Source organism: Dermochelys coriacea, chromosome 23 (assembly GCF_009764565.3).
Source record: "Dermochelys coriacea isolate rDerCor1 chromosome 23, rDerCor1.pri.v4, whole genome shotgun sequence".
Lineage (NCBI taxonomy): Eukaryota > Metazoa > Chordata > Testudines > Dermochelyidae > Dermochelys > Dermochelys coriacea.
The window spans coordinates 5,390,316-5,510,721 of NC_050090.1; the positions used below are offsets into that span (position 1 = coordinate 5,390,316).

At 55.8% G+C, this 120,406-nt stretch overlaps 4 protein-coding genes across 4 annotated transcripts; 1 reads left to right on the top strand and 3 right to left on the bottom strand.

The window, feature by feature from the left end:
* Positions 1–663: 663 nt before the first annotated feature.
* FOXA3 (forkhead box A3) lies at positions 664–23,909 on the bottom strand. Its single transcript, XM_038381919.2, has 2 exons — positions 23,449–23,909; positions 664–3,042 (listed from the first exon to the last, which is right to left on the bottom strand). Exons 1-2 carry the CDS (start codon positions 23,518–23,520, stop codon positions 1,873–1,875), a joined length of 1,242 nt encoding a protein of 413 aa, XP_038237847.1. The 5' UTR covers positions 23,521–23,909; the 3' UTR covers positions 664–1,872.
* A 7,308-nt stretch (positions 23,910–31,217) lies between these two features.
* Positions 31,218–35,235, bottom strand: IRF2BP1 (interferon regulatory factor 2 binding protein 1). Its single transcript, XM_043501371.1, has 2 exons — positions 32,224–35,235; positions 31,218–32,141 (listed from the first exon to the last, which is right to left on the bottom strand). The coding sequence occupies exon 1, from the start codon at positions 35,096–35,098 to the stop codon at positions 33,302–33,304; it is 1,797 nt and encodes a 598-aa protein (XP_043357306.1). The 5' UTR covers positions 35,099–35,235; the 3' UTR covers positions 31,218–32,141; positions 32,224–33,301.
* A 2,009-nt stretch (positions 35,236–37,244) lies between these two features.
* Positions 37,245–41,060, bottom strand: LOC119847235 (Myb related transcription factor, partner of profilin). Its single transcript, XM_038381831.2, has 2 exons — positions 40,216–41,060; positions 37,245–39,028 (listed from the first exon to the last, which is right to left on the bottom strand). Exons 1-2 carry the CDS (start codon positions 40,646–40,648, stop codon positions 38,361–38,363), a joined length of 1,101 nt encoding a protein of 366 aa, XP_038237759.1. The 5' UTR covers positions 40,649–41,060; the 3' UTR covers positions 37,245–38,360.
* Positions 41,061–55,056: 13,996 nt separating this feature from the next.
* On the top strand, positions 55,057–101,252 carry NOVA2 (NOVA alternative splicing regulator 2). The gene is made up of 4 exons (XM_038382298.2): positions 55,057–56,044; positions 68,806–68,949; positions 84,811–84,977; positions 90,755–101,252. The coding sequence occupies exons 1-4, from the start codon at positions 55,873–55,875 to the stop codon at positions 91,769–91,771; spliced, it is 1,500 nt and encodes a 499-aa protein (XP_038238226.1). The 5' UTR covers positions 55,057–55,872; the 3' UTR covers positions 91,772–101,252.
* The last annotated feature ends 19,154 nt before the right edge of the window (positions 101,253–120,406 follow it).

Below are 120,406 nucleotides of genomic sequence, written 5' to 3' on the forward strand. Positions count from 1 at the left end.
ATATGTTGAATAGGGCTGATCCCAGTACAGACCCCTGGGGGACACCACTAGTTACCTCTCTCCATTCTGAAAACTGACCATTTATTCCTACCCTTTGTTTCATATTTTTTAACCAGTTACCAATCCACGAGAGGACCTTCCCTCTTCTCCCATGATGACTTACTTTGCTTAAGAGCCTTTGGTGAAGGACTTTGTCAAAGGCTTTCTGAAAAGCTAAGTACACTATATCCACTGGATCCCCCTTGTCCACATAGAATTAGAGAAGATTAGGCTTGCAAGAGACCTCAGGAGGTGATCTAGTGCAACCCGCTGGTCAAAGCAGGACCAACCCCAACTAAGTCATCCCAGCCAGGGCTTTGTCAAGCCTGACCTTAAAAATCTCAAAGGATGGAGATTCTACCACCTCCCTAGGTAACAGTGCTTCACCACCCTCCTAGTGAAATAGTGTTTCCTAATATTCAACCTAGACCTCCAATACTGCAACTTGAGATCATTGCTCCTCGTTCTGTCATCTGCCACCACTGAAAACAGCCTAGATCCATTCTCTTTGGAACCCCCCTTCAGGTAGTTGAAGGCTGCTATCAAATCCCTCCTCACTCTTCTTTTCTGCAGACTAAATAAGCCCAGTTCCCTCAGCCTCTCCTTGTAAGTCATGTGCCCCAGCCCGCTAATCATTTTAGTTGCCCCCCTCAAATAACTCTAGTAGATTGGTGAGGCATGATTTCCCTTTACAAAAACCATGTTAACTCTTCCTCAAGGAATGTCATTGTCTGACAATCTTGTTCTTTACTATAGTTTCAACCAGTTTGCCCAGTACTGAAGTCAGGTTTACCGACCTGTAATTGCTGGGATTACCTCTGGAGCCCTTTTAAAAAATTGGGACCACATTAGCTATCCTCAGGTAATTATGATAACAATGCAACCTCCTATTTAGACAGATAAAATCGTGCAGCGAAGAAGTGTGTTATTTTTTTAATGATCTTGAATACCAAAAAAAAAAAAAAGTAAAGACACACTTAAAACGAACCATCCACAAACAGATCCCTCTCTAAAGTATGATATATTAAAACCGACTCTATTAACCCCTTTTCCAAAGCAAATATTTAAATAGAAAGCCATTTACAAACAACAACAACAACAAAAATCTAGAACAATTCCTCCCCCCCGCACCAGGCTTCACACTCAGGGGCCCAATGTTTCGGTGGCATAACTAAGCCCTTTGAACGTAACAGTGGAATCCTGCCATGTGCGGATCTACAAGGTTTGGGGATCGCCTGGAGAAGCTCTTGGGAACTGTAACATTTCGGCAGTGAATTCCATGTGCCTTGGGAACTACAAGGGCTGCTCCCAGGCTCCCAGTTCTAGGCCAGGGGCTGGATGTACAGCTCTTCTAGGACACGTTTGAAACAGACAAGGCTGCTCCCCAATGCCCCACCCTAGCTGGGGAGGACCCTCCCTTGCCGCTGAGCTCAGTGGCACCGTTCTGGTAGCTAATGGCACAGAACCAAGGGCAGGATCCTAGCTGGGCTGGTGATCAGCTGGCATGGTCTCCCAGGAAGTGACCAGGACAAGGGGAGATGTGGAATGTGTTGACCCCACCTGGCCATTACCTTGGGGAGAGACTTTGCCCTGCTCCCTTGAAAGATTTGGAGGGTGGGGGGAGCTGGGAGGGGGAAGAGTATTTTCCATACCGAGAAAAGGAGCCCCTACACAGTGCCTGCCACAGGAGCTGGCCTCTCGTTCCTTTCCCCATGTCGTGCATGGTGGACAATGGACGGGAATGTCTTACACTTGGGGGGGTAGGTGGGGGAACGGCGTCTGCCCCTCGCCCCCGATCTCCGCAAGCGGCCTTGTCTCTCCGAAGGGGGGCCATTACGAGGCATTGAGCAGGGAGCGGCTGTACAGGCTCTGGTAGTAGGAGCCGGTTTCAGTGAGCGAAGTGGCCGTCTCGTAGGTGTGTTTGCCGTCCGGCGCAGGGGGGGAGCCGTAGCCGCTGTAGGCCATGGCCTGCTCGTAGGCCTTCAGGTCGATCTTGTGGCTTTGCTCGGAGGACATCAGGTTGGTGATGGAAAAGGGGTGATTGAAGTTGTACTGAGGGTCCATTTTGAGGTCGTTCGGGAGGTCCAGACTGGTGATGGAGGAGGGGAAGTAGTGGCTATTCATGGGCTGAGAGATGGGGGAGGCCTCGGAGGCCGGAGATGAACCCTGCACGCCAGAGCAGTCCAACTGGACCAGGCCCCTTTGCTCCTCAGAACCGTGGGAGGCATCTGAATGGCCAGACTCGGCCCCTTCGGAAGCTGTGTTGGGGCTTTGGCCTTCTTGGAGCCGCTCAGGGTGTTTGGGAGCCTGCTCCTGGGCGCCAGATGGCTTGGCGTTCGGTTTCTTGGCCTTGTCTTCAATCTTGAAGCGCTTCTGGCGTCGCAGGTAGCAGCCGTTCTCAAACATGTTGCCGGAGTTGGGGTGCAGGGCCCAGTAGGAGCCTTTGCCAGGCTTGTCCGGGGAGCGGGCCACTTTGACGAAGCAGTCGTTGAAGGAGAGCGAGTGGCGGATGGAGTTCTGCCAGCGCTGCTGGTTCTCCCGATAATACGGGAAGAGGTCCATGATCCACTGGTAGATCTCGTTGAGGGTCAGCATCTTGCTGGGGGCCTGCTGGATAGCCATGGTGATGAGAGATATATAGGAATATGGGGGCTTGGCGTGAGTCAGCGTGCGCCGGTATGACTTGTTGATCTCCTTGGGCCGGTTGATGCCCGAGGCTGGGTACCCCAGGGGGGCCAGGGACTGGCTCATGTTCGGGTAGGGGGATAGGGAGTTTATGGTGGGTGCTTGGGTCCCCAGTGGCGTCAGCACCGGGCTGACAGGTGACGTCATAGTGGGAAGACCCATGGGGCTGGTGGAGCTGGTCAGCCCGGTGAGGGAAGGGCTGTTCGGGTAGGTCATGTTAATGGAGCTGGGGGAACTGAGCGAGTTGAGTGTCATGTAGGAGTTGATGGTGTTCATCGGCCCCAGGCTGGAGGTCATGGTGCTCACGGATGGATAGACCTAGGGGAAGCCAAGGGACAGAGTTAGCCTTGCAACTACCACAGAGGGCTTCAGCCTAGTCCAGGGGTGACCTAGTCAAGACGGTTGGTGACATGAGGCAGGGCAGTAACTCGCACACCAAGGGCTGGCTTCAGGTCTCAGTAACACTAGGGTAAATGTGGACACAGTGGAGTTACTCCTGCTTTGCACCAGTGTAATCAAGAGCTGGATTTGGCATCCAGGGGACAGGGTGGGAATGGGTTGTAGCAGGAAAAGTAATTCAGGAGTGTGTAAGATAGAGGTCTGTATTCTGATCTTGTGTGACCTGGAGTGAATCCAGATTTACACCAGTAGAACTCAGACCAAAATCTGGCTCTAACTCTATTAACTTCAGTGGAGACATTCCAGATTTACACCAGTGGAGCTGAGATCAGACTCCAGGCCTTACTCCCTTGACATCAGGAGTGACTCCAGATTTACACCAATGGAGCTGAGATCAGAATCCAACCCTCACTCCCAAGACTGCCATTTCTAATGTGAAAAAGGAGCAGCAAAACCTGTTTCTTTCAAATAACGAACCAGCCAGCTCTCCTTCAGGCCTGCGAAGGAGAAACAGGAAGGCCACAAACCCAATATTTTGTCCCCTTCTCAGGTCACCTTTAAAGCAGAGTTCGTTAAATAAACAGCTTAGTGCAATCCAAAGTGGGATCCCTGTCACAGGTATAACAATGGCGCCTGCTATTTACACTAGATAGGCTTTAACAGAAAGGGCTCATTTACAAGCGCTGCCCTGCTGCCAATCAATGCGATCGGTTTCACCTTGTATGTTTCCTGTCTGTGGTGTTGAGCGTTGCTAAGTTTTGCAGCCCACGGCTCAACTGGGCCTCATTGGAAGCCCGTTGAAGTCAATGGAAAAACTGCCATCAATTTCAATGGGGTTTCGATCAGCTCCAAACCCATGAACACTGCTCCTCAGTGTGCCAGGCACAGGCCTGGGAGCCAGGACTCCTGGGTTCCAATTGTAAACCGGCCACAGCTCTGCAAAGTGCTTTGCTATCCCATGATTAAAACCCACCTGGTGGGCTAAGCTCCCCTGTAGACTGCGGTGACGATGGCAGAACGGGTTTGCTACCTGGGTTTGTTCTTCCGGGACTTTCGTGGGTCTGACTGCATTCCGGGACCACTCCATGCCGCGGGAAAGAGTCAGAGCCTTTCAGTCCAGAAGGGATCATTAGATCCCCCCAGTCACCCTGAACTGCGCCCAACAACCTGTGTTTGGATGAAGCGTCGGCTAAAAAGGCCTCCAAGAGACACCAAGAGCTGGAGGACCCACCACTTCCCTGGACAGTTTGTTCCTGCAGTTAATCACCTGCACTTGGGCCTGATTTCCAGCTGGTTCTGCCCTTTCTCCACTAGTGCCTGGGGTTTTCTCCCCAGGAAGATACTTAGACACTGATCAAGTCACCTCTCAATCTTTTCTCTGATCACCGACACAGACTGAACTCCGCCAGTCTCTCACCATCAGGCCCTGATTGGTTTTGTGGCTCTTCTTGTACCCTTGCCAATGTGTCAACATCCCTTTTAAAATGCAGCCCCCAGAGCTGGACGCAGCCTCACCAATGTCAGATACGGAGGGAAAATCCCCTCCCTGCCCCTACTCCTCGGTTCATACAGTTACGCTTTGAGATCCTCTGCTGAAAAGCTCTGATTCGGTCAAGATGTTGTTGGGGGAATAAACAGCTCAGGGGCAAATTTCCAGCCAGCTGCTGATTTGGCAGGGCGGGAATCAGCCCCTGAGCCTTGGAGGGGGCAAATCAGACAGGTGGGCACCCTGCAGCCAGGAGAGATCCCTGGGCAGGGCTCTCTGCTCTGCAAGGGTTGTGGGGCCTTGTCACCCTTCTCCCTTGCATGGCAAAGCTCTAGAAACGAGGAGAGGGTGAAAGAGTTTGGATACGGTGCCGACAGGTGCCTTACAGCAATGATTAGATAGATATATAGATAGATAGAAGGGGTGTATGGGGATAGATAGATAGATAGATAGATAGATAGATAGATAGATAGAGGGGGTGTATGTGTATAAATAGACAGAGAGAGAGAGAGAGAGAGAGAGCGATAGATGGGTGAGCTGTGAGGAAGAAACCCTTATTCAAACATAACTATTTGACATTGACATGTTGCCAGGAATTCAGAAAAGGGCTCCGGAAATGTGGGGGTCTGGAGGGACTGGGGTTTCAGGCTGCCTGCTTGGACGAAGGGGTGATCTATGCCCTGTGTTTGAACCCTTAGGACTGTACCGATTTAGAAACAGAGCAGGTGAAAGCAGCCCAGCCTTTCCTGTGGACACGGTTATTCCTGTAATTTTAGCTATAGCAGAATCCACCATGTTTCCCCCCCCCCCGACGCAAACCAGATTCCTGAACCTTCGCCCGGCCCAACCCGAAGCCCCGCCAATGTGCACCCCAAACTCTATTACAGCCTTGAAACCATCATCCAAAATTCACAGGGCTCTGGTGCCCAGCTGAACTGAGCTCTCCTATCCCACTTCCAGCCTTCCAGGCTTCCTCCAGCCCCGCTGCACTAACTAGCAGCACTTGGCAGGCACTAATTAGCTCTCCTTGTGAGGTGGGGGGTCACTAGTCCCATTTTACAGATGGGGAAACTGTGGGCAGTAGGAAGTATTCAAGGAAGTATCCAAGGATGCAGGTTGGGCGCAACAGACCCCAGTCTTATGCTTTAACCATGTGGGCTTGCTCCAGGTTACCCTGTGCTGTCGTTGGCACCGGTGCAAAGTGGGTGTGAAAAGCCACCAGATCAAAGCAGTTCATGCTGTGAACCCACTTGGACAAGTGGCTGCAGGAGTGGGATGGAGATGGGGATCTGAGACCAAAGCTGGGAGGCTCCTCTATAGCAAAGAGATGCTCATGGAGGAAAGGGTCAATCTTGGAGGCAAATGGGACAAGACATGGGCTCCTACCCAGATGGGGACGTTCTACAGGAAACAGCTGTTCAACCCGTGCTCACTTGAAGGAGAAAAAATAATTAAGCAGCATCTTTTTTCAGTGGCAAACTCAGTTTGGAAATTTGGCTTGTGTGCCTCATGGGAGTTGTAGTTCAGATGCCTCACACTCCTCATTCTTCTCTATAGGCCAGGCTCTCTGGTCGGACTACATCTCCCATGATGCACGATGGCCACCCTTCATGGAGAGGGAAGGTGGTTTTGTCCTGGGAATCCCTAGATGTGGTGCACTATGGGAGATGTTGTCCAGCTGAAGAGACTTCCCCTAAAAGGAAATTGAAGATAGGAGGAAACTGAACTACAGCTCCCATGAGGCAGGAATCTGAATTGAGCTACGTCAGTTTTGGGGCATGTTGGGTTTTCAGACACTTGTCACACCAAAATGTCCATTAGTGGAAAACCCAATTTTCTACCGAAATACAGCATCTTCCACTCTGCAGGCTGCCTCAGCAGCAATCTCCATGCCAAGATCTCCTGCTCCTGTGGCCACCTCTGGGTTGGAACATGGCAACCAACAACACTGCCTCATAACGTTCCACAAGAATTTATCCTTCTGGATCTCCCTTTGGACTTCAGGACATATGCTAGTGTTTTAATTAAGGTCAGTATGTATGCTGTGTCATTATTGTAGGGCAGCTTGTGAGTGCCGGGCTGGGCACATGGCTTTGTTACTATACGGTTGCTTTTGACATTAGCCGAGTCCTGGAACCGATTTTCAAAGGAGTTTTGCCCTGTTTGGTTTTAAAAGACTCACGGACTTTAAAGCCAGAAGGGACCGTCATGATCATCTAGTCTGACCTCCTGCATATTGCAGGCCACAGAACCTCACCCACCCACTCCTGTAATAGCGCCCTTATCTCTGAGTTACTGAAGTCCTCAAATCATCCACCATTTGCTCTACTTTAAATCTGCAAGTGACCCAGGCCCCATGCTGCAGAGGAAGGCAAAAAAAAACAACCCCAGGGTCTTTGCCAATCTGAGCTGGGGGGGAAATTCCTAACTGACTCCAAATATGGCAATCTGTGAGACCCTGAGCATGTGGGCAAGACCCGCCAGCCAGACACCTGGGAAAGAATTCTCTGTAGTAACTCAGCATCCCATCACCAGCTGTAACTTGGGAGATATTTGCTGCTAGCCATTGTAGGCAGTTTTGTCATCCCATCCCCTCCATAAATGTATCAAGCTCAGTCATGAAGCCAGGTAGGTGTTTTTCCCCCACTGCTCCCCTTGGGGGGCTTCTAGAGAACGTCACTCCTCTGAGAATTAGAAACCTTTGTCTAATTTCAAGCCTAAACTTGTTGATGGCCAGTTTGTATCCATTTGTTCTTGTGTCAACATTGGCGCTTACCTTAAATAACTCCTCCCTCTCCCTGCTATTTCTCTCTCTGATGTGTTTATAGAGAGGAATCCTATCTCCCCTTAGCCTGCGTTTGGTCAGACTAAACAAGGCAAGCTCTTTGAGTCTCCTCTCTTAAGGCAGGGTTTCCATTCCTCAGATCATCCTCGTAGCCCTTCTCTGCACCTGTCCCAGTCTGAATTCGTTTTTCTTAAACATGGGAGACCAGCACTGCACACAGTATTCCAGATGAGTCCTACCAGTGCCTTGTACAAGGTACTAATGCTTCCCTGTCTCAGCTGGAAATCCCACACCTGATGCACCCCAGGACTACATTAGCCTTTTCATGGCTGCATCACATTGATGGCTCATAGTCATCTGTGATCAACCAATACACCCAGGTCTTCCTCTTCCTCTGTTGTTTCCAACTGATATGTCCCCAGCTTATAGCAAAAATTCTTGTTGTTAGTCCCTAAGTGCCTGACCTTGCAGTTTGCAGTATTCAATTTCACCCCAATTCTATGCAAAGGCTGCAACCAGGCTTTGCAAACAGACACTGAGCTGCAGAAAGGCCAAAACTTGCCCCTAGCCACCTTGGCAGGGCGCTGGGACCCCAAATAATAGTGGGAGGAGAGGTGGGGTGGGAATGCTAAGAAAACAATCCCTTATTTTTTAAATACAACGTTGGCAACTCTACACGATGGAGCCCTGATCTCGGTCACTTTGTGTCTAGGCAGCACCCGGGGCGACGGGGCCCTGATCTCGGTCACGGTGTGTATGGGCAGCGCCTGGCCAGCACAACTGGGCCTTGCTCTCAGTTGGCATCTCTTTGCCCCTCCCTGATACCAATTACTATGCACTCTGCCCAGTCAGTTGTGAGACGCTAGCTAAGGCCATCCCTGACTCCCCCATGAAATCCCTACATTGCTCTTCATCTTCACTTAGGTCCTTCCGCACCCGTGAGTTCCTGAGCGAGCGGAGGGGTCTGGCTGGGGGGCTGAAATGAACATTTGGCTGCAAATTCACCCCCAGCCCTGGCCTGGACTTACTCCCTTACCTCCCCCCAGTCCGAGGGACCCCCCCATCTGACCCCAGAACAGGCCCCATTGCCTCCCTGCAGCCCGAGGGACTCCCACTCCCCATCTGACCCCAGAACAGACCCCATGGACCCCCAGCCCGAGGGACTCCCCCATCCCAGCACAGGCCCCGTGGACCCCCAGTCCGAGGGACCCCCCCTCCTTATCTGATCCCAGTACAGGCCCCATGGCACCCCCAGCCCAAGGGACCCCCCGCCCATCTGACTCCAGGGTGGAGACGGCTTTCCCCAGAACTCTGTGGCTGCTTTGGCAACATGTAATAGTTTCAGAAGAGCGGGAGGCAAACTGAGCCTGTCCTCACTGAGGCAGCCACTCTGAGCCCAGGGGCAGGTGGGGGTACTCACCCCCGGTTCTGTAGCAGCCTCTGCCCCTCTCTGGCCACAGAGAGAAATAAACCTACGGCATGGACTCCGCTCTGGGGCCCCCCAGGAGGATCTCAAAGCTCCTCACAGACATGCATGGATCTTCCCCAGAAGCAGTTGGGGCAGTATTGTCACCCCCGTGCTGCAGAGGGGGAAACTGAAGCACGGCATTGGGAAATGACTTGTTGCCAAGGTCCTTCAGAGAGTCAGCTGCAGAGCTGGGACACCACTCCCTCAAACCAGAGCTGGGAACAGAACCCAGGAGTCCTGGCTCCCAATCCCCCCTGATCTAATCACTAAACCCCATTCCCCCATCCCAGAGCTCAGAATGGAACCCAGCAGTCCTGGCTCCCAGCCCCCCTGCTCAAACCACTAGACCCCACTCCCCTCCCAGAGCTGGGGCCAGAACCCAGGAAAGCTCCTCCCCGACCCCGAACCTGGCGATCAGCTTGACCCTGAACACGTGGACCAGACCCATCAGCCCTGCATCTAGAGAGAGGATTTTTTGGGCCATCTCAGAGCACTGGCCCACCCCGTCCAGTGTCCTGTCTCCAGCTGTGGCTGATCTCTGATGCTTCGCCGGATGGTGCGGAAAAAATACCCCAGAATGCATCTGGCCATCCGTACCTCTCCTTGGTGACTCCCAGCTTCCCACCAGGGAAGGGGATTGCATGTGTGTGTGCTCACGTGCACTGGCGGGTGCATACAGCATGGCCGATGACACACGCGCTCCAGACCCCTCTGTTCCCGGTGTGCCGCCTCCTAGCTGAGCGTGATCACCCAGTGAGGAGCCCAGCCACCAGGACTGCCAGCATCCACCGGCCTGCGGCGGGCTCACTCTGTCTGTGCTGGCAGGAAAAGGCTGCCCGCCCGCCCGGCTCTTTAGACAGTCAGAGGGTGGGTTAAGCGGGGCCCTAGATGGAGTTCGATCTCCTACTGGCACAGCTGCATGAATCCTGGGCCATGGCTCTCTCTGACTGGCTCACGCGGGGCTGCCCGGTGGATGCGGCCATCTGCCCTGAGCGAATGTCAGACACGACTGTGCAATTTTGAACTGGGGAGACGGATGCTGTTCGCTGCTTGTATTGAATGTTCAGCGAAATATCAGTGAGTGGGACAGATCCCAGCTGGGTCAATCATCCAAAGCTTCGCAGCAGTCGATGGGCCAGATCATAGAATAGAATCGTAGAATACCAGGCTTGGAAGGGACCTCAGGAGGTATCTAGACCAACCCCCTGCTCAAAGCAGGACCAACCCCAACTAAATCATCCCAGCCAGGGCTTTGTCAAGCCTGACATTAAAAACCTCAAAGGATGGAGATTCTACCACCTCCCTAGGGAACCCATTCCAGTGCTTCACCACCCTTCTAGTGAAATAGTTTTTCCTAATATCCAACCTAAACCTCCCCCACTGCAACTTGAGACCATTGCTCCTTGTTCTGTCATCTGGTACCACTGAGAACAGCCTAGATCCATCCTCTTTGGAGCCCCCTTTCAGATAGTTGAAGGCTGCTATCAAATCCCCCCTCATTCTTCTCTTCTAAATAACTAAATAACCTCTAAAGACTAAATAACCCCAGTTCCCTCAGCCTGTCCTTATGCGTCATGTGCTCCAGCCCCCTAATCATTTTTGTTGCCCTCCGCTGGACTCTTTCCAATTTTTTCACATCCTTCTTGTAGTGTGGGGCCCAAAAGTGGATACCGCTGGTGTCAATTGGAGTCAATGGCCCCATTGGAGTAAATGGCCCAGATCCCAGCTGGTGTCAGTCGGCCGTAGCCCCATTGGAGTCAATGGCCCAGATCCCAGCTGGTGTCAGTCGGCCATAGCCCCATTGGAGTCAATGGCCAAGATTCCAGCTGGTGTCAGTTGGCCATAGTTCCATTGGGGGGACATATGGAGCATGTTACCCACTCTCTGTAATCCTGATACTCCAGATGGGCAGAGCAGCGCTGTCTCCAGGAGTCTGCGTGTGTTACGGTGCAGACCCTGAGCCAGAACCAACAGCTCAGAGGCTTCAGAGCTGATGTTTTGGTTCTGGCCTGACTCTCAATAACACCCTGGCACCCCTGAGCACATCGTAGGCCCATCTGGCCCCTTGCCTCCCGTCTGATGTTAGACGTACGGGCAGGAATCCTTGGGATGCCTCTGATCACTGAACTCACCCACAGCCTCCTTCCCACTGTGTGAGGTGTGGGGGGGAGACAGAGAGAGCACCCATGTCACTCTGTCACTGCCTCACTGAGCGCCCCTGGCACTGGTGTAACCGGCTCCCGCTTGAGGGGCTTTGGCCAGAACATGCAGCACCTCCATTAGCCCTGGGAGATAGAACTTCAGCCGGCCGGCCGTGATCAATATCCCCATCTCACTGCATGGGAATGACTCAGGGTCCTCCCGGGAAAGAGCAGGGTTTCACAGATTCACGGAGTCCAAGACCAGACAGGACCCCTATGACCAACTAGCCTGACCTCCTGGAGCGCACAGGCCAGAGAACCACCCCAAAATCATTCCTAGGGCAGAGCTGTTACATAAAACCCATCCCATCTTGATTTAAAAATTGCCAGTGACGGAGAATCCACCATGTCCCTCGGGAAGTCCTTCCAATGGTTAATGAAGCTCACTGTTAAACATTTAACACTTATTTCCAGTCCGAATTTGTCTGGCTTCAACTTCTAGCCGTTGGATCGAGTTCGATTTTCCTCTGCTAGACTGAAGAGTCCATTATGAAATATTTGTAGGTGCTTATAGATGGGGGCGGGGGTTAAGTCCCCTTTTAACCATCTCTTTGTTAAACCAGAGAGAGCTCCTAGCGTCTCTCACTGCAAGGCAGGTTTCCTAACCCTTCAATCTTTCTTGTGGCTCTTCTCTGAGCCCTCTGCAATTTACCAACATCCTGCTTGAACGCTGAGCCCCAGAACTGGTCCCAGGATCCCAGCAGCGGTCGCACCAGGGCCAAGCACAGAGTAAAAGCACCTCTCTGCTCCTATTCAAGATCCCCCTGTGAATGCCTCCCAGGATTGCATTCACCCTTTTGGCCCCAGTGTCACACTGGAAGCTCCTGCGCAGCTGATTCTCCTCCACGATGCCCAAGCTGTTTCAGAGTCCCGGCTTCCCAGGATAGAGTCCCCTGGCTTGTAAGTGGGGCCGAGGTTCTTTGCTCCTAGGTGCACGGCTTTATTAAACTGCAGGTTGTCTGCTTGTGCCCAAGAGCCAGTTCTGAGCGTCATGGCTGTCAGTAAGATCACACACTAGATAAATAACTAAAAGCTACGTATAATACAGTGATCACATAAAAACCCGAACCACACAGGAGCTGAGCTTGGTCTCAGTGATACTGGTAGGGGTCTGGAGTAACGCCACTGCCATTAACTGACCTGTCCCCCATTTACACTTCTGCAAACTTCAGATGCAGATCAGGTGCAGCAAACGGCTTGGCTCCGTGGTAGGTGCTAATATTAGTTCCTTGTATACGGAGAGGAATCAGGCCCAGTGGAATGGGCACTGGGCTGGCACTTAGAAGGCACTGGGCATCCTTGCTTATTTGGCCCTTAGGCTCTTTGAAGTCGGGATTATAACTCACTGTGTGTCAGGGCAGAGCCCGGCGCAACAGGGCCCTGATGTACAGATCCCATGTACAGGTCACAGAACTGCCCAGACACACAGTGACTGAGATCAGGGCCCATTTGAGCTGGGTGCTGCCCAGACACACAGTGGGAGACAGTCTCTGCCCCGAAGAGCTCATGGTCTGACCAGACGAAGGAAGGATTGGTATCTGTATTGGAGAGAGAGGGAGCTAAGGCTTAGCGAGATTCAGGGCCTGGCCCAAGGTCACCGAAGGAGATAGCAGCAGAGCTGGGAGACCCATCTCCTGAATGTGAGGCTTGTGCTTTAAGCGAGGCTCAGTTGCCCTCAGAGAGCTCTGCAAATATTAACCAAGTCACTCTCACCACCCCCCTCTGGCCAGTGGAATTAGCCCCCTTCTACAGAAGGGAAACTGAGGCACCGTGCGAGTGGCAGGGCTGAGAGGAGTGTTGAAGAGCCCCAGGTCTGGGCCCATTGAGCCAGCGGGCATTATTATCTGCCAGGATCTCCAGTGTAAATACTGACACCCCCCCATCCCCTTCTGCTTCCTATTTCCTTGCTGCCTGATTGCTTTACGGTCCTTATCTCCCCGGCCTTGCGTCAGCCCCATGTCATTCAGCAGGGAGATCCTGCTGAAGACCGTGGCCATCTGCAGCCCAGCGGGGGCAGGTGAGCAGGAGAGGAGCCGCATGGCCAAAGCAGGGAGCCTTTCTGGCCACAGACAAGGCCCGGGTGGTGTTTGTATGTCAGGGGAAAGGCCGGGAAGAAACAGTTTAATCTAGTTACTCCAGATTCTATTCCACTAATTAGATAGATAGATTCGATAGATGGGGTGTATGGGGATGGATGGATGGGTGGATGGATGGATAGATAGATAGATGGGGATATGAGGATAGATAGATGTGTATATGGGGATGAATGGATGGATAGATAGATAGGTGGGGTGTATGGGGATGGGTAGATAGAGAGATAGAATCATAGAATATCAGGGTCGGAAGGGACCTCAGGAGGTATCTAGTCCAACCCCCTGCTCAAAGCAGGATCAATACCCAACTAAATCATCCCAGCCAGGGCTTTGTCAAGCCTGACCTTAAAAACCTCTAAGGAAGGAGATTCCACCACCTTCCTAGGTAACCCATTCCAGTGCTTCACCACCCTCCTAGTGAAATAGTGTTTCCTCATATCCAACCTAGACCTTCCCCCACTGCAACTTGAGACCTTTGCTCCTTGTTCTGTCATCTGCCACCACTGAGAACAGCCGAGCTCCTTCCTCTTTAGAACCCCCTTTAGGTAGTTGAAGGCTGCTATCAAATCCCCCCTCACTCTTCTCTTCTGCAGACTAAATAACCCCAGTTCCCTCAGCCTCTCCTTGTGAGAGATAGGGAGGGTGTATGGGGATAGCTAGCTAGATTAGATAGATGGGGTTATGGGGATAGCTAGATAGCTAGATAGAGTGTACGCAAATGGATAATCTCTAATCTTCTTATACATTATTATTGTTATTTTTACCAGGCACCACTGCTCCTTGCCTAACAGCGAACCCACCCTGTGCCGGTGTGTCCTGTGTTGGTGCGTGTGGCTACATGCCCCAGCTGTGCCTGGTGAGTGCTGCCCACGTGGTTCGATGCACAAAGCACACATGTTTGTGGCAGGGCGGATCCATATGGCCAGGCCTGGAGCAGTTGCAACAGCCGAGGACGGTGGTGTCACTGTCACTCACAGCCCCAGCGGGCGGCCCCAAAGCCTTTCCAAACAGGGCTGTAGACACAGCGATTGTGTAAGGCAAACACCAGAACCATTCTCCCCAAGGCAGCAGCTCAATTGCAGCCTTGGACATTGGTATCAGGTCTATCACAAGCTGGGGGAGGCCAGCCAGGACATCGGGGTATGCCCCTGCCCCTCCCCTAAATGGCAGAGGAATCTTTAACCTCTGGCTGGGCAAGCCCCCCTCCCCCACAAGCCACACTCACAATGCAGAGGTAGGATGGTAACTTGTGACACTGGGGTGAGCGCCCCCAGCTGGGCACCGGGGCCTATTACAAAACCGTGTCCCTGCCATGCAATTACCCAGATACCCTCAGACATAGACCTCATGCGCCCAACCCCAGTGCCGGAAAAATCCCAAGACTGACTTAAAAATCATGGGATTTACTGTTTTTTCCCAAAAAACATGATACTTTGGGGGGGCTGTTTGCCAGGCATCTGGATTTGGGGCCTTCCAGGAACCCCCTGTTGTACGCGCCCACCAGGGCTAGAGGTGGAATTGATTTTAAAAACAGAACTGAGATTCTCCCATATTCATGGGACTCCAGGTGCTGGAGCTCCAAGAAACAGGCGAACAATTCCCAAGGCTCCGGAGAGCTGGCAACGCTGGATTGAGCCTCCAGCCTGCAGTCAACCCGCAGTTCAGTTAGGAATCTCCTGCTCCTTCCCTCACCCCTCCCACAAAAACTGCAGCGGCCTCTCAGATACCAGGGCAGTGCCAAATTCCCACTTAAATCAGTGCTGGGCTTGCTGGCCAAATACAGCCCCTAGCATCTGAGCGGCTGGGGGCCCAATCCTGGGGCCATGCCCACTGGGTCAAACCCTGCATCTCTTCTAAAGAAGCGATGGAGGAGGAAGAAGGACAGTGCTGGGGAGGGAGTGGGGGCCTGACCCGGGACTCGGGAGACCAGCCTTCAGTTCACAGATCTGCTACAGAGTCTCTGTGTGACGTTGGACAAGACATTTAATCTCTCTGGGGCCATGGTTTGACCATGTGTTAATGGGAAGCAATACTTCTTCCTTTGTCTGCTTAGACTGTGGGATCTTTAAGGCAGGGGATATGTCTGGGCAGCGCCCGGCACAATGGGGCCCTGATCTCAGTCACTGTGTGTCTGGGCAGCGCCCGGCACGATGGGGCCCTGATCTCGGTCACTGTGTGTCTGGGCAGCGCCCGGCACGATGGGGCCCTGATCTCGGTCACTGTGTGTCTGGGCAGCGCCCGGCACGATGGGGCCCTGATCTCGGTCACTGTGTGTCTGGGCAGCGCCCGGCACGATGGGGCCCTGATCTCGGTCACTGTGTGTCTGGGCAGCGCCTGGCACGATGGGGCCCTGATCTCAATCCTCCATGCACCTAACAATAAATATCCAGTCCATAGGACAAACCCCTGGTCTTAGAAGAGCCACTGGAGATTTTGCCTAAGTGAGGATTTGGCTTCAGTCCCTAGAGCCCCCTGGCCTGGGAAGAACCTCAGGACCCTTCCCCCCACACCCCGTCAGCTAGCTCAGCATTGACTCCTGGAACCCCTTCCCCTTTCTGCATCAGGGCAGGGAGAAATTGGCCCCTGGCACCCACCCGGGTCCGGGGAAGGAAACACCCCATAACAGAGGCTCCTTTGGAGTCCAGATCCCCTGCGTTGGATCGTCTCACCTCCCAGTGGAGCAGGGAATCAGACATGTTAACGGAAGAGCCCACGGCATGGAGGACAATCAGGTCACTGTGCTGGGGCTGGAGCATGGGACAGGGGGCGGATGCCGCAGGCTGGGAAGGGACCAGCTGTTCAAGCCCAGGCTGTGGGATATGCTGCAGTCCAGCCCCAGTGCTGGGACGGAGGGAGAGCGGGGCGGTGGAGGGGAGGGTGACTTCCTGAACGTAGGAGAAAAAGCTTATCGGTCAGGGCTGGGAGAGGGACACTGAGGTGTCTAGATCAGACGCTTCCCCTTCTGTGCTGGAAGCTCCAGTCACCTCCAGGCCTCTGACCCTTCATGACCACAGGAAGCCAACATTTTTCAGATGGGGAAACTGAGGCACAGAGTTGGGATGTCCAAAGTCACAGCGCATATCAGTGAAAAATCCAGGCATAGGATCCTCTCTGCTCTAACCAATAGACCCTACTCCCCTCCCAGAGCTGGGGATAGAACCCAGGTGTCCTGGCTCCCAGCCCCCCCATCTAACCACTAGACCCAACTCCCCTCCCTCAACGACAAATAGAACCCAGGGGTTCATGGATCAGAATTCCATCATGCTAGGTGCTGCCCCAAAGAGCTGAGAGTCAAAGTAGTTCAAATATCAGGAAGCAGGCCTCAAAAAAGCATGAGATTTTTCAAAAGCAACACACGTTCGATTCCTTTTCTTGGTCCTCCGGTTTCTGAGCATTGAGGTTGACCGTGGGTCAAGGTGCCAAGCTTTTCTCCACAGCTACAGTGTGAGAAACTCACTTTGTTATAAAAGAAAGGCCAGCTGCATTTCCAGTGTGTTCTCATGACTCCTGGAGGTGGAGCTTTGAGAAAACTGTAGGCTAGTCTTAGATGCACAATAAAAGTGGAGCAGTTGGCAGCGCTGGGGGTGGGGTATGACGTATGCTTGCGTGTGTGTGTCAATGGCCCTGCTTCAAAGTGTGGGGGTGTGTCCTTGTGGGTATGAGCCTCCCGCCCCCCCATAAATCCCCTGCCCTGATACCAAGGGGGTGGGCCCCAATACACTGCCATTCCCCTCCCCCATTCCCTGGGGTAGATTCCCCCGTCCTGATACCAGGGGGGATGGGCCCCAATACACTGTCCTCCGCCCCCCCCCCATTCCCTGGGGTAGATCCCTCAGGGCAGACATGTGAGTCTGCGGCACTGGCCCCATCCCCCACTCCCCCCCTGCTTTAAAATGTGTGTGGGTATGACCCCACTTTAGAAAGCCTGCTGATACCTAATGCATTTGGGAGATGGGATCCCTGTCCCAGATCTCTCTCATCCCCAGGGCTGTCATGCAGCAGTTCCAGCCCTCATGATCTCCTTGCAATAGCTGGTGTGTTCCTTAAAGCCCCAGCTCCCGGAGTCATGTGAATCAGTGAGAATCTCCACTTTACTTTGGGTTTTAAGTTGAAGTCTGGCCACGCTGGTTGCTGAGAAAACTTGTAAAGTTGACTCCCAAGGGCTCTGAAGCCAGATGGGAAATGAAGGGAGCCCCGGGAGCAATTGGGTTTGAAACCTCCCCCTCACTAAGCCAATCTTGTAATGTTCAGGGCCTGATGCCCCCCTTCCTGGGCTCCCCCCAAGCTGCCTATTGCTCCCCAACTTGACTCTTCAGCCAAAGAGCTTTTTCTAGGAACAAATGCTGTCCTGCTGGAAAAGGTATTCCCCTCCCTGCACATCAGGGTCAGATCCGCTGGGGTAAATCAGTATTGCTCCTTTGGCTTCAGTGAGCTTGTTTACCCCAGCTGAGGATCTGGCCCATTGACTCCAATGGAGTGATCCTGATTTACCGCAGTTGGAGAATTGGCTCTGTAGACTCCCATGGAGCTACGGCCGATTGACACTGGCTGGGATCTGGCCCATTGATACCAGCTGGGGATCTGCCCCATTAATGCTAATGCAGTTATGCAGGTTTGCCCCAGCTATAGATCCCAGACGTTTCAGCTACTAGTGTCCATTCTTAAAACTGAAAGGGTTTAGCAATAAATGTGAAAGAAAACAGCCTCCCCCCAGCCTGCATAGTTGGGTTTAGATGCTAGAAACCAAGTTCCTGTCATTCAAGTGGGGACACTGTTATACAGAAGATGTACAGTAGCTTGCAAATTAAGCACCGTGTAACGGAAAGAGAGATGCAGGCTCTCAGGGACTGCAAAGCAGGCTGGCCTGTGCGCACCCAGCCTGGATGTCGTGTTTTTCTCATCATGTAGCCGGTTGGGGCCACCTTCCAGTGCCATTGGCTGGTGGTTGGAATACAGCTCTGGACGCTCGCACAGACGGATCCGAAGCAAAGACAGCAGTTCCTGCCCCCCGAGGATCTCAAAGCACCACAGCATGCTGTTGTCTCACAACTGCCCAGTTTACAGAGAGGGGCAAGTGACTCGCCACAGGTCACGCTGCAAGCAGAGCTGAGAACAGAACCCCACTTGCCCCTGCTGTCACCACCCTCCACTTTCCCAGCCAGCAATAGAACCCAGGCGTCCTGCCTCCCAGCCCTCCCGCTTTAATCACCAGACCACTCACCGCGTCCTAGAGCAGGGAATAGAACCCAGGCGTCCTGCTTCCCCCGCATTCTTTTTGTTCTAACCACCAGAAAATCAAAGACCAGACCATCAAGTGCTCCAAAAGCTGCCCCCTCGAGGGCCATTACTGGTCAGCTGCAGGCTGCCACCTGGGGAATTCTTTGGTGTAACACCCCACCCCCAAAAGAGGAGCCTGAATCTCCTCTGGACACCAGTTGTAGGGCATGGAAACTCCACTGGCTTGGGTGAAATTACTCCAGCCGGAGGGGAGAATCCACCCCTCAAATCCCAAAACGGAAACCATTTGTGCTGGTCCACAGGGCAGGACATGCCTGAAGCAGACGGGGCTACACAGCGCAAGTCAAACACGTGTGAGGCACGTCTCGCACAAACGCTCTGCAACAGGCACTGCCCCCCTTCGCCCCTGTGAGCGCCCTGCCGTTGGAGCGGGATCCACAGTTCACCTGTGATGATAATGTTACAGCAGAAGTCACTAGATGGCGCTGTTACACCCGGCCACATGAGTTCTTTTTCTGCAGCGCACGGTCTTTGCAGAGACGCTTCCTCCTTTTTACGCTGTTTATGCTGGTTCGTTCCCGGGAGGCGCTGTTGCAAACAGCGAGGATCTGTCTTAAGGGGGACAAACGGAGGCAACTCTTGGGGCATGGCTGGTTCTGGGGAACCAGGCACTGATGCTGGTTCTGAAAGGGGGGCTTGCTGGCATGATGTTTGTCACCACCTCTGTTCCAGGACTGGAGTACAGAGTAGAAAAAAACAAACTGCACTAAGGAAATACCCTCATTTTGAGTCCAATGACATAAGAACATAAGAACAGCCATATTGGGTCAGACCAAAGGTCCATCTAGCCCAGTATCCTGTCATCTGACAGCGGCCAATGCCTGGTGCCCCAGAGGGCATAAACAGAACAGGCAATCATCAGTGATCCATTCCCTGTTGCCCATTCCCAGCCTCTGGCAAACAGAGGCTAGGGACACCATCCCTGCCCATCCTGGCTAACAGCCATTGATGGACCATGAATTTATCTAGTTCTTTTTTGAAACCTGTTATAGTCTTGGCCTTCACAACATCCTCTGGCAAGGAATTCCACAGGTTGACCTCTAAGCCCATGGAATTGGCTACTGCTTACTTAATAATAATTAATAAATCATTTGCCCCACTATGCAGTTTCATTTCATGGCACATCTGGTAATTATTCCATTACAGACCTTGAATCATTTTTTAGCCCAGACGTGCTAAGCACTAGAAGGGGGAAGGGGAACTTACAGCCACTAGTTTGGCTAAAAATGTTGACGGTATCTCTTCATCTGATCACTCGCCTGGGAGCCTTTTTGCCAGGCAGCAGGTGGGCAAGAAGGGAAAGCGGCACTGCTCCTGGTGCAAACACACCAGGGAGCCGACGGACCTGGTTTAGGGAACCAATCACAGCTTACAGGTATGGTGAATTTCATGTCCCCTTCCCAAACTAGCAGATTAAGGTCTAACAAGACACAATGGCTGGTGGCTGAAGCTAGATGAATTCCGGCTGGAAATAAGGTGTAAATTTTTCATAGTGAGGGGAATTAGCCATTTCCCGAAGGCCGAGGGGGATTCTCCACCACCAACAATGTTTAAATCAAGCTGGGATGTTTTCCTAAAAGCTCTGCTCTAGGAATTATCCGGGAGAAGTTGTATGGATTTTGTTATCCAGGGGGCCAAAATACATGCTCACTCTGGTCTCTTCTGGTCTTGGAGTCTATGAATCTGTAGAAATGGGGTCTGGGTCTTGTTCTGGACCTGCTGTCCCAGGCTGACTCCCACCCTGGCCTGAATTCCTTGCTGAGAATGAAGAAGAGATGTTGTATTTTTCAATGCAGCTGATAGGAAACCAGGGAAAGAAAATCACGGCGGGATTTTCTGCCCCCCGCTCTGTTTTCCAATAACATTTCAAATGGTTCCTACCACTAGATAAATGCAGCCATTAGCTAGAGAGGAAAGCTGGGTCCTGGGTAAGCGGATCTCAGTTGTATCCCCAGCTCTGTCACAGCCCCTCAGGGGCAAGTCCCTGCCCCTCTCTGCCTCAGTTTCCCCATCTGTAAAATAGCAATAATAATTTTGACTTGTTTAGATTGCGAGTTCTTCGAGGTAGGGGCTGTCTTTCACTCAATTTCTGTGCAGGGCCCGGCGCGATGGGATCCTGATCTCCGACAGGTGCTGCCCAGACACACAGTGACCGAGATCAGGGGCCCATTGCGCCAGGCTCTGCCCAGACACAGAGTGACCGAGATCAGGATCCCATCGCGCCGGGTGCTGCACAGACATATAGTGAGAAACAGTTTCTGCCCAATAGATCAGGGCACAGTTAAGGAGAGGAGCGTAAACTGAGACACAGAGAGGGGAAGTGACTTGCCCAGCAAGACAGTAGCAGAGGCAGTAATAGAAGCCAGTTGTGGGGACGCCCGCCTTGGAAAGGAAAGCATTTGGGTGATTTATGCTGATGTAAAGCAGCAGGAAGCTATTAGCTTCTGTGGAGTTACTCCTGCTTTGGGATCTGGCCCCACAGATTCCAGTGATTGACACCAGCTGGAATCTGGCCCCATTGACTCCAATGGAGTCACTCCTGCTTTACACCAGGTAGGGATCTGGCCCTTTATCTCCATGGCAGGCTGTGGGCTGGGATCCCTCTTGCTCCAGCCTCTGGCGTGGCTCCTGGGTGGCAGCTTCCCCCCGTCACCTGCCCGTGTTTGCTCTCCCTGCGGCACGGAGCCCTCCCACCTGGCGTGTTTGCCAAGGGAGCACCTGGCCCCAATCCCCGGGGACAGCTGGCTCCTCCTGCGTGGCGTCACCACGGGAAGGGGCTGGCCCCAGCCCTGCCCTGACGGGAGTGGCCCTCAGCCACTGCCCTGGCTGCCCAGCAGCCCAGACCGGGCTGGCTGGAGCAAGTTCTGCGCACAGGGGTGGGGGCAGCTGAGTCATGGGACACACGGCAGGGAAACAGCCTGAGTGTGACCCCCAGAACCGGCTGGGAGCCCCAGATGCAACCATCGCAACCAGCCCCCGCGATCCAGCCAGCTTGCTGTTCTTGTGCGACTCCCGTCACCATAGTGCCCAGCACGGCGAGCCGTGCTCCCCTCGTGTAAATCGGGAGGAACCCCCGAGAGCTCGGCACGGCAAGTGCCTGGTGCCTTCGGCCGCACCAGGCCTGTGTTTTGGAGTGCGAGATGGGCACCCGGTGCTATGTGTGTGCAGGGAGGGCCCAGATACCACGGTGAGGGGAGCCCGCAGGACCCAAGCTACACAGCGCAGTCTGGGCTAGGGGCTAGGAGAGACGCGTTCCACCATCCGCCCCTGGCCGACCATAGCAACAATGACCGGTACGCATGTGGATTGCATTTTCCATGTGGGGAAGGGCTCTCTGGCAATGGGACCCTCTAAACAAGAGCCAATCCTGGCTGTGTAGCGAATTAGCTGAACTCTGTTCATTATTAATTATTGAGATTAATTGATTATTAGATTCATTGCTGTTACTGGGTTAAAGCCCGAGGGCCTTCTGCCATTTACCAAACTCCAACTGAGTCTATCTATCTATCTATCTGTTTCACCCCATAGGTCCCTGTGTGTTTGGATGGGGGTGGAGGGCACTATTCTGCTTTTTTCCAAAGCCAATGTATAGCACCCTGCTGCCCAGTTCTGAGCTCTTCTCCAAAGGTGTCAATCCGGTGTGGCTCCCCGACACCGGCGCTCTTGTTTACACTAGTGGGACCCAAGCAGGGTCCATCCGTGCTCATGTGGGGTGGGCAGGGGGCCCGGTGCAGAGGGAGCACCATCATTGGGGACTTCTCCTCCGCGGAGAAAAACTCAAGCAAGAGGAGGATCCGGCCCGTTGGCTGCCAGGGGCTTTGGATCAGGTGCAGGGGGACGACCCCTAGTGATTCGGGCCCAATCCTGCCTCATGCTGCCGGGCCCAATTCTGCTCTCCTTCCCCAGGGATCAGCCCCGCTGTGCCAGGCACTGCTTGGGGCTCCCAGTAGGGAGCAGAATCGGGCCCTTTAGAGCAGTGGGGCTGGAGAGAGGCCCAGTTCTGGGGGGCATCACACTATCTGGGTGCTTTGCTGGCAGCCCCGGCTCCTGGAATCCTGTGACCACAGGGGAATCGAATCCATATCCTGCCTTCGTGCCTGTGGAGGAAAAGGCACCCAGACCAGGTGGCAGAGAGTTGACGCTGTGCTGCTTTGTAAAATCTCAGGGTTTCTCAGCCAGTCTGGAGGTTTGGGGGACAGGTCATTTGTCACCGCTCATGGCGTGCGATGCCAGGGCTAGAGGGGGGCTGAAGGTGCCATGAGATGAGGTGGAGGAGCGTCCCTCCTTTCCTGCCCCTTCTGCCTGCCTTCAGCCCTACCCACTGCTCCCCGGCCCTGCTTCCTCCTTTCCTGCTCTGCTTTGCACTCTCTTCACTGTTCTGAAAGGATTTTCAGGAACAGCAAAACCCACCGCTCTGCTTGTGCCAGGGAACTTCATGGGCGGGGGTGTCGCTCCTGTGAAGAAGGGGATCCCCGACAGGTACACACATACACCCCCCCGATCCCTGTGCTCCCCCCGGATCCGAGCCCAGGAGCACCCTGCCCTTTATCCTGGGGATTCTCTCTTCACGTTTAATGCCCCGAAGGTCCCGGGGAGTTTAATATCTGAAGCCGCTAGCGGGCAGAACAGGCCCCAACACCTTGCTGCATGACAACAACTGCAACGCTTTGCCAGAAAGGAGACTGGAAAACCCTGAGCGGCAGAAACGTCCTGGGGTGTTCTTTGCTACGCCGCATGCACCCCAGAACCAGCTGCATTGCAGCAGCTCCAGATACAACCTACACTTCCTGCGGGGGGGCTTCCCTTCCCCAGAACAGATCACTTTAAGGGGGGCACTGGAAACCAATGTGATTTTTCCGCCCCCCTGTCCCTCTCATTCCAGGTAGAAATTTTTTTGTAATGTCAATTTCCTCCCTCTCCTCCCGAATATTAGAAAGCCACGTCCTCTAACCTGACAGCTAGAACTGGGTTCAAACGTGCCCCGCTTGACGTACCTCCGTGGGCTCGCTGTAGTACGCGTTCCACTCGGAGATGTCGTGCGATTCCATTTTGACGGATCCCAGCATTCCAAGCCTTGGGCAAAAGGAACCGACTCTCAGCTGGTCTCCGGTAAACCCAATCCAATTTTGGCCAGCTGGGCGCTGCCCTGCCCTGTTTTCCACCTTCACTCACTGCTTCCCTTCTCAAAGCCGGTCCCGAAAGGCGGGAGTGGGACACGCCAGCCCCGACCTGGAGCACAGAGGATGGAGTTTGCCTAGCTTCCAGGTGGGAAGATACGCAGCTGTGCGTCGATGGGAAAAGCGAGGGGGGCCTCAGATCTGGAATGGCGTCGGGACCCGGAAGGAAGCCCACGCTCAGCAGCTGTCCATGGCGAAGGGACGGTCAATATCGCAACAGGTTCTGGGCACCACGGCCCTGGATCCACTCTGTGACCTCTCCCGGCTGGAGCCCCCTCCCCGCGTGGCACCGTCCCCCGTGGCGGCGTGGATCCCAGGACAGCAACGTGTTCTCCCCTCGCCCTGGGCTCCCAGCTGGGTCCCAGTCGCTGCACAAGGGCTTTATAGGGCCAGTTCTGATCCCACCTCCCAGCCTCTGGCTCCCAATTTAAATAGTTAGTGGCTGGCCAGAGCCTGGTGGGAGCCAGGTCGGTTCTGCCCCCTGGTGGCAGCCGAGGGACCCAGCGCTGGGAGGCAGGGGCCAGAACAGACCGAAATACCAGGCCCAGACAAGGAAAGAGCCCAACTGCGTCCACACACCGGCAGGCCCTGCTGGGACATGAGGACTCCGGAGCTGAGCCTGGGGTGGGTGGGTAACCTGACAGCCAGTGCTGGGTCGAGCCGGGAGGGGGACAGGATAGATAGACACATAGACGTGCGTGGGGATAGAGTCGATTAGAGCAGGGGGTGGGGTTCAACCTTTTTTCATTTGTGGGCTCCCCTAAAACTTTAGAAGGGAGGCGCGGAACCCTGTGGAAATCTTACACACAGTCTGTGAATCCCCGGGCAGGCCACGGACCACAGGCTGAAAACCTCTGGGTTAGATTGATGGGGGTGGATGGGGGTGTTTGGTTAGATAGATAGATCTGTGCATCTCCATACACGCCCACCTAATCTAATCTATCTCTCCATCCCCATACACCCCCTTTATCATCTATCTATATATCCCCACCCACCCTCTCTCTCTCTCCCCGTACACCCCCTCTATCTATCTATCCCCGTACACCCCCTCTATCTATCTATCTATCTATCCCCGTACACCCCTTCTATCTATCTGTCCCCATACACCCCCTTTATTATCTATCTATCCCCACCCACTCTCTCTCTCTCTCTCTCTCTCTCTCTCTATCCCCATACACCACTTCTATCTAATCTATCTATCTATCCCCATCCACCCTTTCTATCTATCTATCTATTACACGCCCCATAACGTTGGTCAGTTTGCTCAGTGGTGTCTTGTCTCCTTCCACAAGGTGGAAAGCAGCTAAACATGAACCTCGCAAACCAGGTACATGCCACCCCCGCAGCCCAGCCTGAACTCTGCCCCCTGCGCTGGCGCTGGCTCCTGGCAGTGGGTCAGCACAGGAGGGAGGGGGGCCAAGGCTAACCAGCTGCACAGGGAGCGGTGGAGTCTCCATCTGGAGTTGTTGGGGAAGAAATGCCAGAGTCACACACAAGTGGTTGGGCTCCGTACAGGGGCCAATTCACTGGCCTGGGGTGTAGCGAAGGGGGAACTAGACGATCTGATGGCCCCTTCTGTCCTGAAGCACCATGAACCTACAGCGAGCGGGGGAGGACGGGCTCTGAGAACTGGCCAGCTTTGTGCCAAGGGGCGGGCCCGCTTTGCCAGGCTGGGGGGGCACAGAAGGCCCCGTGGATGGGGCAGGCCAGGGGCAGGCAGCTCCCGTTCGCCACGTCGCTGGAGCAGAGGAGTCAGATGGCATCCGCCAGCACAGCCGGGCTGTGTGCCCGCGGTGCTCTGTCCCAGGTGCTCCTGACCTCCTGCCGAGGGGCAGAGCGGGGCCGGTGTGGGCCCTCGCTGGAGCTGGGTAGCGGATGCAGGAACAGAGCAGGGTCTAGCCTGAAGTCAGGGGGATGCCTGACGGGGGGCAGACGGACACTGTGGGAGGGGGACACAGGTTTGGGGGTACAGAGCCAATATCCCCCAACACCCCCCCGCATAGTCCCGACCCCCCCCACCTTTCCACCCTCCTGCACTGTTGTGACCCCCCCACATGTTCCCTTTCATGGCTTAGGCCCCTTCCATCCCCCTGCCACAGCTCAGAGTCCCCCACATCACCCTCCATTGCTCCCCCCATCCTGCTGGTGTGGATGAGGGTAGGGGGGTCACAGCTAGATGTCGGGGGGGTGTCTATCCAGGCCCCCTCTAGCTCAGCAGGGGAGCAATCCCTGGGAGACCCAGTCCCCTCCAGGGGCCTTGCCCATCAGCCCCATCCCTGCCCAGCAGATCACAGGGGAGACCAGAGCTGGGGGGGTGTCAGCTGCCATGGGGGAAAGCGGCTCAGATTGAGACTGGCCCCTCATGCGGGGGGAGTGGGGGGTGAGCTCCAGAGGGGCAGGGGAGGAGGTGGGGGAAGAGCTGGGGAGGGGGGGAATTTTCCCCTGTGGATCTCAAAGCCCCCTGCAGACGTTACTGTGGCTGTGGGGCAGTGTCAGTATCCGGGGGGGGTCTCAGCCCCAGGGGAGTGGATTGGGGGGGTCCCTGTCCAGACCCCAGCACTGGGGCAGGGGCACTGAGGGTGGGAGGGGGAACGCACCCAGAACAACACCAAGCTGGCAGGGAGGAGGGGGGCAGAGCAGGGGGCAGGACGGGCATGGGGTTGGGAGGGGAACCCGACTCTGGCCATCTTTGACTCACCCCCCCAGCCGGGCTGGGCGGACGTGCTGGGTGGGGTGGGGGAGTGGCACAGCTGGGCAGGAGGGTGCAGTCACCTTTATCACCAGTTCCTGGGGCTTATCGCATAGTCCCTGCCCGGCCTGGCCCCTGGCACTCCGTGGGCCCCACCCCACTGCGGCACGGCCGGCACTATGGGGAACTGGGCAGCCCTGGCTGCGGCATGGCCCAAGGCAATGGGGGGAGCTGGCACCACCAGCACAAGGTCCTAGCGCCGCACTGGGGCCAGCCCCAGCAGCCAGGCGAGGGAAGCGGCAGAGGGTGGGGAGTCTCTTTCTCGCCCCACGGACAGGCTGGAGTGGCCAGCAGCAGATACAGCCACACCCAAAACAGTCCTGCCCTCCGGGCTCTTGCAGCTGCAGCCCTGGGACGTGTGGGACAGCGCAGGGCCGATGCCAGGCCCACAGCCCCATGCCAGTCGGGCTCGAAGGGCCACGGGACTCCCTGGCAGCGCAGCTGGGAGCTAGGGTCGCCAACCCTTCCGGTTTGGCCAGGAGTCTCCCGGAATCGAGCTCAATCTCCTGGAGGCTACTGAAGCCAATCTGGGAGATTTTAGGCTGCTAAAAGTCCAGTGGTGCAGCGGGGCTAAGAAGTCACCTACTACAGGACAAGCCCAACAAAGAAAGTAATAGAACGACACTAGCCATCACCTTCAGCACCTCTCCAACCCATCATCGAGGATCTACAACCTATCCTGAAGGACGATCCCTCACTCTCACAGACCTTGGGAGACAGGCCAGTCCTTGCTTACAGACAGCCCCCAAACTGAAGTAAATACTCACCAGCAACTAGACACACCACACAACAGCAACACTAACCAATCCCTGCAACAAGCTCTGGTGCCACCTCTGTCCGCATATCTATTCAGGGGACACCATCATAGGGTCTAACCACATCAGCCACATCATCAGGGGCTCGTTCACCTACACATCTACCAATGTGATATATGTCATCATGTGTCAGCAATGCCCCTCTGCCATGTACATTGGCCAAACCGGACAGTCTCTACGCAAAAGAATAAATGGACACAAATCAGTCATCAAGAATTGTAACATTCAAAAACCAGTCAAAGAACACTTCAAGCTCCCTGGACTCTCAATAACAGACTTAAAAGTGGCAATTCTTCAACAAAAAACCTTCAAAAACAGACTCCAAAGAGAAACTGCAGAACTGGAATTAATTTGCAAACAGGAGACCATCAAATTAGGCCTGAATAAAGACTGGAAGTGGCTGAGTCACTACAAAGAGTAATTTTCCCTCTGTTGATATTCACCCCTTCTTGTCAACTGTTGGTAATGGGCCACATCCACCCTAATTGAATTGGCCTTGTTAGCACTGACCCCTCCACTTGGTAAGGAAACTCCCATCTTTTCATGTGCTGTGTATTTATACTGCCTACTGTTTTTTCCACTCCATGCATCTGATGAAGTGGGTTTTAGCCCACAAATGCTTATGCCCAAATAAATTTGTTAGTCTCTAAGGTGCCACAAGGACGCCTCGTTGTTAGGGCTAAGACAGGGTCCCTTCCTGCCCTGGCCCCGCGCGGCTTCCAAAAGCGGCTGGCATGTCTGGCAGCGACTCCTAGGAGGCACAGCCAGTGGGTCTCCACAGAGCGTGTTGCCCCCGCCCCGAATGCCAACTCTGCAGCTCCCATTGGCTGGGAATGGGGAACCACGGCCAATGGGAGCTGCAGGGGCAGTGCCTGCAGGCAGGGCAGTGCGCAGGACCTCCTGGCCACCCGAGTCTAGGAGCTGCTGCCAGACATGCCAGCCGCTTCCAGGAACTGCCTGAGGAAAGTGCTGTTGGGCCAGATCCCACACACCCCTACCCGAGCCCTCGCCCTCATCCAAACTCCTTCCCAGAACCCGCACCCCGAACACCCTCCCGCATCCCAACCCCCTGCCCCAGGCTCAGCCCACAGCCCCCTCCACACCCCAAACTCCCACCGAGAGCCCGCACCACCTCCTGCACCCCAATGCCCTGCCCCAGCCCTGAACCCCCTCCTGTACCCCAATGCCCTGCCTCAGCCCCCTCCCACACCCAAACTCCCTCCCAGAGCCCACGCCCCATCTCTGAACCCCCTCCTGCACCCAAACTCCCTCCCAGAGCTCACACCCTGAACCCCTTCCTGCACCCCAACCCCCTGCCCCAGGCTCATCCCAAAGCCCCCTCCCCCACCCAAACTCCCTCCCAAAACCTGCATCTCCTCCTGCACCCCAACCCCCCTGCCCCAGCCTGACGTCCCCTCCCACACCCCAAATCCCTGACCCTAGGCTCAGCCTGGAACCCCCTCCCATACTCTGAACCCCTCGGCCCCTTGCCCCAAGCCCACTCCCACTCCTGCACCCCAACCCCCTGCCCCAGCCCAGTGAAAGTGAATGAGGGTGGGGGAGAGTGAGCAACAGAGAAATGGGGGTGGAGTGAGCAGGGGCGGGGCCTTAGGGAAAGGGCAGTGGGTGGGGCAAGGGTGTTTGGGTTTGTGCAATTAGACAGTTGGCAACCCTACTCAGAGACCTCTCCCACCTCCGGCTTGCCTCCTTGTCGCCCCACAAGGAAATGCTCCGGATCAGAGCCACGGGCTCATCCAGCCCCGGACCCACCCCCGGATCAGAGCCACCAGCCCAACTAGCCCAGTATCCACCCCCGGATCAGAGCCAGCGCCCATCCAGCCCCGTATTCACCCCCCGCCCCCCGGGATCAGAGCCATCAGTCCATCGAGCCCCGTATCCACCCCCCAGATCAGAGCCACAGGCCCATCCAGCCCTGTATTCAGCCCAGAGATCAAAGCCAGGACTCATCTAGCCCCAGATCCACCCCCCAGATCTGAGCCTCAGACCCATCTAGCCCCACATCCACACCCCGGATCAGAGCCAGGGCCTGTCCGGCCCCATATCCAGCCCACAGATCAGAACCATGGGCCTGTCCGGCCCCCAGTGCAGGGCCCCTGCAGCCCCATACAAGGCAGGAGATGGGTTGTTCTTTGCCCGACCCCAGCTGTTGCAGCGACACTTGCTGACATCTGGAGATACATGAGACTTGCTCCCCCTGCTGACTGACTGGGTCACTGCAATGGGCCCTTGCACCCTGCCCGAGCCAGCACCCAGGGACCAAGCCAACCCAGGGGTCGGAGAAATGGGGGGGGATCATGCCCAGTGTCCTGCGGATAGAGCCCCTGGGCAGGGACTGGCTGGGGCAGGGAATGGTGCATGGGGCCTTTCCCCTCTAGGGGGCACTGGCTCCCATACAGCCCCAGGGTGGGACACTGGCCGGCTCAGGAGGGATGCACCCCCCTCACTGGCACTAGCCAGGTCCCTCCTTGGCAGCCCCAGTAGAGCCACTGAGGACTGAACAGGCCCCGGGGTCCCGAGCCCCCCTTTTGGCTGTGGGGGTCCCTCCCGGGCAGGGGCAGCAAGTGGGAAGCCGGGGGCAGTTGGGCCACAGGGCTGTCTCGCTGGCACCATCTGTGGGACTGATTCCTGGCACCAAACGTAACCAGATTTCCTAGCCCTGGGCCCCAGAGGGATTGGGGTAGATGAGGGGCAGGCCCCATGCACTGTCCCAGTACAGGGAGAGGCCAAGGCTGCCCTGGGATTCTAGGATCTCCACGCTCAGAACAGCCCCCGGGGCAGATGGGCCCACGAGACCCAGAGGATGGAAAGGACTTGCCCAGCTCAGAGCAGGTCAGTGGTAGAGTCGGGAAAGGAACCCAGGAGTCCTGACTCCCAGCCCTGTGCACTAACCCTTGAGTCTATCCTGCTCCCTGAGGCACAGCGCCCCCTAGCACTGCACCAGGGGATTGGGGCTGGCACCAAGAGCCAGGGGAGAGCGCCCCCTGCTGAGCCCCCCGTGCTGCTCCCTGCAGCACCTGGAATTTCCCCCTCGAGGGACTCCCATGCAAACACTGCCCAACCCCCCTCCCCTCCGACTTAGCTCCTTAAAACTGAACATATCCCAGGTACAAGGTAGGGGAGTTCCCAGGATCTGTTTCATTCCCCCCCCCAATCCTGTTACTGCCCTGGCAACTGTCCTCGTCCCCCCCAGGAAAGCCCCCCTCCCTGCTGCCCCCCCGCCGAAGAACCAGCCAACCTGCTCTTTAAACAAAAACAAACAGAAGAATCAGTTTATTGACAAAAAACAAAGAGAATCGCAAGCTGATTTGATTCCCCCCCCAAACCCCAGAGGTGCCTGAAGCTGGGAGCGTCCCCCCACCAGACACCCCCCCGTATCCTACACTCCCCTCTCCCAACACCTGCTCCCCCACTGCGCCCATAGGAGCCTCCCTGGCCCATCCCGCTGGGTCCAGGCATGGCAGGGAGACCCAGTGGGACCTCCCCCGCAAGAATCTCCCCCCGAATAACCTCCCAGCCAAGGCACAGCCCCATTAGGCCCCCAAGCCAGGTGGGGACAGATCCATGGGGCCCCCAAGCCAGGCATGACAGGGGAGCAGTTAAAAGAGGGGGAATCTTCTATTCCCCCACCCAAGACCCTTTCTACCTTTGGCCCACCCACACCATGGGGTGCCCCCAGTACACAGCCCCTCGGACATGGCCCCATTTCCATGTGTGTCTGCTCAGCATTTTGGTGTGAAGATTCCCCTGCCCCAAGGAGCACGGGGTGCATTGTGTGGGGGAGGGGGCGGGGGGTCAGTCCCCCCTGGAAACTGGGGTCTAGGCACTTCTCTCTCCCACCCCCTTATTCCCAGCTCCCTAGGGTGTCCAGCCCGTCTCAGATCGCTGCGCTGCCCACCAAGGAACGCTTGTTGCCTACGATGGAAATCCAGTAGCGGGGGTGGGGGCCGGAAATCAGCGAGGACCCCATAAAGGGGCCGCTGGCGGAGCCAGGGGAGGGGTCACCCACAGAACTGCTGCTCTTCCTTTTCCCCACGGCTTATGAATTTTGTCCTTGGAAACATGGGATGCCGGTTTGTTATTGTAGGGTTGCACAAGGATCTTTGTTGTCATGGGGATTCAGGAGTGCCCCTGGGTTGTTACTGGGGGGCTCTGAAAGAGGAGCACTGACAAAGGGGGACATTGCTCAGCCAGCCTAGGGCTGCAGTTACAGGGCCAGCCTCCCCACTTGACAGAAAGAACCTGAGGAAACGGAGAGGTGAAGTATCTAGCCCACAGCTGCATGGCAAACTTGTAGCAAAGCCTTGGATAGAACCCAGGCGCCCTGGCTCTCAGCCTCCTGCTCTAACCACTAGACCCCACTCCCATCCCCAAGCTGGGGACGGAATCCAGGAATCCTGGCTGCCATCCCCGTCTCCTTCCCAAACAGCCTGGATCCTACAATCATCAACAATTAAGGAAGGCCCTACTGTAAATCAACCCCATCTCCTCTCAAAACTGTTTCTCTGGCCAAGGAAGCTGGGGTTCCCCCATTCAAACAACAGGAACCTCAAATCTCTCCAGGGCAGTGTCTTCCCAGCTTTAGCCCCATAGGGAATTGAACCGGAGTCCTGACTCCCAGCCCCCCACTTGAAAGGATTAGTGGGGACTGGCTGTGCACTGGCACCTGAAATATTGGAATGGGGATGGGGGGTTAGGAGCTAGTTCTCGCTGCGGGCTCAGCTGTAACTCTGTGCGCTACTGAGGGCTCACGTGACATTAGTCTGGTGGGTGTCATTCACTCCCCCCCCATCTGCACCATTCAGCCAAGCAACCTCTGCTCGTGGCTCCCAGCCGGGCTGCAAGTTGGGCGCGAGGGGCATCTGCCAAGCCAGTGGGGGAGCCCAGGGCTGGCCTAGCAGGGGGCTGCAGGTCAGGAGTGAGGGGCACTGACAGAGCTGGGCAGGGGGGTTACAGGGCTGCGCTAGAACGGGGGGTGGCAGGGGGCTATGGGTTGGGAGTGAGGGTCACTGGCAGAGCTGGGGGCGGGGGAAACAAGGCTGGACTGGCAGGGGGCTACACGTCAGGAGTGAGGGGTACCAGCAGAGCTGGGGGGGAGACCAGGGCTGGGCTGGCAGGGGGCAGCAGGTCAGGAGTGAGGGGCATCAGCAGAACTCAGGGGGCTGGTAACAGGGCTGGACTGGCAGGGGGCTACACGTCAGGAGTGAACAGACTGGCACAGGTAGCTGGGTGGCAAGGAGGCACAGCTGGTCACCCTTCCCCTCGGGCTTTCTACTCACAGGGTCCTTGTGCTGCTCTCCCCAGGGGAAGGGGGGCTCCCTTATGGGGCTAGGGGGGGAAGAAAAGTTCCCCAAAACTTGGAACCCAGAATGCTAGGAGCTGAGCTGCTAAACAAGATGCCCAGTCTGGCCCCAAGGCCCGGACTGCCTCCCTGGCTGGGAGAGCGAGCGAGCAAGGGATGGGATATGGGGCCCCTTCCTCTCTAGAGGGTACCAGCTCCGATCCAGACCCAGATCCGTGACAGGCAAAGCTCACATCCCTCTCCCCTCTCCTCGCACGGAGCAAGTTTGTGGGTTCTCAGCCGCTTCCGTCGACTGGCAGGAGCCGCAGCCCCAGTGAGCCACAGAGATTGACACATGGCACCCTCACTCCAGGGGTGATGCCTTGCCAGGCCTGAGACACATTAGCAGACAGGCAGGGAGTTCCTGCCCCAGTTGCGTCCCCTCTGGGGCGGAAAAGAGAGATTCTGTCTCCAGGGTGGCCCCAAAACAGGGGGCCTCGCTCCGTCCCTTACCACTCCCACCCCCATCCCCCTTATGCTGCTATGTAGCAAACCCTCCCATCTCCCCCCAAACACACACGATTCCCCCCCCCCAGTCGGTTATGTAGATATGACCTCATATATAAGAGTGCTATGGAAATATTAAAAAATAGATTATATACAGGGCCCCAGACTGGGAAAGGTTAAAAAGGGCAATAAGTTAATTGTAGCGCCAGTTATTCCTGAGGCCTCTTGCTGCCAGGGGACCCCCAGATCACAGGCGAGGGGGGACCCCCCCCCCCCACGATCCCCCTCCCGGCTCTTGGTTCACGGATCACGCTCCTTTTTGACACGCACGTCTCCGGCCAAGATGGTGGCGATTTCTCCCTGCATGAAGGCCCAGGGCACGTTGGAGCCGGCCAGGGGGCACTTCTCCCCGCTGGGGCAATAGACCTCGCCGGCCGCCCCCTGGGCTTTGATGAAATCGCGGGAGCAAGGGAAGCAGAACTTGTGGCTGGGTACCGACGGGCACTGCACAAAGTGGGTGTCTTCCAGCCGCTCGTGGCAGATGGTGCAGCACAGGGGGGCACTGCTGGGGCCACCCGAGGAATCGGGGGTGCTCTGGGCGCCGGCTGAGTCGGTGCCGCTGGCCGAGTGGGCCCCGGAGGATGAGGAGGATGAGGAAGACGCCTGCCCAGGTTCGCCATTGCGTGGGACCAGCCGGTGCTGGGTCGAAGCAGCGGGCGAGGCAGGGCTGGCGCTGTTTTGCCGGGCCGTGGTGGAGTGGACGGGGTTGGCGTCCTTCGGCGACTGCCCGGCTCCCAGGGCGTCGGCAACGTTCTTCAGTGCGGTGATGGGCGAGGGGTCATTGCGCAGGGCGCCCTCGGGCCCAGGGGCCTGGCCGGCGGGCACGGCAAGGTGAGCCATGCCCGGCGAGTAGATCCCGGCAGACCCTTGGGGAAGCCAGTTCTGTCTCTGCTGCTGTTCCTCACCTGTCAGCTTGCCGGCCGCACCCCCCTCGCCCTCCGGCTCCGGGGAGGCTTTGCGGCGCCGCATGACGGCCCGGGGCGGCATGGCCCGCACCAGGGCACTGGGCAGCATGGCGCAGCTGCTGTCTAGGAACTGCTGGGGCAGGGCCTCGGGGGCCGGGGGGTCCCGGAAGAACCGGACGCCCTCGGTGAAGAGCTCCCCCAGCAGGTGCCAGTCCCCGGTGCCGTGGCGCTTCTCGTATTCCAGGTACTTGTAGCCGGAGGAGATCACCTTGCCGGGGTCCTTGAGGCAGTCGTGAAACATCTGCTTGGCCAAGGCGAGGACGCCGGCGTAGACGCTGCCCGAGCCACACGGGTACTCGACGAAGAGCTTCAGCTCAAACTCGTAGCCGGGCCGGGGGGCAGCGTCGAAGGCGAAGATACGCCCCACCAGCGTGTGGTCCTTCTTGAAGCGCACGTTGAAGGGGGCACAGGCCGAAAGGGCCAGTAGCTGCTCCCGCACCGCCTTGGGCTTGCCGTGCCACTCCTCTGCCCGGCCCCGCAGGGCCTCGCTCAGCTCGGCCAGGCACTCCACATTGCGCTGCTTCTCGTATTCGCCGTAGGGCCCCCGCGCCTTGCCCAGCTCCCCCAGGAGGGGCGAGGAGGCAGCCAAGCCCAAGCCAGGCCCCCGGGCCCCCAGCCCTGACACGGCGGCCAGCAAGCCCTGCGGGGCCCCCATCAGCCCCAAGCTGGGCGGCACGGGGCCGATCAGCGCCCGCCGGGCGGTGGGGCTCTGCCGGCTGCCTTCGGGCCCCCCATCCTCCGCCCGGGCCAAGCCGTTGGGCAGCCGGGGGCTGAGGGTGTAGTCGCCGGGTCCCCGGGCCCGCTCGTAGCGCTCCAGCCCGGCCCTCTCCAGGGGCCCTCCGTCCTTGGCATGCTTGACGGCCTGGGGCCCCGGCGAGCGGGCGTCCTGCATGGCGTGGCTGCGCTTGAGCTGCCGCGCCGTCTCGATGAGGAACTCGATGCGATCGGCCCCTTCGAAGTTCACGCAGCCCCGGCACACGGCCTCGCTGAAATCCCAGATCATGGCCCACGGCATCTTGGGCAGGTCGCACAAGTAGCACCACTGCCGGCGGGACGCCTGCACCGCGGCCATGGTGCCGCCGCCGCCGCCGCCGCCCCCTCGCGCCTTGCGCGCCCCGCGCAGGGCCCCGCGCAGCCTAGGAGCGGCCCGATCCGCGCTCCCCCGCCGCTCCGCCGCCCGCTGCGGCTGCTGCCCTGCTCATGGAGAAACTTACATAACTCCGCCGCGGCGCCTGCTGGGACATGTAGTCCCGCCCGCCGGGGCCGTCTTAAAGGGGCGCGTGCCTGGCTGGGGCCCCTCCCCCGCCTGGGCCTGGGGTCATCAGCCGGACCCCTCCCCCCGCCTGCGGGAGTACGGGCCATTGGCGAGAGCCCATCCAGGGTGGTTAAGGATGTTGTGAATGAATGTTTTGGTGCAGTTTCCTCTCCCGGGCGTGTCACACTAAGGGGGGAAACTGAGGCCTGGCGCAGCAAAGGGATTTGACCAGGGTCACCCAGTGAGTCAGTGGCAGAGCCGGGGCCTAGCTCCCGTTCCCCTTCCAAAGTCAGGAATAGAACCCAGGTGTCCTGGCTCCCAGCCCCGCCCCACAACCACTAGACCCCACCCCTCATCCAGAGCCAGAGATAGAACCCTGGCATCCTGGCTCCCAGTCGCCGGCCCGCATCGCACTGAGGCTGTCCCCAACAGATCGCACAGTGAGAGCAGCAACCCAGGGGCTCCCCGCTTCAATCCCAGCTGGTTTGACACCGCCCCTCCCCCACAGCTGAGGGGCTGGAGCCACGCCCCCCCCGGAGGCTCTGGATGGCGAAAGCCCCCCTACACCCACGGTTTGCCCCAGCAGGGGGCGGGGAGGGGGCCAGGCAGTAAATGAGAGGGGGACGGGGGTTTCCGACTGGCGCCTTCCAAGGAGCGGGGGCGGGGCGGAATAGAGGCCTGAATGCAGCCACCTCTGGGGTGGGACCCAGCTAACCGCGTGGCACCAAACACACAGAGCCTCCCTCTTCTGTGCCTGGGGGCTCAGAGTCACCCCTGCCCCAGGCACTGGCCCTTCGCACCCAGCTTCTGCCGTCCGTCCGTCCGTCCTTCCTTTCACACTCATCCATCCATCCATCTTTCTTTCTACCTTCCCTCTCTCTCTCTCCTCCCATCCCCCCTTCAGGACGGGTTTGGCCCCGGCGGGGCGCGGCCCCCACTTCCTCTCGCCTTAGCTGGGAAGGCCGGCGGGGCTCCAGCCCCGGAAGGGTTAATAGCTCGGTCCTGCCACGGGGGTGCGAGAGGGACTACGATTCCCAGAATGCCCCGCGCCCCCCCCGTGGCCGCGCGGCGCCCCGCGGACCCGGCCCAGCCTGGGGGAAACGGGGGGTGGGGAAGGATCCATCCGCGTGTGCCCCCCCTCCCTACCCGGTCGGCCCCCGAGGAGGAACCGGCCCGCCCGCTGCAACCGCAGCCCCCGTCCCTGGGAGGGGCTGGAGGCCAGATACCCCGGTGAGGGGCTGGGAATGGCATTTGTGTGGGGTAGTGGAGAGAGGGGTGCAGAAAGGGGGTGGGGGCTGGATTGATGTGGGAGTGTGGGGAAGGAAGGACAAAGGGGTGGGGGATGGAAGAATGGTTAGAGGGGTGTTGGGGGGTGGAGGAGTGGGGTAGTGGTGTGTGAGGGAGGGATGGGGAAGGGAGAGAGCAGAGAGGGATGAATAAAGAGGTGTGGGGGTGGATAGAGGGGTGTCTGTAGGGGGGATGGAGGACGAGGTGTGGGGGGGAGGGAGGGATAGAGGGGTTGGGCAGGGGTGTGGAGGGAGGGGTGGCGGGATGGAGGGGTGTCTAGGGGGGATGGAGAGAGAGGTGTGGGGGAAGGGATAGAGGGGTGTGGGGGAGAGGGAGGGGGGATGGAGGGAGAGGTGTGGGGGGAGGGATGGAGGGGTGTGGGGGAGAGGGAGGGGGGATGGAAGAAGAGATGTGGGGGGAGGGATAGAGGGAGGGAGGGACGGAGGAGTTGGGCAGGGGTGTGGAGGGAGGGGTGGCGGGATGGAGGGGTGTCTGTAGGGGGGATGGAGGGAGAGGTGTGGGGGGAGGGAGGGACGGAGGGTTGGGCCGGGATGTGGAGGGAGGGGTGGCGGATGAGGCTGCTCTCTGGTGAGATCAGAGGGTACCTGCGGCAATACATCAATAGCCCCCCCCCAGCAGTTCCCCCTCCCCCGAAGACGCCCCACAGGTCGTAGGGTTCAGTATGAAAATAGTTTATTGCGTGTCCCGGGGGAGGGGAGGGGTGTGTCTGGACCAAGGGGTGCAAACGGGCACCCCCGAGCGGGGCCTTCCCAGGCAGGGGCCCTGGGGTGTCTGCTGCTATCCCCCCTTTGGGTGACCTCTAGGGGATGTGACGCAGGAAGGATGGACTAGATCTGACACCCCTCCCCCTCCGGTCATGTGGGCTGAAATCCCCCCCACATACACACACTCGAGCCGTTAACCCCTTGCTCCCCGGCCCCTTGCTAGCAGGGGTATAAAAGCCCTCCAGCCCCGTGGTCTGTCCTTGGGGAGGGGGGGGAGACTGTGGGACCCCCAAGAGGGTCCCCAAACCTTGGGCTGGACACTGAATCTGAACCCAGAGCTGGAATCTGAAGCCTGGACACAGATCCCAACCTTGGGGCATGGGGCAGGGTTGTGTTGTCGGATCCCTCCAGGGCAGCACCAAGACAGACACAGAAATGAAAGGGGACCCCAGAGGAAGGCAACAATCGCCTCTCCCTGGCCTGGGGCTCAGTCCTGGCCTGTGGGTTGGGGATCTCACCTGACTCCTGGACAGTGTTTATCCATGTTATAAACCTGCCCCTGCCTGGACACAATTTAGTGGCATTGGCCAGTTACAGGAGTAGCAGATGGACTGTGGGTCGGGAGTGAGGGGCACAGGCAGAGCTGGCAGGGGGAGCCCAGGGCTGGGCTGGCAGGGGGCTGTGGGTCTGGAGTGAAGGGCACTGGCAAAGCTGGGGGGAGCCTGTGGGTTGGGATTGAGGGTCACCGGCAGAGCTGGGGCAGAGGATGTGGCAGTCTCCGACTTCCAGCTGCAGATACATTCAGCCCTTTTGCCAGGGCTTTGCTGACCACTCAGCTCATCCATTGTAGCAAAGCCCGGGGGTGGAGGGGGAATCACTCTCTGTTAGAGCAGACGGGGCATCCTCTGCGCCATGGGGTATGTGGGATGATCAGATTCGGGGTGGGGGGGCTGCAGGAGAATTTCCCTTCAAGTGACTGAACTCTCACTGTCCCGTGGCTGGTGCCCTGCACCCGCCTACTTTGGGGGGCAGGATCCTCCATGGGGGAATCCCCAGGCTCTGGGGATTCACAGATTCTTCCAGCGCCCCCTACGCTTCCGAGTGGGGATCCCCTTCCTTCGCTTCAGTGGCGGGGAGCTGCAGCAGGAGGGGGCCTCGGTGGGGAGGCCCCCTTGGGATTGTCCCGCATTCTCCCCTACTTCAGAGGACATTTCCACCTTGGTGGTGAAGGTCTCAGCAGGGAGTGGACTCTTGGCGGGGGGCGCTGGCAGTGGGGAGCCGACGGGCGCCTGCTGGTGGAAGAGGCCCCCGTGGGGGGTGCCCAGGCCAGGTCCTTGGGCTGGGAGGAGGGGCAGGAGGGCAGCTACCACATTGGTGAGACGGTCCAGGCTGTGGTGCATGGTGTAGGTCAGGTCGCGGATGGCCTCGGCCGTCTCCCGCTGGGCAGCCAGGAGATCCAGCGAGGGCTCAGGGTGTGGACGCCGGCGCCGGGGGGGTGGGGAGCCCAGGGGCTGCTCCCTGCCCAGCTGCTCCATGGGCGAGTGTCCCCGGTGGGGCCGGCAGCCCAGCCCGGCTGGCGAGGGTGCCAGCCGCACGATCTGAAGGGAGGGCTCCACCGAGGGGGGCGCCGACAAGTCGTGCTCCTTGGGCTGCAGCAGGACCCCGTCCAGGGCGCAGCACGGGGGCTGGACTGAGGGCTCAGGGCTGGAGGAGATCTTGCCCCCGGCCAGCGTCTCTGGAAAGAGAAAAGAGAGAGCGTCGGCTGTGGGCTCTGGGCACAGGGCAGGTCGCTCCCCAAAGTGTGTATCTCCCCCAAGGGGTGGGATCTGTTCCCCAGAAGTGATGGCTGGGACTGTCCCCTCTGGTCTATTCCCCCCGGGGGGGGGATGGAACCACCCCTCCCGTCCGTCCCCCAGGGATTAGCCCTCCTGAAGTTGTCCTGGAGCTGGGGTTGCCTCCAGGTACCCCATCCTGCTTGGCTCCCAGAGGGGATGGGGGTCCTGTCGCCAGGACAAGTGGCTGCCTCAGCAGAGCTGAACTGCCCCTACCTCCTATGCCCTGCACCCGCTGTGGCCTGGGCCCAGGACTCCTGGGTTCTGATTCCAGAGGGGGCAGCAGCTGGCAGTGGAGCTGTGAGGAGCAGGGCAGGTTGGTGGCACAGTCAGTACTAATTAACTAGCTGTGCCCCGAAGGACACGCCCCACTGAGAGATGGCATGAGTCCCACCAAGCTCGGCTCACCCATGCGGAGCTCAGGGAGAAGCAGCCAGCCAAGTGGGTCAGTCGAGGTTTCTGTCTTGCCCCAGTGTTGTGCTAGGGGGCGCTGTGAGTGACTGTGTGTGCACCCCTACTGGGCCCCACTCCACCCCCTCACACCGCAGGGGGGCTGGGGCTGGCTGCCAGGGGACAGAGCCCCCCTCCCGACCCCTGTCCCTGCAGCACAGCGCCCCCTAGTGCCCCACAGGGGTCAGCACTGACCGAGGGGAGAGCACCCCGTGCTGAGCCCCTGTCACGCTCCTTACAGCACAGTGCCCCCTAGTGCCCCACTGGGGTCAGCGCAGACACTGAGCTGTGAGTGCCCCCCTACTGAGGCCCCCACCTGGTGCTGCACTGGGACATTGGGGTCAGGACTGACGGCGAGGGGAGAGTGCCCCCTACTAAGCTCCCACCCTGCAGCACCTGGGTTTCCCTTGGCACCAGACAGGCTCTCTCAGCTCTGACTGTACCCCACGGTGCTTAGCTTGGTAGCCCCGTGTGAGGCGACACAGCTCCAAGTGCTCCCTCCAATCCCCCAATTACTGTCTGGTTCATGAGGGGCTGTTACCAAGCCCCCCTAGATCTGGTGGTACCGGTGTCCCTGGCTGGGGGAGTCAGCCCTGCCCACCGATGGGTGGCACGTTCCCGTCCTGGGGCGGGCACTCACCAGAGCTATGGTGATATCTGTGGGCGAAGTCTGCGGGGTGCTGCTCCGCCCTGCCGGGCCCCATCATCACTCCGGGCCCCAGGATGGCGAAGATGGTTTCCTCCTCTGCCGAGAAGGTCTCCTCGCTGGCAGCTGCTCCCCCAGCGCCCTGGGTGGAGTGGGGCACCCGCGCCAGCTTCTCCTTGGTGCGCCGCTTGAAGTCATTCCAGCGCTTCTGCACCTCCTGGCCCGTCCGCTTCCAGCTGGTGATGGTGTTGATCTTGGCGGCGATGCCCTCCCAGACGCGCCGGCGCTCGGCGACCGTCACCTGCCGGCTCTGGGCGCCATACAGCTTGGCGTAGTGGGCGCGCACCTCCTGGATCAGGATCTGGTTCTCCTCGTAGGAGAAGCGGGGCTTGCGCAGACGGGTGATCTCCTCGGCGTCCCCGGGCATGCCTGGCGCCGAGTGGGGAGGGGTAGCTGGAGGGGTCCCCGGAGGGCGTGGATACCCTGCACGGCGAGGTGGTGCTAGAGGAAGGGGGCACGGTGCCAGGCAAGACAGTGCCCTGCAGATCTCAGAGACTCAGAGACTTTATGGCCAGAAGGGACCATCATGATCATCTAGTCTGACCTCCTCTCCGCTGCTCCCTTCCCTCCCTGGCATGCAGCCGAGCCCCCCACTCTGCTGGGGAGGGGTGTCTGTGCCCCCCCCCCACTCCGCAATGCGCGCTCCTGCCCACTCTGGCCCCTGCTGCAGCCCGGCGCCAGCCTCCCCTGTCCTTCCTCTGCCCGGCTGCCTCCGTCCCCTCCCATTCCCCGGCACCGGGCATGCTCACTCCCAGCCCTGCTCCCAGCAGGCCAAGGGCGCTCGGTTTCCGTAGCAACCCTGGCTGGGACCCCCTGCCAGTCCTTCCTCCCCCCACCACCGCAGGCTGGAGGATGCAGCCTGGCAATGCGGGGGGAGGGCTGCTCCCCAGCCTCAAGTGGGGTGGGAAAGTCTCCACAGTGATCGATCCATTGAGCTATTCCTCCCCACACATCTATCCATACACCCCATCTAACCATCCATCCCCATACACCCCTCTATCTATCTATCTCCACACCCCCCTCTATCTATCTACCCCCATACACCCCATCTAACCATCCATCCATCCCCACACACAACCCTCTCTATCTATACATCCGATCTAACCATCCATCCCCAGACATCTATCTATCTATCGATCTATCTATCTCCACACACCCCTCTATCTATCTATTTATCTACCCCCATACACCCCATCTAACCATCCATCCTTCCCCACACACCCTCTCTATCTATCTATCCATCTATCTAATCTATCCCCATACACCCCCTCTATCTATCTATCTATCTATCTATCTATCTATCTATCCACCCACCTGATCTAACCATCCATTCATCCCCATACACCCATCTATCTATCTCCACACACCGCCTCTAGCTAGCTAGCTCCATACCCTGCCCCCTTTTGTCTCTGGCTGCCTGTTGGACCCAGGCATTTCCTGTGGGGAGGGAAGGCGGGTCAGAGAAGGAGCAGTCCTGGGGAGAAGAGGTAAGGAAGCGGGCTAGGTCTAGGGTCTCTTTTAGGGTCCCCTGTTATCTCCCCACTGGTGAGGGGTTCACCAGGCTTCATGGGGGATGGGGCTGCAAGATTCACCCTGCCCCCAACAGAAGCTCCTGAGCCTCAGGAGAGCAGCAGCAATGGCCAGGGACAAAGGGGACTTTCCACTCCCCACACCCAAGCTCCTCTCTCCATCCCAGCGAGGTGGGGGCACTGGGCCGCCGAGGGGGCCAGTGTTTACCGCAACAGCCGATGGGCGCATGGAGCTTGACTCCAAGTGCTCTTCCTCTCCTGCTCTGCACAGAGTCCTCTGCTGGGGTGGGGTTGTCCAGGCCCTGGGAGCAGTGGGACTGGGAGTCAGCCTCTCATTGGGATGCCTGGGGCAGCTTTCCCCACAGCGAGGGGCTCAGGCTCTCAGCAGACTCAGGCAGCATCGCTGTGACAGTTACACCCAGGGCAGCTCCCCCCTGTCACAGTGATGGATTCAGGCTGTGACCCTGTGACTCCAGCATGGGTCAGTTATGCCTGTGTCCCAAGCTCCAGGTTAATGCTGTGTGGTGTGACCCTTTGTTCTGCCATGAGAGAAGGGGAAGGGAAGTCCCCTGTGGCTGTGGGTCTTTGACCCTGTCCAGTGGCTGGCACATGTCAGAGGATGCTAATGTCCTACTGCTGCTGCCTTCAGCATTACTCCGTTTGCTTCAGTGGTGGAATCGGAGGGGGACCAAGCGCTGACCCCAAGATCCTCACTGACCTAGTGGCTGGGACCCAAAGCCTGAAACTGACTAGGAACAAAAGGTCAAACTGACCAGCCAGTCGGCTTCCAAAGGTTAAAACGAATTGAAGAATTAGCAGGAGGCCTTGGTGTGTGTGGGGGGTATTAATAATAATAACGATGGTGATTCTTCATTTTACTGTATTGCCCTGGAGCCCCAGTCTTTGGTCAGGACCTGGCTGTGCCAGGGGCTGGCTAAGCACGGAACAAAAAATGAACCCATTTCACTCCTTGGGGTGTCTTTATACAGCCCCTAACACCATGGGGGCCTGGTGCAAGACTGGGGCACCAAGGTGCTACCATGACACACCTAATAGCAATAAAAGGTACAGCGCCTGACCCAGTGGGGGCCTGACCCATGACGGGGGCTCTGAGGCACTACCAGAATGCATAAAATAATTAATTCCTTATGATTGTTAATAAACCAGTACACCGCCAGCAGGCTGAGTCAATAGCTCAGTGTCCCCCCATTGGCCCATGCAGGTGTTTTTAGTTTTTCCCTTTGTTTCAGGCTGGGACAATAGAACTGATTTCCTCCTCACCGCACCCTTTAAGGTAAATCCCTTTTGCTGCATCCCCTGCCATGGCCAGCAGGTGCCAGGCTGCTGACACAGGCAGGCCTGTCTGCCAGCATGCAGCGTCACCCCTAGCCAGCGGACATGGGGCAGGCAGCCTTGGGGGATGCCCAAGGAACCCAGGAGTCCCTCACTAGCTCTGAAGCCAAGGGGAATCCAGGAACCTAATAAAGCCCAGCCTCCAACCAGTCAGAGGACATGGGGAGGAGCCCTTGGCTCTTCCCTCTGTAGGTAATTGTCCAGGGGCTGGATCTGTTAAAGAAGGCTCAGGAGTGACTTGATCCCAGTCTAGCAGGACCCCCCCTCCACTCCCCGGCCCAGGGAACAGAAATTTGCTAATAAAGGACTCCTGGCAGACAAGGGTCTGATGCCATCCAATGGCTGCCCCTGAAGCAAGCAAAGGCGGATTTACAATGAAACACATAGTACCCTGGCATGGCCCCCCTCCAACTACAGTGGGCCCCAGGGCCAGGAAGCCCAGCACCGTCCGGCACCCCCTGCAGGGGGGACCGCTGCAGGGGAGAGCAGGGAGGAAGCTGTTTAAGAGCTGTGCTCTGCCAGCCAGTGAGCTGGGCTCCTGCTGGCTCCCGGGACTCCTGCTGCAGGCTGGCGCTGGCGGCCCTGCGCACCACGTCCGCACCTGTCCTGCACCTCTGGACGCTGGGCAGTGCAGGTGCAGTCCCTGGCGTGCACTGCTGCTGGGGCCCCTGGAAAAAGGCAAAGGGAAAGGAGCCGCAGACCAGGGGGTCTCCGCTCTCATGTGCTGCTACCCAGACCAAAGTTCCCCCTCCCCCCATACATACAGACATCTCCAGCCCTGAGCCAAAGATTTCAGATTTTTCAACTCTTTCAAAAAATCCGCTTTAAAGAACCACCATCCCAGTGAAACTCTTTCTGTTTTTCTGACCAGAAGATTCTCCCCGGAGGGAGTCGCAGCACCGTTCCTGATGGCACTGCAATACCAGGGGGGAGCAAGCTCCTAGCCCAGCTCCCTGTTCCAAAAAAACAATTTAATACACAGTCCTTAAACAGTGTAGAAGTTTCTGGTTATCAGGGAATAAGGTACAGATTATCAAGGGGTGCAAAATTCAGTTTAGGATCAGATGGCATAAGGAATACATAATCTGCAATATCCCCCATTGGCGGTAAAAGGTTAACAGGTCAAAGTACAGACATTGAGAGATGAGGAGTACTTGTGGCACCTTAGAGACTAACAAATTTAAAGTGTCCTTTTTCTTTTGTAGAGAAGCAAAGTGTGTGTCGTAAATGGCTTGTCTAGTTTTTGTAAAGTCCAGCCACAAGGAAGTTTGTGTGGAAGGTTGGTTCTTTATGAGAGTATCCAGTTTTGAGAGCTCATTCTAAGGTGCCACAAGTCCTCCTTTTCTTTTTGCGAATACAGAGTAACACGGCTGCTACTCTGAAACCTGAGAGATGCGGGTACGTGGTTCATATCCCGGCTACTTTCTACACTTGATCCTAGCTCGGAGAGAAGAGAAACAATACTGAGACTCTGTGATGCACGCCCGCCCCTGCATCTCTACCTCACGGTGACCAACTCCCGACCACACAACAAACACCATCGCTAGGTAACTCTACGTGAGGTCACTTCCCCGACATGACTCCAGTGGCAGGATTCAAAGCGAGAGCCCTGAACACACAATTCTGTTCAAAGACAGACAAGTCTTGCAGCTGCCTTCCTCTGGCTGGTTTCCCTCTACGCTCCTAATTTGCATAAGCCCGCCCACTGCCCTGTGACTAGCAATCTCTCACTGTGCACGCTTACAGCAAACCAGGGCAAAGAAAGACTCTGCGCAGCCCCATGCTCTTTTCTGCTCCTTCCCACACAACTGCACCGGGTTGCCAAAGGGGCCCCAGCCCAGCCTGCTCTCAGGGCGGGGGGCCGGGAGCACCCCATGACCCCCAGCCCTGACTCCAGCACCGGTGCACCCCGTCATCCCCCCAGCCCTCTGCCCTCCCTGACTCCTGCAACCCCACCACCCCACCTGCACCCCTCACACCCAATGGGAGCTGCCCCAGGTAAGCGCTCCACACGCCAACCTCCTGCCCCAGCCCTGAGGCCCCCCCCACACCCTAACTCCTAGTCAGACCCTGCACCCCAACCCCCAGCCTGCTCCCGCACCCTAACTGCCTCCCAGACCCTGCACCCCCAGCCCTGAGCCCTCCTGCACCCTAACTGCTGGCCAGACCCTGCATCCCAATGTTTTCTTAAGGGCTCTTATCCAAAGCGCTTTACACTAGTTAGCTAACGGTACAAACAATATTTGGAAAGATCATTAAGTGGTTCGCTGAGACCCCCAGTGATTTTCAAGTGGTCTGTGGAAAAATAAATTAGACTAGAAAAACTGTCAACTTTACTTTCATTTACTTGTTATTACTTATAGGAGCAGGATGAAGGAAAAAAGAATGAAAAACAAGGGTGGGGGAGAGATAAGAGAGAATGTTCTTTTTCTTGGCTGGGTCCCAAGGAGGGGCCCCAAAAATGAAGCTGAGCACAGGGCCCCGCTAACTCTGAATCCACCACTGGAAGCAAGACCAGTTCAGACTAGAAATAAGGCAAGATTTTTTTAACAGGTGATTAAGCGTGGGAGCAACTCGCTGGCTGGGGGCCATGGTGGATTCTCCATCACCGGCTGTTTAAAAACCCAGGATCTAAAAGAGCTGTGCTAGGAATTATTTTGGGGAAGGTAACTGGCCTGTGGCCATGTCTACACTTAAAATACAGGGGCACCAGACCACGGGGTCATGGCCCTACCACTTTTTACCTGCTATAAGGGTGAGCAATGGGGGAGAGGGGTCTTGGGGGAAAAGGCCGGTCAGGGGAAGGCCTCAGGGGAAGGGGACGGTGCGAGGATGGGGACTTGGGGCGAGTGGGGGGTGGGGGCTCGTGGGGAAGGGGTGGCGTGGGGGCGAGGGCTTGTGCAGTATGAGGGGTGGGGCCACAGTTTGGGCACCAGTGCCCCCCCATTTTTAGGGAGGGTCCATCACTCTCATTAAACACTAGACTGGCTCAGCTGGGCCGCTGGGAGGGGTTCTCCCATTGGCATCGGTAACCCACCTCCCCGGCAGGTGGTAGCTGGGGTAATGGAAGAATTCTTCCCCACCGTGGGTTCGGTCGGTCTAGCTCCACCTCTCCGCGGTGCGGATGATTCGCACCACCAGAGTGACACAGCTATGCCAGGGTAAGTGCCCAGGGTAGACCCTCCCTAAGATGGGCACACTGGTCCCATCTGGCCTTGGAATCTGTGAGCCACAGGGGTGGCAGCCGCTGGAGATCACAGGGCAGAGAGAGGAGATTAGCAACGCTGGACTCAGCCAATAGACTGGAAGGTTTTTGGGGGGGGGAGGAGAGGGGGGACTGTCCTGCAGCGCCCAGAATCCTGAGCCCAGGGAATGGAAGAGGGGGAGACGCAAGGGATAGTGCCTGACTTGGGCTGCGAGCTGCTTTGCTCCCATAAGCTACATTAAGCACCTTTGCCATGGGAGCTTTCCAAGAAAAATCCTGAGGATTGACGAAATGGGTTGAGTTTTCCAGTAAGCGGGGCTGTTAATAGTACCCATAATGCCCCAGTGTGGCGCTAGGGGGCGCTGTGCTGCAGGGAGCAGGGTGGGAGGGGGTCAGCGGGGGGCGCTCTCCCCTCACAGTCAGTGCTGACCCCAATGCGGCGCTAGGGGGGCGCTGTGCTGCAGGGAGCAGGGGGGGAGGGGGTCAGCGGGGGGCGCTCTCCCCTCACAGTCAGTGCTGACCCCAATGCGGCGCTAGGGGGTGCTGTGCTGCAGGGAGCAGGGTGGGAGGGGGTCAGCGGGGGGCGCTCTCCCCTCACAGTCAGTGCTGACCCCAATGCGGCGCTAGGGGGTGCTGTGCTGCAGGGAGCAGGGTGGGAGGGGGTCAGCGGGGGGCGCTCTCCCCTCACAGTCAGTGCTGACCCCAATGCGGCGCTAGGGGGCGCTGTGCTGCAGGGAGCAGGGTGGGAGGGGGTCAGCGGGGGGCGCTCTCCCCTCACAGTCAGTGCTGACCCCAATGCGGCGCTAGGGGGGCGCTGTGCTGCAGGGAGCAGGGTGGGAGGGGGTCAGCGGGGGGCGCTCTCCCCTCACAGTCAGTGCTGACCCCAATGCGGCGCTAGGGGGTGCTGTGCTGCAGGGAGCAGGGTGGGAGGGGGTCAGCGGGGGGCGCTCTCCCCTCACAGTCAGTGCTGACCCCAATGCGGCGCTAGGGGGGCGCTGTGCTGCAGGGAGCAGGGTGGGAGGGGGTCAGCGGGGGGCGCTCTCCCCTCACAGTCAGTGCTGACCCCAATGCGGCGCTAGGGGGCGCTGTGCTGCAGGGAGCAGGGTGGGAGGGGGTCAGCGGGGGGCGCTCTCCCCTCACAGTCAGTGCTGACCCCAATGCGGCGCTAGGGGGTGCTGTGCTGCAGGGAGCAGGGTGGGAGGGGGTCAGCGGGGGGCGCTCTCCCCTCACAGTCAGTGCTGACCCCAATGCGGCGCTAGGGGGCGCTGTGCTGCAGGGAGCAGGGTGGGAGGGGGTCAGCGGGGGGCGCTCTCCCCTCACAGTCAGTGCTGACCCCAATGCGGCGCTAGGGGGGCGCTGTGCTGCAGGGAGCAGGGTGGGAGGGGGTCAGCGGGGGGCGCTCTCCCCTCACAGTCAGTGCTGACCCCAATGTGGCGCTAGGGGGGCGCTGTGCTGCAGGGAGCAGGGTGGGAGGGGGTCAGCGGGGGGCGCTCTCCCCTCACAGTCAGTGCTGACCCCAATGCGGCGCTAGGGGGCGCTCCCCAACCCTGTGCAGTTTCCCCCCAAGGCCTCTCTCCCCCCAGCGATGGCTGTGATCACAGGGCGGCCCCGAGGAAGAGGGGGGGCTCCCTGCCCACTCGGTGCCCCACAGGCGAGACCCTTTGGCAGCCTGGCCCTGGTACCGGGACACAAAGGGGGCGGGGGGGGGGTCGTCTGTGTCCCTGGAGGCCATGCAGTGGGGGAGGGGTGCACGGAGTCCAGATGTGGCGGCCATGGACAATAGCCGAGCGCGAAGGGACAGATGGGGCGGCGCACACAATGCGGGAGCCGTTTAGCATTCAGGAGCCGCGCTCAGCCGCCTCCCCTCCTCCCCCGACGCTATTGAGCCCAGCCAAAGGCTGCAGCTCCGCCTGGCAGGATGAAAGAGCCCATCTGCTCCCAGCTCCCCCCGTTCGGCCCAGGCCGGGACACCAGGGAGGCCCCCAGTGCCCGGCGGGACTCAGCCTCAGCCATCCAAGTCGGCCCTTTCCCTGCCCTCCCCGGGCGCTGGCTGCAGCCAGACCCATTTCAGGGGGGCCCAGAGAGCCGGGGCAGGTTTGCCCCTCCCTGGAGTTTCTCCCAGAATCCATTCCAGCGAAGGGCACAGAGCCACGCCGGCTCTTCTCCTACTGCACCCCAAGGTCTATCCCCCGAGGAGTCCAGGGCCCCTTTGCCTCTCCTCAGCTCTGCCGGCGCTCCCCGGGAAAGGGCGTTCCTGAGCGGCACGACCCTCGCCGGCTCTGCAGGGTGGCACCGACACAGCAGCCGGTTGGCTGGACTTGTCCCAGGTGGCAGGGGCCCATTGGCACTGGCTTCCCCCAGCAAGAACGCTGGGAACTGGAGCGGGGAGCCAGGGCTCTTCCATAAAGCCTGGTGTATCCACCTGCTAGAGCAAAGCCCCCCCCCCGGCTTTTCTTTAAGCTGTTATTTCATTGTCACCCCCTTGCTTCCTCTTTCTCCCTGACACTGCTCTAACCACCAGCCCACGCTCTCTCTCTCGTTGCTGGGAATAGAACCCAGGAGTCCTGATTCCCCAACCTTTGCTGCGCTCACCCCACAGCTGGGGAAAGATCCCACGAATCCTCCCGCCCAGCCCCGCCACTCCCACCATCAGAGCCACACCCTTCCCAGAGCTGGGCTAGAACCCAGGAGTCCCGGTTCCCAGCCCCCTTGCTCTAACGACTAGATCTCACTCCCCTCCCAGAGCTGGGATAGAACCCAGGAGTCCTGGTTCCCAGCCCCCCTGCTCTAACGACTAGATCTCACTCCCCTCCCAGAGCTGGGATAGAACCCAGGAGTCCTGGCTCCCAGCCCCTACTCCCTGCTCTAACCACTAGACCCCACTCCCCTCCCAGAGCTGGGGATAGAATCCTGGAGTCCTGGCTCCCAGCCCTCCTGCTCTAACGACTAGATCCCACTCCCCTCCCAGAGCTGGGATAGAACCCAGGAGTCCTGGTTCCCAGCCCCCCTGCTCTAACGACTAGATCTCACTCCCCTCCCAGAGCTGGGATAGAACCCAGGAGTCCTGGCTCCCAGCCCCTACTCCCTGCTCTAACCACTAGACCCCACTCCCCTCCCAGAGCTGGGGATAGAATCCTGGAGTCCTGGCTCCCAGCCCTCCTGCTCTAACCACTAGACCCCACTCTCCTCCCAGAGCCGAAAAGAGAACCCAGGAGTCCTGTGCCTAAAACCCACAACTGCCCTACCCAAAAAAATCCATTTCTATATTGAACTACCCCCGTACCCACCCATCCAAGCCGAACATCACTGGGTGATCGCCCTGCCTCACAGTCCACATTGTCCGACAGAAGCTGCTTTTGGCTGAGTCGACCCTCCTGCAGGGTGAGACTTTACAACCAGCAACATCCCCCGGGGTGAGGTGGGGGTCTCTGCCTCACTGCTGGCCTGGAATTACACCCCAGCCTCTCACCCCTGGGGGGGCACTGGAGACAGCCGGGAGTGGCTGCAGCCACGGGGAGTTCCCTCCCTCTGGGAGCCTCATCCTTGCCGCTCTGAAGGACCCCTCGTCACGTCCCACCTGCATGGGTGACGGGTATAGGAGATCAGGGGACGGCTTGGGGCCAGCTAGTCAGTGGCCTGTGGGCCAGGACGGCACTCGGGGGCTGGCTGGTGCCCTGGGGGTTAGTCGGGCAGCCTGGCAGCAGGGGGCTTGGGCCAGCGCTCAGGACCAGAAGGCGGCCCGGTGCTCTGGGTGATTTGGCTGGGGCTCCTCCAGTTGTGGGGGGAGGGCCTTCAGGGCTCTGATGGGTGAGGGGGGGCAGAAGGGGCAGGGCTGAGTGGGCCTAGCCTCCCCAAAGGTGGGAGCCCATGTCCACCTGTCAGCGGGCAGCACCTGTCAGCAAAGGGACCCAATAACCTGCCCCCCTGTATAGCCCAGGTCATTCCAATCCCCCAGCTCCCCTGTATTGGAGCTGTCAAGAGATGGAGAGCCCACCACTTCCCCGGGCAGCTTGGTCCGATGGCTGATCACACCTGCATCATGACCCATCGGAGCCTGTATTTCTCATGGGGATTCGCCTGGCTATAGCTGCCAACCCAGCTGGGTGCAGCACAACCTGATCCACCGCAGAGCCTGGTTTGTCAGGGGGAAAGAAGCTGTTTTAAAGGATGGTTTTGCACCAGGTGAATTAAAAAAACACCAGGTGGTTCTATCACATGCAGCCATAACACACGCCCCCTCCCCGCACCGCCCATGTGAGCCTCCGTTTCCCCATCTGCACAATGTCCCAGCGGAAAGCGCTTTGAGATCCGCCCAATGACAGGAGCTAGGGATGGTTCCTGCCGGAGTTGTTGCTCTTGTCTTTGGGCCAGCTGATAGAGAGGGACGTGGCCTGCAATTCCTTACAGCAAATGGGGGTCAATGACTATTTGCCAGATGTCACTTGAAAGCTGGGGATCAGGGATCCTGGCCTGTGTCCCGGGAGGGCAGTGTGGTGGAGTGGTCACAGATGTGGGGCAGGCAGCTCATCTAGGGAGCAAGGCCAGGGCTAGGTGGCGATAGGCTCAGTAGTGGGAAGATGTGAGCTGCACACTCGCTAGCGTTTCAACTCAACGTGCCGCCCCTTAGTCTTATGGGGTCTCCAGGGCTAGCTTAGGGCTGGGACAATGGCTGGAAACACTGTGCCAAGAGCATGCCATGTGCTGGCATCGTGTTGCCAAAGCCACGTTGCGGTGGAACAAATCGCTCATGGAGGCTGTGGAATCTCCATTGGCCTCACACCTGGCAGGGGCAGGCAAGTTATTTCGTGCTTCTGCCATGAGTGTGCGGGGGGCTGGACTCGAGGCCTCTCAAGGTCCCAGCCAGGCTTACTCGTCTCTGGCTCTGTGATCTATTATAAAAACAGAAGCAAACCGAGGTCACCGAAAAAGGGAAGGGGCTGCAGCTGCGAATGGGCCTCTTCCCAATTAGTGATACTAATCTCATTGAGCGCTGGTCCTCAGTAGCTCCCAAAGTGCTTCACAAGGATCATTATCCCCATTGCATGGCGGGGGAAACTGAGGCACAGGGAAGATCACCCACCAGGCCAGGCCAATGTTGTACCCACTAGGCCACACCGCCTCTGGTGAGTTCTGACCTCCTTTCTCTATGTCGACTCCCCGTGCAGGGCAAAGGCTTGGTCCTGATCTTCAAGGCGCTCAGGGGCCTGGACTCAGGGATGGAAAAGAGCTGAAAGTGCTGGGGTGGGACAGCTCTGCTCCTCTGGCCCGGTGGGACTCTCCATTGTCAGGGTGAAATTTGTCTGGGTGGGAGCTGGTCCCAGCCTGTGGAATGAACTAGGACCATCCCGCCCCCCAGCCCCCCCATCGCCCTCCTTCAGTTGCCTGCTCTGACATCCCCACAGTGCAGTGTGTACCTGTAAACCCAAACACCCTACCAAAACAACCCACTCCACAGCACGCACAATTCTCCCCCTGCAGAGGGAATGAACCGCAACGGGATAGGTGTCAGTCGCATCATTCACTGCAGAACCAGGAGGCACCCAGATGCCATGGTGATTGGGGCCAGATAAGAACCTGGGAGAGCATGACAGGAATTTAAGATTAAGTGAGGTTTTCGGAAGCAAAATACAACCCCTCATTTACACACTCTCCTAGCCAGTGTTTGCAGGAGTTATTTCCCTTCCCTGGCTCCTCCCCCTGCGGGTCAGGCTTGGGCGCAATATCTCAAGGGCAGCAGGGAAAAAACGCTGGGGAATCCCAGTGTGAAATGGACCCGAACTAGAAAGTGAGACTGACCGACCCTGGGCACAGCACGCTGGTGCAGAATGCTGTAATGTCTTGCTGATTCTCTCATTTACCAGTTCTGCCACCAGTGGAGTTATTCCGGATTCCCTGGATCAGTGAGAGGGAAATCAGTCCCGCTGACACCAGTGGAGTTATTCCGGATTCACATCTTGGTCAGGGAGAGGGGAATCAGTCCCGTTGACACCAGTGGAGTTATTCCGGATTCACATCTGGGTCAGTGAGAGGGTAGCCAAGCTCGCCAGAGATGATCTTTTCCTGACAAATCCAGAGCGGGGTTCACAAAACAATGCTGGTTGAAAAATTTAAGTTACGAAGAAATTGAGGAGTGGGGCGGGGTTGACAGAAAAAGGCTTTTTTGACCAAATGGAAATTTTCACTAATCGTATCCAGGTTTGTCAGAAGTTTTTTGTTTCTTGTAGACAAATGAATGGACATGACAGGCCGGCCTACTGCAGCCTGCCTCCATGCGGCCAACAGGTGTGGTCTACCTGCTGCTATACCTAACACAAGGTAATATTACACAAAGCCAATCCAGGACTCCTCCAGTTTGCCCTACTGTACTAGGGAATCTCATCCGTATGGGAGCTAATGGGACCACGCTCTGCTTGAAAGCGTTCTGTGGATCAGGCTCCAAACAGATACTAACGATATCTGAGCTCGTTAAAAGGGGAAATCTATTAAAATCCAGTTCACTTATCACTTATCATACCCTTCATTTCCCTTTCACTTTTTACTGTGTCATTAGCACCCATGGACTTTCCACATCAAAGTTTCATTCCGACCTGCATCTATCCCTATAAAAGACCCATTTGTGTTCAGTTGCTACCTCGACCCCAAAGACACCAGCCTTCTAAAACCTATCAGCCCCTGGCATGAAGCTGTCTGCCTTTCCCGCCCCCTGACAGGGTTCCCCATATTTTATTTCACCCGGCCATTGATGTTGGAGGATCAGGCCTTTTTCAAAAAGGAGTTACCACACATGGCAGTGATTGATCAGCTGGGCCTTCCCCATGTCAACAGCATGTCTATGGTCAGTTTCACCTTCAGAGTCCTTATTACTGCAGGAGATGGGTGTTGTCACTCCCAGGGATGGGTGTCAGGCATTCCCTGGGATGGGTGTCCGGCACTCCAGGGGATGGGTGTTGTCACTCCTGGGTATGATGTCAGGATGGGTGTCCGACACTCCAGGGGATGGGTGTTGTCAATCCAGAGGATGGGTGTTGTCACTCCTGGGGATGGGTGTCGGGCACTCCTGGGGATGGGTGCTGGGCACTCCAGGGAATGGGTGTTGTTACCCCTGGGGATGGGTGTCCGGCACACCTGGGGATGGGTGTTGTCACTCCTGGGGATGGGTGTCCGGCACTCCAGGGGATGGGTGTCTGGCACTCCAGAGCAAGGTACATCCATTTTAAGACATTGGTTTTCACAGTTTTTGGTTTCTTGGTTTGTTTTTTCTTTTTGTTTTGTTTTAAATTGTGGAAATACTTCCTACTAGGCTCAGATTATATAAACAACATTAAATGTTTGCCGGCATATATTTTATCAGATCCCCCAAATTAGAGAAAGAGCTAGGAGACGCACTGGCCAGACAGACAGACTGATAGATAGACCTGAAGAAGAGCTTGAAAACTTGTCTCTCTCAAGAACAGAAGCTGATCCAATAAAAGACATTTCTTCACCCACCTTGTGTCTCTAATATTCTGGGACCAACATGGCTATAACAACACTGTGTAGATAGCTAGATGGAGTGTGTATAGGGATGGATAAATGGATTAGGGTGTTTGAGGATAGATTAATGAATTGATAGATTGATAGATGCATAGATAGAGATGTGTGTAGGGATAAATGGGTGAGTACGAGGGAATAGATTGATCAACAGATAGATTGATGGGTGTCTGTGGGGATGGATAGATGAATTGGGGACTATGGGGATAGGCAGGTGTGTAGGGAGGGATGGTTGGATGGATGGATGAGTGGATGGATGGATGGGGCCAGGCAGGTGGGTAGGAAGGGACAGGTCTATAGATGGATGGATTGATGGGGCTGCAGGGGGACAGATAGATGGATCAGGGTGTGTGGGGGCAGACAGGCGTGTAAGAAGGGACAAATGGATGAATGGGTAGATGCAGGTGTATGGGGATGGGTGGATGGATTGGGGTGTATGGGACCAGGCAGATGGGTAAGGAGGGACAGATCGATAGATGGATGGATAGATGGGGATGTATGGGGACGGATAGATGGATTGGGATGTATGGGGCCCAGCAGGTGTTTGGGGGAGATAGATTGATGGGTGGAGGGATGGATAGATGGGGGTGTAGGGGATGGATAGATGGATCAGGATGTGTGGGGCAGACAGGTGGGTAGGGAGGGACAGATGGATGGATGGATGGATAGCTGGGGGAGTAAGGGGATGGATAGATGGATTGGGGTATATAGGGCCAGGTAGGTGGGTAGGAAGGGACAGGTTGATAGATGGATGAATAGATGGGGATTTATGGGGATGTGTGGATGGATCGGGATGTGTGGGGGCAGACAGGTGGGTGGGGAGGGGCAGATGGATGGAAGGATGGATAGATGCGGGTGTCTGGGGATGGATCAGAGTGTGTGGGGTAGACAGGTGTGTGGGGAGGGGCAGATGGATGGAGGGAGAGATGGGTTTATGGGGATGGATCGGGGTGTGTGGGGGCAGACAGGTGTGTGGGGAGGGGCTGACAGGTCTATCCCTAGGTAGTTGGGGGAGGGGGTGTAGCGGGACAGATGGACGACAGTGGCCCACGCCCAAACACACCCCTCTCTTGCCCCCCTCTGCCAGCCCCGCCCCCACCCGTGTCACGCCCCCAGCCCAGCCCCGTCCCCCCACCTGCCCCCCAGCTCCGCGGAGCCGGAGACAGCTGGGCCGGGCCGGGCCTGCAGCCAATGTGCTGGGGGGGGCGGGGGCGTCTCCGACGTCAGGGCCGGGCTCGGCCGAGCCGGGCCGCTGGGGCGAGGATGCTGCACTGGGGACCGGCGGCCGCGCTCTCCGCCTCGGGCTGCAGCGATCGCGGGAGGTTTTAGCCCTTCGCCTGTGCCCGCGGCCGGCCCTTCCGCCCCAGCTCCCTCCAGAGCTGCTCAACCCTTCCGCCGCCTTTCCCCCCACCTGCCTCCGGGGGGCAGCCCGCGGAGCCGTTCTGCTGGGGGGGAGCGGAGGGTCCTTTGCGCCCTTCCCCGCCGCCTCCATCCCTCTCTTCCTGCCTCCTTTGTGTTTGTTCCTCCCCAAGCCCCCGCCGCCCGCCTTGCACCCCCCCTTCCTTCCCGTGGGGGCTGGGGGCGAGAGGGAAGCGGTGGGGGGGGCTCGTATCACCCCCCTGAGCCCGGCTGCTCGAGCTGCCCTCCTTTGTCAATTGCATTTGGAGGCTCCTCTCCCCCCGTGCACCCCCCCTGAGTCCCCCATCCGTGCACCCCTATTCCCCCCTCCTGAGCCCCCTCTGCCCCCCTGCTGAACCCCCCTCTGCCCCCCACCCCGTGCACCCCCCTCTGCCCCCACCCCGTGCACCCCTCTGTCCCTACCCCAGTGCACCCCCTTGCCCCCCATCCCGTGCATCCCTCCTCCCCCTCCCTTCTCTACTCCCCCCCCCGCGCCTGTGCATCCTCCCTCTTCCTCCTCCTCCTCCTGGCGAGGCGGCCGGATCCCGAGCAGGGGGTGGGAGATTCGCCCTGAGGATGAAGATGATGGCAGGCGGCTCCGTGCACCAGAACGGCATCTTCTCTGCGTCCCACCCGCAGCCCCAGCAGCCGCCGCCCCCCCACATGGAATCGGACCCCCCCGACTCCAGGAAGAGGCCCCTGGAGACCCCCACCGAGGCCATCAGCACCAAGCGCAGCAACACAGGAGGTGAGGGGGGGGAGGGTGAAAGGGGGGAGTCTGCAGCACCCCACTTCCCACTGCCGGACCTGTGCTCCAGGACAGATTCTCCATCCCCCCCACCCGAACGCCAGCCTACCCCTCCCGCTCCACCCCCACCTCCCACCCTAAGGACAGGGATCTCCTGCTCCACCCCCCCTTCCCCACACCAACCCAATCTGCCCCCCAGCTATCCCCTTCTCTGCTTCAACCTACCCACCTGGAGAGGGGATCCCCACCCCCCATCCTGCCCCCTCCAAGGATGGTGATCCCCCCATCCTGCCCCCCCACAGATGGGGATACCACCCCCCATCCTGCCCCCCACCCCACAGATGATGATCCTACCCCATCCTGCCCCCCATCTCACAGATGGAGATTTCCCCTCCATCTTGCCCATCCCCCCACCCCAAGGATAGGCAATTCCCCCCATCCTGCCTTGCACTCCATGGAGGGGGAACCCACCTCTCCATCCTGCTCCCCCCACCCCATGGATGGAGATTTCCCTTCCATCCTGCCCCCCTCTTGCCCAAGCCACCCCCCTCCATCTAGCATGTAAACCCTATTGCTCGGATTCCCCACCTGGGACTGAGCCCCCCCCCATCCTAACGTTAAAAAATAATAATCTGATTGCCGTGAAATGCTGGGCACCGGCAAGCATCTGCAGCCTTCGAGCGGGGGGGGGGGAGGAGATGTAAAATCCCAGTCCTCTCCTCCCTTTTTCCTGTGTGTTCCCCCCACCCGACACACACAAAAATTGCAACAGACATATCTATATCCAGCTGCAGTGTCAAAATGGAGGCGAGAATAACTGTCCATTTGATAGCAGCTTGGTGGGGGAAGACGGGAGGGGGTGACACACGCACACACACACACACACACACACACAAACACACACACAGGATGGCAAAGCTGTCAGATCTTCCCAGCCTTTGCTGGAGGATGTGAAGGGGGCAGAGGGCAGGAAGGAAGCGGCGTGGATGCCGGCAGAGGGCAAGGGAGGGTGGCAGCTGGGGTATTTGAAAGACACTGCGTGCGTGGGGCAGGGGGGGCGGGCGAAGGCTCGGCAAACAATACGTATCCATCAAGAGGCTCGCTCTTTGCAAAGGGCCAAGATGCCGGAGCTGTCTGTCTTCCCCCACCGGGGCCAGAACGCAAACAGTAAGCGGCCTGGCCGCATTCGGCGCACCACTAGCCCCATGCGAACAGGCCCTTTCTCCAAAGCCGCTCGGATCCATGTTTTCCGAAGCGAAAGAGGAAACTGGCGGGGGCTGAAATCCTCAGCACCAGCTGGAGGACGGCGCTGAAATTTCAGGCACTGGGTCGGAGCCGAGGGCCACCTTGCTGGGTCTCGGCATTGGCGTGTCTTTGTTGCCCAGGATGGTGCAGGTGTGCGTGTGTGTGAATTTGCAGCCACGCTCACCCACCATAACCCTCATGATGTAATTAACATTTAGAGCTGTTTGCATTTGGCCTTTTGGTGAGGAGCGATAAATATTGCAGCTGAACGCAGATTCCTCTGGGGAATCGGCTCGGTGGATTATCATCGCTGTACTGATGGGGCTAATGTACCAGCAGGGAGGAGATTTCCAAAAGCGAGGCATGAATTAGAGCGATAAAAGACCAGACATCAGGCTAAAAGAACTGGGGCATCTTAGCTCCATGGGAAGGGCTGGAATGACTGGCTGTGGGGCTGAGGAAAATGACACTGAACCAAGGATCCGGGCTGTTACCCGGATATTTGGCCGTTGGTTTTTCCATCCCTTTCAGGCGGGTTGCATTGTGGCGTCTCTGTTCTTTCACTGAGGATGGACGTGGTGGGGTCGGATTGATCATGATGGGGCTGAGGTGGGGTGGGGGATCTCTGATTGGGGGCTGTGATGGAGAGACAGGTCGGGTTGTTGGAATCTGGCCTGCATTGGCAAAAGGAGGCCGGTTGCCAGGGCAATGCGCAAGAGCCGAGCAGGGGGAGGGATCCCGGTGAAGGCTCCAAGCCAGCTGGGGTGGGGGATGCAAGGGGCGCTGGGGAGTCCTGGGTCTGACTGGGAAAAGATTGGGGGGAGGGGAGAGTGGAAATGGGGTGGGGTTTGGTGTGTAGCGCCCCGGCCTATTTGAGGCGAGGGGTCCTCTGCAAACCCAGGCTCTGTGTGGAAAGGGGTCCTCCTTAAACCCAGGTTCTGTGGGGAGAGAGGTCCCCTGCAAACCCGGGCTCCATCTTAGCTGAACCCCTCAAAGCTCCTGGGTGGCCCTTGGCCCTGGTCCAAGCTGCTGCCAGGGGATGGGACAGCAGGATGCCCTCTGGCCCAAGGGTCCTTCCCCTCAGCAGGGAGGGCCGGTGTGGCCGTCTCTCACTGGCAACCCCGTTGCATGATGGGGAAGGGATCTTGGCCTGGTTTGCAGTGAGGGCATTGTGGAGATGGGTTTGGCTGGTGACCCTGGGCAAGGAGGACCAAAGCCAAGGGCAGGATGGTGAGCGAGGCGGGCACAGGGCCTTGGAGCCAGGCTGGAGCAAGCCAGCTGGGATCAGCCAGAACTCCTGGTTCCCATCCCCTGGGGCTGAGACCTGCTCGGCCCACAGAACCATCATGGCTGGGAGGGTCCATGGGGTCCAGCTGGCTGAGCTGGGCCATGCTCTTCCACGATACACTGGGGGAATTTCCCAAAAGCTTTTGCTCCGGGACCCTGCCCAGCAGCAAGGCTGGTCTGACTGCTCCCACAAGGACGGTTGGGTGGGTTCCCTCAGCCCACGCAGTGTGGGCAGCGGTGCTGGGCGCTGGAGGGGTGGCAGGATTCCTGGCGCACACTGGCTCCAGAAGAGGGGCCCTGATCTCGGTCACTGTGTGTCTGTGCATTGCCTGGCATAATGGGGCCCTGTTCTAGGTCACTGTGGTCTAGATAGCGCCCGGTGCAATGGGGCCCTGATCTTGGTCACTGTGTGTCTGGGCATCACCCAGTGCAACGGGACCCCGATCTCGGTCACTTTGTGTCTGGGCAGCGCCCAGCATGATGGGGCCCTGATCTCGATCACTGTGTGTCTGGGCAGCACCTGGCCCGACGGTGCCCCGATCTCAATCACTGTGTGTCTGGGCAGCGCCCGGTGCGATGGGGCCCTGATCTCGATTCCTGCAGGGGTGCTGGAACAATGTGTATAGTGGGGGTATTGAGAGCCATCGAATCAAACTGTAAACCCTGTATATAATGAAAAGCACTTCAAGCCTGGGCGTGCAGAAGCACCTCCCCACACCCCTAGTTCCAGCTCCTGTGGGTCACTCTGTGAATGGGCAGTGCCTGACACTAGGGGGCCCTGAACTCTAGGAGCTCCTGTAATACACCTAATTAAGGATGAGCAGAAACCCCAACCCACCTCCCCCCACACTCATGCACTTCCCCCGGTGTATGCAGAATATGGTGCCTTTGCTTAAAACAAATTGAGGGGAGCTGAAAAATATCAGAGGTGCTTGACCACCTGCACAGTGGCAGGGAATAGGACCGAGGAGTCATGACTCCCAGTCCCCCTGGCTCTAACCACTGGCCCCGACTCTCCTCTCAGAGCTGGGAGTAGGAGACTTGACCTGAAAGTTCTTTCTTGGGATGTACCTCGCACACCCAGGGGGCTGCGGGGCCCATGCTTTAAAGGGACAGAGGCCCTAATCTGTCTTCCCTGCCTCCATCCTGTATCTGGGGCTAAACATTGGCTTTCTTAAAGCATCTGTGCTGAGTGGTGGTTCTGAGGACCGCTCCCACTGACTGGGCTGGTGCCAGTGCTCTCCACAGGCCAGGGCCAGCGCCACGATATTGACCTAGGATCCTTGACCTGACATGGCAGAACCCCGATCAGGAGGCCCCTAAATCCTGGGGGAGGGGCAGATTCAGGTTCAAATCTCCCAGGGATCAGGGTCGCCCTTGACACAGAGCGGGGGGTCCCGGTCTGTGGCCAGGGTGCTGGTGGAGGCAGATGCTCTGCAAGGATCGGCTTGGAATTCATTGCCTTCTGTAACTACTTAACTGGCTTAATCTACCCCAGAGGTGCCTCTTTAAGTGGATATGGGCTGAGAAGCATCCCCGTCAAGCCGGCTCTTTGGCAGCTCAGGGAGGCTTGAGCTGGAGATGTGCCAGTATCTCAGGGCGGGGCAGACACCTGCTGGGGGATGGGCGACATGGGGTCTTGCACCTGCACTACCCGTATGGGCCCCAGGGTCCCAGCTCTGAATGGTGTTCTGGACAGGGGCTGGCATGAAGCGGTGTGGGCCCTGCTGGTGGCTGGGAGACGGGCAATCACAGCCTTGCGGGTATCTGGGGCTGGGTGGAAGGGCCAAGGCATTCTCCTGCTACTTCCAAGTAGCAGAACTAGGAGGCACCTAGCGTATAAGGGGAAAAATCAGGGTGACGTCACGGTAGAGGTCTACTATAAAGGTGGATGGGGGAGTATCCAAAACACAAGATCTGATAGTAATGGGGGATTTTAACTACCCAGACCTCTGCTGGGAAAGTCACATGTCAAACCTCAAACTCTCCCATAAGTTCTTGGACTGTACCGGGGACAGCTTCTTGTTTCAGAGCATGGAGGACGTAAGCGGAGGGCAGCTATCGGGTTCTGACCGACAGGGAGGAACTGGTAGCAAATCTGAAGGTGGGGAGAACGTGGGTGAAAGTGACCATGAACTGATAGATTTCATGATTCCAAGGAAGACAAGGAGTGAGTGAGAATAAGGATGGGAGGCTTCCAAAAAACAGTTCTTAACAACCTCAGGGAGCTGGTAGCTGATGTCCCTTGGGAAGGAAAACTAAGGGGTAAAGGAGGTCAGGAGAGCTGGTGGCTGCTCAATGAGACAATATTAAATGCACAACTGCCCACTGTCCCACAGCAAAGGAAAGCTAGGAAGAACAGTAAGGGGCCACTATGGCTCCACTTTAAAACCCTGAAAATCAAAAAAGAATCCTACAAGAAGTGGAAACATGGACAGATTGCTAAGGAGGAGTACAAAAGAACAACACAATCACGCAGGGACAAAATCAGGAAGGCTAAGGGACAAAATGAGTATCTCCTAGCAAGGGATGGCAGAGGCAATAAGAAGAGATTCTTTAATTGCATTAGGGGCAAGAGAAAGTGGAAGGAAAGCGCAGGTCCTCTACACAGAGAGGAAGGAGAGCTAATAATGGACGACATGAAGAAGTGGGAGGTGTTCAATGCCTATTTTGCTTCAGTCTTCACCTGATACTCAACACAATTAATAGTAACAAGCAGGGGGAAGGAATGCCAGCCACAAAAGGGAAAGAACAGGTTAAGAATATTGAAATAAGGTAGATGAATTCAAGCTGGCAGGGTCTGATGAAATTCATCCCAGGGCACTTAAGGAACTAGCTGAAGCAATCTCAGAACTGTTAGCAATTATCTTGGAGAACTCACGGAGAATAGGTGAGGTCCCAAAGGGCTGGAGAATAGCAAACACAGAACCTAGCTTTAAAAGGGGGAACAAAGGGGACCCGGGGAATTATAGACCAGTCAGTCTAGCTTTGATACTGGGAAAGATACTGGAATCAATTATTAAACAATCTATTTGTTTGCACATGGAGGACAATAGCCACTATGAACTAATCATGCCAAACAAACCTCATTTCCTTCTTTGACAGGGTTACAGGCCTAGTGGATGGGGGAAGCAGTGAGGCCCTGGGTCAGAGCAAGTGTGGGGGCCCTCCCCTCCCCTTCTGCCTATGGTCCCGCCCCTTCTGCCTGTGGCACCGCCCACAGCCACACCCTGTTCTGCCCCTTCCCCCCCCTAGACCACCCCTGTTCCATGCATGATCCCGCCCCATTCCGCCCCCCTCAACCCTCCCCTCCCTGCCAAGACTGGAGAAGCTCTGTCCCTGCCGCCGTGGCCCATGGCTACAGCAGGGAGCAAGAGGTCCCCCAGCCCTGAGGCCATGTCAGGGAGTGAGAGCTCCTCCAGTCCCGGGGCCGCGGCTGGGTCTGGCTGCTGGGGCTTTGCCCGACACTTCTACCGGGGAGCAGGGTCAGGGTATGGGGGCCTCCCCCACCCTGCCCTTCTGCTGAGGAGTGGGGGCAGGGTGCAGGGACTTCCCCTGCCAGCCTGGCACTGCTAACAGGGTCATGGCGTGGAGGCTTTCCCTGCTCCGCCTTGCCCACCCAGCACTTTTGCCGGGAGGAGAGAGGTCAGGAAAAGGGGCTTCCCCTGCCTACCTGGTGCTTCTTCCCAGGGCTCTGGGCTTCCGCCAGCCAGCGGTGGATTTTTTTCCAGGGCCCCACAATTGGCCAGGGCCCCTGGGCACAGGCCCCGTCAGCCCAGTGGCTAATCCGCCACTGGATGTATCTTGGTTTCAGGAAGAGTTTTGAGAAAGTCCCTTCACGGCATTCTCATTCGCAAACGAGGGAAAGGTGGCTCTTGATGAAATGACGGTGAGGCGGGTGCACAGCTGGTTGAAGGATCGTACTCAAAAAGCAGCTATCAATGGTTCGCTGTCAAACCGGGAAGGCATCTAGGGGGGTCAGTCCTCGGTCCGGTCTGGTACGAGTCAATATTTTCATGACTGACTTGGATAACGGAGTGGAGAGGATGCTTGTAAATTTTCCGGATGACACCAAGCTGTCGGGGTGGGGGTGGGGGGTTGCAAGCACTCGGGAGAGACAGGATTAGAATTCAAAACGACCTTGACAAATAGGAGAATTGGTCTGAAATGAACAAGATGAAATTCAATCCAGACAAGTGCAAAGAACTGCACTGGGGAAGGACAAATCGAATGCACAGATACAAAGGGGGACTAACTGGCTAGGCAACAGCGCTGCTGGAAAGGAGCTGGGGTGATGGCAGATCACAAATTGAATATGAGCCAATGAAGTGACACCACTGCAAAAAGGGCTAATATCATTCTGGGGGCATTAACAGGAGTGTCGTATGTAAGACATGGGAGGTAACTGTCCCACTCTGCTCGGCACTGGGGAGGCCTCACCTGGAGTCCCGTGTCCAATTCTGGGTGCCGCACTTCAGGCAAAATGTGGATAAACTGGAGAGAGTCCAGGGCAGAGACAGGGCCAGGAGAACTCTGGCAGATGAAATTCAATGTTGATAAATGCAAAGTAATGCACATGGGAAAACATAATCCCAACTATGCATATAAAATGACGGGGTCTAAATTAGCTGTTATCACTCAAGAAAAAGATCTTGGAGTCATCGTGGATAGTTCTTTGAAAACATCCACTCAGTGTGCAGCGGCTGTCAAAAACACCAACAGAATGCTGGGAACCATTAGGAAAGGGGTAGATAACAAGAGATAAAATATCATAACACCATTATGTAAATCCATGGTACCTTCAATCCTGTGGGCACTTCTGGTCACCCCATCTCAAAAAAGATATCTTAGAATTGGAAAAGGTTCAGAGAAGGGCAACAAAAGTGATTAGGGGTATGGAACCGATTCTGTATGAGGAGAGATTGAAAAGACTGGTACTGTCCAGCTTGGAAGAGAGATGTCTAAGTGGGGGTATGACAGAGGTCTATGAAATCATGACTGGGGTGAAGAAAGTGACTACGGAAGAGTAATTTACTCCTTCTCATAACACAAGAACCAGGGGTCACCCAATTATATTAGTAGGCAGCAGGTTTAAAACAAAAGGAAATATTTCTTCACACAACGCACAGTCAACCTATGGAACTCCTTGCCAGCGGATGTTGTTACAGGCAAAACTATAACAGGGTTCAGAAAGGAATGAGATAAGTTCAGGGAGGATGGGTCCATCAATGGCTATTAGCCAAGATGGTCACAGGATACAACCCCATGCTCTGGCTGTCCCTAAGCCTCTGATTGCCAGAAGCTGGGAATGGGAAACAGGGGATGGATCACTCAGTGATTGCCGGGTTCTGTTCATTCCCTCTGAAGCACCTGGCACTGGTTACTGTCAGAGACAGGACACTGGGCTAGATGGCCCATTGGTCTGGACCTCTATGATTGTTCTTATGTTTCAGAGTAGCAGCTGTGTTAGTCTGTATTCACAAAAAGAAAAGGAGTACTTGTGGCACCTTAGAGACTAACAAATTTAACTGGAGGCTCAGGGGGGCTAAGAGAACAACAGAGCTTTGACCTGCCAGCTTGTAGCACATGTCTCTGTCCATCTCTGTGTCCATCAGTCCTTCCCTCCCTCTGTATGTGGAACTCCCTGCCACTGGATGCAGTTGGGGCCAGGGGTGTAGCAGGATAATGGGAACAGCCCAGGTTAGGTTAGTCGGGGAAAAGCCCCTCCTTCTTCCCAGGGCATGAGCCCTAGGTTCAGGTTATCTCACAATTGCCTGCCTAGGGGTTTCTCCCTCAGCTGCAGGTGGTGGCCACTGTGGGAGATGGGATGCTAAGCCAGATGGGCCCTGTGGCAGGATATTGATTCCTGTACTCCCTGCCAGTCCATTGCAGATTTCAGTGGATGCACTGGCATGGCCGATCCCCAGGCATCACCACTACTGTTGTGGGGTGAGGGGCACTCCACCACTCACTCTCTGTGCAGGATGAGACCTGGAATAAGCTCTGGGCCTGGACAGCCCAGACTTTAGCGGGAGTATGAACCTCAGCTCCAAAGAGATGTCTTGGTGGGCTGTGCCACACATCCCCTCCCATTGCTGGCCTCATAGTCACGCCTCCCCTTCCATCGATAACCAGCTTCACACCCCAGAGTCAGCCACAGCAGTGGCTGATGTAACCCAGCAACCAGGCATGTGCCACGCCCCCTCTTCTAGTGGACGATCTATATAATAGCCTGCTGCTGCTGCCAGCTGTGGAGCAACTCCCTTAGCTGAAGTGGCAGAGGGCCGTGTTGTGGTCCCCGAATCCGAAGCCTGCTGATGACTCGGAGGGGGAGAGGGGGTCATTATGCTAACCTGGAATAGTAATGAGGAAATTATTTAACAAGTAGCTGGGATGATGGGTGCTTAGTTGGCACTGTGGGAGCAGCCCATTCTGCATGGACCATCAGATCTGGGAGCTGTTGGTCCAGGCGAGAGGGGAGGAGGCCCCTGGCAGATTGGGGGACAATGGATCTAGCTGTGCTGTAGGACTGACTGGCCTCATTAATGAGGAGAGCACCAGGCTGGCCACTCTGGGACTTCCTATTGTCCTAGGCCTCAAAGCTCAGCAGGGCCAAGCCCTGGGGCAGTGCTAGCCAACTGGATTGTGAAGGCAGAGGCTGCATCCTGATTGGGTCCCCAGCAGCCAATAATAGAGTTATGTGAAGTCAAGTAGCAAAATATGCAGATCTCTGCATCCTGATCAGATCATCAGATGTCTCATCTAAAAATTCTGTTCAATATGCACAATATATCACACTCTATTCACATGCACTCAATACACATGTATGCTATCATATGCAATATACACTCACGAAAGCTTATGCTCAATTAAATTTGTTAGTCTTTAAGGTGCCACAAGTCCTCCTTTTCTTTTTGCGGATACAGACTAACACAGCTGCTACTCTGAAACCTGTCAATACACACAATACAGATTCGATACACCCATATACAAACACATGCAATATACACTCAATACACTCACACGCAATGTATATTCAGTACACGCACAAACATGCAATATACATGTATACAATCCCATGCAATATACATTCACTACACATTCAATACACACAATACAATCACATGCGATATACTCTCAACCCACACACAATACGCACACACTCAATACACACATACTGTATATGATCACATGCAATATACACATTCACCACACACATACAAACACATTCAATACACACACATGCACACTCAACACACGCTCACACACTCAATACATATGCGCACCCATCCACTGAAGATACACATACCATATCCACATGGGCTGCAGTTTCCCTATGGGATTTCAATGGCCAGTTCTTGGCAACATTAACCTTGAGTAGAGTAACCCCACAACAGTGACTAGGAATCGAAAACTCAAATCTCTAAGCAGCTTTGCAGAACTTGAATGCTGGCTGCCATGATGCCTGTGCCCCCCTGCGGGTGGATGGATTGCAGTGTGTGTTATCAGTGACAGAGGCAGAACGGGAGCTAATGGCTGCGGCAGACACGAGGGAAATTCACACTGGAAATACGGGGCACACTTTACCCAGGCAGGAGAATTAACTTGTGTAACCGCAGACCCAGGGACAAGGGGATTTCTCCATCGCTGGGAGGCCGGGTGTCTCTTTCTAAAATCTCTGCTCTAGCTCGACTACCAGATCTGGGCTCAGTGTAGGAATCACTAAGTGGATTCTCTGGCCTGCATAATACAAGAGGTCAGATGAGATTATCCAAATCTGTGGTTCTCAACCAGGGGTACACGTACCCCTGGGGGTATGCAGAGGTCTTTCAGGGGGTACATCAACTCATCTAGATAGTTTCCTAGTTTTACAACAGGCTACATAAAAAGCCCTAGCAAAGTCAGTACCAACTAAAATGTCAGACAGATAATGACTGGTTTATACTGCTCTATGTACTGTACACTGAAATGTAAGTACAATATTTATATTCCAGTTGATTTATTTAATAATTACATGGTAAAAATGAGAAAGGAAGCAATTGGCCAGTACTAGTATGGCTGTGACACTTCTGTATTTTTATGTCTGATTTTGTAAGCAAGTTGTTTTTAAGTAACTTGGGGGTAGGCAAGACAAATCAGACTCCTGAAAGAGGTACAGTTGTCTGGAAAGGCTGAGAGCCACTGATCAAATGGTCCCCTCTGGCCTTCAAATCTATAATTACACCCCCAATATCCATGTGTGTATAAATGCATCATTTACACCCACATGCTGATGTGGCGAGAGTACATCTGTGCAAGTATTACACATCTCGTCACCCTCACGTGCGTTGCGCATGCAACCTACCAGGGGGTGGTGCAAAGAAGAGAGTCATTTGCATGTGGCCCCTCAGTCATTCGCGCCAGCACCAGCTGCCTTGGATCTGCAGCTATTTCAGAGAGCAACATATTGGGTGAGGGAAAAAGCCACCATGGAGCAGCTCCAGATGAAATGTCCCACGGAGAGCCAGGGACTGTGTCCAGCACTGTTTGAGACAGAGGAGTTCCCACTGGAGCAGGTGCAGAGCAGGGCTGCTAGGCCGATCAGGTGACTGGCAAGCCGATCTTGCGAGAGAAGGCTGAAAGAGTTGGGCTTGTTTAGCCTACAATGCAGGCCCCTTCTATCCTGTGTCTAAGTTCCTAGGTAGTTTAGCTTTTTACTTCATGTCGGCTTCATTTGCTTCCCCCATGCCCAGCCCCCCTGATCAAGCGAGAATTCCTCCCTTTTCATCCTTCATACATGAGCTGCATTGCTGGTGGGGAGGATGGGCTGGTGTGTGCCCAGATGCTGGGGTAATGGGCATAATGGAACGAACTGAATTGCTGCTTGAGGTTTCCAGGATGCGGGTAGCAATACAGACCCAGACCTCATGCTTGAGTGAGGCACATCGGCTCATGCCCTGCCCCCAAAGGAACTATCCTGTGTGGTGTCAGCAGATCTCGCTGTTTCCCCCACCCTGGAGAAGATGATATCAGCGTGGGTGCATAGTACTTAGTGAGGCAGTGTGACCTAGTGGGTAGAGCACTGGGCTGGTATGCAAGAGGCGTGGCTTCTCCCTGGCCTGCTGAGAGACTTTAGGCAAGTCACTTCCCCCTCCCCACCATGCCTCAGTTTCCCTATCTGTACTAAGGGGACAATGATGCTACCCTCCTTTGTAAAGCGTTTTGAGATCTACTGAAGACAGAGCTAGGTATCATTAGTCTACAGCTGGGAGCATGCCCCCGTCCCACCTTCCCAATGAGACAACAGCAGCACCTCTCTTTGTGATGGCTAATCTCTGGCCCAAATGCAACATGCTGGTTAAGTGCATGGGGGGGCATGTCTCCCACTAATGGCCAGGTACCGCGACTACAACAGCCTCCTGCCAGCCCCCTTAACATCAATTCTATTCTTATTTCATACCCGTTTTGGGGGGACCTGACCTTCCAGTCGTGCATTGAGCGGTGTGACTGACATCTGCCACACATGTAGTTCGTTCTCTCCCCAGGGGGTCCCTGGATAAGGTCCCATGGTGGTTTGAATGCACCTGTCTGTGTAAAGCCTGAGTGATGGCGTTTCTTCTTAGCGGTTCAGCAGAGCCAAGGACACCCAGTCTTGGACCACCACCCCATTGTGCTGGGTGCTCTAAAAATCCAGAAGAGGATTGGGAGCCAAGACTCCTGGGTTCTCTCCCCAGCTCTGGGAGCGGAGTGGTGTCTAGTGGCTAAAGCAGGGGAAGCTGGGAGTCAGGATGCCTGGGTTCTATCCCCAGCTCATGGAAGGCGTGGGGGAGTCTAGTGGTTAAAGCAGGGGAAGCTGGGAGTCAGGATGCCTGGGTTCTAACCCCAGCTCTACCACTGACCTTGGGCCAGTCCCTCCCTGTGACTCAGTTTTCCACTGCTGTGAAATGGGGGCGATGGTACTGTTGCTTCCTTAGAGAGAATTTTGAAATTGACAGATGGAAAGCCTGGCTAAGAGCTAAGCACTGATGGCACTATTACTCCAGCACTGCTGGCATTATTACTCGAGTACTCCCCAGTAATGGCCTGATACGCTACAGGGAATATTCATTGGGCAGGTTGGGAAAAGTGGGGGGCCTCCAGAGGAGGTGTCTAGCCCCACAGAGCTCTGATTGGGGGCTGATCTCCCCCACCACTGCTCCATCCTGGCATGGCATTGCTAATGGGTCGCTTCTCTCCTCTCTCTCCTCCAGAAGAGGGCGAATATTTCCTCAAGGTCCTGATCCCCAGCTATGCGGCCGGCTCCATCATCGGGAAAGGGGGACAGACCATTGTCCAGCTGCAGAAAGAGACGGGCGCCACCATCAAGCTCTCCAAGTCTAAGGACTTCTATCCAGGTGAGGTGGGCCAGGGGCTCCTGTGAATCCCTGCAGATCTGAGGGTTGATAACTGAGGTGGTGGTGGGGAGGTTCGGACCTTCTCCCCCAGTGATATTCCCCTGCTGTGGCGGCTGGACAGGAGAGGACCAGGTTTGCCTTGATGCCTGGGCTCCAAACCCCTGCCATCCGTCCTGGGGAGGTGGGCAAAGGGCACTGGCTGGGATAGATTTATGCCATCCAGGTGACCAGCCCATGCCTGGCTTTGAGAGGCCAGGGGGAAAATGCCCCTTGCATGTAACAGTACAAATGCAGGTCGTACGTCTCGGAGGCAAGGCTGCTGGTCTGGCTTGCAAGGCAGGGGACTGTGTCTGGGCAAGCAGCAGCTCTGGAAAGGACTCAGGAGTCATGATGTGCTGAGTATGAGGACAGAAATGGCTGTCACCAGGCTCCAGAGATAATGGCTCCCTCAAGAGAATGGGGAAATTCAGCCCTCTTGGAGCAATTGGTTCAGGCTCTCTGCAGACTCAGGCGGTGTCACTGTGTCAACTACACCTGGGGCGGCTCCCCCCTCTCAGGCAGCATGGCCGTTGGGTGTGCGAGCAGGGGATGGCGAGGGGGCGCAGGGCACTGGCCCTGCTGAGGCTGGTTACTGCAGGCAGTTCCGGTGTCCGCCCTTCAAGGATCCTGACATTTCGGCCAGGGGTCAGAAAAGAACAACAGGCCCGAGAATCTGCCTCAGAGCCAGAGACTGGAGGAGCTGGCTCTACTTCGTTTACCCCAGAGAAGATTTAGAGGTGACCAGATCCCAGGTAGCCAACACTGCCCTGGGGGGGGAGGTTTCTGAGAACAGAGGCAAAGAGCAAAGGCAGAGCAAGAGCCAATGGCTGGAGCTGAGGCAAGAAATTCAGATTGGGAATAAGGCACCAAGATTTAACCGGGGATTGAGCTGAGGCAGGCGAATTCCTCCAGAACTAGGACTCCTGGGTTCTTCTGGCTCTGGGAGGGGAGTGGTCTCTAGTTGTGGGCAAAAGGGCTAACACCATCCTGGGCTGCATCAACAGGGGAATCTCAGGAGAAGCAGGGAGGTGATTTTCCCTCTGGATTTGACCCAGGTGTGACCGTGGCTGGGATCCTGGTCCAGACGGATGTTAATAAGTTGCCGAGAAGAGCCCCGAGAACAATTGAAGGCTTAGAAAACCTGCCTTAGAGCGAGAGACTCCAGGAGCTCAGTGTTTTTAGCTTGACAAAGAGAAGGGTCGGGGGGACTTGGTCTCCATCTATCAGTGCCGACACGGGGAACAAGGATCTAATAATGGCTTTTCAGTCTAGCAAAGGTTGAACATGAGCCAATGGCTGGGAGTTAAAGCCGGACAAATTTAGACCGCAAATAAGGCATAGTGAGTGTGATTAATCCGTGGAACAATTTACCGAGGGTCCTGATGGCTTCTCCATCCCTGGAAATGTTTAAATCAGGATTGGATCTGCGGTAAAGATCGGCTCTAGTTCAAACAGGTGTTGTTTCTGGGCAGGTGTCTGGCCTGTGTTATCCAGGAGGTCAGACTGATCGCGGCGGTTCCTTCTGGCCTTGGAATCTATGAATCTGTGGGGGGAGTGGTGTGTAGTGGTTAGAGTGGGTAGACTCTTGGGTTCTGGTCCCAGCCTTGGGATCGGAGTCAGGTAGATGATCACAATTTGTTGGGGAAGAATCAATATGTTTTTTGTAAAGGGAAATCATGCCTCACCAGTCTATCAGAATTCTTTGAAGGGGTCAACAAGCATGTGAACAAGGGGGATCCAGTGGATATAGTGTACTTAGATTTTCAGAAAGCCATTGACAAGGTCCCTCACCAAAGACTCTTCATCAAAGTAAACTGTCATAGGATAAGAGGGAAGGGCCTCTCATGGATCAGTAAGTGGTTAAAAGACAGGAAACAAAGGGTAGGAATAAATTATCAGTTTTCAGAATGGAGGGAGGTAAATAGTGGTGTCCCCCAGGAGTCTGTACTGGGACCAGTCCTATTCAATATATTCATAAATGATCTGGAAAAAGGGGATTAACAGTGAGGTAGCAAAATTTGCAGACAATACAAAATTACTCAAGATAGTTAAGTCCAAAGCAGACTGAGATTTAAAAAAAATTAAAAAACCCAAACAAACAAAAAAGCAGGTTTAAAATAAACAAAACACAGTATTTCTTCACACAACTCACAGTCAACCTGTCGAACTCCTTGCCAGAGAATGTTGTGAAGGCCAAGACTATAACAGGGTTCAAAAAAGATCTAGATAAGTTCCTGGAGGATAGGTACATCAATGGCTATTAGCCAGGATGGGCAGGGATGGTGTCCCTAGCTTTTGTTTGCCAGAAGCTGGGAATGGGCGACAGGGGATGGATCACTGACGATGACCTGTTCTGTTCATTCCCTCTGGGGTACCTGGCACTGGCCACTGTCGGAAGACAGGATACTGGGCTAGATGGACCTTTGGTCTGACCCAGTATGGTCTTTCTTATGTTCTTATGCAGTGTAGTAGTTTCAGCAGTGGTGTGAGAAATCAGGACTCCTGGGTTCTGTTTCTGGCTCTGGGAGATAGGTGGAGTGTACCGATTTCCATGGGGGGTCTAGGAGCCAGGACTCCTGGGTTCTGTTCTGCAGCACTTAGCCACGGCCCCCGGGGAATGCACTGTGCCAGCCCCGCTAGGTTTCATTTTCAGGTCAAGCACGGAAGATTAGCAGGTGGTGCTGGATGATGGGGAGGAAGCTGGCAGCCCTGGCCCAGCCATAATCTGTGCCCTGATTGCGGGGCACACAAAGCCAGGCCATCCCAGCTAAGCCGCTTTTCTCTGCATCTCCTGCTCTTGACTGGGGGATTATTGGGCAGAAAATCTCCAGGGATGGGGGGGATGTTGCCGAGGGGCTGGAGAAGGGAGGGGGCAGCTTTTTGCTTGGTAATTTCCCCAGGAGAAAGGGAGTTGTTCCAATCCCTTGGGAAAGGGGGAGGCACCATCCCCTACCACCACGATGCATAGGGAAGAGAAGTCTGGGGTCTGGTCCTGGGGGGGTGGTTTCCTAACTCTGAGGGCATGAAGGGCTTGATCAGGTCTGCGTATAGGAGGCTGGGGATTCTGGGACTGTGAGAAGGCAGCCTAGTGGTTAGAGCAGGGGGGCTGGGCGCCAGGACTCCTGGATTCTATCCTAGCTCGGGGGGAAGGGAGGGTCTAGTGGTTAGAGTGGGGGGGCTGGGAACCTGGACTCCTGAGTTCTAGTCCCAGCTCTGGGAGGGGAGTGGGGTCTAATGGCTAGAGCAAGGGTGGCTGGGCACCAGGACTCCTGGGCTCTATTCTCCCCCAGTTAGCAATGGCTTCACGGGAGTCACCTCCAGACATTCCAACTCTCACAAACTGACATGAGTGAGGCTTAATTTTAGTTAAAAATCGCTGCCCCAGACTGGGGGCTCCGCTGGCTCTCGCTGTCAACCCTGGGACCGGGGATGCCAGTGGGTCCCGCTACCAGCCTGGGATGGGGGCTCTGTGGGCTCCCACTGTCAGCCCGAGACGGGGGCTCCACTGGTTCCCACTGTCAGCTCTGGGACCCACCTCTTCCCACTGCCTTGGGGTGCCCATTGTTTTGGGAAGACACTTCAATACACCTCCCCTGCCGGGGCTGTACATCGCCTCCCCCTGGCAGCTGCTTGGCCCTATGCTGCCCGGGTTTCTCAGCTTCCTCCGGCACCTCCTCTGGACTCTGCTCCTGCTTTGAGGATCGCACCATCTTCCTCTGCATCCCCCCATTGAGAGGGAGGGCTTCTGGCAGGAGCGCAGCAGGGGGTCTGGCAATCGTAGGGTCACAAAAGGCCGGGGCTGTTCACTGATTTTGGGCAGCTCCAGGCGTGATGGTCCTCATCAGTGAGCGAGTCTTTAATGTTCCATGCGGTGGTTACCCCTCCCCTCCAGACAGGGGCAGGGGACCATTTAGGGGAGACGAGTGACTTTTTCACACTGGTGCAAAGTGTCCTGCGTAGGAGCAAGTGACTGCCCCGTGGCCTGGCAGGGCAAGGGACAGGGAGGGATCCCTGCGGGCCCTGCTCCAGAGTGGCTCTTTGCATGATTGTGAGCACTCCTGCCGCAGGAGCCCAGCTCCTCTTCCTTCCCGTACAGATGCAAGAGGAGGCAGCCCTGGGCTAGTCCCGCATGCGCTGGACGGAGGCGGGGGAAGAGCAAACCTTTGGGAAGGATCTCATGATTTATAAGCCAGTCTCGTGATTTTCTGGGTCTGACTGGTGCTGTTGGGGTTGGCAGTGCTGCTAATCCCTGCCCATTTCTTCAGCTGTTGGCTGAATGCCCAGCCTGGCCTGCCCAGGATACCCGTGGGGGGAAGGAGGCAGTTCCAGGCCACAGGAAGTCTCATGGAGAGGGGTGGCAGGGTCCCCCCACCTGCTCCCAGGGAGGGGAGGGAGAGATCCCCTAACCCGTGGGCAGGGGCTGGTGTGGCCGATCCCAGGGGCCTAGAGAGGGAGGAGGGAGCCACACGGACACCACAGCGGCTCTCTGCAGCCTGCAGGGCCCTGGGTGCCTCCCCCACCCCCAGCTGCAGGGCTAGGGGAGGAAACAGGAAGCTGGGCAGGGCTGGGCCAGGCTGGGAGGGAAATGGCTTCAATTGCAGGAAATGTTCCCCTTGATAAGTCAGGCCAGAGCTGTGCGTGCCGGTCCCTCCCCCGCCCCAGTTCTGTCCTGAGACACCCCCCCCGTCCCTACCCCCGGCTCTGTCCTGGGACCCCCTGTCCCTTCACCCCGGCTCTGTCCTGGGACCCCCTGCCCCTCCACCGGCTCTGTCCTGGGACCCCCTGTCCCTACCACCCGGCTCTGTCCTGGGACCCCCCTGCCCCTCCACCAGCTCTGTCCTGGGACCCCCTGCCCCTGCGCCCCGGCTCTATCCTGGGACCCCCTGTTCCTACCCCCCGGCTCTGTCCTGGGACCCCCCTGCCCCTCCACTGGCTCTGTCCTAGGACCCCCATCCCTGCTCCCCGCTCTAACCTGGCACCCTCTGCCCCTCCCCCAGCTCTGTCTTGTGACCCCCCCCCGTCCCTAACCCCCAGCTCTGTCCTGAGATCCCTCTGTCCCTACCCCCAGCTCAGTCCTGAGACCTCCCTGCCCCTAATCCCTGGCTCTGCCCTGGGACAAGCCCCCATACCTCCTCCCCTCCCATCTGTTGCACTAGCACAGCCTCCACATACACACGCTTGTGCCCTGCTCACACTCACAGAATCATGTGCCAGCCTGTGGAACCACCACATCCCCTTGCACGCCTTCCCTCCACACCTGCCCTGCCTCATACCCTGCCCACCTTGTGCCCCCTTGCACCTCCGCTCCCTTGTGGGACCAGTGACTGTCATCCACCCCTGCCCGGGAACTCTCCACTGTGCCCCCCATCCCATCCCCCTCCTCCGGGGTAACCCCAGGTGAGCGGGAGGGAGGAGCACCTGGTACCAAGAGGGGGTGACAAAAATGATTCCCAGGAACAGCCCCTCCTCCGCCCTATTCGACTGCCTGTGACCTCTGCCCCAGCCCATGGCCAGGGGCCAGCATTCACCACACCCTTTCCTATTTATCCAGCGTTAATTAGGCCTTGGCTGGGACAGGCCCTATTGTTTTCAGGTAAGCAGTGGGGCTTTGTCACAATCCCGGGAAGCCTGATCCTGGGGTGCCGGGGGAAGAGCGCTGAGGGGGGCCTTCCTGAACCCCTGCCCAATGAGCAGACAGTGGAATGGATGCTCCCAATAGCTCATACAACCTTCCTCGTGCCCCTTGAGTCCACAACTCCCCCCCCCACACACACACACCATGAGGCACGGGAAGAGGGCACGACTGCAGCCACTTCTGGGATGGGACACAGCAGATGTTTAACCACCAACAGCAACACTGTGCTTTAGGTTAGGAAGTAAAGAAGGATACAATCTCTAGATGAAAGTGGGAATAGAACCCAGGAGTCCTGACTCCCAGCCCTGCCTGCTCCCATCAATAAGAACATAAGAAAAGTCAGATTGGGTCAAACGAATGGGCCAGGTAACCCAGGTGGCCAGTCTCATACACTTCAGAGGGAATGACCAGAACAGGGCAATTATCGAGTGATCCATCCCATCGTCCAGTCCCAGCTTCTGTCAGTCAGAGGCTTAGGGACACCCAGAGCATGGGGTTGTGTCCCTGTACATCTTGGCTAACAGTCATTGCTGGACCTATCCTCCAGGAACTTATCTCATTCCTTTTTTAACCCAGTTATAGTTTTGGCCTTCACAACATCCCCTGGCAGTGAGTTCTACAGGTTGACCGTGCATTATGTGAAGAAGAACTTCCTTATGTTTGCCTCTTAATTTCATTGGATGATCCCTGTTTCTTGTGTTATGAGAAGGAGTAAATAACACTTCTTTATTCACTTTCTCCACCCCAGTCATGATTTTATAGACCTCCATCGTATCCCCCCTTAGTTGTCTCTTTTCCAGGCTGATCAGTCCCAGTCTTTCTAATCTCTACTCACATGGAAGCTGTTCTAGCCCCTTAATCATTTTTGTTGCCCTTCTCTCTACCTTTCCCAATTCTAATATATCTTTATTCAGATGGGCCAACCAGATCTGCACACAGTATTCAAGGTGTGGGCATGCCATGGATTTTTATAGAGGCATTATGATCTTTATCTTATCTATCCCTTTCCTAATGGTTTCTAACAGGCTGTTCGCTATTTTGACTGCCGCTGCACATTGAGAGGATGTTTTCAGAGAAATATCCACAATGAGTCCAAGATCTCTTTCTTGAGTGGGAACAGCTAATTTAGACCCCATCATTTTATATGTATAGTTGGGATTATGATTTCCCATGTGCATTACTTTGTATTTATCAATGATGACTTTCATCCGCCATTTTGTTGCCCAGTCACCCAGTTTAGTGAGGTCTCTTTCTAACTCTTCACAGTCAGCTTTCGACCCTATCTTGACTAGTTTTGTATCGTCTGCACACTTTGTCATTTCACTGATCACCCCTATTTCCACATCATTTATGAATGTGTTGAACAGCCCTGGTCCCAGTACCGACTCCTGGGGGGCTTACCTTTCTCCACTGTGAAAACTGACCATTTATTCCTACCCTTTGTTTCCCGTCTTTTAATCAGTTACTAATCCAGGAGAGGACTTTCCCTCTTATCCCATGACATCCCAAATACACTATATCCACTGGATCACCTTTGTCCACATGCTTGTTGACCCTCTCAGAGAATTCTAATAGATTGGTGAGGCATGATTTCCCTTTACAAAATCTGCGTTGACTCTTCCCCAAGATATTATGTAGGCCTCAACTGTAGTATTATGTCCAGTTCTGGGCACCACATTTCAGAAAAGAAGTGGACAAAATTGGAGAAAGTCCAGAGAAGAACAACAAAAATGGTTAAAGGTCTAGAAAAGATGACCTATGAGTAGGTGACCAGATGTCCCATTTTTAAAGGGACAGTCCCGGTTTTTGGGACTTTTTCTTATATAGGCACCTATTACCCCCCCACCCCCATCTCGTTTTTTCACAGTTCCTATCTGGTTACCCTACCTATGAGGGAAGATTGAAAGAACTGGGTTTGGATAAGAGAAAACTGAGAGGGGACATGAGAAAAGTTTTCAAGTTGTTACAAGGAGGAGGGAGAAAAATTGTTCTTGTTAACCTCTGAGGACAGGACAAGAAGCAATGGGCTTAAATTGCAGCAAGGGCAGTTTAGGTTGGACATTAGGAAAAACGTCCTGTCAGGGTGGTAAAGCACTGGAATAAGTTGCCTAGGGAGGGTGTGGAATCTCCATCACTGAAGATTTTTAAGAGCGGTTTGGACAAACCCCTGTCAGGGGTGGTCTAGATAATACTTAGTCCTGCCTTGAGTGCAGGGGACTGGACTAGATGACCTCTCAAGGTCCCCTAAGTGCTACGATTCTATGATTTATCTATGTGTCTGATAATTCTGTTATTTACTATAGTTTCAACCAGTTTGCCTGGTACCAAAGTTAGGCTTACCAGTCTGTAATTGCCAGGATCACCTCTCTAACTTAAAAATATATATATATATCGGTATTACTTTAGATTTTGGTGACTTGTTACTTTTTAATTTATCAATTTGTTCCAAAACCTCCCCTATTGAAACCTCAATGTGGGACAGTTCCTCAGACTTGTCACATAAAAAGAATGACTCAGGTGTGGGAATTTCCCTCACATCCTCTGCAGTGAAGACCGATGCAAAGAATTCATTTTGTTGCTCCACAAACACCTTGTCTTCCTTGAGTGCTCCTTTAGCACTTTGATCGTCCAGTGGATCCCACTGATTGTTCAGTAGGCTTCTTGGTTCTGATGTACTTGAAAAAATGTTGCTGTTAATTTGTGAGGTTTTTGCTAGTTGATCTTCACAATCTCTTTTGGCCTGCCTAATTATACTTTTATACTTGACTTGCCAGAGTTTATGCTCTTTCTATTTTCCTCAGTAGGATTTGACTTCCAGTTTTTAAAGGATGCCTTTTTGCCTCTAACTCCTTCTTTTAGTCTGCTGTTTAGCCAGGGGGGCTATTTTTTTGGTTATCCTACTGTTTGTTGTTGTTTTTTGTTTTAATTTGGGCTATACATTTAAGTTGAGCCTCTATTATGGTGTTTAAAAATAGTTTCCATGCATCTTGCAGGCATTTCTCTCTTGTGACTGTTTTAGTTTCTGTTTAACTAGCTTCCTTATTTTTCTGCAGTTCCCCTTTTTGAAGTTAAATGCTACCGTGATGGGTTTCTTTGGTATTTTCTCCCCTACAAGGCTATTAAATTTAATTACATTATGGTCACTGTTACCAAATGGTTAAGACAGGGCCGGATTTAGGGTCAGGAGATCCAAGAGTCTACCTGGGGTGCTGGACTTGGGGTGAGCCAGACTTGAGGTGCTGTTTTTGTTGTTAGCGACAAAAGGGAAATAGAATGTTTGAAGTGACATGTTCAGGTGTTCCGTATGTGGATTCATTTTTCACTAATCTCCTAGAATGTTCTGGACCTGTGTAGAATAAATACAGATTTACAGATCCTAGCATGCAAATTTATCGTCTTATAGGACAGGGATAAATCTGGCATGCAAATCGTGTATCAAAGCCATTAAATGGGCTACAAATGCAATAAAAATAAGGTATTCAAAAGTTTAACAAATGGAGAGGGATGTGCCAAAAAGATGCTCCTTGCCTGGGGCACCATTTAGTCTAAGGCCAGCCCTGGGTTCAGTTATATTCACCTTTTGGACCAGATCCTGTGTGCTACTTAGGACTGAATCAAAAATTGCCTCTCCCCTTGTTGGTTCCAGCAGGACTAGCTGCTTCAAGAAGCAGCCATCCATGGTGTCTAGAAATTTTATCTCTGTCTCCCATTCTGAGTTGACATGTACCCAGTCCCTATGGAGATAGTTGAAATCCCCCATTATTCTTGGGATTTCTGTTTTTGTAGCCTCTCTAATAAATCTGAATATTTCACAGTCACCATCACCATCCTGGTCAGGTGATCGGTAGGATATTCCTACTGCTATGCACTTATTATCCAAGCATGGAATTTCTATCCATAGGGATTTGATGGTTCAGTTTAATTCATTTAAGATTTTTATTGTGTTTGACTCTATGCATTCTTTCACACACCCCCACCAGCATAACCTACCCTGTTATTTCTATGTATTTTGTACCTTGGTATTACCGCGTCCCACTGATTATCATTGTTCCACGAAGTTTCTGTGATGCCTATTATAGCAATATCCTCATTTAATACCAGGCACTCTAGTTCACCCATCTTAATATTTAAACCTCTTACATTTGTATATTAGCACTTACAAAATTTGCCAGTATTTAGTTGTCTGCCTTCCTGTGATGTAATTGAGTGGGACTCTTTTTCCTTCAACTGTTTCTCTACAGTTCCTGCCTGTACTTTACCAACTTCTACCCTCTCCTCTTTACTAGCACTTAGATAAATCCTCCCCTAAGGGATGTCTCTGTCTGAGCCGTGTGCTCCTAGGCACCTGTTGGCTTCACCCAGCCCTTAATTTACAACCTCCTCTATGACCTTTCTAATTTTACATGCCAGCAATCTGGTTCCGTTTTTGTTTAGATAGAGCCCATCCTTCCTTGTATAGGCTCCTCCTTTTCCAAAAGATTCTCCAGTTCCTAATAAACCTAAACCCCTCCTCCCAACACCATTGTCTCATCCATGCATTGAGACCCTGCATCTCTGCCTGTCTAACCGGCCCTGTGCATGGAACTGGCAGCATTTCAGAGAATACTACCATGGAGTTCCTGGACCTCTTACCTAGCAGCCTAAATTTGGCCGCGAGGACCTCTCTCCTACCTTTCCCTGTGTCACTGGTACTGACATGTACCTCCAGCTCCTCCCCAACACTGCACATAAGTCTGTCTAGATGTTTCATGGTCTCTGCATCCTTCACACCCGGCAGGCAATTCACTGTGCAGTTCTCCCAGTCAAATACAACTATCCATATTTCTAACAATCGACTTCCCCATCACTATGACCTGGCTCTTCCTAATAACTGGGGTCCCCTCCCGCTCCCACTCCTCCATATATCGATTCATTTTTCACTAACCTCCTAGAATGTTCTGAACCTATGTAGAATAAATACAGATTTACAGATCTTAGCATGATAATTTATCGTCTTATATGGCGGGGTAAGGGGTCTCCTTGGTGCATCTGGAAGGAGGGTCCCAGCGATGGGATCATTTCCTTCCACCCCAGCTTAATGTTCTCCTTCCTTCCTCCGCAGCACAGACTGGGAGTGGGACCCGTTCTGCTGTGCCCCAGAAAGTCTCCTCTCTGTACCTCTCTGTCTCCTTCAGCATCTCCAGTTCAGTCACTCTGGTCTCCAGAACCTGTGCTCAGTCTCTGAGGGCCATGACTTGCTTGCACTGACCCCACTCCTTTCCCAGAGCTGGGGATAGAATGAGGAGTACTGGCTCTTGTCCCCCCCTCCTCTAACCACTAGATTCCACTCCCCTCTCAGAGCTGGGATAGAACCCAGGAGTCCTGCTCAGAGCTGCCCCTACTCTAACTACTAACAGATGTGAGATGACTGGTGGTTTGTGCATTGGTGAAAGTGGCCTGCGGTAATGTGCGGATGGCTATTGTGGTTTGTGGTGTTGATGCTTTGGGGAGGGCGGTGGGCAGTGCTGGTGGCGGTTGGTGGTCTGTGCTCTGATGTTAGTGGTGGATTGCAGGGAGGGAGGTGTGTGGTGTGGCGAAGGAGGTTTGCGGGGCACGTGGGCTGTGGTGCCACAGGCTGTGGTGCTGATGGAGTACTGAGCGTGGTCTGTGGTTTGGTGAGCCTGGGCTGTGCTACCGTGGTGCTGTGGGCTGTGGTTGGCGAGCATGCATTGGTGGTTGGTGAGAGTGGGCATGGGTCATGGCATCAAAGTTGGTGGGGGTAGGCCGAGGACCATGGTTGGTGAAGGTGGGCTATGGTGCCATGGTGTTGGTGGTTGGTAAAGGTGGGCCATGGTGCCATGGGCTGTGGTTGGTGAGGGTGAGAGTGGGCCGTAGTGCCATGGGAAGTGGTTGGTGAGAATGGGCATGGGCCATAGCATCATGGTTGGCAAGGGTGGGCAGTGGTGCCATGCTTGGCAAGGGTGGGCCCTGGTGTTACAATGTTGGTGGTTGGCAAGCGTGGACCATGGTGCCATGGGATATGATTCATGAGGGTGGGCCATGGTGCCATAGGCCATGGTTGGCAAGGGTGGGCACATGCCATTGGCTGTGATTGGACAGGCTAAACCATAGTGTCAGTGTCTGGCGAGGGTGGGCTAAGGTGCCATGGGCCGTGGTTGGCGAAGGTGGGCTATGGTGCCATGGTGTTGGTGGTTGGTAAAGGTGGGCCGTGGTGCCATGGACTGTGGTTAGTGAAGGTGAGCGGAGGTGCCATTGGCCATGGTGGGTGAAGGTGGGCTGTGGTGCCATGGGCCGTGGTTGGTGAAGGTGGGCATCTGCCCATGGGCTGTGGTTGGTGAAGGTGGGCTGTGGTGCCATGGGCCATGGTTGGTGAAGGCGGGCTGAGGTGCCATGGGACTTGGTTGGCCATGCTAGGCCATAGTGTCAGTGTCTGGCGAGGGTGGGCTGTGGTGCCATGGGCCGTGGTTGCTGAGGTGGGCCATAAAGTTGGGGGTTGGCAGGGTGGGCAGTGGCGTTGCTGGTTTGGCTGGCTCGGAGAGGCTGGGGGTGGTTATGGGATGGGGAGGGGGTTACATTTTGAGCTAACCTGAGGGTCCCTGACTCATTCAGGGCCCTCCCCCCATTTCCCTCCTGTCTTCTCCGAACCTCCGACTCTGTGTGTGGATGGGGGGAAGTGGGGATGGGGCCGGGCCTCATGCTGTGCCCCCCCAGCCCCCCGGATCCTTGAGCCCCTTATGCCAGGCCCCAGGGGGAGGGGCTCTCCAGCCTGCGCTGGGCCCCAACCCTCGCTGTGGGGCAACTGGGTCCCCCCCTGCCAGCTCTCTTCCTCCCCTTCCTGCCTGGGGCCCCTCGCCGCACCCCGCGGCGGTGGGGGGCTCATTGCTGGGGACAAAGGGTCCCTCATCACCCAGGTAACCAGCGGATGGCAGATGAGGGGGTGCCGGTTGCCATGGCGACAGGCCCTTGAGCCCTCGGCTCCATCACGGCTGCTGGGGGGGGAGGGGGTTTCAAAACGCTGCAGGTTGCCATGGTAACCTGGCTGTGCCTGTTTTGTTGAGGCAGCAGCTGAGGGGGGGAGGTTGGGGGAAACCCTGGGGGGAGGGGGCATGGCGAGGGGCGGGGGGTAATGAGGGGGATGGGGGATGTGGGGAAGGAGGGGGAGGGGGGCCATGCAGAGGGGCAAACTGGGAGGGGCAGGGGGGATGTAGGGGGAGGGAAGGAGGAAGAGAAGGGGGATATAGGGAGGGGGAAGGGGATGCAGGGAGAGGGGAGATATATGGGGAGGGGGATGTTGGCCAAGGAGGGGGACGTGGGGAGGGGAGAGAGAGGGGAAGGGGGAGGTGGAGATGTGGGGAAGGGGGACATGGGGAGGGGAAAGTGGGGAAGGGGATGCGGGGAGAGGAGAGGCATATGGGGAGGGGGATGTGGGCCAAGGAGGGGGACGTGGGGAGGGGTGGGAGAGGGGAAGAGGGTTTGGGAGGTGGGGAGGAGAGAGCTGGGAGGGGGGACATGGGGTGGGGGGATGTTGTGGGGAAGGAGAGAGACCAAAAATCCTTGGTTTCCCTCCCTCTCCTCCCTGCCGTGGCTCCCCCATACAGTGGCTTTGGCACCAGCCGAGGGCGTTTTCCCCCCAGCGCTGTACCCCACACCCTGGGGATGAACCTCCCCACCATGGGGAACGAATGCTCGGCAGGGATTGAACCAGAACCCCCAGCCCCAAAGCCTTAGACCCTGAGCTAAAGGGGGAGCACCAGGGGTCTCCCCCCAGCTCTGGGTGGGGAGTGGAATCTAGTGGTTAGAAGGGGGGCTGGGCATCAGGACTCCTGGGTTCGATCCCCAGCCCTGCCACAGGCTCAGCTTGTGACCTTGGGGAGGGCAAGTCCCAACCCCCCTCAGTTTCCCCATCAGCCGATGGGAGAGGTCACAGGGTGGAGGTGAAAGGCTGGCATTCAAGGGAGATGGGGGGTGCCAAGAGCTTCCTTCCCTGGGGGGGCTGACACCAGCTCTGTCCAATGGCCGGGGTCCCAGGGGGAGCAAAGGGGGTGTGGGGCCCTCATTGGCAGTCCTGCCAGCTGTTGGCTTTAAACAGGCAGCAGCTGGCGGGGCATGGCTGAACATGTTAACCCTCTATGTGCCACGCTGGGCCCTTCTGAAGCTGGGGCTAGCCTGGTGAGAGCTGGAGGGGGATGGGAGGCAGGCATTGGTTGGGTGAGGGGAGGCCAAGGCAGTGGTGGCTAGTCAAAGCTTCAGCTGAAACACTCACTCCCCTCTTACACATGCATCCTCCTCATGCACACTTGCCTGCTTGCACACTTGTTCCTTTGCGATCAGTTGTCCTCGTGCACACCCACGCACACTCTCATTCCTCTGGCATCAATTGTTGCCCTCTTATACACATCCTCCCCCTTGCACACTCACCTTCCTCCATCACCCCCATTCATAGATTCATAGATACTAAGGTCAGAAGGGACCATTCTGATCATCTAGTCCGACCTCCTGCACAGCGCAGGCCACAGAATCTCACCCACCCACTCCTATGAAAAACCTCACCTATGTCTGAGCTATTGAAGTCCTTAAATCATGGTTTAAAGACTTCAAGGAGCAGAGAAGCCTCCCTCAAGTCAACCATGCCCCATGCTACAGAGGAAGGCGAAAAACCTCCAGGGCCTCTCCAATCTGCCCTGGAGGAAAATTCCTTCCCGACCCCAAATATGGCGATCAGCTAAACCCTGAGCATATGGGCAAGATTCACCAGCCAGATACTAGAGAAAATTCTTTCCTGGGTAACTCAGATCCCATCCATCTAATATCCCATCTCAGGGGATTAGTCCTATTTACCCTGAATATTTAAAGATCAATTACTTACCAAAATCCCATTATCCCATCATACCATCTCCTCCATAAACTTATCAAGTAGAATCTTAAAACCAGATAGATCCTTTGCCCCCACTGCTTCCCTTGGAAGGCTATTCCAAAACTTCACTCCTCTGATGGTTAAAAACCTTCATCTAATTTCAAGTCTAAACTTCCTGGTGGCCAGTTTATACCCATTTGTTCTTGTGTCCACATTGGTGCTGAGCTTAAATAATTCCTCGCCCTCTCCTGTATTTATCCCTCTGACATATTTATAGAGAGCAATCATATCTCCCCTCAACCTTCTTTTAGTTAGGCTAAACAAGCCAAGCTCCTTAAGTCTCCTTTCATAAGACAAGTTTTCCATTCCTGGGATCATCCTAGTAGCCCTTCTCTGTACCTGCTCCAGTTTGAATTCATCCTTTTTAAACATGGGAGACCAGAACTGCACACAGTATTCTAGGTGAGATCTCACCAGTGCCTTGTATAATGGTACTAAAACCTCCTTATCCCTACTGGAAATGCCTCTCCTGATGCATCCCAAAAGCGCATTAGCTTTTTTCACAGCCATATCACACTGGCAGCTCATAGTCATCCTATGATCAACCAATACTCCAAGGTCCTTCTCCTTTTCTGTTACTTCTAATTGATGCGTCCCCAACTTATAACTAAAATTCTTGTTTGATTAATCCCTAAATGCATAACCTTACACTTCTCACTATTAAATTTCATCCTATTACTATTACTCCAGTTTACAAGGTCATCCAGATCCTCCTGTATAATATCCCGATCCTTCTCCGAATTGGCAATACCTCCCAGCTTTGTATCATCTGCAAACTTTATTAGCACACTCCCACTTTTTGTGCCAAGGTCAGTAATAAAAAGATTAAATAAGATTGGTCCCAAAACCGATCCCTGAGGAACTCCACTGGTAACCTCCCTCCAACCTGACAGTTCACCTTTCAGTAGGACCCGTTGCAGTCTCCCCTTTAACCAATTCCTTATCCACCTTTTGATGTTCATTTTGATCCCCATCTTCTCCAATTTAACTAATAATTCCCCATGTGGCATGGTATCAAATGCCTTATTGAAATCTAGGTAAATGAGATCCACTGCATTTCCTTTATCTAAAAAATCTGTTACTTTTTGATTCCTTTGGTATCAGTTCCCTTACACACTCACTTCCCATTTGCACACTCACCCCTTTGGTGTCAGTGTTCTCTCCTTTTGCACGCTCCCTCCCTGCAAGCCCACATCAGTGCATCCCTCTCCAGCTTGGTGCCCTCTGTGCCCAGAACTCTGGGTGCTAACCTGCCCGTGCTCTCCCCTCCCAGGCACCACAGAGCGGGTGTGCCTTGTGCAGGGCACAGCCGAGGCCCTCAACGCCGTCCACAACTTCATCGCCGAGAAGGTGCGCGAGATCCCCCAGTCCGTGGTGAAGCCGGAGTCTGTCAACATCCTGCAGCCACAGACCACCATGAACCCAGACCGCGCCAAGCAGGTGAGATCCAGGGGACCGGACACTCTCCCAGGCAGTGGTGGATTAGCCACTGAGCCAATGGGAGGGCCTTGGAAAAAATCCACTGCCGGGCAGCAGAAGCCCAGAGCCCAGGCCGCCATGCGGGGTGGGGGAAGCCCCAGCGACCCGAACCCACTCCCTGGCAGAAGCACTGTGCAGCTGGGGCAGAAGAAGCCCCAGCGCCCCGACCCTGATCCCCCACAGAAGCGCTGGGGGTGGTGGGGGAAGCCCCAGCGCCCGGACCTGGCTGCAGTCCCGGGACTGGAGGAGCTCTCACTCCCTGCCGCGGCCCTGGGGCCAGAGCGGGGGGACAATCTTGGGGGAGGGCAGAAAGGAGCAAACAGGTTGTGGGGCCACAGTGCGGGGGCAGAATGAGGGGACCCTGGATGGAAAAGGGGCGGGGACCAGGGAAGAGACAGAAAGGGGTGGGGCTGTGGGCAGGGCCACAGGCGCAGCACGGGAGTGGGACCGCAGGTGGAAGGTGTGGGCAGGGGCCCCAGGAAACCTTAATCCGCAGACCCTGTGATTGTCCTGAGCTCCCCAAATCCCAGCCAGCAGTGCCCAGTGTCGCCACACAGGGGCTGTCAGCAGCACACACTGCCCTCAGCAGCCAGGGCAGGGGCGGTACGCATCCTCCTGTACACCCACTGTAATATGCAACGGCTGTAACGCACCTATCAGCAGCCACAAAGGCCTTGGTGTCTCTGGGATGCTGTAGCGTGGGGCTAGGGCAACACTGCCCAGGGGTTAGTGCAGCGATTGTTGGGGGCAAGTGGAGTTTCACAGTCCATCCCCCCCAACCTCTATCGCTGGGGTTCTGAGTTCAGATCCTGTCTCTAGTCACACATGAAGTGAGTTGGTTGGGTCTCTTTTTTTAGTGGGGAATTTGCTGCATTCTGGGATAGCCAGGGACTGCGGGTTGGGAGAAAGGGACACTGGCAGAGCTGTGTGTGTGTGGGGAGCCCAGGGCTGGGATAGTGGGGGGCTGCAGGTCGGGATTGAGGGACACTGGCAGAACTGGGAAAGATAGGGGAAGTGCTGGGCTGGGGGCTTTGGGTCAGCAGAGCTTGCGGGAGTGCTGGGGCTGCAGGTTGGGACTGAGGGGCACCAGCAGAGGTGTGGTGGGAGAGCCCAGGACTGGGCTAGCAGGGGCCTGCAAGTTGGGATTGAGAGGCCCTGGCAGAGCTACAGGAGGGGAGGAGCCCCGGAGCTGGGTTGTGGATCAGGATTGGGTCTAGAGGTCCCACAGAGCGGTGCACTCTAGGCAGTAATCCCACAGAGCATCTCTTCCTCTTCTGCCGCTAAGAGTTATAGGAAGGCGGAGGGGGTTGCAGGGTATCCCCATTGGCCCCAGTAGACTCTCCCCAATTCCCACGCCCTCCCTCAGGTCCTCGAGTGACACCATCCAGTGCAAGGATGTGCCATGACCAGACTGAGGCCCATGTGATGGCCTTTGCCTGGACGCCAGGGTCCTCTCGGGACAGCACTTGTCATTCCCAAGAAGAAAGTGTGCAGAGATGACTTCATATCTCCTTTAGCCCACCCTGTCCATCCCTATGGGGCCAGGGAGGGAACATCCACTCAGTCCATTCCCCCTGGGTGGGGGTGGAGGGGGTGTTGTTCCCTCCATGCCATTCCCACCCAGGGCAATAGCTACTCTGGTCTGTTTCCCCAGAGTCACAAGCCCAGCCTCCAGGATCAATAGGACTGCAGCAAGGTGGGAATTCTAGGGGTTGGGACCACAGACTGGGGGCCAGGACGCCTGGGTTCGCTCCCCAGCTCTGGGAGGGGACAGGCTCTCTTGGGTTAGAGCAGGGGGGCTGGGAATCAGGACTCCTGGGTTCTAATCCTGACTCTTGGCTTTAACTCCCCTTTCCCTCCCACCAGGGAAAGGGGATTGACACCGCGCGTGCCCTCACTCCCCCAGGCTCCTTTGCCCTTGTAACCTGCATCCTGTTGTCCCTCCTGTCTGCAGGAAACAGGCAGGGCACTAGGCCTGGTCACAGCCTGCCCACCCCCTGCTATCTCCTCCCACAGCACAGGTCACCCCGGGCAGTCCCTTGACAGGAATGGAGCTGTGGGTGCACTGGGTCAGCACCCCCCACCCCCGCCCAGGCCTGGCTGCTTCAAAGACAACAAGGGCTCACTTGACTTTCCTGACTGTCAAGTTTCAGAGTAGCAGCCGTGTTAGTCTGTATTCGCAAAAAGAAAAGGAGGACTTGTGGCACCTTAGAGACTAACAAATTTATTTGAGCATAAGCTTTCGTGAGCTACAGCTCCCTTCATCGGATGCATCCGATGAAGGGAGCTGTAGCTCACGAAAGCTTATGCTCAAATAAATTTGTTAGTCTCTAAGGTGCCACAAGTCCTCCTTTTCTGACTGTCAAAGAAACAGAGCACGAATGAGTCCGACACTTCCCTTTGCCCGGCACACTCCTGTCCCCCTTCCCACAGTGCCCCCCGCTGGGAGAGTCTGGGGCTGGCATAGCCGGGAGATCCTCCCACAGCCTGTGCTCCTGCCCTGCTCCCCACAGCGCCCCCCGCTGGGAAAAGCCGGGGTTGCTAAAATCTCCCAAGAAATCTCCTGTTGAACAGGACACAGTGTGGGTCTCTTGCCCCTTTGAGTCCCTGAATACATGGCTCACCCTGTGCTGGCAGGAGGAAGCACTGGAGGCCAGGGCAGGGAAAGCCCTTTTCCAGTGCAAGATGCCCCTTTGGGCTGTATTTTAGGCACCCCCATCCATCCCAGGCCTGGCTGCCCCCAAAGGGCTCCTGGCGCAGGCAGGGGAGAGCAGAAGACAATTTATGTGCTGAGGAGTAGTGGGACGGGAGCAGCTGGCACCATGGGGCACGCCCTGCTCCCCTCATGGATCCCTGGCCTGAAGGGATCAGCGGGGGTGGGCAGCAGGTTCTGGAAAGTCCATGGGCTGCTGGAGGAGGTAGGAGGAGGAAACATGTGCTCAGTAGTTCCAGGAGTGGAGTGTGGTCTAGTAGTTACAGTGGAGGGGAGGGGCTGGGAGCCAGGACTCCTGGGTTCTATTTTTTGCCCCTTGGCTTGCAACTAAGCTGCATGGCACCAATCTGTGCCCAGATCCTGGCGGGGAGGATGGAGCTGAGGCCGGGGATCCAGCTGCTGTGGGGGCTGCAGGGGAGGCTGTTGCCCAGTGGTATCCAGGATGTGGTGGCAGCTGGGGATTTGGAAGGGGGCATGGGGTCTATACCGGGAGCCAGGTGGTGCCCAGGAGCCAGTCTGGCCTAGGAGAGCAGCTTCCACCCCTGCAGGGTCCCCTTGCCATGGCAGCAGGGGGCAGGCTCTGTGATGTGTCAGGCTGCCTGGCCTGGCAGGGCCTCGCCGCCATTGCGTTGAGAGAGGGAGGGCTCTGGGGCGGGGGGTCCGGCAGCAATGGGGTCTGGGTGGGGTGCCAGGAGCTCTGTCCTGGCTAGTGGCCCTGAGCAGAGATTGTCTGTGTGAGGGAGATTGGCTGGGTGTACCTAGGGCTGGGCAGGCCAGGTGCTAGGTAAGCCAGGTGCTGGGTGGACTGAGCTCTGGGTGTGGTGGCGGGACTGAGTGCACCTTCGCCTGCCCCTCCTGCCTGTTCCTCTCTCCCCCCTTTTCGCTATCCTCCCCTGCCCCTCATTGGAGGCTGTCAGCCCAAACTGCCCCTCGAGACCTCAGAGGTTACCTGAGATGAGTCCAGGGAGTCCCCACTTCCCGCACGGCAGGGGCCAGCTCCCATCCCTCAGGATCTCACAGCCCTGCACAAGCTTTCACAGACTGAGCCATATGCTCCAGTGAGGTGGGGAAACTGAGTCACAGGGCAGTGCTGGGACGTGAGCAAGTTCACACAGCCAGTCAGTGGCAGAGCTGGGGCTAGAACCCAGGAATCCTGACTCCTAGCTCCCCCGCTCCCTGCTCTAACCACTGGACTGCACTCCCCTCCTATGGAGCTGGGTGGTTTATGTGCAGAGGAGGGAGCTGTTAGAAGGAACTAGTGACAGTTCCCCCATCCCAGTCCTAGTGGTCAGTTCCAGATTCGCAGCCCCCTGCTACCCCAGCCCTGGGCTCCCCAACCCACAGCTCTGCCAGTACCCCTCACTCCTGACTCACAGCCCCCTGCTACCCCAGCCCTGAGTTCTCCCCACAGCTCTGCCAGTGCCTCTCACTCCTGACTCGCAGCCCCCTGCTACTCCTGCTGTGATCTCCCCACCCCCAGCTCCACTGAAGACCCTGGTGTCATGAAGAAGCCCAGGGCCAGGGTAGCAAGGAGCTGCGGGCACATGCACCAACTTTCCACTTTGTCGGGAGATGCTCAACCCCTGGCTCTGCCCCAGACCCTACCCGAACTCCACCCCATTCCTCAAGGCTACATCCCACGCCACCCCTGCCCAACCTCTTCCCACCCCGTTCCACCCCCTCCCTCGAGTGTGCTTCATCATTGCTCCTCCTCCCTCCCCCCAGCATCCTGCATGCCTCAAAACAGCTGGTTGTGGCGGGCAGGCAGGAGAAGTGGGGAGGGAGGGGGAAATGCTGATCGTCGGGGCCACTGATGGGCAGGAGGCGCTGGGGAGGAGGGGGGAGCTGATGGGGGGCTGCCGATGAGTGCTCAGCAATCACCATTTTTCCCCCATGGGTGCTCCAGCCCCGTAACACCCACGGAGTCGGTGCCTATGGCTGCAGGTCAGGGTTGAGGGACACCAGCAAAGCCAAGCTACAGCTCTCTCCTGTGGGTTAGTCTAGCCCGACGGCGGGGCAGGGCCTGCATCAGAGCTTGTTACGCAAGGGATTTTCTCGGCTAAGTTGCTGTGGTGTTTTCGTTTGCTCCTGGGCTGTGGTTAAGTAATAGGGTGGGGAGGCTGCATCCTCCTCCCTTCCCAGGCAGAGCCCCTGGGTCTGCCCCTAGCCCCAGGCTGTGTCAGTGCAGGTGGCCAGTCTGGGGAGGGCCCAAAGGCAGCCTGATTGAGGCCCTCCAGGCCAAGATCATCCCCCCAGCCCTTCCCTGACTCCCCCTTTGGGCTGGGTTGTACCTAGGGCTGGGTGTGCTAGGTGCTGGCTTTGCTGGGTACTGGGTGTGCTGAGCTCTGGGTGTGCCAGGTGCTGGGTGTCCGGGTGCTGGTGTCTCGGGCTGGGTGTGCTGGGTGCTGGTTGTACCAAGCTCTGGGTGTGCTGAGCTCTGGGTGTGCCGGGTGCTGGGTGTACCGAAGTCTCGGTGTGTCGGGTTCTGCGTGTACTGAACTCTAGGTATGCTGGGTGGGCCTAGGGCTGGGTGTGCCGAGCTCTGGGTGTGCTGAGCGCTGGATGTGCTGGATGTTGGATGCACCAAGCTCTGGGTGTGCCTAGATCTGGGCATGCTGGGTGCTGTCACTGCTCTCCATGGTGCTGAAGGGGAACCCAGCTCTGGCAGGCAGTATCTGGGCAGCACCCGTTCCCAGCTCAGCCCATGTGTCTCTGGGAGTCGCCCAGCTCTCTGAGTGGGTACAACACCCCCGCTGGGCTCCTCCATGGAGACTGGAGCACGCTTGTCTCCACACGGTGCTAGGGGGCGATGTGCTACAGGGAGTGGGGGACGAGTGATCCTTGTATGTCATATGGAACCCCAGCAGGGGCTGCAGCTCAGCGCTGGGGGGTCCTTGTATAAACAGCCCTATGCCCCACCCCAGGGGGGGCTGCAGCTCAGCGCTGGTCAAAGGCAATGGAAGCTGCTGGAGCTCATTCCCCACCCCCGCTAACACCCCCCCCCCCCCGTCTTTTCCCTTGGCAGGCCAAGCTGATCGTCCCCAACAGCACGGCTGGGCTGATCATCGGCAAAGGAGGTGCCACGGTGAAGGCCATCATGGAGCAGTCGGGGGCCTGGGTTCAGCTGAGCCAGAAGCCAGAGGGCATCAACCTGCAGGAGCGGGTGGTGACAATCAGCGGGGAGCCCGAACAGATCCGCAAGGCGGTGGACATCATTGTGCAGAAAATCCAGGAGGACCCGCAGAGCAGCAGCTGCCTCAACATCAGCTACGCCAACATCACCGGCCCCGTGGCCAACTCCAACCCCACCGGCTCGCCCTACGCCAACTCCACGGACGTGCTGCCAGCTGCCGCCGCCGCCGCCACCGCCTCGGGCCTGCTGGGACACACCAGCCTGGCCAGCGTCGGGGCCTTCCCAGCGGCCCTGCCGGGCTTCTCTGGCAGTGACCTGCTGGCCATCAGCACGGCCCTCAACACCTTGGCCAGTTACGGATACAACACCAACTCCCTGGGGCTGGGGCTCAATTCTGCCGCCGCCTCTGGCGTGCTGGCCGCCGTGGCGGCTGGTGCCAATCCTGCCGCGGCTGCTGCCGCCAACCTCCTGGCCTCCTACGCCAGCGATGCCTCCGCCAGCACCAGCACGCCGGCTGGTGCTGTGGGGGCCTTCACCCTGGGCTCCCTGGCGGCCGCCACCGGGGCGGCCAACGGCTACCTGGGCACGGCTTCGCCGCTGGTGGCCAGCTCCTTCCTGGCCACGGAGAAGCTGGTGGAAAGTGCCAAGGATATGGTGGAGATCGCGGTGCCAGAGAATCTGGTGGGGGCCATCTTGGGCAAAGGGGGCAAGACGCTGGTGGAGTATCAGGAGCTGACGGGCGCCCGGATCCAGATCTCCAAAAAGGGAGAGTTTATCCCGGGCACCAGGAACCGTAAAGTCACCATCACCGGCACGCCGGCAGCCACGCAGGCTGCCCAGTACCTCATCAGCCAGCGAGTGACGTACGAGCAGGGGGTGCGAGCCACCAACCCGCAGAAAGTAGGGTAGGGCCGGAGGGAGCCACGAAAGGGAGAAATCCATTTTAAATGTCAAACCAACCAACCAACAGGCCCCCCCTCCCCCTCTGCCCATCCCCCGCACGCCCCCAGACATGCATCCCCTCCAATAGGGAGGGGTCCCCCCCATCTAATGACCAGCTCCGATCCAGACGCGATCTCCGGATCGGCCCGCGGACCTTGCCGTGCGTTCTGTCTGATATGTATATATTGCACTTCTTTTTTTTTTAATAGAAAAAGAAAATGGGTCAAATTTTCTCTTTATTTCCTTTCTTTACAAATTTTCTTTCTGCCCCCCCCTTGCCCCCCCAGCCAGACCCCCCACCCCCTGCTCTCTCTATTAAGGGAGCAGATCGCACTTTGGGGAGTGGATCCCTTTAAGACTGGGGGGAATTGGATTTTGATCCATAATTGGGGGAGGGGTGATTGGAGCCGATCTGGACCCATGTTGAGATGAGGGGGGGTGGGGAACGGGGTCTTGGCATGAGCCACAGCTGCCGTAAATCTCCCACATACCCCCTCTGTTAGCTGGGTCTTATTGAACTTAAGCTGCAACGCGGCGTTTCACTGAGGCGTTTTATTTTCTGCATGTAGATAGTCAAATTGTGTTGAACTCGGGGAGGGAGGTGGGGGGTTAAGTTAGGACTGGGGGTGGTTTTTGTGGGTTGGGGGGGTAGTTATTCATATCTTCAGCAAAAGTGGGGGGACGCACTCCCCCTCTTCCTCCAGAAAGAAAGCAACATATCTCTAGGGCGTAACTGGAAAGGTGGCTGCGCTGTCCCCGTGCGGAGTGGGGTGGGAGTCTGTCCATGGAGTAGCCACAGGGCTGGGTTTTGTCGTCTCGCTCGGCAGTGTCTGCCAGACCGGGTGATTGGAGGGTGGGGAGATAAGGAGCAGAACATGAAGCTGTGACAAGAAGCATGGTGGTATGTGATGTATTGTGGCGTAGGGGGCTACTTCCTGTGATGCCATAGGCTACTTCTTGTGACATCACAAGTGTCTACCAGTGATGTGGTATGCTACTTCTTGTGGTGTAGGAGGCTATTTCCTGTGATGTGATAGGCTATTTCTTGTGACATCACCAGTGATGTAGTATGTTACTTCCTGTGATGTACGAGGCTACTTGCTGTGGTATAAACACCTGCCTGGGACACGTCAGGCTGCTTCCTGTGATGTCATAGCCTGCTTCCTGTGACAGACAGGGCCAAACCGTCCGGGTGTGGTTTTATTTTCCTTCTGAGGTGTTCTGTAAATGCTGGTGTCACATCCATCTAGGGAGGAATCTCTCCCCACACAACCCCCAGGAACGCGAGCGGCCGAGCCCATCCCGCTGGAGCAGCGACAGGACAGGGAACCCAGGCATTACCGCCGCTCGCACAGGCCCCGGGCAGCTGGCACGGCCAGGAAAGTGAAGCACTAGGCAGCTGCCTCCCCGCAGCTACCACTCAGTATTAAAGCCCGGCTGGGGCGATGGCTATTTTCTCAGCACCGGGGGCGGATATTGGCATCTTCACCATGGACCTCATGACTGCCCCCCACCATTGCTCTAGGGAAGGAACATTTCTCCTCTTCCTCTTCCTTAGAACCCCTGCCCTCTCCCCCCCTGCCTCCCCCAGGATCTCCTTGATGCCTCAAGCAGTATTATCACCTAGAGCCAGCCAAGGGCTCCTCCTGCTGGCAGCGCAGCCTGTGGGCAGTGTGGAAAGGACCTTGCTTCACATATCAGTGACTCAGAGCAGTCCGTGAGAGCCAGATGCCCAGTAGCCCTGGGCTAGTGCCAGGGTCAGGCCCAGAAGCCCCTGGGCTAGTGCCAGAGTATCCAGTAGCCATTCTGTGATCAAATCAGTGGGGCCATTCTCTGCACCGTGTTTACAGCTGACCCTTTTTTAATACACCGCTTTTGCCAGGGCCCTCCAGGGCTTCTGGAAACAGGGATGTTTTCCTTTTGACCGCTCCCACCCCTGTCTGTACTGGCTTGTTGTCGTAGGGTGGCTTGGGGGTGCTCCGCTGCAGGCTGGCTTGTTATTGTAGGATCCTTCTGAAGCTTTTGGCTGAACAGGCTGGTTTGTTAGTTGTAATGTTGCTCCTGTGTGTCAGGCTTCTTACATTGTTGTGTTATTGTAGGGTTGCTCATGAGCCCTGGGTTGTATACACTGGCTTGTTATAGTAGGGTCATTCAGGAGCCCTGGGTTATATACACCAGGTTATTATTGTAGGGTTGCTCAGAAGCCCTGGGTTATATACACTGGCTTGTTATTATAGGGTTACTCAGGAGCCCTGGGTTATATACATTGGTTTGTTATTGTAGGGTTGCTCAGAAGCCATGGGCTGTATACACTGGCTTGTTATTGTAGGATTGCTCAGAAGCCCTGGGTTGCATACACTGGCTTGTTATTGTAGGGTTGCTCAGAAGCTCTGGGCTGAAAATGCTGGTTTGTTTCCGGAGGGTTGTTTGTGAGCCCGGGGCAGATTTGGTATTGGGGCGGGGGTTACTCATGAGCACTGGAAGAGGCAGGAATGAAATAAGCATATTACCAGTGGCAGGTGGGGATGGTGAGCGGCTCTGCACCAGTGCTGTGCTCGGAGAGACCCCCTCAGAGCCGGGACCCTGTGCCCGGGGGGACGGGCCATCCACTTAAGTGCTTCATAGGTCCAAATGCAGTCACAGCCCCTAGAAAACCCCTTCCCCCGTCTGACCCCCACAGGAACCCCATTGCCCCCCCGCCCTAGGGATCCCCTCCCCATCTGACCCCGTATCCCACCTCAACCCCAGTTAGCATCAGCACTTATCCCATTATCCTCCCCACCTGACACTGGCACTTACCCCCTAACGCCCCCACCCAGGAGCCCAAAGGAGCCCCCTCTCCATGTGACACCGGCCGTTCACCCCCAACCCCAGTGGCGAGCTGTGGATTTGTGCAATATTTTACCCTGAGAAGGAAAATCTCTTCCTGACCCCCAGCTGGCCTTCAGTCCTGGCACAGGCAGGTTTGCTTTGCATGGCACTTGTCAGGCTCCAGAGCTCACCTTAGGGCAGCCGTGTCCACGTTGCTCCAGCAGGTAGACAGTCGGACAGGAATTGGGGACAGACTCAGGGGAAGGGGCTAGCGGTGGGTTTGGGATTTGGGGGGCGGAGGGGCCCCTCCATGTTAGCTAGCAGAGATCAATCATTTTCCATTCGTTAGCCGAGGGCTGAGGGAGGGGGGTTTGTAACCTTTTGAACTAGGGAACAAAACAAATGTGAAAATATTTACTACTAAAAAGGAAGCAATATTTAAGTAGCATCTTGCACTGAATCTCGGAGGTGAGATGAGAGGCAGAGAGGCAGGGCCGGGAGACTCGGCCCTTTTACATGGGTCGGGCCAGATCCTGTGCTGGAGTAAATAGGCCTTGCTCCGCCCATGTTGGGAGCTCCGCCCATTCCTGCCAGCTGTGGGAGCGGCCCGACTGGTTCTGGGATTTTTTGTGTCGAACAAAACGTGCTGCTGTAGCCTATGGTAGGGGTGTTGCATATCAAACTTTGCAAAGGGAGGCGGGAGGAGGGGTAGGGAGGTGTTTTTTGTGCCAAAATATTTGTCTGTCTTTTTCGATACATGCCTGCATAGAGGGTGTGACCCGACGTGCATGGGGCAGCCCTATGTGACCCGGCATGCCTGGGGTAGCCCTCACTGGAAATGCCAAGGTCAGGGCAGGCTGCAAAAGGGCCCACCAGGTCACAGAGGGATTACCTGATTTAACCCCAAAACTACTCCGATGGCCCAAGGCTATGCTGGAAAACCTACCCCATTGCTAGGTAATACGGGGGTGTGTTTAATATGGCATCCTCATTAAAAATACTACAGCCATATCCGAAAACACCACAGTAACACCATCATAGTAACGCTATGATAACCTGAAATGTTTTCATAAAGATACCTGATTAAAAGTACTTTAGCAATATCCTAAAACACTACAGTGACACCCCAAAGTACTTGAGTATGATAAGTCAGGGTATGTTTTCATAAATATACCCTTTTAAAAGTACCACAGCCATATCCTATAATACTACAACACCCCAAAATACTTCAGTAACACTAGGATAACCTGGAGTGTTTTCCTACAGGCACCTGTGCAAAAATACTACAGTATTGGCTAAAATACTTCAGTAGCATTAACCTGAGCTGTCGAGCTTTCAGTTGCTGTTGTAGCAGGATATAAGGATACACTTGTAAAGTGAAATGTTCCAGCATTCTTCAATATTATCCCAAATACTGTAATAAATAGAATCAGTCACAGTTGGTTAGAACCAAAAATGGGAGTTATTTTTAAGTCCTTAACACAAAACCATTTTGGTTTTCTTGACATGTCTAATTTTGGGGGGAATTTTTCTAAAGTTACTTTTCACAAACTCTCCCCCCCGCCCTCATTTTGGCTTGCCATGTTTTCATCCAGCCACTTTGGATGACTGGCTTCCTTGCAAGATGGAATATATTAGGCAGCATCAAAAATGTATTTTTCCTGAAATTGCCCATTTTTAAAAAAATACCAAAAATTTGATGGTGTATGAGGGTAGCATCTGGGAGTCTCAGTCATGGACCAGATCGGCCTCATGCCAGGTGCTGTCCAGACACAGAACAGAAAGATGGTGGCTGCTGCTATTAAAAAAACTACCCAGGCAATTAGCAAAATGAAAAATCTGTCCGTTTCCAAATATGATGGGACAAAAATACTTTCCAAATCCCAGTGAAATTTACATGACATTTTTCCCCCCACTGTCAGAGCTAACCCGATACTGAGATGTAGCATTTGGGGCTAACACTTTACAGTGCCGTGGTGTTTTGGATGATCCTTGCAGAATGCTAGGATACCTGAATCAAAAATACTCTAGCATCCTCGCCCCAAATACTGCAGCAATGTGACTATGAAGGGGCATCATATTCAGACTATTACTCTACGATGCTGGAGTATTTTGGATCCTTCCTGTAGAGTGCTAGGAGGCGCTTCTAACAATACTATAGCATTGTTCATTAACCCAGCAAAATGCTGCAGGAACATTACTATGAATTGTAGCATGTTAGGACTAGTACCTTACAGTGCTGTAGTGTCTGGGATCATCAACAGATTGCTGTAAGTCTACTGTTATACCCCATTATCCCCCCGAATACGGTCATAACCCCACTGCACTAGGTAGCTTTTGGGGGCTATTAATCAATGATACTGCTGTACTTTGGGATCATTCCTGTAGAATGTTGTAAGATACCCTTATAAAAGATTCCAAATGTAAATCATTACTACAGCACTCATCAGTAAGATCTCAAAGTGCTGTAGTAACATTGTTTCAAGGTGCAGCATTTGGCAGGGTTGTTACTCAAATACTGGAGTGTTTGTGGCTCATCAGTAAAGGCAGTGTGGACGACTGGGTAGAGAATTGGAGTAGATATGGGTTTTGTTCCCAGCTCGGCCTGCTGGGGGACAATGGGCCTCCCAGCTCCTTGCCTCAGTTTCCCCATTTGTATAATGGGAATAAAGGTAGTGACCTCTTCTGCAAAGCACTTTGAGCTCTACAGAAGAAATGGGCTGTACAAAAACTAGGTGGTATTATTGCTCAAAGCAAACCCTTAGAAAATACTAGTGTTCACTAGGACTGCCACAAAATACTGCAGCAATGTGTAGCATCTTGGGGTTAATATGGAGTATTCCAGGCTAGTACTGAGGGGATCTGTTCCCTATGCGGCATCTATCTGAAAAAGACTTGACCAAACTTTTTTTGAAGTGCCAAACTTTTTATTTATAGAGAACATGCAGCTATTAAAAAGAGGGTGGGGGGAGGGGGAATGAAGTTTTTAGATGTTCTACAAGATTTAAAAAAAAATTAAAAAAGGGAAAAAAATAAAATAGAAAAAGAGACATAAACAATAGATCATGTTAGCGGATCTGAACCCTGGGTCCTTTCTTAGTGGCTTTTAAAGAAAATTTAATAAAATAATAAAAAAATAGCATAATAAACTAAAAGAGAGAGTCCTTGGGCCAGGTTTTCCAAGGGATTTAGGCACCCATCTGCATATGTTGGTGCCTAAATCCCTTGGGCAACCTGGGCCCAGGTCTCTGGGCTATAGCCTCAGCGACTAGGAAGTGAGACATCTCCATTGATAACGGTTTGCTGGCCCTGTTGTGTCCCGCCTCCCGGGGGTGCCACTACAGTGTCCTGTATCCCCCCTGCTCTGCTGCTGCCTTGTGGCACAGGGGGTGGGGTCCGGGGCTGCATTCTGCAGGCTGCACCTTCACCCTGGGTGTTGAGCTGCCGGAGGGGAGTCGGGGCCACTCTTAGCTCGTTCTCTGCCAGCGGGTGGCTCATTGGCACGGGGACTGGAGGAGGGAGGCAGAGGCTGTAATTTATGGGTCAGGAGATGAGCCAGGGCCCTTGGAAATCAACCTGTGGCTGCTGCCAGTGCTGGGTGGGGGCTGCTTGGACGCAGGAGAGCTGGCCTGCCTGTCACGCATTGGGCGCTCACCCAGCCCGCTGGCCCCTCTAGTCATGATGTGAGCCCCTGGCAGCCCCTGTAGTTTAGGCTTTGTCTAGTCTTGATGCCTCCGCATGCATCAAAGCCAGGGCTGTGGGGGTCCCAATTCCCCATTGGCATGTGGGGGGCTTGGAGAGGCTTTGGGAAGATCAGTCCCCTGCTCAACTGGTGCAGAAGCCACCTCTTCTTCCCCAGGTCCCTCCCAAGCCGGACGCTGCCAGTGGAGTGCCAGCCAGGGACTGGGGCTGGGCCCGGCCTGGATGTGGGTCCCCTCTCCCTTTTCCCACCCTTCCCCCCATCTAAATAGCAGCGGTTCTTGAATGTGATGGCTCCCTCCTGGACCCGCTTTGCCCCCACCCCATTCTGGCTCCGGGAGCCTTCACAGTGCCAAATGGAAGTTGTCTTTCCTCTTCCCCATCCCGCTCGGAAGGGCAGCAGCGGTGGAGGCAGAGCCAGGCTGTCCCCGCTCTCCCTGGCCTCCACCCTCAGCGGAGCATGAGGGGCGCTCTCAGAGCAGGAGGGTGAATCTGATTTGCTGAGCCCTGGCACCCTCCCCTCCCTACCCCTCTTGTATTTAAAGGCAATAAAGTCTGAGACTCAAACAGGAGGGGTGGGAGTTGGGGAAGGAGCTGGTGGGATTTGCTCTGAGCATGATTCAGGTCCCCCTGTGCTGAGTGTGAACTCTTTAGGACACGGCATCTCTCTGGGAGTGTACCATACGCCCCGGGGGACAGGATCTCAGCTAGGAGGGGAGGGACAGACACCCCTGTCTTGTTTCCATTTGCTCACCAGTACCTGTTCCCTCGCATTTACCATGTCACTGTTTGATCTCCCAGAACGTGATATTGACTAGAGCAGAAGGAGGCACCAACACCTCTGTCCCCGACCCCTGTGTTTGTCTCTCGTGCCTCCTTTCTCCAGTGCCAAGCAGCTCCCGATCATCCTAACTCCCTTTTAATTTCTGTCCGGACATCCATTCGGAGCACCCCTCCATACACATCGATGAGTTCAGACACACTCGCAACACACAAATCTCTATAAATATATATAGGCCAACTATATATATCTATATATCAAAAAGCTAATCAGCGAGGGACTAAAGACACAGTAGCCGGCTACCTCGGGACTGCTTTTCTAAATCCACACTCATCTTCTCTGCATCGAGAACATTTCTAAGCTGGTTGCTTTTCAGAGACAACCTGTCACCAAACTCTGCCTCATCTGAACGGGATTCATCTCGAATTTTTGTCGCTGCTGCGGAGAGCCATCCTGTTTCCAACCACCGTCTCCTGAACTTCTGACCTCCACCCCACCCTCATCTTGAACTTTTTAACGCCCCACTCCTCCCCACCCCCCTTTTCTGTGTCCATCAAATCTGTTTTCTGGACTTCCCCCCCCCACATCTTCCATGTTAAAAAGACCAACAAAGCAATTCTATATCTGATAATTCTCTTTCTAGAGCTATCGATATAGAAAGGAAGTGAAGCAAAGACTGTTGAATGGCCGCACATCGGCTATTAACCTGGACGATCAGAGATCATCTCATTTTTCCCAGGGATGAGGGGTGAGGAATGTTTTTTTTTTCCCCCTTCCCGTTAATCTCATTGCTTCATTGTAAATACTCAGTTTTGTTCAATTGTCAGAGGGGGAAACATTTTGTGTTTGACGTCCAAGAGGAGCTGGTGCATAAACAGGTTTGTGCTTGGACAGCGAGTGTAGGGCGAAGCTGTCTCTGAGACAGAGGCCCCCGAGGGACAGGAAGCTTGGCCTGTGACCCTGAGCGTCAGCCCCACAGCCATTCCTGCCATCAAGCCGTTGCAAATGGACCGACGCCTATTTACACTGGCGGCCCTGAGCTCATCTAGGAGGTCTCCCTGAACAGATGACATTCCTTGGCTCCCTTGCGCATCAATGAGCCAGCTTCTCAGCTGGGGTAAATCCACTGGTTCTGCTGATGCCCAGGTGGCTGTGCTGACAGGCCCCAGCTGAGGCTGATGCATTCATTCTGGGGAAGGCCGGGGGCCCAAGCAGAATAGCTGCTTTCGTTTCTTCTCAAGGGGACGGGGAAGCGAGGTGAGGCAGGGACAGCAAAACTGGGCAGGCCTTGCTGACGCATTTCCTGCACTGAAAGTGGGTGGTTTGAGTGGTTTGAGTAGGGGGGAGGGGGCTGGGAGTCAGGACTTCTGGGTTCTGTTCCCAGCTCCGGGAGTTAGGATAGTCTAGGTGCTAGGAGAGTGGGTACAGGAAGCCAGGTGTCCGGGGATCTGCTTCCTCTAAGAGGGCAGCGGGATTTTTAATGGCTAGAACAGGGGGAAGCAGAGAGGATTTGGCGACTGGGTCACCACCCCAATAGCCATTGCAGTGCCCATAAGCCAAACAACGGCCAGATCTAGATGCTTAAGTCAAAGTCAAACGCAAGTTATTTGGCTCCATAATGGGGTGAAAGTGAAGGGCCTGAGATCTAGGGATCTCTTCTGGCCTTCAACTCCCTGCATTTTTCTTGGACAGCAAAGCCCGTCCTGAGGAGACAACTGATTGCTTCCCCAGCCCCCCAGCAGAAGAATTCTGGAACTCTCCAAGCCCAGCTCATTTTATGCAACAGCCTCTGGTCATTTTCTCTCCCTCTCCATTGACTCTCTCTTTAACAACCTATTTATTTGAATCATTTTTTATTATTTTTTTTCTGGGCGTGGGTGGGGGGCGGGGTGGGGGTGATCTGTTAAAGGGAAGGGTCGAGACTACGTGTCATTGTTTTAAAGAGCCAAGACCTCCATTACCATGGCTAAGTAGTGAAATCTGAGTGTTCCGGTAGGTTTGTGTGTGTAAAGTTGTGTATTAACTTGTGCTTAGTGGAGTCAGCATTTTTAGTGCTTAATACTATTAACTCATTTCTGTCATGATAAATGTTCATTCATGGCATCACTTCCGTCTTCTGTTGTCGTTTTTTCTTTGCATTTCACAACACTTTTAACCCATTACTAATGGAGCGAGGCTGGCAGGGTTGGGGGGGCGGGAACCAGAGCCCCATCCCAGGCCAGGATGCCACTGGACGGGAGGGGGCAGAGGTAGGCAGTGGGGAGGGGCAGAGCCCCACAGCAGTATTGGTAGCACTCCAGAGCAGATTGATCAATGTGTTTTGTGCTGCCGATCGCTGCCATATTGAGGACTCCAGGCCAGATCCTCCATGGGTGGGAACGCCAGTGAAGTAGAGGAATTGTTGCTGATTGACATCGGCTGGGGATCTGGCCCAATTGACTCCAATGGAGCTACGGCCCACTGACACCAGCTGGGATCTGGCCCAATTGACTCCAATAGAGCTACGGCCGATTGACTTCAGCTGGGATCCAGCCCATTGACTCCATTGGAGCTATGGCCGATTGACCCAAGCTGGGATCTGGCCCATTGACTCCAATGGAGCTACGGCCAATTGACACCAGCTGGGATCTGGCCCATTGACTCCAATGGAACTACGGCTGATTGACACTGGTGGGTACCCTCCTCAGCCCAGCAATGACAGGTCCCAGACAGCAGCAGGGCAACCCACCCCTGCCCCCACTCCCAGCCGTGTGCCCCATGGAACCCACGTGACAGCTGCCTGCTCTGGGGCTGGGGTTTGTCACCTGCTGTCTCAGCCTTGGCTGAGGACCCCGCCCCCAGCTGGTTTTGCCCAGACAGAGAGGTGGGTTTTCGGCTGCAGGGCTGGGCTCTGAGAGCGCGGGGAAGGTGGCTCTGTGCTTTGGTGCCATGACCACGGCTCTGGCCACAACAGAGCCTGGCACATCCCTTCATGGGCTGCCCTGATCAGGGCTTCAGTCCCCACCCCCACCCTGGCCTTTTGTGTCCCCCACATCCCTCCCACTCCACACATACCGCTGGAAACCCAGGGCACCAGTGCCCCTTGGGACAGAGCCGAGAGCAGCCATGCTCCAAGCTCACTCAGCAGCTCCCGCTACAGGTGCCCAGAGGGAGGGGCAGCCTTGCGGTTAAAGCACAGACCAGGGAGGTAGAACTCCTTGGGTTCTCTCCCCAGCTTTGGGAGAGGAGAAAGAGTGGGGCCCAATGCTAGCAGCAAGGAGGGCTGGAAGCTGGGACTCCTGGGGTCTCTCCTCAGCTCTGAGAGGGGAGTGGGGTCTAGTGGTAGGAGCAGGGGGCTGGGAGCCAGGACTCCTGGGTTCTTTCCCAGTTCTGCCACCGACTCCCCATGTAATGGTACCAAGTCACTTCCCTTCTCTAGGCAGGGGTGGGCCGAAGTCATCGATGATGCTCGTGTGCATGGGGGAGGCATTAGAAGCAATGGGCAGTCGTCGGCTGGGATAGCTGGTTCCAGTCTCACTTGGGAAGTGGGGGGCATGTCTGGTATGGCTGCCCCCCAGGCTGGAAGGAGGAGAGCGTGGGCTCCCGAGGGGTGTCAGAGGGAAAATGAGGGGCAAGAACTGGAGCGAGGGGTACGGAGGCCCTGCCCGTTGCTGCTGTCACCATGTGCCACATCCCAGAGCCCTGCAGGGTAGCTCAGCCTCCAGCCATTCTCTCTCCCTGGGGGGCACTGCCCGGTCTAACCCAGCACCCCAGGGGTTTGCAATGGCACGACTGCTAGGGGATCATGTGTCTCTGTCCAGTTACATGTGCAGTCGTGCCAGCCCCCTGGGGTGGGCAGGGGGCGAATACGCCCCTTAGCACCCAGCGGTGATGGGGGATCCTTCCCAGCCAGGTCAGCTGGGGTCTTGGTTGGGGGTTCCTGGCAGGGGGAATCCAGAGAAGGCAGCAGCCTCGGTGGGTGGGAAAAGCAGGGTCCTGCTCCCCCACCCTCCATTCCCAGAGGACGGGGGCTTCTGATTGGCAGCGGGGGGGGGGGGAAGGAGAGACACCCTCTTGGATGGCAGGCCCATTCCCTCCCGCCTTTGCTCATCCTCATGACTACAAACCTGATTGAGCCCCCTTCTGACCCACCCACCATTGTTTTTCCATCCAGCATGCTGGGCGGTTCCATCAGCACCTCCCCTCCCCATCTCTGCTGTCTGTGAGCCATCCCCACCCTGCCCCAGTGCCCGCAGGCGGCACCAACGCTCACTCGCGCCTCGTTTGGGTGCTTATGTCAGACCTGCAAAATGGGGCGAGGGGGGAATCTCTGACCTGCTCCGCAGTCCCCTGGGGGCTGGCACCGCAGCTGGGCTCTCGATGCCATCAGTGGATTCCACTGCAGGGCAGAATGGAGCCCAGCTGGTGCTGTACCGCCCCCTGCAGGGCAGAAGGAGAAGAAGCCCACAATGGGGCAGTAAAGTGGCCATGGGGGACGTGGGTTGTAAAGTCACCAGGCCAACCTGTGACTGGAGGGACCCAGGGGGCAGGAGTCGGTCTGGAGATGGAGGTGGGGTATGGGTGGGTATTTGGAGGAGGATTGAGACTCAGGTGCCATCAGGCCAATGGGCCCAGGGCTGGATCCCCGAGCAGCAGAGGGCCCCGGGCCAACTGTGCCGGCAGGTGAGTGAAAACAAGACGCACGAAGGGCTCTGTGGTGCCAAAGCAGACGCCCAGCTGCAGCACCATGGGAGTGCAGCTGCTACAGGGGGGGCAGCCCAGGCTGAGCAACGAGGCCAGAATTTGCCCTTAGACACCATAAGGAGCCCCTGGGTTTTATGGATGGTGACACTGGAAGTGTACGGTTCCATCCCAAAAGGCAGCGTTGGGCCAGAGGGCATTGGGGGGTTCTTGGCACCCCCTTCAGCTATGAGCCTGGCACCCTGGTGGGAGCAAGAGACACGGACCCTGCTAAACAGAGTGACCCAGGCCTTCATCTGGGGTAAACTGACTGCAGTGGAGCTATGGCCCATTGACCCCAGCTGGGATCTGGCCCCATTGACTCCAATGGAGCTACGGCCCATTGACCCCAGCTGGGATCTGGCCCCATTGACTCCAATGGAGCTACGGCCCATTGACCGCAGCTGGGATCTGGCCCCATTGACTCCAATGGAGCTACAGCCCACTGACCGCAGCTGGGATCTGGCCCCATTGACTCCAATGGAGCTACGGCCCATTGACCCCAGCTGGGATCTGGCCCCATTGACTCCAATGGAGCTACGGCCCATTGACCCCAGCTGGGATCTGGTCCCATTGACACCAGCTGGGATCTGGCCCCATTAACTCCAATGGAGCTACAGCCCATTGACCCCAGCTGGGATCTGGCCCCATTGACTCCAATGGAGCTACGGCCCATTGACCCCAGCTGGGATCTGGCCCCATTGACTCCAATGGAGCTACGGCCCATTGACCCCAGCTGGGATCTGGCCCCATTGACTCCAATGGAGCTACGGCCCATTGACACCAGCTGGGATCTGGTCCCATTGACACCAGCTGGGATCTGGCCCATTGACTCCAGTGGAGCTACGGCCCATTGACACCAGCTGGGATCTGGTCCCATTGACCCCAGCTGGGATCTGGCCCATTGACTCCAATGGAGCTACAGCCCATTGACCCCAGCTGGGATCTGGCCCCATTGACTCCAATGGAGCTACGGCCCATTGACCCCAGCTGGGATCTGGCCCATTGACTCCAATGGAGAGATGCCCATTGACACCAGCTGGGATCTGACCCCATTGACTCCAACAGTTAGGCTCAGTGGTGTCAGATCGGAGCCTCCTCAGAGCGATCGGGAGAGACCCCTTCCCCCCTCTCCCTGCCCCTGAAATCAACGGGGCTAATGGGGCATTGGCCATGGTAGGATGGGCCCATTTGGGTGGGAAGGCGGCACTGCTGCCCACAGTGGTGTCGCTGCACATGGACAAGGCCCAGGTGTTTGGGGGCTGCTTCCTCCCTGACTGCATGAGAGTGGGCAGTGGAGGGGGTCACTCGCATCCTGCTGGTGGGGTGAGGGGCAGGGAGGGCAGGAAGGCAGCCAGACCCAGGGGCTGAGCTAGTCCACTTGGAAAGCCAGGGGCCCAAGGGGACTGGGAATGGACCTGGGAAAGCCCCGGTGGCTTGGCTCTCACCTGGCTGGCTGTCTCCATGAAATGTGTTCATCCTGTGTGGCTGCCCACCCCGCTGCCAAGGGGAGCACTCTCCAGTGATTGCAGGGGTCCCCCAGGCCTTGAGGATGGATTGAGTGTCCTGGAGACTGAGTCCTCTATGTGTCCCCCAGACACCCTCCCCTGCCCTAGGGCCCCCTCTTCCAGAGTGGTGGTGGAGAACCCAGCCTGTGCTGGGGTTGTAAGGGATGGGGGCCTTCAGTGGCACCCTGTAAAGTTGGTGCCTGTGGTAGGGACCCCTGTCCCTGGGCTGAGAACCCCCCAAAATCGTTTTGTACATGGGGCACCAAGTGGCTGCCCCTTAGAACTCCTCACTACCCCCTGCTCTTTATCCCCTGCCCCATCCTGCTCTGCCTCCCAAGCTCCCCCACCGCCTGTGACCCCTCCCCTGTTCCCCCTCCAGGGAGAACCACCAGCCACAAGCTCCCTCTGGTTGCCCTATGACATCATGGGTGACATCACAAGGGAAGGAACCTTCAGAGGGGGGCCCTGGATGCAGAGGGCGACCACGCAGAGGGGCTGGGCCAGGGAGGTGGCAGCCAGGTAATGAACCGTCTTGCAGACCCCAGGGAGAGGTTTCATGGGAGCCCCATCACCTGGGCTGTTCAGAACCAGGCTGGGCCCAGCCCTGGGGAATAGGCTAGCGGGGACAATCCTGCCCCTGGTGGGGATGGGCTAGGGGGGTGTCTCCATCTCTGCTGGGATCCTGCTCCAGGTTGGGATGGGCCCTGAGGGGGCATCTCATCCCATTCACTGGGAGGAGGCTAACAGGAAGGGCCTTTCTCTGGGACCCAAGCCATGTGGGACAGGATGGCCCAATGGGCTGCCCCACTCTCGAAAGTCCCTGGTTTGATTGGTCTCAGACAGGGAGTCACTGATAGCTGCTGGTCTCGGTGACACGGATATCTGAACTGCAGGGAGCTGGCCCAAGACCCAGTGTCCTGTCATAGGAGTGGCCAACTGGCCAACAGATTACAGTGGCTTGGGTCCCTCACGGGCTGGGGCCAAGCTGGTGGCCTAAGGGCAAAGAGCTCTGTCCCCGTCCCCAGATCCAGCCGCTTCCCCATCCTGCAGGGTCGCTGCTTCCAGGGAGCAAAGAGCTCAGGGATTGACTGTAAAGAGACAACAAGGGGCCATAGCTGAGAGCAGCACCGGCCTCCCTCCTGGGCATGAATTCACATCATTGGATTATTACAGTATTGGGGTCAGCACTGGCTGGGAGGGGAACTGAGCCCCTAGTACCACACTGGGGGAATCACTGGAGAGCACTCCCACACTGCATAGCTCCCCTTCGTCCAACACCTGCTAAATCAGGTTGCAGCAACCTGGGTAGAGCTTACCCAAGTCTACTTAGCTCGAGAACTTGGAGGTTGCCACTGCATCGTGTACTACTGAGGCAAACTCAGAGATGACTTTTTTCCTTGAGCTTCCAGCAGCTCCCTGCTGTGTCCTGGGACCTGCCCATTTGCCGAAGGATTAGGGGAGATGCTCACAGCAGAATAATTGTGTGGGTTCAGGGCTGATCTGACACCCCGCACCCCACTGTTCTCTGCACAGCGCTCTGGCATGGCTGGGAGGGGCAGCAGCAGGATGGTCTCCTTGGAGCGGCGCAATCAAGCCCTAGTGAGTATTCCCCACTCCTGCTCTGGATCCAGTGGTGTCCTCAGTTTCCCCTTCTAGTGATAATGGCTCAGATATGGCGGAGGAGGGAGTTATACGGGAACTTTTAACCCAGCTCCCCGTACAGTCCTACTTACCTCTGTTCTCTCCCTCCCGGACGAACCTCCCCCAGATGGAGAAGATTAAATCCCTGCAAGTAGCCAACGCCAACCTGCGGTACATGGTGAGTGCTCCAGCCTCGTGGACACCTGGCTTCTGCCACGGGAGCAACCCAGGCTCCCCTCACCCTGCTGGAGGTGGGGTGGGTTTGGTGGGCTCTGGGCTGGCAGCTTTAATTCATATGCCTGAGCTGTAGCCCCAGAGTGCCAATGCCCAGGTTGGGGAAGGCCCAGTCAGAGCCCCATGGCCTCCATAGCCAATGCCCAGGCTGGGGGTCAGACCTGGCAGAGCCCCCAGCTAATGCCCAGACTGGGGGTCCACCCCACCAGAACCGGGTGCTCTTTAAGGCCGGTAGCAAACGCAGCAGCTGTTCCCCCTGTCGCTAAGCTGGCCTCTCTGCCCTTGTCCCTACAGAATTTGCGGCTGAAGGAGGAGAACGAAGGTGAGAGGATGCAGCCCGTCGGGGTCTCCTGGGCTTAGCTGAGCCTCCAGGTTGGCATGATCAGTAGGTAATGGTCCTGTCTGGGATTAGAGACAATGTTGGACTTTAACCAGGGCACCAGACCTCCCTCTGCCTTCGTCCTGAGCTCTCCAGCCCTGCTGTCCGCCAGCACCCACCTGAGGCAGAGACACCAGTGGCCAGCCTGGGTTTGTGGGACTACTCTGGGAGCTACATAACCACAGCTCTGCCCTGGGTTTGGGTGACTGTCACCCACTGGTGAGTGGGGGTTGCAGGGCATGCACTGTGCTGGTTCACAGGGGCGAGGAGTCTGTTACACCTCCTGGCTTGAGACGCTTAGCTCAACTTGCAGCTGCTAGTGCGTTTAGCTCTGAAAGTCCCTGGTTCAAGCCCTGGTATGATGGTAGCTATCATATTACTACTGAAGGGCCTGAATAACCTTAACTCTGCCCTGGGTTTGGGTTACTACTTCTGGGGCCTACACAACCTTAACTACAGTTAAGTCTATAAATGTACAGTCTATAAATATCTACATGGGGAGCAAATATTTACTAATGGGCTCTTCAGTCTAGCAGAGGAAGGTCTAACACAATCCAATGGCTGGAAGTTGTAGTTAGACAAATTCAGCCTGGACATAAGGCGTCAGTGTTGAGCAGTGAGTGTGATTAATTGTTGGAACAAATTACCAAGGGTCATTGTGGATTCTTCCTCACTGTTTAAATCAAGATTGGAGAGACAAGGTGTCATGGACTCACAGGTCGTGCCCACTCTTGGCCCCAGGTGGTCCCTGGGGGGAACCCCCTTCAGTGAGACAGTACTTCTCGAGGGTCCAATCTCTCTCGGGGGTTAAGCCCCTCCACCTCCTGTAACCGCACCTCTCGGAGCCTTAGCACACCTGTCTCTCGCCGTGGGCCCCCTCAGGGCGTCCACTCGTTCTGGATCCCCAGGGCCTCCGCTCCCAAAGGGAATAAAATAACCCTGATCTCTAGACCGGAGCGACTCTCAGCCAGCATAACACAGGAGGGTTTATTGAGCATTTGAACCCAGCACAGGAAACTCTCAGGGCCGTCAGGCCTGGCCTCTCTCAGCCCAGCATATCCAAGTCTCCCCTGCATCCAGGAGAGAGAGCAGGCAGAGCCCACCTGGATGCAGGGGAGACTGGGATGTGCTGTGCTGAGGGAGGCCAGGCCTTCCATGAGACAGCCCTTCTCAGGGGTCCTTCTCCTGGGACCACATGGGGCCAAGAGCATCCACGACCTGTGAGTCTGTGTCACAAGGTGGGAGAGGTAATATCTGCTATTGGACCAATACGGTTTCTCTAATACTGTGGGACCAATATGGCTATAACAACACTACATACATCAAGCTGGGATGTTTTTCTGAAAGATCTGCTCTAGGGATTATTTGAGGGGAAGTTCTCTGGCTGGGTTATCCAGGGGGTCAGACTAAATAATCACAATAGTCCCTTCTGGCCTTGGAATCAATGAATCTATGAACTCTGTCCTTGGGTTTGCATTCCTGTTTTGGGGGCTTCTTAACTCTGCCCCTAGATTACTGGGGGCCTCTTAACTCTGCCCCTAGTTTACTGGCCCATCCCACAGTGGTCAGTGGTACCCTTTCCTTTGGCTCTGATGGGAGCCAAGCTGGGCGTCCAACTACGATTGGATGGGGGATGATTTTGTACCATTAGAGACCTGTACAGAGCACCCTGGAATTCACAGCTGGAGCAGATGGAAGCTTGGGATTTCCCTTCCACAGGAGAGGCCGACATTTCAAAATTTGAAAACAAACTTTTTTGAAATGTCCCATTGTGTGAAATTTAAAAAAATAAAATCATGTCAGGCCAGCCGACGTGCTCCTTTTGAATAAAATCAAAAGGTTTTGTTCCAATTTTGACCTTTAAAAAAATCCATTATGTCAAATAGCTCTAAAATATGGAACGGAAATGCTTCTGAAAGGCCCTTGTGGCAACGGGACGAGGTTTGCCTCTTCCTCTCGATAGTTATTGTTTTATATTGCAGTATGTTGATAATTCACAGCTACTATAAAATCAAATCAATCCAGAAACGAGGACTCGGACAGTCCCGCTGCTATAAGGACCTTGTCAGAACTTGGCCTTTCCATTTTCTTCTGAAATGAAAGTCTGCCACAATCCCGATGAAAGGTCTGAGGTCAGAGGGCATTTTCTGGCAGACAAATGCTCAGATGGAAATTTTTCGTAGATTCCTAGATTCTAAGGCCAGAAGGATAGTTGTGATCATCTAGCCCAGTGGCAGTCAACCTTTCCAGACAACTGTCCCCCTTTCAGGAGTCTGATTTCTCTTGCGTACCCCACGTTTCACCTAACTTAACGACTTGCTGACAAAATCAGACCTAAAAATACAAAAGCGTCCCAGCCACACGAGTACTGAACAATCGCCGACTTTCTCATTTTCCCCATCTAATTCTAAAAGAAATCGATTGGAATATGAATCTGGTACTTACATTTCAGTGTGTAGTACATAGAGCAGTAGAAACCAGTCATTGTCTGTATGAAATTGTAGCTTGTACTGACTTCGCTAGCTCTGTTTAGGTAGCCAGTTGTAAAACTAGGCAAATATCTAGATAAGTTGATGTACCCCCTGAGAGACCTCTGCGTACCCCCAGGGGGACGTGTACCCCGGGTGGAGAACCACTGATTTCATCTGATCTCCTGGATAACAAAGACCAGAGACGTGCCCTGCAATAATTCCAACAGCAGGGTTTTTAGAAAAACATCCCATCCTGGTTTTAAAATGGTCAGTGCTGGGGAACCCAGCACGCTCCTCTATAAATTTTTTGGGGTGGATTCTCCAGCGCTGGCCCTGTTTAAATCAAGCTGGGATGTGTTTCTAACAGATCTGCTCCAGGAATTATTGTTGGGGGGGGGCGATGATCAGTGCTCCCATCTGGCCTTGGAATCTATGAACAAAACCTATGTTGGACACTAGACCCTGCTCCTGGCTGGAGACTAACCCGCTCCTGGGTCTTGGCCATGTGACCAGCGCCGGGGGTGCTGAATGCAGCTGGCTCTGTACGATACCACACATGTTGGTAACAGCTTCACTCTTTCATCCCCTTGCCCCAGTCTTCAAGTCAACAGAGGAAATCCTTCTCAGGTACGTGACCCTCCCTCCTCCCCGATCCCTGGGCCGGATCCCCCCAGGTTCACCCATTTACCCCCAGATCTGGTCCCCGACTCTAAAAGGGGCTGAACGTTACAGAGATGATTGGGGGAGGGAAGGGGGAATCATGGCCAGTCTGCGGCCACCTAGTGGCCAGAGCTCTGGACTGCGACTCAAGGGACTTGGCTCTGCCTCTGGCCTCCTGGACGGCCTTGGACAAGTCATGTCCCCACTCTGTGCCTCAGTTTCTCCCTCTGTAAAAGGGGGACAATGACACTGCCCTCCTTTGGAAAGCCTTATATGGGACCTAGGAATTGTCATTATTTAAGGTCCAGATGGCAGTAGAATAAATATGGTACCCAGCAGCCAATTCAGTGTGTCCCAGAGATGTGAGTGGTCTAGGGGTTAGAGCAGTAGGGGGTGTGAATCAGGACTATCTAGCTATTAAAGCAGGTGACAGGCATCTAACCTTGATGGAAACTGAGTGAGTTGTGTCACAGCTCCCTGGGCATCATCTCAAGGGAAGAATGGGGGGGTAGCAGAGAGCGCCCTCGCCGTCAGGCATAGAGCTTTCCAGCTACACAATCCCATACACTGCGGGTCTGCACTGACAGTGAGGGGAGAGCGCCCCCTGCTGAGCCCCGCTCCCTGCAGCACAGCGCCCCCTATGGCAGTGCCGGGGTCAGCATTGGCGGTGTGGGGTGGCCCCATCCAGGCGCCAGCACGCAGCGCCCCTCGCATGGGGAGCAGGAGGGACGTGATTGTGGACGTTTGCACTGAATTCCAGGGACAACGACAAGATCAAGCAGAAGATCATCCAGCTGACGGAGCTTCAGGAGAGCCTGGTGAGCGGGGCTCTGTGGGCAGGCGTAGGGTCTACCCCTGGGCCCAGCTCGTGTGGGAGGCGACACAGCCCTGGCACCACCTGGCATCCTATCAGCTCCACACACCAATCCACCCCACCCTGTTACCCCAACCCCCCCAGGCCTGGTCCTGCCAGGGGTCATGGGCAGCCCCATGCTGGCCCTAACGTACCATCCCCTCACCCTCAGGTGAGCCCTTGGCTCATCTGCTGTGTGCCTGCCCCTTTAAATGCCCTGCCCTGCCTAGGGGTGTTCCTTGCGTCCTGTGATTCCTGCTCTAGGACCCTCTATGTAGCCCCCCTGCACCCTGCGGAGACACCAAACCGTCAAGAGCCAGGATGAGAGCTCGCACCAGACAGCCTGGGGGCATTTACTGAGATACTGGGGCTGTTTCCCAGCTCCCCAATCCTGTTCCTGGCTTAAAGGGTAAAGTGACTTTGACCTCCCTGTACTCTGGGCCCTGCCCCCAGTGTAACTTAGAGCAGCCCTGAGGCTGCACTAAATCATGCTCTGCTCCCTATGGGCCCTGGGAGGCAGAGAATAGCCGCAGTGCAATGAAGTGTGTTGCCACAGGGGGGCGCTCTGCTCTCCACGCCCCATTGTCCTGGGATGTGCTGGAGGGGCAGAGAACTCGGGTGGATAAAGACACTTAAAGCCAACCTGCGGGTTTGGTTAAGGTCAGTGGCTCTCTTTCTCCTCTTCCAGCAAGACGACATTTACATCCTGGAAGAGCAGCTGTGTAAGTACCCGACACGGGGGCCAAACCCCCTTCTACTGGAACTCAGATGAGCACTGAAGCCAAGGGGACTAGCCCAATCACACCAGCTGAGGACCTGGCACACCAGCTCCCACCAGAGTGAACTGGGGTGGTGGGAGCAAAGGGTTGGATTTTACGCACCCTTCCTAGAAGTCAGAGGCCTTTCAGTTTGCTTAGTCCGACCCGACGATGTTTTGTGGGGAAGGCTGGGTATTTATTGGGGATCAAAATCTAATTTTCACAGGTCCAGCAGGAGTCAGAGTCTGAAATTAACTTATTAGCAGGAGTAGGATGACTTGCCTCATTGTGCCGGGTGCTGCCCAGACACACAGTGACCAACATTGGGGCTCATCACGCCGGGCGCTGCCCAGACACACAGTGACCGAGGTCAGGGCCCCGTCGGGCCGGGCGCTGCCCAGACACACAGTGACCGAGATCAGAGCCCCGTCGGGCCAGGCGCTGCCCAGACACACAGTGACCGAGATCAGGGCCCTGTCGCGCCGGGCGCTGCCCAGACACACAGTGACCGAGGTCAGGGCCCCGTCGGGCCGGGCGCTGCCCAGACACACAGTGACCGAGATCAGAGCCCCGTCGGGCCAGGCGCTGCCCAGACACACAGTGACCGAGATCAGGGCCCTGTCGCGCCCGGCGCTGCCCAGACACACAGTGACTGAGATCAGGGCCCTGTCATGCCAGGTGCCGCACAGACACACAGTAACTGAGATCAGTGGCTCACTGTTTCGGGCACTGAACAGACACATAGTAACAAGCTCAGATCTCTCTGTGTCGGGTGCAGCCCAGATACATAGGCCTGTTTTATATACAGATTTTGTGCATGGGTTAGGGATGTGATTTTTTTTTTTTTTACCCACCTTGCTCTACTGATACAAGCCCTATTAGAGACCCAGCGAGGCCTGGCCTACACTTCACATTGAGAGCTACAGAGCTCAGGGGATGTGAAAAAGGCACCCCCCTGAACGCCGTAGCTCTGCTGACCGAACCCCAGTGTAGACACAGCTCGGTCAATGGGAGAATGCTTCCGTCGCCCTAGAGACCGTCTCTCCCGGAGGTGGAGTTCCTACAGCACCAGAGTTGGGCCACTCCAGCCTGCAGTGTAGACAAGCCCTTACTCAGGTAGAAAGGTTGCTTATCCCCAGATCCCTGATTCCCCCTTCCCGTATGGAGATAGCTGTCCCGGGAGAAGAATGTTTCTACCAGTATAACTAGGGAGTTTGTACTCCTTTACCTACAGCCGGTGAGTTAAAGCCATGAGACTTCAGTGTGTGGACAAGGTGACAGTGAGAGCCAGGCCCTGCCCCAAAGAGCTCGCAGTCTGAATAGACAGAGGGTGGGGTGGGGAAACTGAGGCACAGAGCATGGCTGTGCTTTCCACAAGGACTGGGGCAGAGCTGGGAGTCGAAGCCAGCTCTCCCAAGTCTCAGTGCAGTGACTGATCCAAGACTTGGACACTGCCCACCACAGGCTATTTGACATCGATACTGGCCCCTCCAAGGGCAGGCAACAGGCCCCTCACTCAGGCGTTGGGCGCTCAGCCAAGCAAGGGGACCCACAGACTCCAGGGCCGAGCTCGGCGACCTGAACCCCTGAGGCTGTGACGCTGGGGCTGCCAGCACCAGAGAGCTGCGGACATGATCTCAGGCCAAAACGTTGCTGTTGGAATTGGAAATCTCCATCCGTTCTGCAGCGACGTTTCTAATCGGTTTTTGGGGCCCTAAAACCTTGGGGGTTGGTTCGGTTTTTTTTCACTCCAGGGCTCGCTCGCCCTGCCAGCATCTCTGTAAATATCATGGGGACCTTCAAGGAAAGGGGAACCGTGGCGTACGCGTCCCTGCTGCTTGCATGGGAAGGGTTCCCTCCAGCGAGCCGCGGCCACAGAACCCGGAGGTGGAACAGAAAAGGCCAGAGCATGGCACTGATTTCGCTGAGCCGTGGGGGCAGATCCGGAGCTGGGGTAAACCTGCACCGCGCTATTGGCTCCTGTAGAGTGGCGCCAGCGCACACCAGCTGGGGATCTGCCCATGGTGATGTTGCAGGGCACCCGGGGAGATTGGCAGAGTGGGACAGGCAGGGGGACAAGCTGGGATGTAGACGGGATTGGGGGTTCTAGGATAGGGGGCAGGGGCAGAGAGTGGGTAAAGGAGATGACACAGCACCAAGATCCCTGCAGCCAGCTGACCCCTGCTGTCCTGTGTGTCCTCTTCCAGGTGCCTGCACTTGCCGCGAAGGAAAAAGGTTTGAACTCCCCATTAAACTCTCCCGCCAGCAGCACTGAGCCGGCAGCAGCCCCACTCCCCTCTATTTCTGTCCCCACAGCCCGCCTCCTCCTCCCCGTCCAGCTCCACGCTCCCCTGGCATCCCCATGCGCTGCCTCCTAGGGGTGGGAGGTTGGGAGCGCAGTCCGGAGGCCCCAAAGAGCAGTCCTTCCTGCACTAGCGACAGATTGGAGACTCGGAGCTGGAGTTTCGAGACCAGTGCTGAGGGCTACAAGCCAGAAAGCGACTCCCCTGGCTCAAACCCACCGGATCCGATTAGCATCAAACTCCCCCTTGAATCCTCTGCCCTCAGGAGCCCTCGCAATGCGCTCTGCAGGCTGGCAGGAGAGTCTCCCCCAAAGGCGTGGTGGCCTCTCTTGGCTTTATAGGGTCAACCATCTGGGGCTCCCTAATTAACCTTCCCTGAGAGGGAGACGTAGGAATGGCTTGCCCAGCACAGAAATGCAGCCACCTCTGGGGTGGGGCCCAGCAGCTGTTTAACAGCCACACGGCACTTTAGGACAGGAAGTGCAGAAGCCTGTGTCCAAATGGAACTGCAAGGGTGGATGTGGATGCACCCAAAGTGAGAGCTGGCCGCTGTAGGGAGAATCTATGTCTGATAAGGCAGATTTGCAGCTGGTGTAAATTGCGGTAGCAGCATTATCATCTGGAGCTCGGGCTCTATGCCACACTGAGGTACACTGACTGTGAGGGGAGCGTGCCCCCTACTGAGCCCCCACCCTGCTCCCTGCAGCACAGCACCCCCTAGTGCCACACTGGGGCACTGGGGCCTGCACTGGCCATGGTGGGAGAGTGCCCTCTACTGTCCCTTTTGGATACCGAATCACAGTCTGGGAATGGGATGTACTTTACTAGCCTACGAACCCCACCGACTGCCGTAGCAGAACGGGGACGTCTCCAGCCAACTCCTGACCATTGTCCCCTTCTTCCTATGCTCCCCCCCACCCATGTCTCTCTGCAGAGAAGAAAATATAGAGCCTTTCCACACATGAGGGGCGAGCTGTCTGCCGGGGGAACCGGGAGCCACCCCCTCCGCGATGGACAAAGCCAGCGGGAGCCCCAGCCCGGAATAAACTCCCCTCCCATCTGCCAACGGTTGTGATGTGCAGGCCGTGCTTTGTGGGGTGGCTGGTTATGGGGCGCCCTGGCATCTCTGGGGCTGTTTCTCAGACCCCTCCGGCAGCATCAACGGGGCAGGAACGGCTCCTGGAGGATTGTCCAGTCATGGATTTACGGGGGCTGCCCTATGCCCTGGTCTCTTTGGGGCTGGTCTATGCTTAAAACGTACCCAGGCGTGGCTCTGTCGGCCAGATATTGCTGCCAAGGCCCCGTTGTTCGGGGAGAGGGGGTTCCTCCACCGGCAGACAAACTCCTTTTACCCTGGGAGGCTAGCCAAGCACGGGCGCTGGCGTGCAGCCATTGCCTCTGGCTCTGGGGTGCATCTGCCCAGCAGCCAGGAGGGAGAATCCCCAGACGTCTCCTAGCGCTGGAAATGGCACCTCGAGCTCCAGCCTAGACGCACCCTGTGTGGCTGGGAGCCCAGTTCTTAATACCTCAGCCCTGTGGTCCCCAGCCACACTGGGTTCACCCAGTCAGGCTGCTGGGGCTTTCTGGTCCTTATGCATTAACGGCCCTCCCCATCCTGGGCTTTTCCGTTAGATCTTCCGGGGGGCCGTCCTTCATGGGTGCTGATCCAGCCAGTTCCAACTCAAATATCTCGTCTCAGCCCGTTTGGCTTCCCTGGCCCTGCCTCTCCCCTAGGAGAATGAATCTGGGCATGGCTGGAGCACACTGCCCTGTGGCTATTCACTGCCCCCCAGGGTCCATAGGGGACAGATCGGGGGCATGGCCAGAGCATACTGCACTGTGGCAATTCTCTGCCCCCCAGGGTCCACAGAGGACAGATCAGGGGCCTGACCGGAGTGCACTGTGCTGTGGCTATTCACTGCCCCCCAGGGTCCATAGGAGGCAGAGCATGAATTAGAGCAACCGCAAGGCCACGCTAACTGTCACCAGGCAAGGCCAAGCATACAGGCCCAGCGAAGGGGGCTCTGAAACTGGAGCAAAGCCATTCCGCTCAATGGAGTCAGCCCAGGTCACAGCAGCAGAAACGGGAGCAGAAATCTGGCTTTACCCACTGGAAATGCAGCCACCTCTGGGGTGAGGCGGGGCGGCCAAGCAGTGCACAAGTTCAAGCCTTTCAGCAAGTGCCAGGGCACCTTTGATGACTGGAGCTGAGGAGGGCCAGGGTTGCTGAGCCAACACTCGTGTCCCTCCTCTGGACCCCTCTGGCCAATAGGACGCCCTAGTCTGCATTAGCCATGCCCTTCCCCCCCACCCCAAAGAGGAAGTGAGACAGGGCAAAGGGCCATACGCTCAGGAGCGGATTTACCATGAAACAAACCGTGCAGTGGCACAGGGCCCCCAAAATGCAGGACAAATCTCATCTGACAACCTGCCCCCGAGTCCCAGGTGGCGGTGCAGCGGGGCTGCTGCCTGCACATCGTGGCCGGTGGCCCCACACCGCTCCCAGAAACGGCTGGCTGCTGGCACGTCTCTGCGTGCCCCTGGTGGGGGGAGGCGGCTCCGTGTGTTGCCCACTGTCCACCTCTCCCCAAGGGGCGTGCAGAGACATGCCAGCAGCATGGCTAAGGCAGCTCCCTGCCCGCTCTGCCTCCCTTCCACCGCGCTGCGCCACTCCCGGAAGCGCCCGGCATGTCCCTGCGGCCCCCTGGCGAAGGGTGGGGGGGGTGTCCGTGCGCTGCCCCTGCCCCGAGCGCCAACTCCGCAGGCTCTCATTGGCCAGGAACTGCACCAATGGGAGCTGCAGGGGTGACACCTGTGGGCAGCGGCACGCGGAGACCCCCCGGCTCACCCATCTAGGAGCCGTTGCCAGAGGGGTGTGCCGATTGCTTTGGGAGCCACGCCGCCCGAAGTAAGTGCCGCCCCCCGGCCCACGTCCCGCACCCCAAACCCCTGCCCCAGCCCAGAGCCTGCCCCCCCTGCACCCCAACTCCCTTCCCCAATCAAGCACCTCACTTTATTTTCATTTACTTCCCATTACTTGTCTTATAATATTGGAGAAGGATCAAGAAAAAAAGAATGAAAAACAGGGGTGGGGGGAGACAAGAGAGAATGTTCTTTTTCTTGGCTGGGTCCTGAGGGGGGGCCCCAAAAATGAAGGCCCTAAATCCACCACTGCATGTGCTCCTCACCGAGAGGGGCTGGAGCACATGACCCCTTCCTTGCGCCCCCTCGCAGAGCCCACCGGCACCGGGGGGTTAAATCGGATCCCCTGCTGGCTCACCATCAAATGCCTGTGTCCGGCTCTGAGGCTTCCGTACCCATCGGGGTGGCTGGGGGGGGGGGGTAGCCTGTGGGTGAAACGAGTTTGTGAGTTCTCAGCCCAGCTCCTGGGTCTCATCCTCCTGGATCTCAGTCACCCCCTTTCCTGCCCCCCAACTGTCCGCCACAAGGGCCAAATCCTGCTCTCAGTAATGTTGGCATAAATCTGGAATCACTCTGGATTTACACCGATGGGCTCAGATCGGCATGTGGTCCCATCCCCATAGTGGAGTCACTTCGGATCTACGTTAGCGTTACCACCTTTGAAATGCAAAAAAAAGGCACCCCCACACCCCACAAGGCCAGCCTGCCACAACCTCAAACCCCAACCACAAGGCAACTCTGCAACCCATCCCCCTTCAACAGCCACTTATAGTTAAGGGTAAGATTGTGTCATGGATATTTTTAGTAAAAGTCACGGACACGTCACGGGCAATAAACAAAAATTCAGGGAAGCTGTGACCTGTCTGTGATTTTTACTAAAAATATCCATGACAAAATCATAGGAAAGTGGCTGGGCAGATACCGGGTGGCTGGAAGCTCCAGGCCCACCCCCCCCCCGACCTGTGGCTGGAAGCTGCAGGGTTCCATATCCCCCACCCCCCCCAAGGCAGCTGTTAAACAATAGAATACCATTTATTCAAAGCTTTTTGGATGTTTTCTACATTTTCAAATGTATTGATTTCAGTTACAACACAGAATACAAAGTGTACAGTGCTCACTTGATATTATTTTTGATTACAAATATTTGCACTGTAAAAAACATAAGAAATAGTATTTTTCAATTCACGTCATACAAGTACTGTAGTGCAATCTCTTTATCATGACAGTTGAACTTACAAATGTGGAATTATGTACAAAAAATAACTGCATTTGAAAATAAAACAGTGTCAAACGTTACAGCCAACAAGTCCACTCAGTCCTACTTCTTGTTCACACAATCGCTCAGACAAACAAGTTTGTTTACTTTTACGGGAGATAATGCTGCCCTCTTCTTGTTTACAATGTCACCTGAAAGTGAGAACAGGTGTTCTCATGGCACTGTTGTAGCCAGCATTGCAAGATATTTATGTGCTAGATGTACTAAAGATTCATATTTCCTTTCATGCTTCATCCACCATTCCAGAGGACATGCATCCATGCTGATGATGGGTTCTGCTCGATAACGATCCAAAGCAGAGCTGACTGACGCATGTTCATTTTCATCATCTGAGGCAGATGCCACCAGCAGAAGGCTGATTTTCTTTTTTGGTGGTTCGGGTTCTGTAGTTTCCGCATTGGAGTGTTGCTTTTTTAAGACGCCTGAAAGCACGCGCCACACCTCATCCTTCTTAGATTTTGGAAGGCACTTCAGATTCTTAAACCTTGGGTTGAGTGCTGTATATTAGAAATCTCACATTGGTACCTTCTTTGCGTTTTGTCAAATCTGCAGTGACAATGTTCTTAAAACGAACATTGTGTTGGGGCATCATCCGAGACTGCTATAACATGAAATATATGACAGAATGCAGGTAAAACAGAGCAGGGGACATATAATTCTCTCCCAAGGAATTCGGTCACAAATTTAATTAATGCATTATTTTTTATCGAGTGTCATCAGCATGTCCTCTGGAATGGTGGCCGAAGCATGAAGGGACATACGAATGTTTAGCGTATCTGGCACGTAAATACCTTGCAACGCCGGCTACAAAAGTGCCATTCGAACGCCTGTTCTCACTTTCAGGTGACACTGTAATTAAGAAGCAGGCAGTATTATCTTCTGTAAATGTAAATAAACTTGTTTGTCTTAGCGATTGACTGAACAACAAGTAAGACTGAGTAGACTTGTAGGCTCTAAAGATTTACATTGTTTTGTTTTTGAGTGCAGTTATGTAACAAAAAAAAACTACATTTGTAAATTGCACTGCAACAATACAGAGATTGCACTTCAGTACTTGTAGGAGGTGAACTGAAAAATACTATTTTGTTTATCGTTTTTACAGTGTAAATGTTTGTAACCAAAATAATAATATAATGTGAGCACTGGACACTTTGTGTTCCGTGTTCTAATTGATATATATATTTGAATATATTTCAATATATTTGAAAAGTAGACAAACATCCAAAAATATTTAATACATTTCAATTGGTATTCTGTTGTTTAACAGTGCGATTAAAACTGTGATTAATTGCAATTAATTTTTTTAATCGAGATTAATTTTTTGAGTTAATCACATGAGTTAACTGCGATTAATCACCAGCCCTAGTTGGAATTTTATACATAAAGAAAACCCATTGAGTCCATCTCTTGAATTTGTATTTGCTCTTTGATTTTGTCGTTTCCAGCAGTTTCTTATTTTGAACGGCAACATCTTAGCATCTTTAGCTGTACACAGCAACTGTTAACATTAGCTACCCCAGTGTCCTGGGATAATAATGCAAATCTTTAGACCCACGTTAAAAAAAAACAACCCTGCAGATTAAATTA

Bases quoted from the DNA above. Each gene is read 5' to 3' on its own strand.
- FOXA3 (XM_038381919.2), bottom strand. From the start codon at position 23,520: ATGCTGGGATCCGTCAAAATGGAATCGCACGACATCTCCGAGTGGAAC. The intron at 3,043-23,448 runs GTACGTCAAGCG...GGCTTCCCCTAG, and splicing joins ACTACAGCGAGCCCACGGAG to GTCTATCCATCCGTGAGCAC.
- IRF2BP1 (XM_043501371.1), bottom strand. From the start codon at position 35,098: ATGGCCGCGGTGCAGGCGTCCCGCCGGCAGTGGTGCTACTTGTGCGAC.
- LOC119847235 (XM_038381831.2), bottom strand. From the start codon at position 40,648: ATGCCCGGGGACGCCGAGGAGATCACCCGTCTGCGCAAGCCCCGCTTC. The intron at 39,029-40,215 runs GTGAGTGCCCGC...TTCTCTTTCCAG, and splicing joins CAGATATCACCATAGCTCTG to AGACGCTGGCCGGGGGCAAG.
- NOVA2 (XM_038382298.2), top strand. From the start codon at position 55,873: ATGAAGATGATGGCAGGCGGCTCCGTGCACCAGAACGGCATCTTCTCT. The intron at 56,045-68,805 runs GTGAGGGGGGGG...TCTCTCCTCCAG, and splicing joins CAAGCGCAGCAACACAGGAG to AAGAGGGCGAATATTTCCTC. The intron at 68,950-84,810 runs GTGAGGTGGGCC...CTCCCCTCCCAG, and splicing joins GTCTAAGGACTTCTATCCAG to GCACCACAGAGCGGGTGTGC.